General features: G+C 47.9%; 1 protein-coding gene across 1 annotated transcript; it reads left to right on the top strand.

Annotated features, from left to right (window-relative positions):
* The first annotated feature begins 38457 nt into the window (after window positions 1-38457).
* LOC146839201 (uncharacterized) lies at window positions 38458-103642 on the top strand. Its single transcript, XM_085603210.1, has 2 exons — window positions 38458-38822; window positions 97301-103642. Exon 2 carries the CDS (start codon window positions 97985-97987, stop codon window positions 99839-99841), a length of 1857 nt encoding a protein of 618 aa, XP_085459336.1. The 5' UTR covers window positions 38458-38822; window positions 97301-97984; the 3' UTR covers window positions 99842-103642.
* The last annotated feature ends 40537 nt before the right edge of the window (window positions 103643-144179 follow it).

Below are 144179 nucleotides of genomic sequence, written 5' to 3' on the forward strand. Positions count from 1 at the left end.
TTATCACCAAAGGACACACCATCACAATGAATTCCATCATCCCCTGCGATTGGTCTGACCATCACATAATTTTCTTCCATATCAACATTGAGGTGTCTCTGAGGAAGGCTCAACCAACGAAACCGAAGATTTGGAAAAAGGACCTCAGAGATATCAACACAGCCGATCTAGCAACCCGCTGTAAATTTGCCCTCTCTTGCCAAGTGGACATATACGAGGTCCAGGCACTCACAGACTTCTACAACTCCTCTATCTCTAGCATCATGGATTCCATGGCTCCACTCCAACTAAAAAATGCACCTACAAAAATATCCAAACCTTGGTTCAAGGTCAACCTAAACTCGGAACGCCGCAACCTAAGGGCTATCGAACGTTCCTGGAGATCCACTCCATCCGCAGACCAGCTAAAAATCCTTAGATCAGCAAGAAGCTCTTATAACAAACAAATCAAGACAGCTAAAGCAGACTATTTCAGATCCCAACTTAACCAAGCTGCAAATCGCCCCAAAAAACTTTTTGAACTGGTTAAACAACAATCCGTGGAAGCCCCTAACAGATCTGACTCTGAAGTCTGCCCTCCCTCATGTGATGATCTGGCTGCTTTCTTTACAGAGAAATCTAGACTCATTAACATGGATATGGAAACCAGGCGGGCTCTATTGCTACCAAATGGCTCTGCGCTCCCCCGGCCTTACGAGACAAGTTCGAACCGAGTAGCTGGGGTATCAAGAACAATGCATCCTGGGACACCTTTACCCCCCTCAATGATAGTGACATCAAAAAGGTTCTTCGGACTATCAACCCATCTAATCACTTCAGCGACCCGTTACCTCCCTCCATCTTCAAAGAAATTAAGGATGCCGTCTCTCCCATCTGGACAAAGATGGTCAATGCATTGTCACAAGGCACGATCCGAAAATGCCTAAAATCTGCATAGGAAACACCCATATTAAAAAAAAAACTACCCCAGACAGCGCAGATCTTAACAACTTCCGCCCTATCTCCAGCATTCCCACACTGGCCAAACTCTTAGAAAAATGCGTCCAGTCGCAACTCTGTGCGTACATTGAAAATTTCCATCTCCTGGACCAACATCAATCTGGCTTTTGTAGTGGGCACAGCACTGAATCGTCTCTCACTCAAGTGATGGATGACATTTAAATAATGCTTGACCGAAATGAATCTTGCCTCCTTATCCTCCTTGACCTTTCCTCTGCGTTTGACACTGTTGATCACAACAAACTCCTAGTCATTCTGGCGCACAGGACGGGCCTCTCTGGTCAGGTGCTGCAATGGTTCTCGTCCTTCCTCCAGCACAGGTCCCAAAGAGATAAGGCGAACCACTCTCTCTCCCAGCCATCACCAGTTTCCATGGGGGTTCCCCACACTATCTCCCATACTCTTCAACCTGTTCCTGGAACCATTAGCTAATGAACTAAATTCCATGGACATTCTCTTCCATATGTATGCAGATGACACCCAACTTTATCTGAAAATCTCCTCCCCGGATAACATCACTTCACTCAACTCCACCCTAATGACTACTCAAAACTGGTTAACTAAGAACCACCTCCTACTAAACACCTCCAAAACAGAATTCCTTCTCATTTCTCCCCCGAAACATACTCCTGAAATCGACCTCTGGATGAACCAACTCACAGCCTTCAACTGCTCCCCCCGCACTATCGACTCAGCGAAATCTCTAGGAGTCACCACGGACAAGCGCTTGAACATGAAGACTCATATCAGCAATGTTTGCCAGGGAGCGAACCTCCTTCTGAGGATACTCAGGAATCTGGAACCTTACGTACCTCAAGCGGATTTCAAGCAAGTGGTCCAAGCGCTGGTCTTGCCGAGGCTTGATTATGGCAGTGCTACGCTCTGTGGCCTCCCCAAATATACCTTGGCCCCACTAAGGGCATCATTGATCGCAGCGGCCAGATTGGTTACGGGCACCGAGCGAAATGCACACATCTCCCCAGTCTTAAAATCTCTAAACTACCTGCCCTATGAAGCTAGAATTCAGCTAAAGATTGCCTGCCTATCCCACAAAGCCCTCCACTTCAAAACCCCAACTATCTGGCGTAAAAGCTGGAACTATCTGGAGGGGGTAGACCGTCTAGGAGTGCTAACACTCTACTCTTGAAACCTCAGATCTTTCGTAAAAAGAGAACATGCCAACGAGCCTTCTCCGGCTCTGCACCAAAAATCTGGAACTCTCTTCCACCGGAAAATCGTAGAATCTCCTCAAAGGTTGCTTACCAATTGGAAGTAAAAAGATTCCTCAATAAGATGTGCGACTGTCTGCTCTAATTGCATTGGACATACTCCAGAATTGGATGTTAATCTTGTTTTCTTCTTGCTCTCTTGTTGTCTCATTTGATTCCCTCCTATGTTCCTATGTATCAGCCACTAGCCCATTCTTTGCTGACTCCAGGATTTGTAACCGGCCTTGTTTATGTTCCCATTTGACTCATGGAGTGAACTGTTACCTTCCTTTCATTCAAATTGTAAAGCGCTCTGATAGCCCTCGGGATCAAGTTTGCGCTATATAAAACTTTATAAATAAATAAATAAATAATGTTCCTTTCATTGTTTGGGGGCAACAGACACATGTGCCACATATACCTTGTTTTAAGTAACGTTTGCTGCATCTTGTACACACTGTTATCGGTTGATGGATCAGCTTGTGCCTCGGGCCTTATAACTAAGCGTGATCCGTGGCTCCTCTCCAACTTGGCTCTCCCTATTCATTTTGTGCCTTGCCAAACTCTACTTTACCAGAATTGAGCCACTGTAAGCAGCAGACTCTGTTTGAAGAATGTGGTGAAATAGTGAAATCCCACATCAAAAGCATATATGTGCCAGGACAATCCGTTGCACTCCCAGCAACTCGTCTTCCACACTGATTGTCCCTTGGTCTCAAATGTTCTGAAGGATTTGTCGTATGAATGCCAGAAGTGGCAGTGAGATTCATGAAGCTAAAGCTAACAGGAGTGTGTGGGAGATAGAGAGGGGGAGAGATAAAGAGAGCGAGAGAGACAAAGAAAGTTGGAGAAAAGAGAGAAATGGAAGGAGGGGGAACGGCAGGTGATTTGTATTCACTTAAGAATTGAAGATGCAGCCGAATACATATCAATGTGTGACATCACCAGAGGAACGGGCTGAATACCTGTGAATTTATATATTTATTTTTAATACCTTTAGACCCATGTCATGCCAATAAACAGGGCTCAAGTAAGGAAAATAGTGAAGGAACCCATTATCATATGCAAATCACAATGACGTCACATGTAGTGACGTCACAAGAAGTGATGTCAGGCCCTTATAATAATTTTCACATAAAAGGTCGACAGCCTGTTTTAAAGACAAAAAACAAGAAACATAAAATAATGTAAAAAGAAGTTTTTGGTTTCAGTTTTTATACATCATGTGTTTTTCCCACTATCAGTTTGTAACTAAACTCGGAAATGACTGAAAGTGTAAATATTTTTAAACAGATATGTGGAACTTGGAAATTACATTTTTAAGGGCGAACTAGGGCAGCCCTGTCTTGTCCCCCTTGTGATCATTATATTGCCTGAAAGTCTGCCCGAAATGCGGATTGCTGCCTTCGGTTGGATATATAAAGCTTGTATAGCTTTAATAAATTCTACAGGAAGCCCCTTCCAAGCTAAAATTGACCACAAAAATTTCCAAGAAACACGGTCAAAGGCTTTTTCCGCATCCAATAAAGCTACTGCAAGTGGGGAATTAGAAGCCTGTGCCCAATCTAATAATGCTATAATTCCTTTAATGTGGTCTGTTGTATCCCGTTGCATAAAAAAACCATGTTCTTTCTTGGACACCAGTAGAGGCATAAGATTATTTAACCTATTTGCTATGATCTTTGAGTAGATCTTACTGTCCGCATTAAGAAGAGAAATTGGTCTATAAGAACCGAGGTCCGTATCTATCCTTCCCTTTTTAAAGATTACAATAGTTGCTTCGGACCATGATTCCAGGGGACTACCCAAAAAAGATTGTTGGCAAATTTCTAATAGCTCTTTTTTAAGTATATTTCTAAACGTACGATAAAATTCCAAGGGAATATTTACTTAGAGCTAAATCTAATATAGCTTTCTCTAGTTCTTCCCATATTATAGGAGCAGATAGCGCTGTTTTTTGTACCTCTGAAAGTCCCGAAAGTCCCAAGGGCTCTAAATCTATCAGATAATCATTTTCAGCACAATCTGCTGTCTCATCTAGTGGTGCACTATACAAAGATTGATAAAATATCTGTACTGCTTCTAATATACCTTCTTTAGTTTCCTGAAGGACTCCATTTCCATCAATAATCTTAACTATATCATTGTATACGGCTTTCTGCCTTAGCCTTTTGGCCAACAGTCTACCGGTTTTTTCCCCGAGTTCTTATATCTTTTCTTTATGTTGTTTATATTTTAAGGCGATTTGATCAGCCATATGAGAGTACGCTATAGCCCTTTTAATAGTTAGATCTTTTTGAGCTAGGATTACACCCTTACCCAAACTAATTGCCTCAGCTAATTTGTGCTCCGCTAATATAACCATCGTAAAATCATTTCTATATTTATTGAACATTTTTTTACGTCGTGATTTCGAAAAGCTTAGAGTTTCACCTCTTACTATGGCCTTAAAAGTATCCCAAACAATCTTATTAGATGTAGTTCCTTTATTAAATTAAAAAAACTCCTGTATTACCTTACTCATAAATTCACAATACTCTTCATCCAGTAATAAATTCCTTTCAAAAGACCATGGGTAAACTTCTTGTCTCTTCTTGAGGGATTGTAAGGTTGAGTATTAAAGGATTATGATCAGAAATAAGTTTAGGTAGGATCTCCATATTAATTTTCCCAATATATTGATATGAAACATAAAAATAATCTAACCGAACAAATTTGTTATGTGGGGCTAAAAAAAGGTATAGCCAAAATCATCCGGATATATTTTGTCCCAAGCATCGTACAATCCATGATCTAGAATTAGGTCCCGTAAAGCAGTAAATGTTTGTGGCTTTCTACCAGCATATATTGAGGTCAACCTTATATCAAAGTTAGCTTCTAAATGGATATTCATATCTCCACACATGATTATCGGTTGTGGCCATTGGGCTAATTCTGTATCTCAAAAATTCATAAGTTCCACATCATCCAAATTCGGACCGTATACAGTACAAAGCGTGAATCTGTGCTGCCCAATCTCTAGTACACAGATAACCCAGCGGCCCCATTTGTCTTCCAAAGATTTACTACATATTCCCAAACCACGTTTTGTCAAAATAGCTACCCCTCTCTTCACCCCTGTTTGTTTAGAACAAACGACTAAATCCAGTCCCAGTTTTTTTAAACACCCCTTTTTCGCCCAGTCAATATGAGTTTCTTGTAGACATAATATATCTATATGCGTGATCTGTATAAGTTTCGCTAATACCTCTCCTTTTTTAGCATCATTCAACCCGCAGATATTAAGGGTACAGATCTTTAAATTCCTATCCATATTTCGTAAAGAAAGAAAAAAAAAACTTCAGAAATGTCTCAAAACTTGAAATAATTTGGCTAATGTAATATTTAACTTTTACATCTACACAATTCTTATACAATGCTTCATACAAAAAAGAACCGGTCAATATATATACCAAGGCTGCTGCTGACCTTTCACCCTCCCAACACCTTTTTCCCTCCACCTTCCCCACCTTCCCCTCACCCCACTTCCAGTATCCCACCCTTTCCTCCCACCCCTTCCAACCCACTTTATGAGGCATAAGGACTAACAGTCCCTAGAAGTATGGAAGACCGTCCCCTCCCCATCATCCGGGTAGGAGAGAGATTACCTTTAAGGTCTACTCATTTGAATTATACTCCCCACAACTGTAGCTCTGCCAAAAGTACATTCATTATTAAACATAGATTGTAATGACTGTAAAAACTCTTTGGCTTCAATCTCTGAAGAAAAAAATCTGGTCTGGCCCTTAATTATGATCTTTAGCTTAGCTGGATTTTGTAAAAAAACTGTTGCACCTTTTGCTTGAAAACCGGATATGAGCTGCCGTAAATGCCAGCGCTTTGAGACCGTTTCCTTACAAAAGTCAGGTCTTACAAAAAAATCACTCCCTTTCGCCGTTCTCTTTTTATCCGGTCTAGTTAACCCAAAGACAGCCTCTCTCACTAAGAAGTTATTAAATCGAACAAGAATAGCTCTAGGTCTATCTTCTTCACCCTGCCTTGGTTTTCTCAAATTAAAGGGGATCCTATGTGCTCTCTGTACCTCTGTTGACCAGTCCCAAAGAGTCAGCTCCGGAAATGCCTCTGAGAACAGTTCACACACAAACTTCCGAACATTCAAATCTACTTATTTTCCTGGGATCCCTAAGATGCGTAAGTTCTTTCTACGAGCCTGATTCTCCATCTCTGATAGTTTAAATTTAATGTCATCTCGATGCGCTTTTATAGAATTTAGCTCGAGTCTCTGTGCTGCTAGTTCATCTTCTAGTGTAGAAATCCTAGACTCTGCTTCTGTCACTCTAAGAGCCATATCAGCACATATTTTAATTACCCGTCTAACAGAGTTCTGTACTTTACGACAAGTTGCTTGTGTACGGGTATTATCTAACTTAGTCTCAGCTCTATGTTCCATCGTGGTGTTATAAATCATAGATAAAGTTATCTCTTGATCTGGTATTTCTACACCGGCCTCCATTTCTGAGTTTAGTCTAGAAGCATCCTCTGAGTCTTCTCCTGCCGTTATACCCTCTGCAGGTGTGGGGTCAAATAGTGCATTTGCACTTAATTGATTATCGCAATTTGTGAGTCGACTTTTCTTTGGTTTTACTTTTTTAACAGTAGTTGCCACCATGTTAGGGAAATCCTTATTCGACCCTACTCCATCATCTGTACTACCATCTTCATTTTCTGTCCAATCTTTACTTAAATTAGTACTCTCGTCTGACGAAAGATCAGACAGGGAGTAAAAATTGTCAGCAAGTTCTTGAGATCCTGACAGATCCTGTAGCAAAGTCCCTTGATTGGGCCTCAGCAGATCCATCTCTAATGTCGGGGTTTCCAGATTACAAGTTAAGCCTTTCAATGCGGAATGTTCAAAAACTTCAACTCCCACAATGCACTTTTCCGAAGTAGCGTTATGCTGGGTTTCTTTACTTGTCTCTTTCGCTTGTTCTAGGCCCATTGATAGAGACTTTGTTGTATTTAAAGGATTTAAAGGATTCAAAGCATCGTCGTCTCGAGATAGAGGGAGAGAGCTACCAGAATTATTAGTATTAGTGTCAGCAAAATCAGACCTTGTATCTTCTCTTTGTGTCTGCTGCAACAATGTTTTCTTTAGTGCCTGCTTCCCGAACATATCTGGGAGAGTTTGTACGCCCTGTTTAATCAAGCGAGCTGCTGTAATTACATTTTTCTCTTTTGTAATTTGTTCCCCTCCCTTCTTCGGGGCCGCCTTGGAGAGACTCCGGGGGAGCTCATCTTTTCCAACACCCCTTCTCTCACCTGTCGGAACTGTCTCACCAGCTTCTCCATTTTGTAAGTCCTCGGTTGCAGCCATCTGTCCTTTAGCGTTTCGAGTTGCTTTCATTCCTGCCTTCAGCGCTTTCGGTGGCATTTTCTGAAAAGCTTCCTGTTCCCCAGACTTTAGCTGTGTTTATGTGCTTTGGACGAACTTCGTTACCTTTGAAACTCCCGGTTGGAGTGTATTTTCATAGAAGTCTCTGCCGCGTCCTGTCCTTTGTTCGAGAAAGCGGTGGTGGTGGAGCAAGGCGTTCAAGATTGGAAGAATGGAGGATATGCGTTCAGGAAGAGCTACGGAATGAAGGTATAACACAGTTGTTCTGTAGTCCCGCACTTCGCCTTCTTGCCCAAGGAGCAGGTTTTTATCTACATATACATATACGAGGTCTCTTTCGGAACAGTGGAAGACCTCTACTGTAACCGTGACTAACACCTGCTCTCAAAGCGTGGAAACTCTCCTTTGGTTCTTCCCTGTTGCTACTCCTCGCCGGACCCGCTTCGCGGGTCCCGCTTCGTCGCCTTGGACCCCCGGACTTTTGCTGGACCCTTGAAGCTGCTGTTGGGCTGTCCACTGTGCCTCCCTTAGACTGTGCTGGGCTGCTGGCGTGGTTGCGCGCGCTTGTACAGGACCGCGGGGCTGCGAGCAGACCCGCAGGGACTCAGTGTTCCAGGAGTCCCTGCGTGAGGTTCTGACCCGTAACACCTGGGTCGCTCTCCCTGCCTGTCCCGCCCACGTACTAGCTCATAGCCAGTCACTGTCCCCGCTGCGCGGGAGCGCGCGGGAGCGCCCGGGGCTAAGCCCGGGCAAAGGGCGGGCCGTCTGTGGCCGTCAGGGGCTGGCAGCGGCTGGGCTGGGCCACCTCCCTAACATTTTAAAACATGTCGCCCAAACTACACATGGTCCTTTTTCATTGTTGACGTAAATGTTCATATTTTTATCTTTGCATTTAACCATCGTTAGGCGTGTGTTTCCATTGTTAGCATAATAGCTTAGATCTATTACTGATTACCATATACACGTTTTATTGAGTTATTGACTTGGTTATTTGTTGATTTAAAGATGACCCTAAGATCTGGAAAAAAGAGGCAGATCCAGGTCTCTACTTCTAATGGCATTTATACGGGTACAATTGACCAATTTTTTAAACGCTCTACAGCTATACTGGAGAAAGAAATTGCTATAGTTGAAAAACGCCTTTCATTAGATATAATTACAGGCAAGCGATCTTCTCTTGGGAAAATTAGTGAGGTAGCTTCCCCAATTTCGCTCTCCCTTATAGATTCTGATAGCAATGCTGCTAATTCTGATCCTGTGCCTATAACTGTTCCTGAGACCCAAATAGGGGAAATGGCGGAGGTGGGTCAAGATAGTTTACTTATCACTGTCCACGATAACATGCTTAACGGTGGAACTACCATTTTGCTAGATCAGTCTAGAGGGAATTCAGGTCTCTCGGACTCACCTAATTTAAATCTTAGTAAGGAGCATGTGATCTCCCCCCCCATTTTACAGCTTTCTCCCCTACAGAATCGTGGGAAACGCAAAAGGCTAGACTTTCCCTTCATAGTTCAACATAATGAGAGAGTGGGAAGCACTATTGATTCTTCTACGCGGCTGCGTAACACTAACGTGGTGGGTCAACCCGAAGATCATAATACCACTGTTAGTATTGTAGAAGGTATACTCCTGGCAAAGATAGAGTTATTAATGAAGTCCTTGCTTATACCGCTATTAGAAAGGACAAGATTACTGAATGAAAAAATGGACTCTTTGGATAGGCTGTTTAAAGAGAATATAGCACCATTAAACAAAAAGTTAGACAGTCCTATCCCTAAAGGTGTGACTACCATCGTTCCGCCACCACCGAAATCTCCACCGAAATCCAAACCGATAAATAGAAAAAAAGCAGGGACGTCAAGTATAAAGGCGGGATCTCGTATGTTAAAATCCCCGAAACCAACCTCAGTATCGGCCGTTAAGACGACAGTTAGCTCTGGCGTTACACCTAGACAGAAGGCCACAAAGCTACCCCAGCCTAAGAAAACACCTAGCAGTCATGGAGATAATCCTCGGCCATTTTTTAAACCTATCCCGAGGAAACATTGTGTTAATCTCCCCCCGGAGTCACAGCCCTATACCATCATTTTAACCGGGGTGGCTCCATTAGTTGAAGGCAAAAGAGAAACACACATGGACCTCCACAATAAGGTAACATTTTGGCTTAACAAAAATCGCCCGCTCCCACCCAATACGTATTCTGAAATTCTTAATGTTAGAAGGGTGGATTGGATAGGTTATGGTAAGAAAGATCTTGAAGGGGACTGTGTGGTGATTAATTTTAGAGAATCATGGGTGGCTAATTTTATTGGCAGAGAACCTAGATTTGGTAGAGTTGGGGATGTGCAAACTTTATTGCTGAATTATTTTTATCCCGCTTTTTGCACAAGTGATCCCCACACCCCACCCCAATATTCTAGAAGAGACAGGTCAAGAGGGAGATTTCACTTAGACACTCCAGTTTATCCTTTGTTTTATCCACAACTCACAAACCGGTTTGCTCCGCTGACCGGCTTGGAAGATGTGGATTGACTTGATAATCCAATGCTGAATCCAGTGCGGAGTGAAGTTGTACCGAGTTCCCCTAACCCTGTTCCATCTCTTAGGGCTGAGATGGCAACAGGGTTGAGTGGTAATTCCAAAGGGGAGGAAGATGGGGTAAAACCATTGAATCCCATATATAGTCCTCTAGCACTGGAGGAGACTATTAACCTACCCAACAACCTGCTGAAAGACACAAATAATATTCTTACAGTCCTGTCATGGAACATAGCGGGATTGTCGGGGAAAATGTCCGAACCTGACTGGGGCTCTTTTGTGGATTCTTTTGATGTTATTATGTTTCAGGAAAGTTGGTCAACTGTTGCCATTTTTCGGGTTGGTTATCTCAATTATTATAAACCAGCCTGTAAAGGACCAAAAGGCCGTCCCTCAGGTGGTTTGGTTATTTGGATCAGGCAATCTCTAGCCCTTATAATTGAAGAAATTCCTACTTTAAGTAGTGATATTCTCGCCCTGAAACTGTCGGGTAAAAATAAAGAGGTTTTTTCTCTGATTAATATATATGCAAGAGGGCTACCTGGTGGGAAGCCTGCGAGAGCAGTCAGTGATCTAGACTGCTTATTAAACACAATTTCTTGCGATAATTGTATAATGGTGGCTGGTGATTTTAATTGTTCTTTTGAACCCTTTCCTAATCTTGATAATGAAGGATATGGGGAATCTGATCAAATCTGGAATATCCCACCATTATCTATCCCCCCCATCAAAAAGGTTACCGAGGCAGCAATGCAGTGGCTAGGCCTTTGTCTTGAATGGGATTTGCGTGCAGCTAACGGTAGAACTAAATCAGATCCAATGGGAAAGGTCACTTTTGACAATTCCAAGTATTCGAGTCGTATTGACTACTTCTTAATAAAGATAAAATTCTGGAAAATCCTAGAGGATATGGAAGTAGTCCAAAGACCTGAAAGCGACCATAACCCTCTGGTAATTAAACTAATACTGAATGAGGGTTTCAGATTGGATTCTGTGTCTACTACTGTTACAGCTGAGGCTGTTCTCACGAATGACTGTAGAAGAGTATGTTGGACTAGGCTTATAGACAACCCTAGCGTGTTAGAAAGGATTGCGGTGGAGGTCTCAGTAGCCACTAATCTGATGGTACCGATACTTAATGAAGGTACCTCCCCGGAAGAAATAGGGATGATCCATGAGACATTGTTTAATAAGATAAAAACTTTTTTTAACGAACCCACAAAAGGAAGGAAAAATAGTCTAGTACCAGTTAGGACCAAATGGTACGATAAATCTTGTCGGTTAGCACATAGCACCTTAATAGATGCTATTAAATTGAAGTCAGCCATAGATATTAGGCTAGCTAGGGTTAACTATAAAAAAACACTTAAAGTGGCAAAAACCAACTGGGATGAACAGCGTTGGTTAGATTTATATCAAGCATGCACCTCATCTAACCAACAAAAATTCTGGGAGGTTGTGAAGTGGGGTGGGACTGGGGACTCGAAAACACCTGTTAACCACGTGTCTGCAGAACAATGGGTCAAACATTATGCGACGCAGTTTAGTGACACGGTACGGATCTCCCAACATTGGGAAGATGCCAGTGTTCAGACTGCGGCGCCTTTACTTGACCACGTTGTTTTTACAGATTTGGATACTGTAGCCGCACTTAAACAGGTTAAGAACGGTAAGGCTCCTGGTATGGACTGTGTCCCCGCGGACCTTTTTAAGTATGATCAGGTGCACTGGGTTCCGTATATAACCACCCTAGCAAATGCGATAGCCAGAGGGTTGGAGATTCCAAATTCATGGAAAGGGGCAGAGATCCTTCCCGTGTATAAAAAAGGAGACAAAACTAATGCAGGTAATTACCGTCCAATTAGTCTTATCGATGCCCTTCAAAAAATTGTGGCTAGAATGCTTTTAGGAAAAATTGACACTTGGATGGTCGAAGTTGACATTCTTTCCCCACTACAAGCTGGTTTTAGGGCTTATATTAGCACAGTTGACCAGATCTTAAGATTCGTTATGATCTATTGGAAAACTGTGTTTCTGCAAGGCGGCAGGATTTACGCTGCATTTGTGGACCTCAAATCAGCGTTTGATTTGGTCCCTAGAGGAAAGATGTGGGCTGCACTGAGAAAGATGGGTGTTCCTCCTGCGCTCTTAGAACTTACCATCAGGATGCATGAGGGAAACTTTGCTAGAGTAAGGTGGGGTCGTCAGGGCCAGGTTACTGAAACCTTCCCGGTGACTCGTGGAGTGAGACAGGGCTGCGTCCTGGCCCCTACCCTTTTTATACTCTTTATTAATCAAGTGGTTAAATTTCTCTCAGATATTCCTACAGACGCCCCATCGTTGGGGGGGAGTAAATTCCCCCTTTTAATATTTGCGGATGATACACTCATACTGGCCAAAACTCAGAAGGGTTTGCAGGTTGCTATAGATAAATTTGTGGATTTCTGCAAAGAGAACGATTTAGAAATTAACATTAATAAAACCAAATTTATGGTCTTTACAAAGAAAAAAGCACAGAGGGGCAATGTCATTATGAACGGGTCAACCTTGGAACAGGTTGAAGTTATGACCTATCTCGGTGTCACAATGGATTATAGATTACGCTGGAAAGAGCAAATAACAGCGCTTAGCTTGAAACTAATGCGCTTATCCGGTTGTTTGGTGAAGGAGCAGCGGAGCTCTATGACCAAAAGGGTGCTGCCCGCCCTCAAAATATATAGTGCAAAAATTAGTTCTGCCATATTATATGGGGCGGATATATGGGGCTGTGTAGACCTGGATGTCCTTGATAGGATACAAAACAAATTTCTCCGAAATTTAGTTAGTCTCCCGCCATCAACACCAACTCTGCCATTATTGATGGACATGGGGCTTTATTCATTCAAACATCAAGCCCAGTATAGGTTGGTGGCGCTATGGAGACGAATATGGTCCACACCGGAACTTGCCATGTTCGCCCAAGAACTTCAGGATGTTAGATCACAGCAGGGGGCTGGTGATATCCCCTGGTTCAAGTCTATTAGAAACACTCTTTTTGGAATGGGCCTCCCACTGTTGTGGTCTGAACCGGGCTCCCATTTCTTTCCTTCTAAGAAAGATTTTAAATCCCTCTTTTGGTCTATGGTCAAGGATGAATATGTTGCTCTTTCGGAGAAACCGAACTTGACTGGTTTGTTTCTGCTATATAAAATAGTCCCCCATACAGAGTGTTTCTGGGATATAATAGTTAAAACCACTGATAGGAAACTTTACTTCCAGTTCCGTCTTGGTACATTGCCTTTACGGTCCTTTACCAGTGGTTGGCAGAAGCCGGTGACTCCATTTTGTCCATGTTGTATAATCCATAAAGAAACAATAGGTCACTTTTTGTTCGTTTGTAATGCTTATCGTGAACCACGACATAAGTGGCTAAAACCTATTTGCCATAGACTAAAGACCAGGTCGAGCAGAGAAGCCCTATTCATCTTAAGAACTAATACTTCTGAATGTTTCTCAATCGGAATGGCTAAATTCCTTGGATGGGCTTGGTTATTAAGATCAAAGATAGTTTGTAACATTTTGTTATGAACATCTTATATATTTTGTTACTTTGCTAGATTCTGTCTCTGACCAGTATTGATGTTGTATCTTTTAATTGTATTTCTATAATAATAATTTTCCTTCTCCGTCTTTATGTACACATCTAATTTAATTGAGGTCTTAAGTGTTTTTATATTGTATATAATGTTATTGATCATGTAATATTGTTATTAATTGTATGTTTGTAAATATTTTGTCTTTTATGAAGAATATTCGAAATAAAGACGTTAAAAACTGAACTGAAAAGCACCGCGACAACCAAATCTTTCGCCTCCACTGAAACCCCTTCGGAAAATGCCAAGATAGATTGCAGGAAGCCGCCAACTTGGCACTTTAATTCCTCGTAGCAATCCGAACACCATCCGTCCATAAAGCAGTTAAGGCAGCAGCGTTCTGAGCAGAAGTAAAACACTCCTCCCCGCTTAGCGAGCTTCAACGGGCCAGCAAATCTCGTCTACAACAGAGCCCAGTAAGTTAAACGGTTTTAAGAAATTGCATCCACATCGCAACACCAATCCAATATAGAGGTTTATTTACGGAAGTTTCACCAATAACATGTAAAGAGCATGTAAAGGCAGCACTGCAGCACAAGCGCGCATGAGTGGGCATGGAGAGTAATTTTTAGCCCGTGCCCAGTCATGCGTACTTGTGTTTTTACTGCCTTGCCCATGCCCATTAGGAGCCCCTCGGTCTCCTAATGGGCAGGCGTAGCGTAAGCTGTGCCCTCAGCCAATCCTGGTGCTGCAGCAGCGCCAGGATTGGCTGAGGGGTTGCCACTCCAGTGCTGACGTGGTGTTCCGGTTTGAAGGGGGCAGAGGCGCCAACGCGGACCAGGAGCAGAGGCGGTCAGGTAATTTTTTGTTTTAATTTTATTCAGTTCTCCCGCTGCTGGTGGTAGGGTTGGGGTGGTGTTTAGGGTTAGGTGGTAGGATTGGGGTGGTGTTTAGGGTTTAGGGTTGAAATTTGCTAGGGTTCCCGGTGTCTAGGGCTCAGGGCCCGATTCAGGTTCGTGCATAATGGTGTTGGGAAGGTTTTAGGGTGGTTTTGCAAAATTCCATCCAGATTTGGCTGAGTTGGGGGTGTTTTTGTGGGTTTGCGGGGGGCTTGTGTTTGGGTGAAAAGTCGTACCCCTTCCAGTGGATGGATTTGTGTAATTCTTGCTGAGATTCTTGGGAATGGCTGGAACTAGTGTCCCACTGAGTTTGAAGATGATCGAAGTAGTGGAAGTGTGAAAAAGAGCATTTTTTGTGAAGGCCCGAATTGCAATGTTATCCAATGGGCGGTGTTGGGGTGCGTGGAGAAGTGTTTTTTAGGGGGTTCCAGTGGATCGACAGGAACGGGGCTGCTGTGAGTGGCAGGGAGGTGGAATTGATGGGTGTGCAGGAAGTTTGGGAGGAATCGATCGATGGGAAGGGTGTTTTTTGGCAAAGTCGAGGAAGGGAAAGAGCTGCCATAGGAGCCCATGTTAAACGTGAGTTTTGCATGTTTTGGCGGTTCGATTGTAGGGTGTTGCAGGTAGTTTCGAGTGGATTTGCTTAGCTGGGATCAGAATTGGGAAGGTCTAATTTTGATTGCAAGTGTTTTGAAGAAAATCCATGGAGGGGAAGGTGTGTTTTGGGCCTAGTTTCAGAGTGCATTTTGACGCGACTTTAGGCCTTTGGGAGCTGGCGGTAATGCACATGTTTGGGATGTTAATTTAGGGTGTTCTAGGTTTTTGGGAATGGGTTTAGCGGTGTGGGACCAATGGTGGGAAAGTCTAGTTTGTGTGAAAAAGAGAAGTTTGGTTGTAGTTGAAGGGGAAAGGGTAATTTGGCCCTGTTTTCTAGGTGTATTTTGTGCCATTGGCGAAGATTGCCTGTACTGGGTAATTGCAGGTGTGCGGGATACGAGTAAGCTAGAGCGATAGAAATAAACAGATAGTGGTTGGAGAGAGAGAGGTGAGGACAGGTAGAGGCGAGGATAAACTGAAGCGTGTGCACCACACCAGGCTTGGCAGCTTTATCTCCCACCTTTGCGCCGAAGTGGTAAGCTAGCGTCCAGGTTATGTTACGGGGTACTCCTCCAGCACTTTTACGCCTTGCCATTTTCAAATGTCACCAGCCGCCCCTGCTAGGTGGGACTAAGTCCCTTTTCTAGGTAATAGTGGGGGGACCCCATGAAACTGTGGCTACCCCCGACTTGTGCCGTGCTGATAAAGCAATAGTGAATTTGAGTAATTTACGATGAATTGAAATGAGAGAAAGAGAAGAAGAGAGCGAGGTGCAGGATATATTAAAGAAAATGAAAAAAAAGACACAAGACATTACCCTGTTTTGTGTACAAGCATTTTACATAAAGAAGTTGTGCTGTGCGTTGTGAACAGGCTGTCACCCCTCCTTGTATGTAAATGAGCTTCTGTGACCAGACACCCCAGGCTCCCATCTATTCTAGCACGGATGATAATGTGAGCACTGTAAGATAATCACAAACAAGGGCTATATTGAGAAATAATCGGCTCCCAGGTCTCACAGCTGTGGATATGTAGTTCTTTATTAGTTTTTTTAATTTACTTTAATTTGCAGCAATTCTCCAGGTTACTTTTTCTCAGTATATCGCTTTATTTCGCTCTTTGCGCTCCATCAGTTAAACGTGAGGTTTGATGTAGGATTTGTTGTCAGTGTCCCTAGACCATATCCCAATTCCTTTGTCCTCGATTTGTCGGCATGTGTTTTGTCCACACACTGGTCTCGGATGGGCCTTCTCAAGGTAGAAGGCGCTGTAATAGGAATAATAAATCAGACATATATGAAATTGTATGTAAACAAATGTGTGCCTTTCAGTTATCAGGCACCACCAGACTCGCATCAACACATGTAATTGAGCACCAGACTAAAGTGACTCCTCCCTATATAAATATGCGCCATCAGTAATCGGGCTGATGGTTCCGCTGATGCGCACGGCAAATAAAGTTTCTGGGATTGCGCACATTGGCCTAAATTTTAGTTGCTGAAGCTTCACGCAGTTTCGCTGATGCGCACAGTTTATAAGACTTGTGGATATTGCGCACTGTAAGCAGATCACTGAAGTTCACCCTTAAGTAGTAACTAGGTCAAAACATACATAGTACGTATATCATGCAAAACGTCACTGCCCCTCCCTTCTTTTTGACATCTCCAGGAGTTCCTCCTCTCTCGTTCCGCTGAAGTGGAAGAAGGTTTTCACACATTATGCTCATGTCTGTGGCACTTCCTTAAGCGCAGAGAGGAAAGCCTCATGGTTAATGCATTGTTTGGGCTCTGAGGGACAAGAATTCTTTGAACACCTTCCAGAGCTCTCTGATAGTGACCCCCGACTCTTAATGAATACGAGATCTGCATCAAAAAGTTGGACTTGCACTACCTCCCCAAAGTGAGTACTGTCCTTGAACGATATCACTTCGGGAGAAGGATGCAAAGGCAGGATGAGTCGCTCGAACAGTACATAACTACCTTGCGCAAATTGGCTTCCACGTGCAATTTTGGTGCAGCTTTAGAGGAGCGCTTAAGAGATCAGTTCATGTTGGGATGCCCCCTCGACAAAATGAGACGCGCCCTGTGGCAAAAAGACACGCCATCGCTTCAAGAAGTGCTGACCATGGCCAAAAGTCACGAGCATTCAAAAGCGTGTGTTGATATTATGCACAAAGACAGTTCAGGTGATAAAAAGGAGCACATTAATGTCAAGGTGCTGGTGGATAGATTAGTTGAACCCAAATCGAGCACCACTTCAAAGCCCTTTAACACAAAGAATTTTCAGGGGCAGTGCATCAGGTATGGCAACCCTGGCCTTATGGCCAACTTTAACCTGTTGCGTGCGTCAGACGGCCCCCGGCCGTCCGACTTCACAGTGGGCATGTGCTGAGGATGGCCGCCGGCCATCCGAACCGCGCCCACTCATTAACATGTCCGCACCGCGGCGAAATTCGCACCGCGTTCAGCAGGTTAAAGACTTCCCAGGCTGGAAGGCCATGTGCAAAACTTGTGAGAAAAGTTCACATCTCAAAGAGCTGCAGAACGGGCAACGAGCATAAAAAAATCAGGAAAGTTGATCTTAATGAAGAAGATTTGGAAGGAATCAATATTCTCCCAGTCACAGGGAATGCTAGTGATGGCCCTCAAGAGCTAGTTTTGATCAATGATGCTCCAGTGAGCATGCTCTTCGACTCTGGGGCCAAGATAACTCTCTTCCCAAAAACATTTTATGAGCGTAATCTGCTGGGCAAAGTCACCCTGTTGAAGCCAGACATTAGACTAATAGGTTATGGTGGGGTGACTATTGAGTTGCTGGGTTATTTCTGGGGCACGATTGACTTCAAAGGGAGAGTCATGCCTGGTAAAATCTATGTCTCGATGAAGCGGGACTCGCTCAGAAGTTGGTTCCATCAACGTGATCTTGATATCTGCCTTGATCCCAATGAGATCTGTCTGCCTAAAAGAATTACCACCAGTTATGGTTGTTAGTAATGCTAATCGAGACTGTATCAAGGAATTCCCTGAGGTCTTTGCTGGTGAACTGGTTTGTCTCAAAAACTATGTACATTGGATAAAGGTCAAATCTAACACTGTTCCAAAAACAGCTAAGGTCAGGAATTGTCAGGGTTAACAGACTGTCAGTCGCACACACTTTAAGGCGCACCACTAACCTGTTGTCTTGATCTCAGCGAGGACGATGATTCGTGGAAAATATCCCCTATTCCCCAGAGTACAACCCAGGCAGGGGAATGGAAACTCAACTGCCGGAGACTGGACCCCGGGGAAAGGAAGAACAAAATTAAAAGGACGGGGTTCAGGAGAATCCCTTCGGATCAAGGGCTGGGAGGAATGGAGGTCTTGGGAGGCTTACAACCTGCAGGGACGAGAAAGCGAGAGACAAAGATGTAGAGACAATCTCGACATACAATTACTGAAGCTCCACGCTCACTAACTGATAACCACCTGTTACTTCACAGTAGTTGCGGGCATCACTAAGATAAAGGAGTCCCGTCGTGCTACTCTTTCGGAATTGTCTCGTAGTAGCCCTAGAACATGCCCTCCGGCAGGGTGCAGGAGATGGCGTACTACTTCTCAATACAGCGACTTCCTCCAATGCTCTCCCTAGTCCTGGGTATCGCCTCGAAATGAAATAACGGAATGCCGACCCCCCCTCAGTAGCTAATGACACAGTATAGTCTTGCACTCATTACAGGGGAACGATAATCACTGTCAGATGGAGTGTTACGTCACACTCGAATGTGGGAATACTTCACGAAGGGGATGTATGTATAACCCCGGTCCCTCTCTGTTCCAAGGTAGATTTAGAAAAAGATTAGGGCTAAAAACGGGGCGTCTCTAAGGACCCTGAAACGATACAATCCTCCTGCACAGATCAGCACGTCAGTGCCCGTCTCTGTGCTACAGGAAAACAAAATCAGGAAACGGAAACGGACACGAAGCGAAACTCCCGGGCGTCTCTCCCGGGTTACCTGGACTGTTCCGAGGTTTTCTTCGTGTTGTCTTTTCTCGTCTCTCTTTGCGGCCTTCCGGGATACGGGTCTTGAATCAGGATGGCTTGCGGAAATTCTTCATGCTGAAATCCGGCAGGGAACACCTTCCGCCATTCCTCGTCAGCGACTATGATTGACAAGCACCTTCCGCTTCCAGCGGAAGTGCTTATGTAGCGTCTTCCGGGGATTGCGCCCCAGTGCATGTAGGGAGGTGTAGTTTCTTCTTTGTTGGTGCTGTGGGATCCGGGAACGGGACTCTTGCGCTCCACGCCATTGGGCCGAGGTTTGCAAGAAAGCGTGTGTGATCGCTACAGGAATGCACCTCTGTTGGTAAGGGAGAGCATGAAAGTTGAATTAGACAATCTTTTAGCCAAGTGCATCATTCAAGAAGTTGAGGCAACGGAGTGGGTCTCTCCTGTTGTTATGGCCCGCAAGCCAATGGGGAGGCCAGGCTCTGTGTCGTCTCGAGGGAGCTCAGCAAAGCAGTTATTGTTGATCATTGCCCTTTACCCAACATAACTAAAATGCTGTGTTCTCTTGAGGGGGCAAGGCATTTTTCTTCCTTGGGCTTGACCTCTGCCTATCACAAGGCCAGGCTTCACTCCTTCAGAACATTCAGAACATTCACTCCTCTTCCCAGGACCTTACCTCCTGTGTAACACCCTTTGGTACCTTTAGATTTCTAAGAATGCCTTTCGGACTGATTTCTGCAGCTTCAGTTTTTCAGTGAGGGATGGAGGGCATTCTTGGGGGCCTGCAGGGTGTCAAGGTGTACCCAGATGATGGGCTCATCTTTGATGTGGATCTTGAGGAGCATGATGGGAGGCTGAGGTCAGTATTGAAGAAGTTACGAGATGCTGACCTCACCCTTAGGGCTGATACGTGCAAATTTGATGTCAAAGAAATAGAGTACCTAGGGCATTTTGCGTCTGCTGCAGGCATCAAGTCCAAAGCATCATTGGTAAACACCCTTTGTAATTTGCGCACCCCTTTGAACAAAGAAGAGTTTGTAAAGTTTCTGGCCATGGCTGAATTTTATCACAAGCTCGTTCTGAACTTTGCAGGGAAAACCTCTTGTTTGAGGTCTCTCCTCCAGAAGGGAAGCACATTTGTTTGGTCCAAGGGCTGTGAGGAAGAGTTTGAGTGCATTAAGAAACATCTGAATGAAACACCTGGTCTAGGAAGTTTTGACCCCACAAAGGTATCTTATCTCATGACTGATGCCAGCTCGAAGAGGTTAGGAGCAGTTCTTTTGCAGAAGGTTGATGTGGAGGTTATAACGTTTCTTTTCTTCTCTAGGCCCTTGAGGGGTGCTGAATGCAACTGTTCTGTTGTGGAGAGAGAAGCTCTGGGTGTTTTCTGGGCGGTGCGCAAGTGGAGAAAGGTTTTGTGGGGGAAAAGGTTCAGAATTCTTACTGACCACAAACCTCTTAGGGAAGTCTTCTCCAAGAAAGGCATTGACTCTGTCTCCCATGGGATACAGAAGTGGGTTGTGGCTCTACAGTTCTGGCAGACTGTCTCTCAAGACTTTGGGTGTGGAGTTTTAAACAACAGATGATGTTCAGTGGTTTGGAGGTGAAGAACTGGAGAAAGAAATTAATGTGTGTGATTAGTGAAGGGTTGATTTCCGAGAGAGAGTGGAGGGAACATCATATGATCGATTTAGACTTGCGGAAAGTCCTAACCATGGTCACAGGTGGCTGGTGTGAGAAGAAGGACTGTTAAGAGGTCCTCGAAGGCTTTTGGTGAGTGAGGGAAGATCTGGCGGTGGAGGATGGTCTCCTCATGCGTGGTATTAAGTTGGTTGCACCCCTTGAAGTAAGGGATAAGCTAGTAAAGAGTGCTCACGCCTCGCACATGGGCATTGCCATGACAAAGGAAAGGATCAGGGAAGCATATTGGTGGCCTGCCATGGATGTACATGTAGAGAGGTTGGTGCATGAATGCGCTGGATGTGCGTGTTGTGTCAGGATATTGAAGTGCAGGACGCAACCCATGGTTATTAGGGAACAGGCTACTGGTCCGTGGATGGACATTTTTATAGATATTTTGGGACCTGTGAAGTTGAAGACTCGGGATCACTATTTGATCGTGTGTATTGATATGTTTTTCTGATGGCCTGATATGAAGGTGGTTGATTCCGTTGAGTCTGGTGAGTCTGGTGTAGAGTTATTTGAATGTGAGGGTTTCCAGTTAACACTCTTGTCAGATAATTGTGTTCAATTCACGTCCTCTGACATGGAAGAGTTTCTGAGTTCCAGGGGGATCAAGCATAAGAACGCGGCCCTGTACCATCCACAAAACAATGGTGTGGTTGAAAGGTTTGTCAATGTTCTTAAAGAGACTCTGCAACAAGCTGTTGCCTGTGGTGAAAGTTGGGAGTTGGCCATGAGGAGGAAGATTTATGAGTTTAGGTTCACTTCTCATTCATCCACTGGTGAAACTTCCTTTCGTTTATTTAAAGGAAGAGTCCCCAACATGGAGGTCACTCCGTTGTGGGTAACGACCTAAAGAACCTTAGTGGATGAAAAGGTGGGTTTTAGAACTGGGGGTCTCTAGTTGGCAATGGCTTGCACCTCTGTCCAAATAGTGACCCTTGCTTCTAGTCAGAGTAAGGGGGCTATGCTCCTAAAATAACCCCTGCTCAACCCTGTGGTAGCTTGTCATGAAATGAAATACCACTATTTGTAAAGCGCACAGCTACCTTCGAAGTGGTGTCCCGGCGCTGGGGGCTCTCGGGAAGATTAAGCGAGCTATTGCCCAGAGTCACATGGTGCTGGGCTAACCGGGGATCGAACCGTGAACCCCGTAGTCCGGAGTTAGGCACCCTGGCTTCTGCGCCACACCTCTTCCACAGCAGGAAGGTTCATCTCAGAGGCAGTGTGTAAAGCATTTGCGAACACATACAGTAATACAGTGAAAACACTACAGATGGACACCACACAGGTTTTATAAATATAAGTATTCTTTATATAGACTTAACACAAGACTCAAACAACAAAAATCCACAATACTGTAATCAGAAATAAGATGGTAGAAGTAGCTCAAAAATAGGTTATTCACTAAAACGCAGTTCTTAGCAACAGATAACCCCAACTGGAGTTATCACGACGTCGAGGTCAAAGAAATCCCACAGTACGGCGTCGACCGCGAGGTGCGCGGCTTCTGGCGCGGAGTCAAAACAGACACACAAAGAACAGTACCTTGGAAAAGCAAAAACAAAGACAGCTCACAGCATTGAGGAGATGCGGCATTGTTGGCACTGTGCAGCGTCGGTTCCTTGCTTCGGGGGAGGCGACGCGTCGGGTCCTTGATGCTTGCGCAAAGCAGGGGAGTCGTTGGTGCCTTACCGGAGAGGAGGTGACGTCACAATGGTGCCGAAACCACGGTTGTCACGATGTCGATGGATTCTTGACCACCCATGTCGAGGATCGGCTCCACGATGATGTCAGCTTTGGAGTCGATGCAGCACAGCAGCTGGCGTGGGCCTACGTCACAAAGTCGGAGCAGCGCTCATGGCTTGTGGCAGGATACGATGTCGCTCGCTGGCATTGATGTGGCACAGCGGCCGGCGTCGGGTCTATGTTGTAAGTCGGAGCAGCGCTTACGGCTTCGATGCAGATTACGGCGTCGCTCGCTGGGGTCGGTGTTGCAATTTCATTCTGTAGCAGCCAGAAAAGCAAGTTCCAGATGCAGGCAAGCAGAAGGGGTGAAGTCTCTGAATCCCTGAGACTTCAGACAGGAGGCAAACTCAAATTCAAGCCCTTCGAGATATTCTGCAAGATGATGAAAGTTTCAATAAAAGTCTTTTCTCTTTTCCTTGGCAATAAAGAAACCACTTCAGGCCATCCCCAGCAAACAACACACTGGCATAGGGGTAGTCAAAAACTCCTGCTGATTCTCTCGTTCTTCTCCTGGGCAAAAGGTCCATCTTGATTCCCAGAAGTGATCTAAAGTTCTGGGGTCGGGGTTCCCCTTTTTATACACACAAATGCCTTGTCTCTGAAGGCAGAGAGTGTCTGTACCTAGTCCAAACCAGTTCTGGGTGCATTCGCCAGTGCATAACTTCTTCCTTTGTCAGTGTGGGCCAGGGTCTTCAGACACACCACAGGAAGAGGAGCCAGCATTGTGGAAGGCAGGCACAGCCCTATTCAGGCCCAGGTGCAACTCCTCCCACCACTCCCAATGCAGATAGGTCTATTCAGTCTTGTGCTGACCGACCCTGTCTCCTGGAGCCCCCTCAGCCCCTGTCACTCACAAACCGGACCTGAAATACACAACCTAGCAGAGGCAGGCTTGGATGGCTAGGCAAGAAAATACCTATTTTCTAAAAGTGGTAGTTCCAAACACAATGTTAAAACCAATGTCACTAAAAGATGTATTTTATCATTCTGAGTTAAATCATATTAAATTTGTTTTTCAAACATGTTCCCTAGGATCGTTAGGATTATAAGGTGTTATAACCAAACTGCCCATTCTGGCCTATGGGGACAGGTAGCATTGCAATAGTGAAAAATGAAATTGGGTGTAATTCACTACCAGGACATGCTACACACATCAGGGCATGTCCTACCTTTCACATACAATGCACCCTGCCCTAGGGCCTACCTTAGGGATGGCTAACATGTAGAAAAGGGCAGGTTTAGGGACTGGTCAGTGGGTGCACTTCCCAAGTCGACATAGCAGTACTAGACTGCACACAGGCTGTTCAATGGCAGGCCTGAGACACACTTTACAAGCTGCTTCTGCGGGTGGCACAATCAGTGATGCAAGCCCACCTGCAGCATTTGATCTACAGGCCCTGGGCACACATGGTGCACTGAACTAGGGTCTGATAAGTGAATCAAATAAGCCAATCATGGAGTCGCGAATCCATGGCACCAATTTAACATAGGGAGCACTTGCACTGTGGCACCGAATAGCAGTGGCACAGTGCCCAAAGCATCTAACCAGAAAAACATATCAAAAACAGAAGAGACAACAGCGAAAAATGGAAGGGAAACTCACGCCAATGAGACCAGGTGTAACAGTGGGCAGTATGGAGGACTGGAAAGAGAGAAAGAGGTGACGAAAAAAATAAAGATCTTGTATGATAAAAGGAGGGCTGTGAAGAGAACGGTGGTCGACGTGGGAGACTGGGTTAAGATTAAGTCTCTCAGGAAAGGCGGAGGCAGATCCAAATTCAGTCTTCCGTTTAAGGTTATCAAGGTTTTCAAAAATGCAATAAAGACCAGTGATCATAGAATTTGGAATCTAAGTCGAGTGGCGAAGTGCCAGGCTAGTGCTAGTTTTTATACTAGCACCGCAACTGGTGGGCCGGATTCGGGCTCTGAGGTGGAAGAGCCTGTTGCACTAGAAAGGGGCTCTGGGCCACTTCGCTTGAAATCTATTTCCCAACATTTGCACGATTGTGTTTCTTAAAGCGAGCGCTTTCCCATTTGCCATGCACCCCAGTTTTCTCCTCGCCTATAAAATCGCTTTGTTGAGTTCTTCAAAGATCGGAACTGCATTCTCTATTATGTTCTTTGTATCCTTTGCATTCATAGTTAAGTTTCCTTTTATTTTCTTCAAGTTTAGAATGTGTAAGGGGGGAGAAGGTGTGACGTCCTGTGTCATGATACTCAATGTGGGGGTGCTTGCTAGGCGGTGGGCTGGAATACAGACATTTGTCAGTCGATCTTAGCTTGATGATGGATGGGGTCTCTGTAGCTGTGATACTTAAATAAACCTTTCTTGACCCCACTGTGTGATCTACTCTGCTTTCTGGAGGAAACACTTCCACAGACGTCCATGTTAAATCTAGCAGCGCACAACCCACTGAGCATTCCTGCAGGTGTGGTACTTGATGGCAAAGGGTTATTGTCAGCGGTTTATGCCATGACGCCTAAAACATTGACATTTACAGCACATTATAAAACAATCACAATTATTGTTCATTTAAAACAACTTAAGTACAGTTCATATAAATACTGCACTTTGCGCTTAATCCATGATCTGACGTAAAATGCAAGTGCAAACGGATGACGTACATCACTGTTTAAACCAATCAATTAGATAGAGCGGTCATTAGATCTTACAAAGCGTACCAGCTAACAAGCGCGTACCTAGGTGCAGATACCGGTGTCTCCGTCTGCTTGTTGCCTGCTCAGAGCAAGTAAACCTGCTAGGAAGCCTGAAGCTGTCTTATACACAAGAGGAATAAAAGAAGGCACAAGCCTGCAGCGCAGACGTTACCTAGTGTGCTAAAAAAACGAGGATTGACCGAATAATTACAGTTCACCTCAGCTCAGCGAGCATTTTATAAAGTGCAGGTGCAAGCAGGGGCGGCTGGTGTTCAAGGGCAAAAGGGGCGTTGCCCTGCCATCATGGGGGGGGGGGGGTGGTGAGTAGGGAGAAAAACCTACGAGCAGCTTTAGTCAAAAAGCTAATAGTTGCTTTTCACTAGAGCTGCTCGTAGGTTTTTCTCCCTCCGTGCTCTTTTATGAAGGATTGAGAGGTTTTTTTTGGCAGGAGTACCTGCCTGCGCATGTGTGACCAGCGAGCGTGATGATTCTCGCCCTTAAGGCACAAACCAGGCCAGTGACATCACGGTGCAGGCGTGCTCAGTTTTAGCGGTGATGCTTTGGGGCGTATACTGCCCTGGCCCAGGGCGGGATCTTAAGAGTTCCATTCATTGAATGGAAAAGGGCGGGGAAGACTCAGGGGGACGCAGCAGGAGTGGGCGGCTACCATGGAAAGCCAGCCCCGCCTCCCCCATTGCTCGGGCAGCTTGTATTGGTTGATACTGCCAGAGGGGTGGAGCCCAGCAGCTTTCGATCCCGAATGCTGCAGTGCGCGTGACACCTCGTGGTCAGTTAGATGAACTACCTCCCAAGTAAGTGCTTTTGTTTTGTGACTATAGTACATGGTATATTATGTTAGCTTAACATGGAGCATGGCGGAGTCTCTGCAGTGTGCACACACCAAACATTTAACTGCGGAGACTCCTCCATGCTCCTGCATTGATGCTATTTTCGCCCGTCTAGTGCATGTAGCGCCATTAGGGCCCGGGAGCAGCGCTCACTAGGCCTTGCCTGGTATCGATTTGTAGAAAGTCGGGTGCTCAGCTGCCCTCTCCCACTTCAGCAAGTTCACTCTCCCCCAAATCCCTCTGTTCTCTCCAAGTTACTCTACTGGTGTCGCTGGACTCACTAGTCCACATTTATCTGCTCTACCCCAGGATGCCCCCTCTCTCTGCCAGGATGCCCCCTCTCCCTGCCAGGATGCCCCCTCCCTCTGCCAGGATGCCCCCTCTCTCTGCCAGGATACCCCCTCTCTCTGCCAGGATGCCCCCTCTCTCTGCCAGGATACCCCCTCTCTCTGCCAGGATACCCCCTCTCTCTGCCAGGATACCCCCTCTCTCTGCCAGGATGCCCCCTCTCTCTGCCAGGATGCCCCCTCTCTCTGCCAGGATACCCCCTCTCTCTGCCAGCATGCCCCCTCTCTCTGCCAGGATACCCCCTCTCTCTGCCAGCATGCCCCCTCCCTCTGCCAGGATGCCCCCTCTCCCTGCCAGGATACCCCCTCTCTCTGCCAGGATGCCCCCTCTCTCTGCCAGGATGCCCCCTCTCTCTGCCAGCATGCCCCCTCTCTCTGCCAGGATGCCCCCTCTCTCTGCCAGGATGCCCCCTCTCTCTGCCAGGATGCCCCCTCTCTCTGCCAGCATGCCCCCTCTCTCTGCCAGGATGCCCCCTCTCTCTGATTTTCTCCCCTCGCCCTGCCTTGTTGCTCTCCCCTCCCCAGTATGTCTCTTTTCGCCCAGTCTGTCTGCTCCTCTACTGTCCGTGTCGGCTCTCACCCAGGGGGCCTCCTCTCCCTTCCAGTCTCTGCTCTCCCCAGTCTATCCATTCTTAATACCCACCCCTGCCTTTTCCCTCCTGAATTCCTCTCTCTGACTGTCCAAACGACCTCTCCCACTCTCTCATGCCTCTGCTCCCTGAAGTAGCCTGTCCACTCGCACCCCTGCCAACTCGCACCCCTGCCATGCCAGCTTGGCGCTCTGAAGCCCTCACTTTCGGAAAATATCTTTGCTTTTTTTCCCTTCGAGTTGGAAGTGAAGCAATTTATTAACCGCCCTGATGCGGAGAGCGTCATTTCAGTGTTAGGAACAGCAACGGTGACGTCATTTTCTTTGAGTTGGCAATGCAGTCAGAAGGTAGGGCAGAGTTTCAAATACGTAGAGGAACAATGTGCCTAATTCCTTGCAAGATTAGACCATCATTGAGCTGGGTAACCATTTATTGCAGCGTTTGATTGAGTGTTACACGTTTAAAGCGCTATATGAAAAAAAACTATTCTTATTATCAGTAAGTACTCTCAAGCCATCCGTGCTTGCAATGGGAAACATTAAGAGAACTGGCAAATGGATGGAGGTTGGGCGGCCAGAGTCATGAATAGTGCAGCCACGGGAACAATCCGCCCGTAGACTTCAATGTCTATTTAATATATTTGCTAACTCTGCAAAGTTGACAAGGAAAAAAACGATAGTAACGCTGTTTCGACTTACTTAATTGGTCACATTGCTCCTGTGACTCAGCTGAGTGCGTAGTGTCTGCTTTCATGCCTGTGACTTTCGGCCGCTTTTCGCAGGGTTTCCTGCTCAAGTTGGGATATTATCATTGAGTTTTGTAGTAAATGCTGGTCCTTCTGACCTGAATATATTCATTAGAGGGGGGAACGGCCAGTACATAAAGCACTAAAATCTGCACATTTTTTCTAAAAAACAAAACGTGGGAGGCAATAAAAATTGTTTTGTGGTAAATACCTAACACCTCTGTGTCCGTTTTAATTGTGTGTGACAATTATTGTACCCCACAGCCTTCAGCTCACAGTGAAGAGCGCAGCTTTGAATCTGTACCTGCCAATAGGGTTCATTCAGTATTAGTTCTGCAGGATTTCACATTTTATGTCAGAAATATATTTTGCGTCCCATTCCCAGGACTGTCTGCTGATATTAAAGCTTGTATTACATAGTGACGGGCCTGATTCTCCAAGGTGTCTGAGCTCGTAAACCAACCTCTTTCTACGCCCCACTACCCCTGGCTCTCCGCTCTCTCTACCTATCCTTACTTCACCTCACCGCCCTCTTTCCTTTGCCTGCGTCTCTATCCTTTTCCCCGAAACTCTCTACATGTGTATCTCCCCCTTCCCTCACCTTTTTCCCAGCCATCTTTCTGTACCTACCCTCACCAATTTTTACCTCTGTCTACCGCCAATAACTTACTCTTGACATCTTCACATCACCTCCCTTTACCTTGGCTCTCTCTCATCTTTCTACCTAACAATATTGTAGTATTCTATCTCTCTATCTCACAATGAATACATTGCAGCTCTTATCTATCTACCCCTGACTCTGTCACCTCTTTGTACCACCCTTTGGTCCACCTTCTCTGCCTTACCAATCTCTGTATCACGCCTCTGCCCTCTACATCTTGATGTTCTTACTCCCATCGGTCTGTCTCACATCTCTACAGCAAGCCTCACCTCTCGCAGGTACACTTCTATGTACCTGTCCTCTCTGTCACTCACTATCATGACCTCGCTGTGTCACTATTCTCTTTCCACCTCACCACACTGTTCCCATCTCACTGCCTCACCTCTCTCTCTACCTCATCTTTTCCTTTAACTCTCCTATTTTCATCTCACTTTACCTCACCTCTCTCCGCCCTTCTTTCCCCACACTTTCACTCACCACCTCCATCTCATTTCTCTCTCTTCCTCACCTCACTCACTCTCATCTAGTTTGTACCCCACCTCACTCACAAGCTAACCTCTCAATTTGCCTAACAGTTATTTACGGCCTCACCTCTCCACCTCCCTTCTTTCTCCTTGTTGGTTCCCTCTAACTCGCCTCTCACTTCCTTCCTCCTCTGTTGCTACCTCTTTCTCTACAGCAACCCTTTATGCAGTCTGTCATTCTCTTTTCACTCCACTTTCTCTGTACCAACCTTTGTTTCAGTCCATCCTCTCTACCTCGCTCTCTACCCATTCATCCATTGTTGTACCACACTCTGTCTACTTTCCTCTCATACTCTACTTCATCCTTCCCCTCTACAAATCATCTTTCAGTTCTTCATCCCTCTTGCTCTGTGCTTTACCTAACCTGTCTTTCTACACCTCACTTCTCATGTTGTCCCTCTCTGTCACCACTCCACCTCTGCTTTTCATCTCCTTATTCTTTTGGAAAACGATAACATGGGAAGCCTTTGCTGTTACATGCAGGCATTTTTTACACAGAGTACTACTTGAAATGCATTAATATTTTCAGCACTTTTTTTAAAATGGTGTTTCTTGTATGAAAACAGAAAATTAATCTAAGGAAATAGTATCATTATATTGATGTACAGCACTATACAGTCAAAGAATGTATTAATTGTATAGTTAAAACCATTACAAGTGTATCAGTGTGTTCAAAAGTTAATATGGGCATATGCAAAGATTGTCTTCTATAGCTCATAAAAATTACCAATTTCTTAAATGATAAATAATTCAATCTTATTGCTTTATTAACCTTGCTGCTTCCTCCAATTTGCTTGAAAATGCACCATTTGTCCGCTCCTTTTTCAAACATTTCTGTAGATTGTTTGGGCTCGCTGGCTACGCTCTCTCGCCACAGTGCAATATGACCATCATTTTACGCCCACCACTTTCAAATGTCACCAGCCGCCCCTGGGTGCAAGTAGAAATGTGCGACCATACCTCTCGATGCGTGTCCAGTCCGTAAGGGGCTGCAGGTCGTCCATTGTGCCCTAGTGCCTTTAATGCCGGAGTCGAGCCGCGCCCCGTTTCATGAGGGCAGATATATCAAAGGCCGAGCACAGCCCCAGAGACAAACAGAACATGGCAAACCCATCACTGCAGCCGGTTTATGGTTTGAGCCCACTCCCTTCGCTGCTGCCTGTAGCGGGTCTGCATATAGGAAGCAAGTGCCTGGCAAATCTCCACACGATCAGATCTATAACATAAGAAAAGTGCTGCACAGCAGCATCTCAGATTACGTGTTAGAAAAAGAGGGTGTAGGTAGTACCTTGGGATTGTAAGCGGCATATCACACAGCAGCATACAATGCATACATAACTCAGGGCCCCCTTATGTACGGGGACGCGTGTCAGATCCGCCTCCAGGAGCTTTACCCATGGTTTAGTAAAGGCCCCCACCTGAAGAGTTCCTAGTCTGAACATGAGACATAAAGCCCTTTCCTCAGGAGTGAACAGCAGGTCCAAGAACGGCCCCAGCGCGGCTCACATGTTTCTTTCTGGTAGTTAGTCGGAGGGACGCCTTTCCTGGCTTCTCGCTGGCTCCACATGAATGCCCAATATTTCTTTGTAACCAGTTCTAGGGTTGCCTTATTCATCAGTTCCGGGTTATTCTATTGCTCTCCCCTACAAGTGGATGTTTGAATGTTCTTAACGTGCTTGAACCAGGGTGAACTATTGTATTCCTGCATCATCGCAGTTCCTGCGGGACCATTCTATATGATGCAAAGGATAGATTCGACCACACTTGCACCCGGTGTCTTACGGGGTAAGATCCTCCGGTGAACCTCAGCTCAGCTGTTAATACTGCCATTGGGGTGCCAGGACCCAGGTTCAGCACACGTCACAGGAAGATGTTTCCCAGTTTATGGAGAGCCTGAACTTTGGTAAAATCCCACTGTCAGCACCATAAGAGTAGGGCACCCGTGCATTTGTCTTGAATCTGTCAGTGCTTGTTTTATTGGACTCTTGCTGCTTGAGTTGGCAAAATGTAGAATTGTGGCGTCAAGTTCATTTCCGACTTCACCAGATGAGCTTTCCAACATAAATGGTCATCCATTCGTATGCCCAGAAAGCCATGTTTTAACTCGCTTAGTTGGTTTACCATAATTCCTGAATGTCAACAATAACTTTGATTTAGGATTAATTATAATATTTTCTCCTCTGTATTGATTATTAGCTTCTGTTCCTTCCAGAATAGCTTGAAGCCTTCCAAAAGTCGATGCATTGATTTTTCAGTACGCACTAATATCACTGCATCATCTGCAGCCAGCGGCATCGGAATATTCTCCTCCTCCAATATCGGAACACGGAGACCAAGATCCCCGAGAGAATCAGTTCCATTGATGTGAATGTAAATCAAGCCGGGGCAAGTCCGCAACCCTGCCCAACGCCAATGTTTATTTCAAACTTCTCACTCTGGAATGATCGTAAACTGGAGGGCCCAGAAATGTGTGCAGGACCAGCGACAGAGCACAATGGAAACCTTCTGAAAGGAGCGCCTTTGAAGGGTCCACGGTATGATCAACACGCCAGACCATGTATGTTTTTTATTAGCTGTGAGCAATGAACTCCGCTCCGCTAGCGGAGATTGCGGAGAATTGCTATCTCCGCATTACAATGAGAACATGGAATTCATGCAAACACGCCACTCCGCCACGTAGCAGAGTTACTGCAACCACGACCCTTTGATAAAACAACTTTACCATTACATACTAAAAAGCATATAACCAATTCACAAAAGTGAGCTTCGAAATATACCAGGCAATGAGAGAGGTGATGATTTTGGGGTCCCCCTAACCTAGGGGAAGGACCAAGCAGATGCCTTGAACACAAAGAGCACATCATGCTGAACGATTCGGTGGTGGCGCCATCCTCCTAGGACCACCCCAAGCACAGTTATGGGCAAAAATACATCCCAGCCAAAGGCCCTGCAAAGCATTATGGGGCGAGATTCTAGAGTGCAATGAATATTATAGTATTAGCTCTCAGCTGAGCCAGGAGAGGCCCTGCCGCTGCCGCTTGAGGAATGTTTTGATATTGGATACTATAATATTCTGAATCACAAGCCAGTGTTTAACATAAACGATGATGCCAGCGAATCAGAATGATGGGCGGGGCTTCAAGCCCCCTACGAAAATATCCTCTACCACAATATGTCTCGCAGAGCGAGGAGCGCATGCGCGCTCCAGTGCTAGGTCTGCAAGACCTAAAAAAGAAATCGCCTCTTGTGATTGACTTTGTCTCCCTTCCTGCACAAAATAAATCAACCCGCAACGCAGGCCCCCTTGCATTGCACCACGGCGAAAGGCTGCCTGTATTGGTGCACGGCAGCCCATTGTGCACCTGCGCTTGGGAAAAGGACTGGCATGCGCTGTATCACATAGATACAGCGCATTCCTGCCCTTTTGTTCTGACGTAGAGCAGTGCAGCAAGATTCCTTGTGGTGCTGCCCTACCCAAAACCCCATAAATGAGGCCCAGAGTCTGGGGTTCCCGACTGAGGAGGAGAGACCGCCAGCAGGAAGGCGTTGGATTGACTGAATCCAGTCAAGCATGAACTAGAAAAAAAAGAGATCACATTCTTTGGCTACATCTACACCGACACAAGATGCTTGGAAGAAAGAGCCAGACCACCTGTAGAATCATGAGACCACCATGTGCCAGACCACCCGTGGATCATGAGGCCACCATGAGCCAGATCACCCGTAGGATCATGAGACCACCGTGAGCCAGACCACCTGCAGGATCATGAGACCACCATGAGCCAGACTGGATTACCTCTCTCATAGGATCATGAGACCACCATGAGCCAGACCAGATTACCACCCCACCCGTAGGATCATGAGACCACCATAGCGTTTGTGCAAGAAGCAAAAGCTAAGGCGCAGACATTCGCTGTATCAGAAGTCCACAGTGACAGGTCGAGGAGATGTGGTCATGGAGTGACTCGTGCGTATTCTCTTCCTCTAGCATCTCTTGTTTTCTTTCCTTTCAGTTCCCCCCCCCCCCCCCCCCTCCCCCCGGTGCGGCAGACTATCATCCAGGCGTCTGTTCTCTCTAGATTAGATTATGGCAATTGCCTATATTTGGGAGCAACTAGGGTTAGCGTAAACCGCCTCCAGAGGGTCCAGAACGCAGCAGCACGGATCCTGGTCTCACTACCCAAGCATTGTTCAGTCGCTCAGGTGCTTCCCAAACTTCAAGATTCTAGAAAAACAGGCTCCGCCGGGCATTCTACATTTGTACCTGAGCGCTCACTGCGATCTGCTGAACAAACTTTGGTCTGCGCTCCTCGAGTGTGGAGGGCCAGGCAGGGGGCCGTTTGTTTCGATACTTGGCAGCCAAACTGTGGAACTCACTTCCGACATCTACTAGAACTATTTCTAACCACCTGGTTTTCCGTAATGCTTTGAAGATTTGGCTTTTCCCCTCTCTACCATTTAACTGCTGTGACCTGCTCCGGCTCTCGTTTCTGGTTCTTGTGCTGCGCTGGGACGCCTCGTTGCGCTTTATAAATTTATATAATAATAATAATAATTGTCTGTTTTTCTTCTTCCCCCCACCCCGCCCGATGGCCCTAAATTCTTTAATATGTCAACCAAGGGGTAAGATGTTGATTAGAGCTTAATTTCAGCCAGTGGTCGCAGGTGGGACCCATCAGCACTCTCTTTTTGGGGGGAAACTTATTTTTCCTCATCAGACTTTGACCCATAACGAGGGAGTGAAAAACACACAAGGGGGGAGAAAGATGAAAAAAGTGATAAAGGGAGAAAACAGGAGGCTACAAGAGTGAGACAAAGTAGACAAAGGAGCCATGAGATCCACAACTGGATCACACAGGAAATGACTTCCAGAATCCCCCCCTCACGCTCCCGCACCTCCCGGTGTAAAACCAAAACCAATGCCCCTTGGTTCACACCTGAACTAGCCAATGCTCATTTGTTATGCAAAAAGGCAGAACGTAAATGGCGAAAGACATACGAGGTGGTAAATCGTCTTTCCTACATCGCTACAAGGAAAAACTATCTCTCTGAAATCAAAACGGCCAAAAAAAACTACTACGTAAACGCCATCAAAAACTCCTGCCAAAAACAAAAGGCGCTGTTCGTGATAGTAAAATCATTTACGCAGCCCAAGGCACTTCTGCCTGAAATTCCCCCTTCTCAGAAGTTCTGCGACCAAATCTCTGACTACTTTGAGGACAGAATTGCCTCTATTCAAATCAACTTCCCCCCCCCCAGCTACTCCGCTTGTGCCCCTTCCACCGGACCCTCAAGGCAGCCCTTTCAGTAGCTTCTCCCCGGTCACATTAGAGCAAACTAGAGAAGCCATTCTGGCTTGCAAATCGGGCTCCCCGTCTGATCCGTGTCCCCCCAAAATACTTCACCAACTAATCGACGTGGTTAACCCGACCATTAACAATCTAATTAACTCATCGCTCAGCACAGGCTTAGTACCCAGCCGTTGGAAAAAGGGAATAGTCAAACCCCTTATGAAAAAGGCAAACAAACCCCCGACAGACCTTACCAACCTTCGCCCGATATCGCTGCTCCCGGCCTTGGGAAAAATAACGGAACAACTAGTTCATAGTGAGCTAAAACGCTACCTGGATGACAACAACATTCTTCACCCCCAACAATCGGGTTTTCGGCCTAAACATTCGACCGAAACCGCACTAATTGAACTGTCTGACACCATAAAAACCTTACAAGATCAGAGGAAAAACTCCATTCTCATTCTTCTCGACCTAACGGCGGCGTTTGACACCATCTCCCACTCCATCCTCATCAGTAGACTCATGGACATTGGCATCTCCGATTCCGCCCTATCCTGGATAAAATCCTTCCTCTCTGACCGATCTCAAACTGTCGCTCTGGGCCCCTTCCACTCCAAAGAAAAGCTAGTCCTCTCTGGTGTCCCGCAGGGGTCCATCCTGAGCCCCCTCCTTTTTAACATTTACCTTATCCCCCTTCTGACCCTGATTGAATCATTCGGCATACCTGTCACCTCGTATGCCGATGATACACAACTCATTGTGCCACTAGAGGATAACTCTACTGAAGCAGAACTCAATCTTAAACACTGCTTGACCGAAGTCTTCCGATGGATGGACAACAATCACTTAAAATGCAACTCGAGTAAAACGGAGATCCTCCCGATCGGAAAAAACACCTCCTTCTGCCCAGCACTCTGGTGGCCAGACAATTCAGTTGCTCCCCCTCAGACAGTGTCATCGGCCAGGAATCTTGGCGTAATCTTTGACTCCGATCTCTCTTTTGATCAGCATGCCAGAACCGTCGCAGGCAAATGCATCGGAATGATCAAATCCCTCAGAAAGTTCTTTGACTTTCTCCCTCTCGACGCCAGAAAAACGGTGACAGTGGCACTCATAATCTCACGCCTGGATTATTGTAATGGCCTGCTCGCAGGGGCTAAAAAGAGCACGATTCTGAAACTACAGAGCGTATTACATACAGCCGCGCGTTTAGTCCTTGGACTACCCCGCAGATCTTCCATCACCGCAGCGCTTCGATCCCTCCACTGGCTACCCCTTCACAAAAGAATTCTCTTTAAAATTTTGATCATAGCCTTCCGGGCCTACAACATAACAGGCCCTAAATACCTTACCAGGCGTTTTCCCCACTACACCCCTAGTCGCCACCTTCGCTCGACCCATGACAATCTCATCCTTCCCTCTAAATACAATTTGAAAACTAAAGGTGGGAAAACCCTTAGTTTCCTTGCCACCAAAGCCTGGAATAAACTGCCTAAAACCCTCAGACAACTAACCCAGGAAAAACCTTTTAGAAAGCTTCTTAAAACCTGGATTTTCACTCTCCCTGACGATTATTCCAAAGCAGCTATCTAATCCTCTTGGACTGGTTCTCACAGGATCTTCAGCGCCAAGATGCTCCCTTCGGAGCGAACGCTGCGCTCTAGAAATACCCCACAAATATCAAAATATCAAATGAGTGTCTGGGGGTGGATTAAAGACTCATGAGGTGGAATCAAGAGTGAGATAAAGGAGCCGAGAGTGTCTGGGGGTGGATTAAAGAGCCGTGAGGTGGAATCAAGAGTGAGATAAAGGAGCCGAGAGTGTCTTGGGGGTGGATTAAAGAGCCAGGAAGTGGGATCAAGACTACGTAGCCTTGGCATTCAGCACCCGACATTTAATAGCGCCGGCTCTGGGCTTCTGAGCACAACTTTGGGCCCGTCTCTCATTCTTTTACAAATTAAGCACTGGATGTGGTGTACAGAGCAGTGCAGCTAGACCCTGCAGCAACAGAGAGTTGCCCCTCCCCAGACTCCTGGACATTTCTTCTGCTGAGGGGGGTACAGAAAGGAGGGGGATTTTTAAGACAAGAAGAAGTGACACCCCTGCTCCAGTGGAAGGGATATAGGACTCTGTGGTACCAGCGGCTCCTGCCTCCGCGTTGTCCTTGGTACCCAGGCGGGACTGGGAACCAGCAGCGACTTTGGCAAAAATGTTCAAACCAACTTTGCTCGCTTCACCTTCTTGTGCAATCTCTCTCTCTCTTTACACCCACCCACCCACCCATCCATCTATTCATCTATCCATCCACCCATCCATCCATCTTCCCATTACACCCACCCACCCATCCATCCACCCATCTACCCTTCAATCCACCCACACATCCACCCACCCATCCATCCAACCATCAATCCACCCACACATCCACCCACCCACCGATCCATCCACCCACACATCCATCCACCCATCCATCCATCCAAACATCTCCACTTCTTTCCTCTTCCTCTGATCGCTTTCTCTCTACCTCTCCTGCCTCTGTTTCTCCCTCCTCCTAGAGTCGTTTTAAGGCCTTGGCAAAGTGGGCTCTGGCCTCGGGCCCCAGCCTTTCAGGGGCCCCTGATAGACCTGGCTCTGTTCTCCACACGGCCCTGAAGACCTTGAATGGTTTTTAAACACAGTTTGTTTTCATATATTTGTATTACAGGTGGGTGGCAAGGATTGTGCGCAGTGACGTCAGTGAGCTGCTGCTGAGTCATTGGACACACTTTAGAGTCTGGAGCAGTCTGATTGGATCATGAATTAAGTACAGGTCTGAGCAGGGGCCCCAAAATGTTTGGTCCAGGGCCCCCAAAATCCTTAAGATGTCCCAGCCTCCCCCTTCCTCTCTTTCCATCCATCTAACTTCTCCCTCCAACCCCCACAAGGTGAAGCAGGGGGCCCCTCCCACATGGAGAAAGACAGGGGCCCCTACCACATGGAGAAGCAGAGGGGCCCCTTCCACACATGGAGAAGCAGAGGGGCCCGTCCCATAAGGAGCAGCAGAGGGGCCCCTACCACAAGAAGCAGCAGGGGGGCCCTCCAACAAGGAGAAGCAGGGGGCCCCTCCCACATGGAGAAGCAGCCCCCCCCCCCCACAAGCAGGAGCAGGGAGTCCCTCCTGTAAGGAGAAGCAGAGGGGCCCCTCCCAGAAGGAGAAGCAGGGGGCCCCTCCCACAAGGAGAAGCAGGATGCCCCTCACAGAAGTAGGGGGGCCCTCCTGTAAGGAGAAGCAGGGTGCCCCTCCCAAAAGGAGAAGCAGGGGGCCCAACCCACAAGGAGAAACAGAGGGGCCCCTCCCACAAGGAGCAGCAGAGAGGCCCCTCCCACAAGGAGAAGCAGGGTGCCCCTCCCAAAAGGAGAAGCAGGGGGCCCACCCACAGGAGAAGCAGGGGGGCCCTCCCATAAGGAGAAGCAGAGGGGCCCTCCACCACCCCCACAAGGAGAAGCAGAGGGGCCCCTCCCAGAAGCAGAGGGCCCCTCCCACAAGCAGAAGCAGAGGGCCCCCTCCTAACCTACTACAGGGGTCCCCAGGGACAGGCAACAGCAGTCTCCCAGGGAGGGGTTTATTCTGTATTTATTTCAGGATGTTTATAAAGCGTGAACGAGGCCGGGGGGAGTCGAGGCGCCTCGTATTAAACATTTATTATCTCAAGTTGTGCACAAGAAGAGATACACACAGTATAACACCCCTAGAGGGACAGACATCAGTAGTGGGGTACAGTGGGGTGCAGTGTCAGCTGCACAAGACACGATCATCACCACAAGTTAAATACCCCATGAGATCTGCCCCCTCCAGGAGAGGACACTTCCGGGTTAAAGGTCACTTTTTAGAGACGGATAATTGATGGGGGGGGGGGGGAGCAGCATCACCGGAACCAGGTACCGGGGCTGAAAGATGCGAAATGGATCAGGACATTTCCCTCTTTTCCATTATTCTGAGGGATGAACACGTGCCTCGTGAGTAGCGCCTAGTGTCTGGCGTGTGGTATTAAAGCGCCTCGGTCCGAGCCACAGTCCTGCCCCCGGCGCCACTGGGCAGGTCCAGTGGAGCAGTGTCTCTCTTCAGGGCCTGTGCATAGCGCCGCGAGGCACGAGGCGGAGTCAGAGGCGCTGTATGGGGTGGAATGAACTCTGGGCTCCTCTGTCCTTAATTAGAATCCTTCACCGAGAGCTCCTGAGAGAAGCACCGAGAGGCCTGTCCAGGGGTGCTGAGGAGGAGAGGCCTGTCCAGGGGTGCAGAGGAGGAGAGGCCTGTCCAGGGCTGCAGAGGAGGAGGGGCCTGTCCAGGGGTGCAGAGGAGGAGAGGCCTGTCCAGGGGTGCAGAGGAGGCGAGGCCTGTCCAGGGGTGCATAGGAGGAGAGGCCTGTCCGGAGGAGCAGAGGAGGTGAGGCCTGTCCAGGGGTGCAGAGAAGGAGAGGCCTGTCCAGGGGTGCAGAGGAGGCGAAGCCTGTCCAGAGGTGCAGAGGAAGAGAGGCCTGTTCAGCTGTGCAAAGGAGGTGAGGTTTGTCCAGGGGTGCAGAGGAGGTGAGGCCTGTCCAGGAGTGCAGAGGAGGAGAGGCCTGTCCAGAGGTGCAGAGGAGGTGAGGCCTGTCCAGAGGTGCAGAGGAAGAGAGGCCTGTCCAGGGATGCAGAGTAGGTGAGGCCTGTCCAGAGGTGTGGATCAGAGGCCTGTCCAGGGGCAGAGGAGATGTGGCCTGCCCAGGGGTGCAGAGGAGGTGAAGCGTGTCCAGGGGGGGCAGAGGAGGAGAGGCCTGTCCAGAGGAGGAGAGGCCTATCCAGGGGTGCAGAGGAGGAGAGGCCTGTCCAGAGTGCAGAGGAGGAGAGGCCTGTCCAAGGGTGCAAAGGAGGAGAGGCCTGTCCAGAGGGGTGCAGAGGAGGTGAGACCTTTCCAGCGGTGCAGAGGAGGAGAGGCCTGTCCAAGGGTGCAGAGGAGGTGAGGCCTGTCCAGGGGTGCAGAGGAGGTGAGGCCTGTCCAGATGGGTGCAGAGTAGGAGTGGCCTGTCCAGGGGAGCAGAGGAGGTGAGGCCTATCCAGGGGGGTGCAGAGGAGGAGATGCCTGTCCAGGGGTGGAGTGGAGGAGAGGCCTGTTCAGGGGGGCATAGGAGGTGAGGCCTGTCCAGGGGTGGAGGAGAGGGCTGGCCAGGGGTGCAGAGGAGGAGAGGCGTGTCCAGGGGTGCAGAGAAGGCGAGGCCTGTCCAGGGGTCAGAGGAGGTGAGGCCTGTCCAAGGGTCAGTGGAGGTGAGGCCTGTCCAGGGGTGCATAGGAGGAGAGGCCTGTCCCGAGGAGCAGAGGAGGTGAGGCCTGTCCAGGGGTGCAGAGAAGGAGAGGCCTGTCCAGGGGTGCAGAGGAGGCGAAGCCTCTCCAGGGGTGCATAGGAGCTGAGGCATGTCCAGGGGTGGAGAGGAGGTGAGGCATGTCCAGGGGTGCAGAGGAGGAGAGGCCTGTTCAGGGGTGCAGAGGAGGTGAGGCCTGCCCAGCGGTGCAAAGGAGGTGAGGTCTGTCCAGGGGTGCAGAGGAGGTGAGGCCTGTCCAGGGGAACAGAGGAGGTGAGGCCTGTCCAGGAGCGCAGTGGAGGAGAGGCCTGTCCGGGGGTGCAGAGCAGGTGAGGCCTGTCCAGAGGTGCAGAGGAGGAGAGGCCTGTCCAGGGGTGCAGAGTAGGTGAGGCCTGTCCAGAGGTGTGGATCAGAGGCCTGTCCAGGGGCAGAGGAGGTGACACCTGCCCAGGGGTGCAGAGGAGGTGAAGCGTGTCCCGGGGGGCAGAGGAGGAGAGGCCTGTCCAGAGGAGGAGAGGCCTGTCCAGGGGTGCAGAGGAGGAGAGGCCTGTCCAGGAGTGCAGAGGAGGAGAGGCCTGTCCAAGGGTGCAGAGGAGGAGAGGCCTGTCCAGAGGGGTGCAGAGGAGGTGAGGCCTGTCCAGGAGTGTAGAGGAGGCGAGGCCTGTCCAGGTGTGCAGAGGAGAAGAGGCCTGTCCAGGGGTGCAGTGGAGGTGAATCCTGTCCAGTGGTGCTGAGGAGGATCGGCCTGCCCAGGGATGCAGAGGAGGAGAGGCCTGTCCACAGGGGTGCAGAGGAGATGCCTGTCCAGGGGTGCAGAGGAGGAGTGGCCTATCCAGGGGAGCAGAGGAGTTGAGTCCTGTCCAAGGGTGCAGAGGAGGTGAGGCCTGTCCAGGCGTGCAGAGGAGGAGAGTCCTCTCCAGGGGTGCAGAGGAGGAGAGGCCTGTCCAGGGGTGCAGAGGAGGAGAGACCTGTCCAGGGGTGCAGAGGAGGTGAGGCCTGTCCAGATGGGTGCAGAGTAGGAGTGCCCTGTCCAGGGGAGCAGAGGAGGTGAGGCCTGTCGAGGCGTGCAGAGCAGGAGAGGCCTGTCCAGGGGAAACAGAGATGGTGAGTCCTGTCCAGGGGGGAGCAGAGGAGGTGAGGCCTGTCCAGGGCTGCAGAGGTGATGAGTCCTGTGAAGCAGGTGTAGAGGAGATTAGGCCTGTCCCGGGGGTGCAGAGGAGGTGAGGCCTGTCCAGGGGTGCAGAGGAGGAGTGGCCTATCCAGGGGAGCAGAGGAGTTGAGTCCTGTCCAGGGGTGCAGAGGAGGAGGGGAGTCCTGTCCAGGTGTGCAGAGGAGGAGAGGCCTGTCCAGGGGTGCAGAGGAGGAGAGGCCTGTCCAGGGGTGCAGAGGAGGTGAGGCCTGTCCAGGGGTGCAGCGGAGGTGAGGCCTTTCCGGAGGGGGGGCAGAGGAGGAGATGCCTGTCCAGGGGGTGATGAGGAGGTGAGGCATGTCCAGGGGATGAAGGGGAGGTGAGGCAAGTTCAGGGGTGAAGAGGAGGTGAGGCCTGTCCAGGGGGAGGAGAAGAGGTGAGGCCTGTCCATGGGAAACAGAGATGGTGAGTCCTGTCCAGGGGGGAGCAGAGGAGGTGAAGCCTGTCCTGGGGGTCAGAGGAGGTGAGGCCTGTCCAGGGCTGCAGAGGTGATGAGTCCTGTGAAGAAGGTGTAGAGGAGATGAGGCCTGTCCCGGGGGCGCAGAGGAGATGAGGCCTGTCCAGGGGTGCAGAGGAGGAGAGGCCTGTCCAGGGTTACAGAGGAGGAGAGGCCTGTCCTCAGAGGTGCAGATGAGATTCCTATCCAGGGTGAGAAGAGGAGGTGAGGCCTGTGTAGGCCTGCAAAGGAGGTGAGGCATGTCCTTTTCAGGGGAGGGAGGTTGCAAAGGAGATGAGGCCAGCCAGGGGGTGCAGAGGAGGTGAAGCCTCTCCAGGGGTTGCAGAGGAGTTAAGGCCTGTCCAGAAGGTGCAGAGGAGGTGAGGCCTGTCCAGGTGGGTGCAGAGGAGGGGATGCCTGTCCAGGGGTGGAGTGGAGGAGAGGCCTGTTCAGGGGGGCATAGGAGGTGAGGCCTGTCCAGGGGTGGAGGAGAGGGCTGGCCGGGGCCCAGAGGAGGAGAGGCGTGTCCAGGGGTGCAAAAGAGGTGAGGCCTGTCCAGGGGTCAGAGGAGGTGAGGCCTGTCCAGGGGTCAGAGGAGGTGAGGCCTTTCCAGGGGTGCATAGGAGGAGAGGCCTGTCCGGAGGAGCAGAGGAGGTGAGGCCTGTCCAGGGGTGCAGAGAAGGAGAGGCCTGTCCAGGGGTGCAGAGGAGGCGAAGCCTCTCCAGGGGTGCATAGGAGCTGAGACATGTCCAGGGGTGGAGAGGAGGTGAGGCATGTCCAAGGGTGCAGAGGAGGAGAGGCCTGTCCAGGGGTGCAGAGGAGGTGAGGCCTGCCCAGCGGTGCAAAGGAGGTGAGGTCTGTCCAGGGGTGCAGAGGAGGTGAGGCCTGTCCAGGGGAACTGAGAAGGTGAGGCCTGTCCAGGAGTGCAGAGGAGGAGAGGCCTGACCGGGGGTGCAGAGGAGGTGAGGCCTGTCCAGAGGTGCAGAGGAGGAGAGGCCTGTCCAGGGGTGCAGAGTAGGTGAGGCCTGTCCAGAGGTGTGGATCAGAGGCCTGTCCAGGGGCAGAGGAGGTGACGCCTGCCCAGGGGTGCAGAGGAGGTGAAGCGTGTCCAGGGGGGCAGAGGAGGAGAGGCCTGTCCAGAGGAGGAGAGGCCTGTCCAAGGGTGCAGAGGAGGAGCGGCCTGTCCAGAGGGGTGCAGAGGAGGTGAGGCCTGTCCAGGAGTGCAGAGGAGGCGAGGCCTGTCCAGGTGTGCAGAGGAGAAGAGGCCTGTCCAGGGGTGCAGTGGAGGTGAATCCTGTCCAGTGGTGCTGAGGAGGATCGGCCTGCCCAGGGATGCAGAGGAGGAGAGGCCTGTCCACAGGGGTGCAGAGGAGATGCCTGTCCAGGGGTGCAGAGGAGGAGTGGCCTGTCCAGGGGAGCAGAGGAGTTGAGTCCTGTCCAAGGGTGCAGAGGAGGTGAGGCCTGTCCAGGCGTGCAGAGGAGGAGAGTCCTCTCCAGGGGTGCAGAGGAGGAGAGGCCTGTCCAGGGGTGCAGAGGAGGAGAGACCTGTCCAGGGGTGCAGAGGAGGTGAGGCCTGTCCAGATGGGTGCAGAGTAGGAGTGGCCTGTCCAGGGGAGCAGAGGAGGTTAGGCCTGTCCAGGGGTCAGAGGAGGTGAGGCCTGTCCAGGGGTGCAGAGGAGGGAGGCCTATCCAGAGGGGTGCAGAGGAGGAGAGGCCTATCGAGAGGGGTGCAGAGGAGGAGAGGTCTATCCAGGGGAGCAGAGGAGGTGAGGCCTATCCAGAGGGGTGCAAAGGTGGTGAGGCATGTCCTTTTCGGGGGAGGGAGGTTGCAAAGGAGGTGAGACCTGTCCAGGGTGTGCAGAGGAGGTGAGGCCTTTCCAGGGGAAACAGAGATGGTGAGTCCTGTCCAGGGGGAGCAGAGGAGGTGAAGCCTGTCCTGGGGGGCAGAGGAGGTGAGGCCTGTCCAGGGCTGCAGAGTTGATGAGTCCTGTGAAGCAGGTGTAGAGGAGATGAGGCCTGTCCCGGGGGTGCAGAGGAGGTGAGGCCTGTCCAGGGGAGTAGAGGAGTTGAGTCCTGTCGAGGCGTGCAGAGGAGGAGAGGCCTGTCCAGGGGAAACAGAGATGGTGAGTCCTGTCCAGGGGGGAGCAGAGGAGGTGAGGCCTGTCCAGGGCTGCAGAGGTGATGAGTCCTGTGAAGCAGGTGTAGAGGAGATTAGGCCTGTCCCGGGGGTGCAGAGGAGGTGAGGCCTGTCCAGGGGTGCAGAGGAGGAGTGGCCTATCCAGGGGAGCAGAGGAGTTGAGTCCTGTCCAGGGGTGCAGAGGAGGAGGGGAGTCCTGTCCAGGTGTGCAGAGGAGGAGAGGCCTGTCCAGGGGTGCAGAGGAGGAGAGGCCTGTCCAGGGGTGCAGAGGAGGCGAGGCCTGTCCAGATGGGTGCAGTGGAGGAGTGGCCTGTCCAGGGGTGCAGAGGAGGTGAGGCCTTTCCGGAGGGGGGGCAGAGGAGGAGATGCCTGTCCAGGGGGTGATGAGGAGGTGAGGCATGTCCAGGGGATGAAGGGGAGGTGAGGCAAGTTCAGGGGTGAAGAGGAGGTGAAGCCTGTCCAGGGGGAGGAGAAGAGGTGAGGCCTGTCCAGGGGAAACAGAGATGGTGAGTCCTGTCCAGGGGGGAGCAGAGGAGGTGAAGCCTGTCCTGGGGGTCAGAGGAGGTGAGGCCTGTCCAGGGCTGCAGAGGTGATGAGTCCTGTGAAGAAGGTGTAGAGGAGATGAGGCCTGTCCCGGGGGCGCAGAGGAGATGAGGCCTGTCCAGGGGTGCAGAGGAGGAGAGGCCTGTCCAGGGTTACAGAGGAGGAGAGGCCTGTCCTCAGAGGTGCAGAGGAGATTCCTATCCAGGGTGAGAAGAGGAGGTGAGGCCTGTGTAGGCCTGCAAAGGAGGTGGGGCATGTCCTTTTCAGGGGAGGGAGGTTGCAAAGGAGATGAGGCCAGCCAGGGGGTGTAGAGGAGGTGAAGCCTCTCCAGGGGTTGCAGAGGAGTTAAGGCCTGTCCAGAAGGTGCAGAGGAGGTGAGGCCTGTCCAGGTGGGTGCAGAGGAGGAGATGCCTGTCCAGGGGTGGAGTGGAGGAGAGGCCTGTTCAGGGGGACATAGGAGGTGAGGCCTGTCCAGGGGTGGAGGAGAGGGCTGGCCAGGGGTGCAGAGGAGGAGAGGCGTGTCCAGGGGTGCAAAAGAGGTGAGGCCTGTCCAGGGGTCAGAGGAGGTGAGGCCTGTCCAGGGGTCAGAGGAGGTGAGGCCTGTCCAGGGGTGCATAGGAGGAGAGGCCTGTCCGGAGGAGCAGAGGAGGTGAGGCCTGTCCAGGGGTGCAGAGAAGGAGAGGCCTGTCCAGGGGTGCAGAGGAGGCGAAGCCTCTCCAGGGGTGCATAGGAGCTGAGGCATGTCCAGGGGTGGAGAGGAGGTGAGGCATGTCCAAGGGTGCAGAGGAGGAGAGGCTTGTCCAGGGGTGCAGAGGAGGTGAGGCCTGCCCAGCGGTGCAAAGGAGGTGAGGTCTGTCCAGGGGTGCAGAGGAGGTGAGGCCTGTCCAGGGGAACTGAGGAGGTGAGGCCTGTCCAGGAGTGCAGAGGAGGAGAGGCCTGTCCGGGGGTGCAGAGGAGGTGAGGCCTGTCCAGAGGTGCAGAGGAGGAGAGGCCTGTCCAGGGGTGCAGAGTAGGTGAGGCCTGTCCAGAGGTGTGGATCAGAGGCCTGTCCAGGGGCAGAGGAGGTGACGCCTGCCCAGGGGTGCAGAGGAGGTGAAGCGTGTCCAGGGGGGCAGAGGAGGAGAGGTCTGTCCAGAGGAGGAGAGGCCTGTCCAGGGGTGCAGAGGAGGAGAGGCCTGTCCAGGCGTGCAGAGGAGGAGAGGCCTGTCCAAGGGTGCAGAGGAGGAGAGGCCTGTCCAGAGGGGTGCAGAGGAGGTGAGGCCTGTCCAGGAGTGCATAGGAGGCGAGGCCTGTCCAGGTGTGCAGAGGAGAAGAGGCCTGTCCAGGGGTGCAGTGGAGGTGAATCCTGTCCAGTGGTGCTGAGGAGGATCGGCCTGCCCAGGGATGCAGAGGAGGAGAGGCCTGTCCACAGGGGTGCAGAGGAGATGCCTGTCCAGGGGTGCAGAGGAGGAGTGGCCTGTCCAGGGGAGCAGAGGGGTTGAGTCCAGAAGGTGCAGAGGAGGTGAGGCCTGTCCAGGTGGGTGCAGAGGAGGAGATGCCTGTCCAGGGGTGGAGTGGAGGAAAGGCCTGATCAGGGGGGCATAGGAGGTGAGGCATGTCCAGGGGTGGAGGAGAGGGCTGGCCGGGGCCCAGAGGAGGAGAGGCGTGTCCAGGGGTGCAAAAGAGGTGAGGCCTGTCCAGGGGTCAGAGGAGGTGAGGCCTGTCCAGGGGTCAGAGGAGGAGAGGCCTGTCCGGAGGAGCAGAGGAGGTGAGGCCTGTCCAGGGGTGCAGAGAAGGAGAGGCCTGTCCAAGGGTGCAGAGGAGGCGAAGCCTCTCCAGGGCTGCATAGGAGCTGAGACATGTCCAGGGGTGGAGAGGAGGTGAGGCATGTCCAAGGGTGCAGAGGAGGAGAGGCCTGTCCAGGGGTGCAGAGGAGGTGAGGCCTGCCCAGCGGTGCAAAGGAGGTGAGGTCTGTCCAGGGGTGCAGAGGAGGTGAGGCCTGTCCAGGGGAACTGAGGAGGTGAGGCCTGTCCAGGAGTGCAGAGGAGGAGAGGCCTGTCCGGGGGTGCAGAGGAGGTGAGGCCTGTCCAGAGGTGCAGAGGAGGAGAGGCCTGTCCAGGGGTGCAGAGTAGGTGAGGCCTGTCCAGAGGTGTGGATCAGAGGCCTGTCCAGGGGCAGAGGAGGTGACGCCTGCCCAGGGGTGCAGAGGAGGTGAAGCGTGTCCAGGGGGGCAGAGGAGGAGAGGCCTGTCCAGAGGAGGAGAGGCCTGTCCAAGGGTGCAGAGGAGGAGAGGCCTGTCCAGAGGGGTGCAGAGGAGGTGAGGCCTGTCCAGGAGTGCAGAGGAGGCGAGGCCTGTCCAGGTGTGCAGAGGAGAAGAGGCCTGTCCAGGGGTGCAGTGGAGGTGAATCCTGTCCAGTGGTGCTGAGGAGGATCGGCCTGCCCAGGGATGCAGAGGAGGAGAGGCCTGTCCACAGGGGTGCAGAGGAGATGCCTGTCCAGGGGTGCAGAGGAGGAGTGGCCTGTCCAGGGGAGCAGAGGAGTTGAGTCCTGTCCAAGGGTGCAGAGGAGGTGAGGCCTGTCCAGGCGTGCAGAGGAGGAGAGTCCTCTCCAGGGGTGCAGAGGAGGAGAGGCCTGTCCAGGGGTGCAGAGGAGGAGAGACCTGTCCAGGGGTGCAGAGGAGGTGAGGCTTGTCCAGATGGGTGCAGAGTAGGAGTGGCCTGTCCAGGGGAGCAGAGGAGGTGAGGCCTGTCCAGGGGTCAGAGGAGGTGAGGCCTGTCCAGGGGTGCAGAGGAGGGAGGCCTATCCAGAGGGGTGCAGAGGAGGAAAGGCCTATCGAGAGGGGTGCAGAGGAGGAGAGGTCTGTCCAGGGGTGCAGAGGAGGTGAGGCCTATCCAGAGGGGTGCAAAGGTGGTGAGGCATGTCCTTTTCGGGGGAGGGAGGTTGCAAAGGAGGTGAGACCTGTCCAGGGTGTGCAGAGGAGGTGAGGCCTTTCCAGGGGAAACAGAGATGGTGAGTCCTGTCCAGGGGGAGCAGAGGAGGTGAAGCCTGTCCTGGGGGGCAGAGGAGGTGAGGCCTGTCCAGGGCTGCAGAGTTGATGAGTCCTGTGAAGCAGGTGTAGAGGAGATGAGGCCTGTCCCGGGGGTGCAGAGGAGGTGAGGCCTGTCCAGGGGAGTAGAGGAGTTGAGTCCTGTCGAGGCGTGCAGAGGAGGAGAGGCCTGTCCAGGGGAAACAGAGATGGTGAGTCCTGTCCAGGGGGGAGCAGAGGAGGTGAGGCCTGTCCAGGGCTGCAGAGGTGATGAGTCCTGTGAAGCAGGTGTAGTGGAGATTAGGCCTGTCCCGGGGGTGCAGAGGAGGTGAGGCCTGTCCAGGGGTGCAGAGGAGGAGTGGCCTATCCAGGGGAGCAGAGGAGTTGAGTCCTGTCCAGGGGTGCAGAGGAGGAGGGGAGTCCTGTCCAGGTGTGCAGAGGAGGAGAGGCCTGTCCAGGGGTGCAGAGGAGGAGAGGCCTGTCCAGGGGTGCAGAGGAGGCGAGGCCTGTCCAGATGGGTGCAGAGGAGGAGTGGCCTGTCCAGGGGTGCAGAGGAGGTGAGGCCTTTCTGGAGGGGGGGCAGAGGAGGAGATGCCTGTCCAGGGGGTGATGAGGAGGTGAGGCATGTCCAGGGGATGAAGGGGAGGTGAGGCAAGTTCAGGGGTGAAGAGGAGGTGAGGCCTGTCCAGGGGGAGGAGAAGAGGTGAGGCCTGTCCAGGGGAAACAGAGATGGTGAGTCCTGTCCAGGGGGGAGCAGAGGAGGTGAAGCCTGTCCTGGGGGTCAGAGGAGGTGAGGCCTGTCCAGGGCTGCAGAGGTGATGAGTCCTGTGAAGAAGGTGTAGAGGAGATGAGGCCTGTCCCGGGGGCGCAGAGGAGATGAGGCCTGTCCAGGGGTGCAGAGGAGGAGAGGCCTGTCCAGGGTTACAGAGGAGGAGAGGCCTGTCCTCAGAGGTGCAGAGGAGATTCCTATCCAGGGTGAGAAGAGGAGGTGAGGCCTGTGTAGGCCTGCAAAGGAGGTGGGGCATGTCCTTTTCAGGGGAGGGAGGTTGCAAAGGAGATGAGGCCAGCCAGGGGGTGTAGAGGAGGTGAAGCCTCTCCAGGGGTTGCAGAGGAGTTAAGGCCTGTCCAGAAGGTGCAGAGGAGGTGAGGCCTGTCCAGGTGGGTGCAGAGGAGGAGATGCCTGTCCAGGGGTGGAGTGGAGGAGAGGCCTGTTCAGGGGGACATAGGAGGTGAGGCCTGTCCAGGGGTGGAGGAGAGGGCTGGCCAGGGGTGCAGAGGAGGAGAGGCGTGTCCAGGGGTGCAAAAGAGGTGAGGCCTGTCCAGGGGTCAGAGGAGGTGAGGCCTGTCCAGGGGTCAGAGGAGGTGAGGCCTGTCCAGGGGTGCATAGGAGGAGAGGCCTGTCCGGAGGAGCAGAGGAGGTGAGGCCTGTCCAGGGGTGCAGAGAAGGAGAGGCCTGTCCAGGGGTGCAGAGGAGGCGAAGCCTCTCCAGGGGTGCATAGGAGCTGAGGCATGTCCAGGGGTGGAGAGGAGGTGAGGCATGTCCAAGGGTGCAGAGGAGGAGAGGCTTGTCCAGGGGTGCAGAGGAGGTGAGGCCTGCCCAGCGGTGCAAAGGAGGTGAGGTCTGTCCAGGGGTGCAGAGGAGGTGAGGCCTGTCCAGGGGAACTGAGGAGGTGAGGCCTGTCCAGGAGTGCAGAGGAGGAGAGGCCTGTCCGGGGGTGCAGAGGAGGTGAGGCCTGTCCAGAGGTGCAGAGGAGGAGAGGCCTGTCCAGGGGTGCAGAGTAGGTGAGGCCTGTCCAGAGGTGTGGATCAGAGGCCTGTCCAGGGGCAGAGGAGGTGACGCCTGCCCAGGGGTGCAGAGGAGGTGAAGCGTGTCCAGGGGGGCAGAGGAGGAGAGGCCTGTCCAGAGGAGGAGAGGCCTGTCCAGGGGTGCAGAGGAGGAGAGGCCTGTCCAGGCGTGCAGAGGAGGAGAGGCCTGTCCAAGGGTGCAGAGGAGGAGAGGCCTGTCCAGAGGGGTGCAGAGGAGGTGAGGCCTGTCCAGGAGTGCAGAGGAGGCGAGGCCTGTCCAGGTGTGCAGAGGAGAAGAGGCCTGTCCAGGGGTGCAGTGGAGGTGAATCCTGTCCAGTGGTGCTGAGGAGGATCGGCCTGCCCAGGGATGCAGAGGAGGAGAGGCCTGTCCACAGGGGTGCAGAGGAGATGCCTGTCCAGGGGTGCAGAGGAGGAGTGGCCTGTCCAGGGGAGCAGAGGGGTTGAGTCCTGTCCAAGGGTGCAGAGGAGGTGAGGCCTGTCCAGGCGTGCAGAGGAGGAGAGTCCTCTCTAGGGGTGCAGAGGAGGAGAGGCCTGTCCAGGGGTGCAGAGGAGGAGAGGCCTGTCCAGGGGTGCAGAGGAGGTGAGGCCTGTCCAGATGGGTGCAGAGTAGGAGTGGCCTGTCCAGGGGAGCAGAGGAGGTGAGGCCTGTCCAGGGGTCAGAGGAGGTGAGGCCTGTCCAGGGGTGCAGAGGAGGGAGGCCTATCCAGAGGGGTGGAGAGGAGGAGAGGCCTATCTAGAGGGGTGCAGAGGAGGAGAGGTCTGTCCAGGGGTGCAGAGGAGGTGAGGCTTATCCAGAGGGGTGCAAAGGTGGTGAGGCATGTTCTTTTCGGGGGAGGGAGGTTGCAAAGGAGTTGAGACCTGTCCAGGGTGTGCAGAGGAGGTGAGGCCTTTCCAGGGGAAACAGAGATGGTGAGTCCTGTCCAGGGGGGAGCAGAGGAGGTGAAGCCTGTCCTGGGGGGCAGAGGAGGTGAGGCCTGTCCAGGGCTGCAGAGTTGATGAGTCCTGTGAAGCAGGTGTAGAGGAGATGAGGCCTGTCCCGGGGGTGCAGAGGAGGTGAGGCCTGTCCAAGGGAGTAGAGGAGTTGAGTCCTGTCCAGGCGTGCAGAGGAGGAGAGGCCTGTCCAGGGGAAACAGAGATGGTGAGTCCTGTCCAGGGGGGAGCAGAGGAGGTGAGGCCTGTCCAGGGCTGCAGAGGTGATGAGTCCTGTGAAGCAGGTGTAGAGGAGATGAGGTCTGTCCCGGCGGTGCAGAGGAGGTGAGGCCTGTCCAGGGGTGCAGAGGAGGAGTGGCCTGTCCAGGGGAGAAGAGGAGTTGAGTCCTGTCCAGGCGTGCAGAGGAGGACAGGCCTGTCCAGGCGTGCAGAGGAGGTGAGGCCTGTCCAGATGGGTGCAGAGGAGGAGTGGCCTGTCCAGGGGTGCAGAGGAGGTGAGGCCTACCCGGGGGGGGGGGGCAGTGGAGGAGATGCCTGTCCAGGGATGCAGTGGAGGAGAGGCCTGTTCAGGGAGGCAGAGGAGGTGAGGCCTCCCAGGGATAGAGGAGAGGGCTGGCCAGAGGTGCAGAGGAGGAGAGGCCTGTCCAGTGGTGCAGAGAAGGCGAGGCCTGTACTGGGGTGCAAAAGAGGTGAGGCCTGTCCTGGGGTCAGAGGAGGTGAGCCCTGTCCAGGGGTGCAGAGGAGGGAGGTCTATCCAGAGGGGTGCAGAGGAGTTGAGTCCTATCCAGAGGGGTGCAGAGGAGAAGAGGCCTGTCCAGGGGTGCGGAGGAGGTGAGGCCTGTCCAGGGGTGCGGAGGAGGGAGGCCTATCCAGAGGGGTGCAGAGGAGGAGAGGCCTATCCAGAGGGGTGCAGAGGAGGAGAGACCTGTCCAGGGGTACAGAGGAGGAGAGGCCTGTCCAGGGGTGCAGAGGAGAAGAGGTCTGTCCAGGGGTGCAGAGGAGGTGAGGCCTGTCCAGGGGTTCAGAGGAGGTGAGGCCTATCCATAGGGGTGCAGATGAGGAGAGGCCTCTCCAGGGGTGAAGAGGAGGCGAGGCCGGGCCAAGGGTGCAGCGGAGGTGAGGCCTGTCCAGGGGGATAGAGGAGGATTGGACACTTCTTTTTCCAGACCATCCAGTCTACAATTCAGAACCTTTTGCTAAGGTTTTGAAATTGATAATAACCCCATGGTCCTCATCTTGTAATCAATGTTATCAAAAGCAAGCACCACACCCCCGTTATCGGCTGGTTTTATTGTGATACTCTGGTCTATAGCTAGGGATTCCATCGCCTCTTTCTGATTTTTAGGCAGATTATTAGCCTGAAAACATCTCTCATCTAAGATCCTGTTCACCTCTATGCTTACCACAGTTTTGAAAACTCCCAAATTCTTTCCTAATTGAGCAATATCGAGAGTGAATGTAGATTTGGGTCTCACCCCTGAATCAGTTCTGAGGTCCTGTTTAGGCCGCCCTTCAAAAGACCGACTAAGTCTAATTTTTCTAAAAAGTGCCTTAAGATATTTCTCCGCTTGAAATCTCTTGATTCCTGTGGTGGGCACAAAACTGAAACCTCTGCCTAAAACCTCTTCCTCTGTTCTTTAAGGACCCTACTGGGCAGATTCGCTATCGATGCCTGTTCTATTTCCAATATTGTTGTCTTCTTGTTCGTATGTATTCCAAATCTGGAGGCATCTTGTTAATATCTAAGAGTGCTCTTGGGCATGTGCTGAATGCAGCTTGAGAAGGACGTGAAGAATGCCACCAAGTAGAGAGTAGACATAAAGGCTCGTCTGATGTTAATATTTTCAAGAAAGTTTATTATAATTTAATGTGCAGCCCAATGTGCATCTTTTTAGAAAATTATACTTTTTTCCTCACAATAGAAATAAATATTGCTCACTCAGAGTAAGCATCTCTACAGGGATACACTACAGGCACTACAGGGTTCTTCAACGTATGAAAACATTGAAGTAACCATGGTTAAAGCTCGGGTGCAAGCTCGCTTCCGAGGATTCTGTGATCCAGATAGCAGTACGGATCATAGGACTATTAGTTTGCTATGTGAGGATAGCAATGTTCGATAAATTGTCCCACTCTGTTAACCAAAGGTTCACAGTCAGATTCCCTCAGGCATATGGAATTACCAGATGTGGTGTGCACCCGACATTACCAAGCACTGATTTGTCAGTGTATAGGGCACACGGCGAGCACGTGAATGGAACTTTACTAATGCCCTGTAGGCATCGCGGCCACCCTCTGACAGGTAAAATGGGCAATGCTGCCTTTTCCCTTCTGTTTAACCAACAACAACTATGCCAAAACTGACGACTCCTTTATAATTAAATTAGTTTGTGGCCTTTTTAACCAATAAAGATGGTCACCATTTAATTTAAATTTGTTTGATATAAAAAAGTCTTCCTCTTATATGTTGTACACAAAGAAACACATACAACAATTGGATCAAACACAGTAATATTACTTTACGCACCCACCAACAAAAAATCTAATCACTACAGTGGATACAAAAATGAAACCACAAACACAATTGGCAAATCATGTAAAACAAGAATAACATTACCAAAAATACAATGAACAATGCCAGGTCTTATTTTTCAAAAGTCCAGAACCGGAGCAAACAGCGATTAACAAAGATGATCAAAAACACGATAGTTTAACTTGCATACTTATTGCTTCGTATGTAAATGGCCAATGCACCGCTAGAAAAACATAACTTCTGAAGCCAGGTTACTAGTTTAAGTAGAAGTAAATGACTCTTAATACGTCCCTGGTACACAGTATTACTCCCTCAGATGAAAAACATTATTTTGAAAACAAAGTAGGTGCACAAATGATGGTCAACGCGTTTCGAACCAACTGCATCATCTTTTCAGGGGTTCTCCTCAGGACAAAGAACTGATATCCACTCTATAACAAAACACAAAACATTACACAAAATTCATACATCAATATCAAACAGCTTAAATAGAATGGGGGTTTTCTTAGTGTCACGACTTGCTCCATGCGTTCTCGTATCCACCACCAGGGGGCTGAACTGTGGGACTCTCCAGTGTTCTAATAAGCTTACAGACCATAGGTATCAGCTCCACAGACCCTTCCTTTGCATCCATATCCTACATGTGGGTATTTGCAGTCAGTATCTGTAATAGAAATTGTGGGTGAGGAACTTACTGAGCTTCAGTCTTACCGTGTGGAGCTCCTGAGGGCTTTACCCCACACTCCCCTTTATTGTTAATGTTGTTTCATATATATGTCTTGCACATTCCTCCTGGGTGTAGTTATTCTGAATGCTAAATTGCCTCGTGAGTGCCCTTCCTTTCTGAGTCTTTTTTTTTTTTTTTTTTAAATCCTCATTTTGCGATTGTATAGATAAGGAGGTTTCTGGAGTCTGATGATCTTTTTTGTTAATCTTTGCCTTCACAGCCCCATCACTTTCCGAGATTGCATTTTTGGGGAGTATCCCTTTCATTGTTTTGATCCATCAGTTTTTCTCCACTTACCCTTTATCGTTTCCAATATTACCATTGGTTGGTGGGGGGGGAGCTAGCCAGTTTGACTACTCGGCAGAAATCATTTCTGCCTGGTATTATGGTTTGTCGCTTTAATCATTGGATTTGTTGTTCATGACCCAGTAAAAGATTTTAGTCACTTTGAAAATGTTGTTCCCAAATTTCCCAAAAATGTGTTCTCTTCGTATAGCCCCCGTTTCTATCGAGGTTGTTGATTTTAATGGTGTAATTTAACCAGTTTGTGTAACTTGGAGTGACCGGTTTAACCCAATTAATGCATATTTCTCTCCGGGCTAATAGCATTAATACAAAGAGTAAATTTTCCTGTTTTTTATTTAACTTATTTCTATCAGCACCTGTGTTACTGTGTATCCCCCAAAAAAATAAGAGAGGTACTTACAGTTATGTTGGTTCTTAGTATCGTATTCACTGTCTTACCAATCTCCTCTCAATAGTTGGTTATTGCGGGGCATTTTTGAAACATATGGATGTCATCCGCTCTTGCTTCTCCGCACTTGGGACAGAGCTTAATATTGGATCCTTTGAATTTAGACAGTTTCTTTGGGGTCCAGTAAACCCGGTGAACTGTAAACAAGTGATTCCTTCTTAATGGTGCTGATTTTATACAGGACCAGCATTTCCCCATAGATTCTTGCCATATCAGTTGTAGATCTATCTCTTGATCTGGTGTGTCTTTCCTCCAAAATGTTTCCGGGATTGAGAAGTCTTCCTCTCCTGATTCAATAAGTGTCCAATACCACTTTGATATTTCTTTTCTTATTAGTGTGGTTCTTATCATTTCGCTTTCAAGTGTCTCGTTTCCGGTATTTTTCTCTTGTAGCGACTTGGCCCAATTTGATAGCTGGTAATATTTAAATTTCGATATCTTACCGTCTGTTAGTTCATATAGCAAGGTCCATGGGATTATCTCATTTCCTTTTAATATTTGTCCCCATAGTACTATTCCTGCTGCTTTAAGTGGCACTGCTAAAGAGTCTTTTAAGCATTCCGGTGACCCTGGAGAATCCCATATTGGTGCTTTTGTACTGTAATACGGTATATTTACTGAGCTTCTTATTTGCAACCAAAGTCTAGCAGCGTTATATAAAATCTTCAGTTTTATTTTTTTGAAAAATGTTGGATGTCCGAATTTAAACAGGAAGTGGTCTGTTTTCTCGGTCATGTTTTGCAGGAAACTTGGGTAGTCTTGGTACTTTCTCAATAATGATCTAAAATTCTTAAATTGGAAGGACCTATAATATTCAAATAAATCAGGACTAGCTATCCCTCCTTGATCTTTCTTCCTCCTGAGTTTACTCCAGGCTATTCTCGTTCCTTTTGAGGCCCAGATAAAACTTGCAATTTCGCCTTGAATCTTCTTCATGAGTTCTTTTTTAAAATCCAATGGTACGGTATTGAAAAGGTATGTGAATTTTGGGATAATAGACATTTTTATTACATTGGATCTTCCCAGGAAAGTTAATGGTAGGCTTGACCATGTTTTAAGTAGTCTTCTCATTTCTTTAGCAATTATCGTTAAATTTAGTTGCAGGACTTTGTCCATTTCTTTTACCAGGGTGATTCCTAGATATTTTAGTTTGTCCCTACTATACGGTGAAAGTGGATTACAGTTCCAGCTCATTGCTTCAGTTTTTTCTTTGTTTGTTAGATAGCCTGAGACTTTACCAAAGTCACTCATCATCTTATCCAATGCTTGGTAGGCACTTTCGTAGCTTGTTGTAAATACCATTAAGTCAACAGCATATAATGCTATTTTCTTTGACCAGTTTTGATATTTAAAAGCAGCGATCTGTGGGTGGTCCCTAATCAGAGTGGCCAGTGGTTCGATATAAAGATTAAAAAGTAACGGCGACAACGGGCAACCTTGCCTTGTACCACGTTGTATTTTAATGTTATTAGTCAGGTTGCCGTTGACTATTATTTTAGCCCTTGGATTCTTGTATATTTCTTTTATCGCATGAGCGACACTTTCCCCCAGATCATATTTTCCTATTGCTTCGTTTAGGAAAGCCCAATTTACCCTATCGAACGCTTTAGTGGCGTCGTAGGTGATTATAGTGAGGGAGAGTTTTTTGGAGGTGGCGATATCAATTGCTGCAAACAACTCATGAGTAATTTCATGAATTTGCCGCCCTTTTATAAATTCTTTCTGATCTAAATTAATCAATTCAGGCATGACCTTAGCGAGTCGTTTTGCTATGACTTGTGTGAAAATTTTATAGTCGCAGTTAAGTAGCGATATTGGTCCATATGACTCGCATGTTTTTGGGTTTTTCCCGGGCTTTAAAATTATACTGATTATCGCGTCGTTCCAGGAATCTGGGATCTTTTCATGATCTATATATATGCTATTCATTAGGTCTGTTAGTTTATTAACTAGGTGCTCTTTTAGTGTTATATAGAATTCATTTGGAAGGGTATCTGGCCCAGCGGCTTTTCCTCTTTTCAGATTGCTTATCGCTTCTCTGACTTCCTCAGGTTTAATCCTTTGATTTAACTCTGTCTTTTCTTCATTTGTTAATTTTGGAAGGGGAATAGCTTCTAAATAATTACCGATTTGTTCTTTGGTTGGATTTATATCTACTTTATATATGCCAGAGTAAAATTTTGAGAACTCCTGTCTTATTATATTATCTTCGAATGTTTCTAGTGATTGTTCTGATATCTGGATGCATGGTATATTATTCCTAGATTGTTCACATTTTGTTTTCCATGCCAATAGTTTTCCGCACCCTTCCCCATATTCATAATTTGCTAGTTTACTGTTTTCCCGTTTTTCTCTCACAATGGTTTCTAAATAATTTGCTAGCTTTTCTTTTAATCTTCGATGTTTTATCTCTAAATCTTCCTTTTTTTCTGGGGAGGTTTCGTTCTCTAGTTGTAACTCCGCATTTTTAATGTCTAATTCCATTTTGTTGATTTCCAGTTTCTTAGCTTTTACTTTATGTGCTCCTAAGCTGAGTAATTTTCCCCTTATCACGGCTTTGTAAGCGTCCCAGGTTGTTTGTTTTGAGGTGCCTGTTGCATTGTCTTCGAAATAGTGTAGTGAAACCGTTTCTAGCTGGCTGATGTATTGTTGGTTGTGTAGTAAAGATCGATCTACTGTCCATCTAGAAGGAGTTATATCTTTGGGTAGAAGCAAAGTTAATTTTACCGCTGAGTGGTCAGATAAGTGTGCAGTTATGTGTTCAATACAATTAACTTTATTCTGTAAGGATCTATTTAAGAGGAAAAAGTCTATCCTTGATTTGTGTCCTAATTTCTTATTGTGGAAGGTGAAGGGATATACTTTATCTCCTTTTTGTGGCCACATATCTTCCAAATCTAAATCTTTTTTGTATATGCTTAGCCATTCCCTCATCTTGGGTAGGTTGAGGTGTTTGTTTGGAGGTGATCTATCTTTTTTCGGATCCAGTATTATATTTTAGTCTCCTCCTATTATTATGGGATCAGATGTTGATAGAAGTTCCGAGTATAGATTTTGGAGAGGTGTGGGGTCATCTATGTTTGGGCCATAGTATCCTACTATGTTAAGTATGTTTCCTTCTATTCTTATTTTCGCTATGGCCCATCTTCCTTTATTGTCTACTTTCTTACTTATCACTTTTGCCTTTAAGGATTTTTTTAAGATAATTGCTACCCCCCTCACATTACAGTCTTGGGTAGTATATATACATGTTTCTACCCAATTTAATCTTTTTATTATCTGTTCTCACTCAGTACAAACAAGGTGAGTTTCTTGAAGTATAATAATCTCACTCTCCGTCTCTTTTATATATTCCATAATTTTTCTCCTTCTGTTGGGAGTTCTTAGTCCATTAACGTTCCATGAGAGAACTTTTACTGTTTTTTCTCTCGTCATTTCTTCTTAGAGGGTTTTACAGAGAGGGCTGTGTTAAGGCATTTCTTGTATGTATTTTGTTTGACACCCTTTTGACTCCATTTTTGGTTTATGAGGATATTTTTTCTAATTTTTTTCCCTAATTTGCTCCCCACCCGTGTATTTCTTTTTACATTATAGTGTTTCTGCGAGGTTCGTTTTTCCCCCCCTGAGGAAGCCTCCCTTCTTCTTTTGGATGGAATTTTCCACCCGATTCGAGCTCCGGTTCACCAGTTTTCTTACTTAAAAATGTTTTAAGATTTTCTTTCCTTCTTCGATTAGATTATTCTGGAGGGATATCTCTCGTGTTTAAATTAATTTGATTTCTCCCTTTGGATCTGATCTTTTATCTGATTTATAAGGTTTTCTACTTCTTGAGGTTCTCTAATATTGTGCATTTTGTTTCGCCACATAATTCTTAATGCTGCTGGGAATTTCATCTGGACAGTTGCCCCCAATGTTTTCAACTCCTGCATATATTGTCCCAATTCCCACTGTCTATCTTGTGTGGCTTTACATATATCTGAGCGGATTTTGAATGACCAGTTGTCTTTGTTTAGTGTTCCATTTTTTAAACCCTCACTCAGTATTTTTTCTTTAAGGGTGTAGGTCATAAAATTGACCAAAATTTTTCTTGGATTTTTCTTTTCTTTACTTTTTCTGAAAGGATCCCTGTGGACCCTCTGAATGTCCACCATCAAGTTGCCGCTTTTGGCCCACGGGAAAAATTCTTCAAGAAGAGAGACAATAAACGATTTTATATCCGATCCTTCCATATTTTCCGGTACATTTGAAATCCTAAGGTTATTTTTTCTCCCTTGGTTTTCCAGTGATTCCAACTTTTCTTTGATTGTTTTCTCGTTGTCTTTTAGTTTTCGAATTTATTTTTGATTCGTGCTAACCTTTTTGCTAAGGGATTCCACTGCTGCTTCTACTGCGGTAACTCTCTCTCCCAAGACATTTAATTTTTGGTCTAAACCTTCACATACTTCGCGTATCTTGTTTTGATTCTCCTCAGAGACTGAGAATTTTTCTGTCATTGCTGCCATTATTTTTTCAGCAAATACCTCCATGACTTTTTCGTTTGTGATTAATTCTTGCTCTGTTACTGTTGCTAATGCTTCTTGTTCTATAGGTCTCTCTGTGGGTTTAGTTTGTGGTAATGTTACCTCCATTAAATGTGTAGTTATCGAGGTTGCGTTAACCAGGATAGTTGACCTTTCTCTTCCGGTAATCTTCGAAGTCTCCTCACCACTCACATTGCCTAGGTCCTTCTTATATGTAGGTGATCTGTCTAAGTGAGCTCCAGTGCTTATTGATGGTTCAGTGGGCTCGCTCTGTATAGAGAAATGGCCACCTCTTACTTGCACTGATTGTTGAATCTTAAAGTAAGACCGCAGGGAAGGAGTAACTCTAATTTTTTGATTCGTGGAGAGCTTTGATCTCGTAGATCTTAATTTAACATTTTCAGCCAGTTCTTCTAGTTTAGGTAACACTCTCTGTTTTCATTTAGTTGTTCCTGGAGACACACCCTTTTTTATCGGTTCAAACTGTGGTACTAATTTGCGATTCCTTAAGCAATAAGAGGATTTTCCACCTCCTTCCAGATCTTTGTCTTTCTCTGCCTCTGTTATTGCACTTGAATCAGGGTTTCTTTCTATTTTCCTGGATCTTGTATTATACACCCTCGTTTTAGGTTGTGCTTGGGTGTGTCTCTCCTCTTTGCTCTTTCCGATGTCCTCTTGATTAAAACAGCTTGCAATTAAGTCTGGCGCTGTTCTCTCCAATCTGCCCGCCCCACCACTGGGTATGCTTTTTGTGTTGGTAATGTTCTCTGATTTTTTCAGATTTTCTGAAACTCCCTGGTCTCTGTTAATCTGTGAAACAGAGGAAAACGCTTTTCCCTCAGTTATCAGTAGCGAAATGTCCTTCTTAGAGTTCATTAGCCGAGGGTGTTCTAAGTTTACAGCTTGCAAATTGATGTTGATAATATGCTCTTTATTTTCTCCTTTCAGTTCCCCTGCTGTTTGATTTCGGTTCAGAGTCTTATTCTGCCCGCTCGGCTCGCTGCTTTGTGTGGCCCTCTGTCTATCGGTTTCTCCCCTGCTGACCCTGCCGCTCGTCCCCCGGAACTGGAAAGTGACTCTCTGGAACGCCCTCCGGCAGCTCCACGTCGCTCTTCGTGCACTCACCCAGGCTCCGGTGTTCGGGAAAGACTGTTGCGGGAGTCCCAGCTTCAACGGTATGCTCAGGTTCAGCCGGTTTCTATTTACCATATCTCTCTGTGTATTGCTGTGTGCCGTTCGAACGTTCTTTTTTTCGTTTCAACTCCTTTCGTCGAGAGTTTCCAGTTGCTTTAATCCCTCTTTTCAAGAGTCCGTAAAAACGTTACGGAAAGGTTAATCTTTGATTTTCATTTGGCTGGTGAGTCGGAGCTCCCGACCGAGCGTGTTAGCCGGCCGCCATCTTCCTCCCACTTTCCGATGTAACGGTATATTGCATCCCGCTTCTGGAAGGGTCCTTTCTGAGTCTTACCCATCTTGTTCACTTCTACAGGCTTCCCCTTTGGATCCCTTTTTCTCCTCTGACTCCCTGTATGATCTCGGCACTCTGCCACATTCCTCTGTTCCTTCTGGGCCGTTCCTCACAACGGGCTCTGCTGCCGGACCTCCTCAAAAGGCAGGCAGACTTCTTCCGGACAAGGCTCTCTCCTCTTCCCTCTCATCAGTTATTCAGCTCACAGGGCCACTGCCCAGGGCAATAGTTTCATCCCGGAAGACTTGCAGAAACCAGGCAATGTGCCCTCGCCTACGGGGGAGTCACTATCAGAGATACCTATCTTGAAACAGCGGCTCTTTGTGTCGGGCAGTAAAGCAACTTGAGTTACAACAGAGCCAACATGTTTGCGACCCACTTTTCTGTGGTATTTTCAGACCCTGAACGCTTATTCCCTGTCTGGGTTTACTGGTTTCCCTGGTTGCATTTCATCGTCCCTTTTCTTCTGCAGCACAAACAAGGAATTTGTGCAGGGTGATTGCGCTCACGGCAGGTAGTGATGCCTCCATGCGGGAATACGTACAACATGAGCACAGTGATTGTGAACCTTCTAAAAGGCGGTCCTGACTCCATCCCTCCACCCTTGTGTCCAAAGTTACACCCTTCTCGTCTGGATTGCTGATAATGTTGCCCATCTTGTGCCATGTCAGATGATAGGCAATCGAACATGGATGCGACTGGTAACAACATACATACACATGTGTAAACAATATAGAGCCCTGCTACCTTATATTATAAATACAGGTCTCGAAATTCAAACGGGGATGCCAATGCAGGGTCTGGTCATGACACGTGAATGGAACTTTACTAATGCCCTGTAGGCATCGCGGCCACCCTCTGACAGGTAAAATGGGCTGTTCAGCTGGTGACCTCTAAGAACATGGTACGCTGCCACCACTACTCACTGTACGTAGCCAGGGACACAGACCGTAGTCTTTGCCCCACCAACAGTGTGCTTTTAGTGTCCATCTACATCCCCAGAGCCAGGCTCTGGGTCTTAGGGTCAATTTTGGGCCTAGTCATGCAGTGTGCACGCAGTATCTTCTGCCTGCTGAGGCCAAAATAACATCAGGAGACCAGAGTCACTTGCAGTTCCGCCTCTCAAGGCAAGGGTGCACGAGCTTTGGCCAAGGTGGGGGATAGGGTGACCAAGCAGGGCTCAGACAGTCTATATTGTTGTCTTCCCCTAAAACAATTGGCCTCTGATATTTACATTTATTTATTTTAGCCTTCATTTGTAAAATCACAATATACGGCAGCAGAACTTTCAGCTGGACGAGGGTCGTGTAAATGAGGTCCTAGCGGGAGGAATTGGAATATACACATCTAAAATGAAGAGTAAATGCAAGTTAAACTATTCTGTGTGAAGTGGTCAATTGCTTAGTGTTATAATATCTGATGTCTTCGTCTCAAACTGGAGAGTCGCTAATTTGAATCCTGGTTGGTGCACTAGGGAATAGTGACTTGTATATTTACAGTGCTATGACGTCCCTGCCTGTGAGAGACAGCACGTTGAATATGAAAGCCAATAGTTTAAAGAAACCTTTTCTTTTGGTTTCCAGGAAAATACTGCATTCCAGAAGTACTGGTAACAACCTTACAGTAATCCTAAAAAGAATTACTCTTTGTCACCGGGATTCTTCAGGTTTGTCGAGCCCTCGGGTGGTCTGCTCCATTGCCCGCACTCATCTAGTGCAGCCCGGTGATGGCAGCACAACTGGATCAGCCTGGCAGGGCACACAAATCTCAGCTATAAAAGTCCTGTTTGTTTGGTGCTGGGTGGCAGGAGCTGCCGGGCAGCAAGGATCCCGTAGTGAGTGTCCACATGCCAGTTTGTGGATTGTGTTCGCAACCCAACCATATCAGCATGCTATGAATCTTTGCCGCCACCACACAATCAAACTGACCCAGGAGTTACACATTAGCCATGGCGGCTCCAGGCCGTTGCTTACATTGATGGCCCCACCCAGGTCTCTGGCCCTCTGGACAGCTATCTAAACAGAGGACATGCCCTTTTGTGAAGCTGTTAACCCCAGTGCTTCTTCGAACAGTTCTTTTATCGTGGCGCTCCATTTTACGTGACCAACTCTCACCCCAATGGCCTCCTCAACATGATGCGATGTTTGGGTAACATTCGTTCCGCGAAGTCCTGAAGTGTGCATAAAGCACAAGCCCAAATCCTATCGACCTATATCTTCCAGGATGAAGCGTGTGTGGTAACTGAAATAAAGAATGAGAAATAATACCACAGATACAGTCCTCTGTCAGCACAGAAGACAGCAGAATTTATTGGAACCAACAAACAATACAAAGATACATGCATTCACGGAGACAGACAGCATAGATGCTGAGGTGTCCAAAGATGTGACGTTTCTGACATCTTTTATAGGCCCAAACCACAAGAGGATGCAGCATCATAACATAGATAGCACAAATTAAGCATGGGCTATTTGACCAATTAGCAAAGGCCTAGGCTGCGCTATACCATTTATGGTTCGATATATACTGTTACTGACCACGTGTCTGAAGTGGGCAGCTTCTGGGACTTTCTACTGTAGTGTAAGATATCAGACTGTCATGGAGCAATTTGCTAATCATTAGCACGTACCAGAAATGTTTCTAATCATGATATGCTGAAATACTTCTGCAGAAGCTTGCATGTTCCTCTGTTCCGGTAGCTTTCCTGAGCAAGCCTTGTGTTACAGAAGCAGTGCTACTGAAGCTTAATGGAGAAGTACCAAACATCTTATGCGGCGATGCTTAAGTCAACTCAGCAGGGCCTGAAGCTTCAAGCAATGCATCAACAACACTCCTGGCGTCGCGGCAACAACACTCCTGGCGACGCGGCAACATCACTCCAAGAGCCGCAGGAACGAATCTTTAGTTAAAGACGCATCACCACAGTCTGGGCCTATTTTTAAAAGCACAGTTTTACTTACAACTTTAGGATGGTTGTAAATACCCCTGATCTTGGAAATAAATGGGGGAGAGGCATAAATGTACTTAGTGATTGCCGAAGCGCACTATTTCACAAATTGGTAGGTCAGGGTTAAACACGGAGTCTCCTGGTTGCACAGTTTCCTAGTGCAGTAAACCACACGAGATTGTGAGGGAGCAGCCAAGGGACTACAATCCCAGGATAAGGACTTGTATAGTGGCCCTGTCGAGAAGTAACAGTTGGTGTTTATTTCCAGCATCTTTAGGTAAAGTGGTAAAGCCGGGATTAGATGTTATGTGTCCCCTCAGCCCCTCCTTGGATGTTTGGTCTGTGTGTAAAGGCGCTTTCGTGTACTGGATTCATGTGTGGTACAGAGCCCATTGCAGGTGTCTCCCTTGTATCTACGTAGCCTCTAAGGTTGTGTGCTGTTCCATTCCGTTAGTGACAATCTGCAACCTCTCCTCTCACTGCATGCCCCGCCGCTGCTTTTTAGAGTCACTCCTCGTACTGAAATTCTTTGTAAAGCAGATGACCCTTGTAGGGAAGATTATAATCTCTCTGACACCCCTTGGTACGTAATGTCCCATACCTGGCCCAAAAAACAAAAAAAACGTACTCTGCATGATTCACTATATGGTAATACTTCCTTGAAATATTCCTCATTTTGCCCATGCTTCAGTCCATATGAAACTAGTCTTTGCCCTCCCACCCTCTTGTCCACACAGTACCCTGGATCCCGCCAGCTATTATCTGCTCACCTGTCAAGAGAACGTACAGACAGAATAGAACTTTTCCTACTGGTGGACACTGAACACTTTCTGATAGAAACTCCACTGCGTGCAATCCCATTGGTGCCCGGGCTGTGTTATTGCAGTGTTTCGTCAGACTCTCCTAGTGCCTGGCCTGTGTTGTTGCCATGTTTGCGTCAGATTCTCCTAGTGCCTGGCCTGTGTTATTGCATTGTTTGCGTCAGATTCTCCTAGCGCCTGGGCCATGTTATTGCATTGTTTGCATTAGATCCTTCTAGTACCTGGCCTGTGTTATTACATTGTTTGCATCACATTCTCCTAATGCCTCGCCTGTGTTATTGCATTGTTTGTGTCAGAATCTCCTAGTGCCTGGCCTGTGTTATTGTATTGTTTGCATCAGATTCTCCTAGTGCCTGACCCGTGTTATTGCATTGCTTGCATAAGATTCTCCTAGTGCCCGGGCTGGAGTTATTGCATTGTTTGCATCAGATTTTCCTAGTACCTTGCCTGTGTTATTGCATCGTTTGCATCAGACTCTCCTAGTGCCTGGCCTGTTTTATTGCCATGTTTGCGTCAGATTCTCTAAGCGCCTGGCCCGTGTTGTTGCATTGTTTACATTAGATCCTTTTAGTGCCTGGCCTGTGTTACTACATTATTTGCATTAGATCCTTCTAGTGCCTGGCATCTGTTATTGCATTGTTTGCTTCATATTCTCCTAGTGCCTGGCCCGTGTTATTGCATTGTTTGCTTCAGAATCTCCTAGTGCCTGGCTCGAATTATTGCATTGTGAGCGTCAGATTCTCCCAGTGCTTGGCCCTTGTTATTGCATTGTTTGCAACAGATTCTTCTAGTGCCTGACCCATGTTATTGCATTACATTGTTTGCATCAGATTCTCGTACGGCCTGGCCCGTGTTATTGCATTGTTTGCATCAGACTCTCCTAGTGCCTGGACTATGTTATTGCATTGTTTGCATCAGATTCTCCTAGTGTCCGGCTTGTGTCGTTGCATTGTTTGCGTCAGATCCTTCTAGTGCCTGGCCTGTGTTTTTACATTGTTTGCATCAGATTCTCCTAATGCCTCACCTGTGTTATTGCAGTGTTTGCATCAGATTCTCCTAGTGCCTGGCCCGTGTTATTGCATTGTTTGCATAAGATTCTCCTAGTGCCTGGCCTTTGTTCTTGCATTGTTTGCATAAGATTCTCGTAGTGCCTGGCCTTTGTTATTGCATTGTTTGCATAAGATTCTCCTAGTGCCTGGCCTTTGTTATTGCATTGTTTGCATAAGATTCTCCTAGTGCCTGGCCTTTGTAATTGCATTGTTTGCATAAGATTCTCCTAGTGCCTGGCCCGTGTAATTGCATTGTTTGCATCAGATTCTTCTAGTGTCCAGCTTGTGTTATTGCATTGTTTGCATCAGATTCACCTTGTGCTTGGCCTGTGTTATTGCATTGTTTGGATCAACCCCAGTGCCTGACCTGTGTTATTGCATTGTGTCCGTCAGATTCTCCTAATGCCCGGCCTGTGTTATTGCATTGTTTGCATCAGATTCTCCTAGTGCCCGGCTGATGTTATTGCATTGTTTGCATCAGCTTCACCTCGTGCCTGGCCTGTGTTGTTGCCTTGTTTGCGTCACATTTTCCTAGCGCCTGGCCCGTGTTATTGGATTGTTTGTGTGAGATTCTCCTAGTGCCTGGCCTGTGTTAATACATTATTTGCATTAGATCCTTCTAGGGCCTGGCCTGTGTCATTGCCTTGTTTGCGTCACATTTTCCTAGCGCCTGGCCCGTGTTATTGCATTGTTTGCATTAGATCCTTCTAGTGTCTGGCCTGTGTTATTGCATTGTTTGCATCAGATTCTCCTAGTACTTAGCATATGTTATTTCACTGTTTGCGTCAGATTCTCCTAGTGCCTGGCCTGTGTTGTTACCTTGTTTGCGTTAGATTCTCCTAGTGCCTGGCCTGTGTTGTTGCCTTGTTTGCGTCAGATTCTCGTAGTGCCCGGCCTCAGTTATTGCATTGTTGCATCAGATTCTCCTAGTGCCTGGCCTGTGTCATTGCCTTGTTTGCGTCAGATTTTCCTAGCACCTGGCCCGTGTTATTGCATTGTTTGCGTCAGATTCTCTGAGTCCCTGGCCTGTGTTATTGTATAGTATGCATCAGATTCACCTAGTGCTTGGCCTGTGGTATTGCATTGTGTCCATCAGATTGTCCTAATGCCTGGCCTGTGTTATTGCATTCTTTGCTTCATATTCTCCTAGTGCCTGGCGCGTTTTATTGCATTGTTTTCATCAGATTCTCCTACTGCCTGGCCCGTGTTATTGCATTGTTTGCATCAGATTCTCCTAGTGTCTGCCCCGTGTTATTGCATTCTTTGCTTCATATTCTCCTAGTGCCTTGTCTGTGTTGTTGCCTTGTTTGCATCAGATTCTCCTAGAGCCTTGCCTGTGTCATTGCTTTGTTTGCGTCACATTTTCCTAGCGCCTGGCCCGTGTTATTGCATTGTTTGCATTAGATCCTTCTAGTGTGTGGTCTGTGTTATTGCATAGTATGCATCAGATTCACCTAGTGCCTCACCTCTGTTATTACATTGTTTGCTTCAATCCTAGTGCTTGGCCTGTGTTATTGCATTGTTTGCTTCAAATTCTCCTGGTGCCTGGTCCATGTTACTGCATTGTTTGCGTCAGATTCTCCGAGTACCAGGCCTGTGTTATTGCATTGTTTGCATAAGATTCTTCTACTGCCTGTCCTGTGTTATTGCATTGTTTGCTTCGGATTCTCCTAGTGCCTAGCCCGTGTTATTGCATTCTTCTAGTGCCTAGGCCAGGCACTAGAAGAATCTGATTCAAACAATGTAATAACACGGGCCAGGTAGTAGGAAAATCTGATGCAAACAATGCAATAACACGGGCCAGAAACTAGAAGAATCTGATGCAAACAATGTAATAACACGGGCCAGGCACTAGAAGAATCTGATTCAAACAATGCAATAACACGGGCCAGGTAGTAGGAGAATCTGATGCAAACAATGCAATAACACGGGCCAGAAACTAGAAGAATCTGATGCAAACAATGTAATAACACGGGCCAGGCATTAGAAGAATCTGATGCAAACAATGCAATAACACGGGCCAGGCACTAGGAGAATCCGAAGCAAACAATGCAATAACACAGGCCAGACACTAGAAGGATCTAATGCAAACAATGCAATAACACCGGCCGGGCACTAGGAGAATCTGATGCAAACAATGCAATAACACAGGCCGTGTTATTGCATTGTTTTCATCAGATTCTCCTACTGCCTGGCCCGTGTTATTGCATTGTTTGCATCAGATTCTCCTAGTGTCTGCCCTGTGTTATTGCATTCTTTGCTTCATATTCTCCTAGTGCCTTGTCTGTGTTGTTGCCTTGTTTGCGTCAGATTCTCCTAGTGCCTGGCCTTTGTAATTGCATTGTTTGCATAAGATTCTCCTAGTGCCTGGCCCGTGTAATTGCATTGTTTGCATCAGATTCTTCTAGTGTCCAGCTTGTGTTATTGCATTGTTTGCATCAGATTCACCTTGTGCTTGGCCTGTGACGTTGCCTTGTTTGCGTCAGATTCTCCTAGTGCCCGGCCTGTGTTATTGCATTGTTTGGATCAACCCCAGTGCCTGACCTGTGTTATTGCATTGTGTCCATCAGATTCTCCTAATGCCTGGCCTGTGTTATTGCATTCTTTGCTTCATATTCTCCTAGTGCCTGGCGCGTTTTATTGCATTGTTTTCATCAGATTCTCCTACTGCCTGGCCCGTGTAATTGCATTGTTTGCATCAGATTCTTCTAGTGTCCAGCTTGTGTTATTGCATTGTTTGCATCAGATTCACCTTGTGCTTGGCCTGTGACGTTGCCTTGTGTCCGTCAGATTCTCCTAATGCTTGGCCTGTGTTACTGCATTGTTTGCATCCTCCCTGGTGCCTGAACTGTGTTATTGCAATCTTTGCATCGGATTCTCCTAGAGCCTGGCCTGTGTCATTGCCTTGTTTGCGTCACATTTTCCTAGCGCCTGGCCCTTGTTATTGGATTGTTTGTGTCAGATTCTCCTAGTGCCTGGCCTGTGTTAATACATTATTTGCATTAGATCCTTCTAGTGCCTGGCCTGTGTCATTGCCTTGTTTGCGTCACATTTTCCTAGCGCCTGGCCCTTGTTATTGCATTGTTTGCATTAGATCCTTCTAGTGTCTGGCCTGTGTTATTGCATTGTTTGCTTCAAATTCTCCTGGTGCCTGGCACGTGTTATTACATTGTTTGCATCAGATTCTCCTAATGACTCGCCTGTGTTATTGCATTGTTTGTGTCAGATTCTCCTAGTGCCTGGCCTGTGTTACTGCATTGTTTGCATCCACCCTGGTGCCTGAACTGTGTTATTGCAATGTTTGCATCGGATTCTCCTAGTGCCTGGCCTGTGTCATTGCCTTGTTTGCGTCACATTTTCCTAGCGCCTGGCCTGTGTTATTGCATTGTTTGCATCAGATTCTCCTAGTACTTAGCATATGTTATTTCACTGTTTGCGTCAGATTCTCCTAGTGCCTGGCCTGTGTTGTTACCTTGTTTGCGTCAGATTCTCCTAGTGCCTGGCCTGTGTTATTGCAATGTTTGCATCAGATTCTCCTAGAGCCTTGCCTGTGTCATTGCCTTGTTTGCGTCACATTTTCCTAGCGCCTGGCCCGTGTTATTGCATTGTTTGCATTAGATCCTTCTAGTGTCTGGTCTGTGTTATTGCATAGTATGCATCAGATTCACCTAGTGCCTCGCCTGTGTAATTACATTGTGTCCATCAGATTCTCCTAATGCCTCACCTCTGTTATTACATTGTTTGCTTCAATCCTTGTGCTTGGCCTGTGTTATTTCATTGTTTGCTTCAAATTCTCCTGGTGCCTGGTCCATGTTATTGCATTGTTTGCGTCAGATTCTCCGAGTACCAGGCCTGTGTTATTGCATTGTTTGCATAAGATTCTTCTACTGCCTGTCCTGTGTTATTGCATTGTTTGCTTCGGATTCTCCTAGTGCCTGGCCCGTGTTATTGCATTGTTTGCATCAGATTCTTCTAATGCCTGGCCCGTGTTATTACATTGTTTGCATCAGATTCTTCTAGTTTCTGGCCCGTGTTATTGCATTGTTTGCATCAGATTCTCCTACTACCTGGCCCGTGTTATTGCATTGTTTGAATCAGATTCTTCTAGTGCCTGGCCCGTGTTATTGCATTGTTTGCATCAGATTCTCCTAGTGCCCGGCCGGTGTTATTGCATTGTTTGCATCAGATTCACCTAGTACCTAGCATATGTTATTGCACTGTTTGCGTCAGGTTCTCCTGGTGCCCGGCCGGTGTTGTTGCCTTGTTTGCATCACATTCTCCTAGTGCATCAGATTCTTCTAGTGTCTGGCCCGTGTTATTGCATTGTTTGCATCAGATTCTTCTAATGCCTGGCCCGTGTAATTACATTGTTTGCATCAGATTCTTCTAGTGCCAGGCCTGTGTTATTGTATTGTTTGCATCAGATTCTCCTAGTGCCCGGCCGGTGTTATTGCATTGTTTGCATCAGATTCACCTAGTACCTAGCAAATGTTATTGCACTGTTTGAGTCAGGTTCTCCTAGTACCTGGCCTGTGTTGTTGCCTTGTTTGCATCACATTCTCCTAGTGCCCGGCCTCTGTTATTGCATTGTTTGCGTCAGATTCTCCTAGTGCCTGGCCTGTTTTGTTGCCTTGTTTGCGTTAGATTCTCCTAGTGCCTGGCCTGTGTTGTTGCCTTGTTTGCGTCAGATTCTCCTAGTGCCTGGCCTCAGTTATTGCATTGTTGCGTCGCATTCTCCTAGTGTCTGGCCTGTGTTATTGCAATGTTTGCATCAGATTCTCCTAGTGCCTGGCCTGTGTCATTGCCTTGTTTGCGTCAGATTTTCCTAGCTCCTGGCCCGTGTTATTGCATTGTTTGCGTCAGATTCTCTGAGTCCCTGACCTGTGTTATTGTATAGTATGCATCAGATTCACCTAGTGCTTGGCCTGTGTTATTGCATTGTGTCTATCAGATTCTCCTAATGCCTGGCCTGTGTTATTGCATTCTTTGCTTCATATTCTCCTAGTGCCTGGCGCGTTTTATTGCATTGTTTTCATCAGATTCTCCTACTGCCTGGCCCGTGTTATTGCATTGTTTGCATCAGATTCTCCTAGTGTCTGCCCTGTGTTATTGCATTCTTTGCTTCATATTCTCCTAGTGCCTTGTCTGTGTTGTTGCCTTGTTTGCGTCAGATTCTCCTAGTGCCTGGCCTGTGTTGTTGCCTTGTTTGCATCAGATTCTCCTAGAGCCTGGCCTGTGTCATTGCTTTGTTTGCGTCACATTTTCCTAGCGCCTGGCCCATGTTATTGTATTGTTTGCATTAGATCCTTCTAGTGTCTGGCCGGTGTTATTGCATTGTTTGCATCAGACTCTCCTAGTGCCTGGCCTGTGTTATTGCATTGTTTGCATCAGACTCTCCTAGTGCCTGGCCTGTGTTATTGCCTTGTTGGCGTTAGATCCTTCTAGAACCTGGCCTGTGTTATTACATTGTTTGCATCAGATTCTCCTAATGACTCGCCTGTGTTATTGCATTGTTCGCGTCAGATTCTCCTAGTGCCTGGCCTGTGTTACTGCATTGTTTGCATCCACCCTGGTGCCTGGCCTGTGTCATTGCCTTGTTTGCGTCACATTTTCCTAGCGCCTGGCCCGTGTTATTGGATTGTTTGTGTCAGATTCTCCTAGTGCCTGGCCTGTGTTAATACATTATTTGCATTAGATCCTTCTTGTGCCTGGCCTGTGTCATTGCCTTGTTTGCGTCACATTTTCCTAGCGCCTGGCCCGTGTTATTGCATTGTTTGCATTAGATCCTTCTAGTGTCTGGCCTGTGTTATTGCATTGTTTGCTTCAAATTCTCCTGGTGCCTGGCACGTGTTATTACATTGTTTGCATCAGATTCTCCTAATGACTCGCCTGTGTTATTGCATTGTTTGCGTCAGATTCTCCTAGTGCCTGGCCTGTGTTACTGCATTGTTTGCATCCACCCTGGTGCCTGAACTGTGTTATTGCAATGTTTGCATCGGATTCTCCTAGAGCCTGGCCTGTGTCGATGCCTTGGTTGCGTCACATTTTCCTAGCGCCTGGCCTGTGTTATTGGATTGTTTGTGTCAGATTCTCCTAGTGCCTGGCCTGTGTTAATACATTATTTGCATTAGATCCTTCTAGTGCCTGGCCTGTGTCATTGCCTTGTTTGCGTCACATTTTCCTAGCGCCTGACCCGTGTTATTGCACTGTTTGCCTCAGATTCTCCTAGTGCCTTGCCTGTGTTGTTGCCTTGTTTGCGTCCGATTCTCCTAATGCCTGGCCTTTGTTATTGCATTGTTTGCATAAGATTCTCCTAGTGCCTGGCCTTTGTTATTGCATTGTTTGCATAAGATTCTCCTAGTGCCTGGCCTTTGTTATTGCATTGTTTGCATAAGATTCTCCTTTTGCCTCGCCCGTGTAATTGCATTGTTTGCATCAGATTCTTCTAGTGTCCAGCTTGTGTTATTGCATTGTTTGCGTCAGATTCTCCTAGTGCCTGGCCTGTGTTGTTGCCTTGTTTGCATCAGATTCTCCTAGTGCCTGGCCTGTGTTAATACATTATTTGCATTAGATCCTTCTAGTGCCTGGCCTGTGTCATTGCCTTGTTTGCGTCACATTTTCCTAGCGCCTGGCCCTTGTTATTGCATTGTTTGCATTAGATCCTTATAGTGTCTGGCCTGTGTTGTTGCCTTGTTTGCGTCAGATTCTCCTAGTGCCTGGCCTGTGTTGTTGCCTTGTTTGTATCATATTCTCCTAGTGCCTGACATGTGTTGTTGCCTTGTTTGCATCAGATTCTCCTATTGCCTGACCTGTGTTATTGCATTGTTTGCCTCAGATTCTCCTAGTGCCTTGCCTGTGTTGTTGCCTTGTTTGCGTCAGATTCTCCTAATGCCTGGCCTTTGTTATTGCATTGTTTGCATAAGATTCTCCTAGTGCCTGGCCTTTGTTATTGCATTGTTTGCATAAGATTCTCCTAGTGCCTGGCCTTTGTTATTGCATTGTTTGCATAAGATTCTCCTTTTGCCTCGCCCGTGTAATTGCATTGTTTGCATCAGATTCTTCTAGTGTCCAGCTTGTGTTATTGCATTGTTTGCGTCAGATTCTTCTAGTGCCCTGCCTGTGTTGTTGCCTTGTTTGCATCAGATTCTCCTAGTGCCCGGCCTGTGTTATTGCATTGTTTGCTTCGGATTCTCCTAGTGCCTGGCCCGTGGTATTCCATTGTTTGCATCAGATTCTTCTAATGCCTGGCCGGTGTTATTACATTGTTTGCATCAGATTCTTCTAGTGTCTGGCCCGTGTTATTGCATTGTTTGCATCAGATTCTCCTACTACCAAGCCCGTGTTGTTGCATTGTTTGCATCAGATTCACCTAGTACCTAGCATATGTTATTCCACTGTTTGCGTCAGGTTCTCCTGGTGCCTGGCCTGTGTTGTTGCCTTGTTTGCATCACATTCTCCTAGTGCCCTGCCTCTGTTATTGCATTGTTTGCGTCAGATTCTCCTAGTGCCTGGCCTGTTTTGTTGCCTTGTTTGCGTTAGATTCTCCTAGTGCCTGGCCTGTGTTGTTGCCTTGTTTGCGTCAGATTCTCCTAGTGCCCGGCCTCTGTTATTGCATTGTTGCATCAGATTCTCCTAGTGCCTGGCCTGTGTTGTTGCCTTGTTTATGTCAGATTCTCCTAGTGCCTGGCCTGTGTTGTTGGCTTGTTTGCATCAGATTCTCCTAGTGCCTGACCTGTGTTATTCCATTGTTTGCATCAGATTCTCCTAGTGCCTTGCCTGTGATATTGCATTGTTTGCATAAGATTCTCCTAGTGCCTGGCCTGTGTTATTCCATTGTTTGCATCAGATTCTTCTAGTACCTGGCCTGTATCATTGCATTGTTTGCGTCAGATTCTCCTAGCACCTGGCCTGTGTTATTGCATTGTTTACATTATATCCTTTTAGTGCCTGACCTGTGTTAATACATTATTTGCTTTAGATCCTTCTAGTGCCTGGTCTATGTTTTTGCATTGCTTGCATCAGATTCTCCTAATGACACGCCTGTGTTATTATATTGTTTGCTTCAAAGCTAGTGCCTGGCCTGTGTTATTGCATTGTTTGCTTCATATTCTCCTGGTGCCTGGCCCGTGTTATTTCATTGTTTGCATCAGATTCTCTTAGTGCCTGGCCCGTGTTATTGCATTGTTTGCGTCAGATTCTCCTAACGCCTGGCCCGAGTTATTGCATTGTTTGCATCAGATTCTCCTACTGCCTGGCCCGTGTTATTGCATTGTTTGCATCAGATTCTCCTACTGCCTGGCCCGTGTTATTGCATTATTTGCGTCAGATTCACTTAGTGCCTGGCCCATGTTGTTGCCTTGTTTGCATCAGATTCTCCTAGTGCCTGGCCTGTGTTATTGCAATGTTTGCATCAGATTCTCCTAGAGCCTGACCTGTGTCATTGCCTTGTTTGCGTCACATTTTCCTAGCGCCTGACCCGTGTTATTGCACTGTTTGCCTCAGATTCTCCTAGTGCCTCGCCTGTGTTATTACATTGTTTGCTTCAATCCTAGTGCTTTGCCTGTGTTATTGCATTGTTTGCTTCAAATTCTCCTGGTGCCTGGTCCATGTTATTGCATTGTTTGCGTCAGATTCTCCGAGTACCAGGCCTGTGTTATTGCATTGTTTGCTTCGGATTCTCCTAGTGCCTGGTCCGTGTTATTGCATTGTTTGCATCAGATTCTTCTAATGCCTGACCCGTGTTATTACATTGTTTGCGTCAAATTCTTCTAGTGTCTGGCCCGTGTTATTGCATTGTTTGCATCAGATTCTCCTACTACCTGGCCCGTGTTGTTGCATTGTTTGCATCAGATTCTTCTAGTGCCTGGCCTGTGTTATTGCATTGTTTGCATCAGATTCTCCTAGTGCCCGGCCGGTGTTATTGTATAGTATGCATCAGATTCACCTAGTGCTTGGCCTGTGTTATTGCATTGTGTCCATCAGATTCTCCTAATGCCTGGCCTGTGTTATTGCATTCTTTGCTTCATATTCTCCTAGTGCCTGGCGCGTTTTATTGCATTGTTTTCATCAGATTCTCCTACTGCCTGGCCCGTGTTATTGCATTGTTTGCATCAGATTCTCCTAGTGTCTGCCCTGTGTTATTGCATTGTTTACATCAGACTCTCCTAGTGCCTGGCCTGTGTTATTGCATTGTTTGCATCAGATTCTCCTAGTGCCTGGTCTGTGTTGTTGCCTTGTTTGCGTCAGATTCTCCTAGTGCCTGGCCTGTGTTATTGCATTGTTGGCATCAGATTCTCCTAGTGCCCGGCCGGTGTTATTGCATTGTTTGCATCAGATTCACCTAGTACCTAGCATATGTTATTGCACTGTTTGCGTCAGGTTCTCCTAGTGTCTGGCCTGTGTTGTTGCCTTGTATGCATCACATTCTCCTAGTGCCCGGCCTCTGTTATTGCATTGTTTGCGTCAGATTCTCCTAGTGCCTGGCCCGTTTTGTTGCCTTGTTTGCGTTAGATTCTCCTAGTGCCTGGCCTGTGTTGTTGCCTTGTTTGCGTCAGATTCTCCTAGTGCCCGGCCTCTGTTATTGCATTGTTGCATCAGATTCTCCTAGTGCCTGGCCTGTGATGTTGCCTTGTTTGCTTCAGATTCTCCCAGTGACTGGCCTGTGTTATTGTATAGTATGCATCAGATTCACCTAGTTCTTGGCCTGTGTTATTGCATTCTTTGCTTCATATTCTCCAAGTGCCTGGCGCTTGTTATTGCATTGTTTTCATCAGATTCTCCTACTGCCTGTCCCGTGTTATTGCATTGTTTGCATCAGATTCTCCTAGTGTCTGCCCTGTGTTATTGCAATGTTTGCATCAGATTCTCCTAGAGCCTAGCCTGTGTCATTGCCTTGTTTGCGTCACATTTTCCTAGCGCCTGGCCCATGTTATTGCATTGTTTGCTTCAGATTCTCCGAGTGCCTTGTCTGTGTTGTTGCCTTGTTTGCGTCAGATTCTCCTAGTGCCTGGCCTGTGTTGTTGCCGTGTTTACATCAGATTCTCCTAGTGCCTGGCCTGTGTCATTGCCTTGTTTGCGTCACATTTTCCTAGTGCCTGGCCTGTGTTATTGCATTGTTTGCATTAGATCCTTCTAGTGTCTGGCCTGTGTTATTGCATTGTTTGCTTCAAATTCTCCTGGTGCCTGGCACGTGTTATTGCATTGTTTGCATCAGATTCTCTTAGTGCCTGGCCTGTGTTGTTGCCTTGTTTGTATCAGATTCTCCTAGTGCCTGACCTGAGTTGTTGCCTTGGTTGCATCAGATTCTCCTATTGCCTGACCTGTGTTATTGCATTGTTTGCCTCAGATTCTCCTAGTGCCTTGCCTGTGTTGTTGCCTTGTTTGCGTCGGATTCTCCTAGTGCCTGGCCTGTGTTGTTGCCTTGTTTGCGTCAGATTCTCCTAGTGCCTGGCCTGTGTTGTTGGCTTGTTTGCATCAGATTCTCCTAGTGCCTGACCTGTGTTATTGCATTGTTTGCATCAGATTCTCCTAGTGCCTTGCCTGTGATATTGCATTGTTTGCATCAGATTCTCCTAGTGCCTGGCCCGTGTTATTGCATTGTTTGCATAAGATTCACCTAGTACCTAGCATATGTTATTGCACTGTTTGCGTCAGGTTCTCCTAGTGCCTGGCCTGTGTTGTTGCCTTGTTTGCATCACATTCTCCTAGTGCCCGGCCTCTGTTATTGCATTGTTTGCGTCAGATTCTCCTAGTGCCTGGCCTGTTTTGTTGCCTTGTTTGCGTTAGATTCTCCTAGTGCCTGGCCTGTGTTGTTGCCTTGTTTGCGTCAGATTCTCCTAGTGCCCGGCCTCTGTTGTTGCATTGTTGCATCAGATTCTCCTAGTGCCCGGCCTCTGTTATTGCATTGTTTGCGTCAGATTCTCCTAGTGCCTGGCCTGTTTTGTTGCCTTGTTTGCGTTAGATTCTCCTAGTGCCTGGCCTGTGTTGTTGCCTTGTTTGCGTCAGATTCTCCTAGTGCCCGGCCTCTGTTGTTGCATTGTTGCATCAGATTCTCCTAGTGACTGGCCTGTGTTATTGCAATGTTTGCATCAGATTCTCCTAGTGCCTGGCCTGTGTCATTGCCTTGTTTGCGTCAGATTTTCCTAGCACCTGGCCCGTGTTATTGCATTGTTTGCGTCAGATTCTCGGAGTCCCTGACCTGTGTTATTGTATAGTATGCATCAGATTCACCTAGTGCTTGGCCTGTGTTATTGCATTGTGTCCATCAGATTGTCCTAATGCCTGGCCTGTGTTATTGCATTCTTTGCTTCATATTCTCCTAGTGCCTGGCGCGTTTTATTGCATTGTTTTCATCAGATTCTCCTACTGCCTGGCCCGTGTTATTGCATTCTTTGCTTCATATTCTCCTAGTGCCTGGCCTGTGTTGTTGCCTTGTTTGCATCAGATTCTCCTAGAGCCTTGCCTGTGTCATTGCTTTGTTTGCGTCACATTTTCCTAGCGCCTGGCCCGTGTTATTGCATTGTTTGCATTACATCCTTCTAGTGTCTGGTCTGTGTTATTGCATTGTATGCATCAGATTCACCTAGTGCCTCACCTCTGTTATTACATTGTTTGCTTCAATCCTAGTGCTTGGCCTGTGTTATTGCATTGTTTGCTTCAAATTCTCCTGGTGCCTGGTCCATGTTACTGCATTGTTTGCGTCAGATTCTCCGAGTACCAGGCCTGTGTTATTGCATTGTTTGCATAAGATTCTTCTACTGCCTGTCCTGTGTTATTGCATTGTTTGCTTCGGATTCTCCTAGTGCCTAGCCCGTGTTATTGCATTCTTCTAGTGCCTAGGCCAGGCACTAGAAGAATCTGATTCAAACAATGCAATAACACGGGCCAGGTAGTAGGAGAATCTGATGCAAACAATGCAATAACACGGGCCAGAAACTAGAAGAATCTGATGCAAACAATGTAATCTGATGCAAACAATGCAATAACACGGGCCAGGCACTAGGAGAATCCGAAGCAAACAATGCAATAACACAGGCCAGACACTAGAAGGATCTAATGCAAACAATGCAATAACACCGGCCGGGCACTAGGAGAATCTGATGCAAACAATGCAATAACACAGGCCGTGTTATTGCATTGTTTGCATCAGATGCTCCTAGTGCCCGGCCGGTGTTATTGCATTGTTTGCATCAGATTCACCTAGTACCTAGCATATGTTATTGCACTGTTTGTGTCAGGTTCTCCTAGTGCCTGGCCTGTGTTGTTGCCTTGTTTGCATCACATTCTCCTAGTGCCCGGCCTCTGTTATTGCATTGTTTGCGTCAGATTCTCCTAGTGCCTGGCCTGTTTTGTTGCCTTGTTTGCGTTAGGCTCTCCTAGTGCCTGGCCTGTGTTGTTGCCTTGTTTGCGTCAGATTCTCCTAGTGCCTGGCCTGTGTTGTTGCCTTGTTTGCTTCAGATTCTCCCAGTGACTGGCCTGTGTTATTGCAATGTTTGCATCAGATTCTCCTAGTGCCTGGCCTGTGTCATTGCCTTGTTTGCGTCAGATTTTCCTAGCGCCTGGCCCGTGTTATTGCATTGTTTGCATCAGATTCTTCTAGTGTCCAGCTTGTGTTATTGCATTGTTTGCGTCAGATTCTCCTAGTGCCCGGCCTGTGTTATTGCATTGTTTGGATCAACCCCAGTGCCTGACCTGTGTTATTGCATTGTGTCCGTCAGATTCTCCTAATGCTTGGCCTGTGTTATTGCATTGTTTGCTTCAAATTCTCCTGGTGCCTGGACCGTGTTATTGCAATGTTTGCATCAGATTCTCCTAATGCCCGGCCTGTGTTATTGCATTGTTTGCATCAGATTCTCCTAGTGCCCGGCCTGTGTTATTGCATTGTTTGCATCAGCTTCACCTCGTGCCTGGCCTGTGTTGTTGCCTTGTTTGCATCAGATTCTCCTAGTGCCCGGCCGATGTTATTTCACTGTTTGCGTCAGATTCTCCTAGCGCCTGGCCCATGTTATTGTATTGTTTGCATTAGATCCTTCTAGTGTCTGGCCGGTGTTATTGCATTGTTTGCATCAGACTCTCCTAGTGCCTGGCCTGTGTTATTGCATTGTTTGCGTTAGATCCTTCTAGAACCTGGCCTGTGTTATTACATTGTTTGCATCAGATTCTCCTAATGACTCGCCTGTGTTATTGCATTGTTCGCGTCAGATTCTCCTAGTGCCTGGCCTGTGTTACTGCATTGTTTGCATCCACCCTGGTGCCTGGCCTGTGTCATTGCCTTGTTTGCGTCACATTTTCCTAGCGCCTGGCCCGTGTTATTGGATTGTTTGTGTCAGATTCTCCTAGTGCCTGGCCTGTGTTAATACATTATTTGCATTAGATCCTTCTAGTGCCTGGCCTGTGTCATTGCCTTGTTTGCGTCACATTTTCCTAGCGCCTGGCCCGTGTTATTGCATTGTTTGCATTAGATCCTTCTAGTGTCTGGCCTGTGTTATTGCATTGTTTGCTTCAAATTCTCCTGGTGCCTGGCACGTGTTATTACATTGTTTGCATCAGATTCTCCTAATGACTCGCCTGTGTTATTGCATTGTTTGCGTCAGATTCTCCTAGTGCCTGGCCTGTGTTACTGCATTGTTTGCATCCACCCTGGTGCCTGAACTGTGTTATTGCAATCTTTGCATCGGATTCTCCTAGAGCCTGGCCTGTGTCATTGCCTTGTTTGCGTCACATTTTCCTAGCGCCTGGCCCGTGTTATTGGATTGTTTGTGTCAGATTCTCCTAGTGCCTGGCCTGTGTTAATACATTATTTGCATTAGATCCTTCTAGTGCCTGGCCTGTGTCATTGCCTTGTTTGCGTCACATTTTCCTAGCGCCTGGCCCTTGTTATTGCATTGTTTGCATTAGATCCTTCTAGTGTCTGGCCTGTGTTGTTGCCTTGTTTGCGTCAGATTCTCCTAGTGCCTGGCCTGTGTTGTTGCCTTGTTTGTATCATATTCTCCTAGTGCCTGACATGTGTTATTGCATTGTTTGCCTCAGATTTTCCTAGTGCCTTGCCTGTGTTGTTGCCTTGTTTGCGTCAGATTCTCCTAATGCCTGGCCTTTGTTATTGCATTGTTTGCATAAGATTCTCCTAGTGCCTGGCCTTTGTTATTGCATTGTTTGCATAAGATTCTCCTAGTGCCTGGCCTTTGTTATTGCATTGTTTGCATAAGATTCTCCTTTTGCCTCGCCCGTGTAATTGCATTGTTTGCATCAGATTCTCCTAGTGCCCAGCCTCTGTTATTGCAATGTTGCGTCAGATTCTCCTAGTGCCTGGCCTGTGTTGTTGCCTTGTTTGCGTCAGATTCTCCTAGTGCCTGGCCTGTGTTGTTGCCTTGTTTGCATCAGATTCTCCTAGTGCCCGGCCTGTGTTATTGCATTGTTTGGATCAACCCCAGTGCCTGACCTGTGTTATTGCATTGTGTCCGTCAGATGCTCCTAATGCTTGGCCTGTGTTATTGCATTGTTTGCTTCAAATTCTCCTGGTGCCTGGACCGTGTTATTGCAATGTTTGCATCAGATTCTCCTAACGCCCGGCCCGTGTTATTGCAATGTTTGCAGCAGATTCTCTTAGAGCCTGGCCTGTGTCATTGCCTTGTTTGCGTCACATTTTCCTAGCGCCTGGCCCGTGTTATTGCATTTTTTGCATTAGATCCTTCTAGTGTCTGGTCTGTGTTATTGCATAGTATGCATCAGATTCACCTAGTGCCTCGCCTGTGTAATTACATTGTGTCCATCAGATTCTCCTAATGCCTCACCTCTGTTATTACATTGTTTGCTTCAATCCTAGTGCTTGGCCTGTGTTATTGCATTGTTTGCTTCAAATTCTCCTGGTGCCTGGTCCATGTTATTGCATTGTTTGCGTCAGATTCTCCGAGTACCAGGCCTGTGTTATTGCATTGTTTGCATAAGATTCTTCTACTGCCTGTCCTGTGTTATTGCATTGTTTGCTTCGGATTCTCCTAGTGCCTGGTCCGTGTTATTGCATTGTTTGCATCAGATTCTTCTAATGCCTGGCCGGTGTTATTACATTGTTTGCATCAGATTCTTCTAGTGTCTGGCCCGTGTTATTGCATTGTTTGCATCAGATTCTCCTACTACCAGGCCCGTGTTGTTGCATTGTTTGCATCAGATTCACCTAGTACCTAGCATATGTTATTCCACTGTTTGCGTCAGGTTCTCCTGCTGCCTGGCCTGTGTTGTTGCCTTGTTTGCATCACATTCTCCTAGTCCCTGCCTCTGTTATTGCATTGTTTGCGTTAGATTCTCCTAGTGCCTGGCCTGTGTTGTTGCCTTGTTTGCGTCAGATTCTCCTAGTGCCCGGCCTCTGTTATTGATTTGTTTGCGTCAGATTCTCCGAGTACCAGGCCTGTGTTATTGCATTGTTTGCATAAGATTCTTCTACTGCCTGTCCTGTGTTATTGCATTGTTTGCTTCGGATTCTCCTAGTGCCTGGCCCGTGTTATTGCATTGTTTGCATCAGATTCTTCTAATGCCTGGCCGGTGTTATTACATTGTTTGCATCAGATTCTTCTAGTGTCTGGCCCGTGTTATTGCATTGTTTGCATCAGATTCTCCTACTACCAGGCCCGTGTTGTTGCATTGTTTGCATCAGATTCACCTAGTACCTAGCATATGTTATTCCACTGTTTGCGTCAGGTTCTCCTGGTGCCTGGCCTGTGTTGTTGCCTTGTTTGCATCACATTCTCCTAGTCCCTGCCTCTGTTATTGCATTGTTTGCGTTAGATTCTCCTAGTGCCTGGCCTGTGTTGTTGCCTTGTTTGCATCAGATTCTCCTAGTGCCTGGCCTGTGTTGTTGCCTTGTTTGCTTCAGATTCTCCCAGTGACTGGCCTGTGTTATTGTATACTATGCATCAGATTCTCCTAGTGCCTGGCCTGTGTTATTGCATTGTTTGCATCAGATTCTCCTAGAGCCTGACCTGTGTCATTGCCTTGTTCGCGTCACATTTTCCTAGCGCCTGACCCGTGTTATTGCACTGTTTGCCTCAGATTCTCCTAGTGCCTCGCCTGTGTTATTACATTGTGTCCATCAGATTCTCCTAATGCCTCACCTCTGTTATTACATTGTTTGCTTCAATCCTAGTGCTTTGCCTGTGTTATTGCATTGTTTGCTTCAAATTCTCCTGGTGCCTGGTCCATGTTATTGCATTGTTTGCGTCAGATTCTCCGAGTACCAGGCCTGTGTTATTGCATTGTTTGCATAAGATTCTTCTACTGCCTGTCCTGTGTTATTGCATTGTTTGCTTCGGATTCTCCTAGTGCCTGGTCCGTGTTATTGCATTGTTTGCATCAGATTCTTCTAATGCCTGACCCGTGTTATTACATTGTTTGCATCAAATTCTTCTAGTGTCTGGCCCGTGTTATTGCATTGTTTGCATCAGATTCTCCTACTATCTGGCCCGTGTTGTTGCATTGTTTGCATCAGATTCTTCTAGTGCCTGGCCGGTGTTATTGTATAGTATGCATCAGATTCACCTAGTGCTTGGCCTGTGTTATTGCATTGTGTCCATCAGATTCTCCTAATGCCTGGCCTGTGTTATTGCATTCTTTGCTTCATATTTTCCTAGTGCCTGGCGCGTTGTATTGCATTGTTTTCATCAGATTCTCCTACTGCCTGGCCCGTATTATTGCATTGTTTGCATCAGATTCTCCTAGTGTCTGCCCTGTGTTATTGCATTGTTTACATCAGACTCTCCTAGTGCCTGGCCTGTGTTATTGCATTGTTTGCGTCAGATTCTCCTAGTGCCTGGCCTGTGTTGTTGCCTTGTTTGCCTCAGATTCTCCTAGTGCCTTGCCTGTGTTGTTGCCTTGTTTGCATCAGATTCTCCTAGTGCCTGGCCTGTGTTGTTGGCTTGTTTGCATCAGATTCTCCTAGTGCCTGGCCTGTGTTGTTGGCTTGTTTGCATCAGATTCTCCTAGTGCCTGGCCCGTGTTATTCCATTGTTTGCATCAGATTCTCCTAGTGCCTTGCCTGTGATATTGCATTGTTTGCATAAGATTCTCCTAGTGCCTGGCCTGTGTTATTCCATTGTTTGCATCAGATTCTTCTAGTGCCTGGCCTGTATCATTGCATTGTTTGCGTCAGATTCTCCTAGCACCTGGCCTGTGTTATTGCATTGTTTACACTATATCCTTTTAGTGCCTGACCTGTGTTAATACATTATTTGCTTTAGATCCTTCTAGTGCCTGGTCTATGTTTTTGCATTGCTTGCATCAGATTCTCCTAATGCCACGCCTGTGTTATTATATTGTTTGCTTCAAAGCTAGTGCCTGGCCTGTGTTATTGCATTGTTTGCTTCATATTCTCCTGGTGCCTGGCCCGTGTTATTTCATTGTTTGCATCAGATTCTCTTAGTGCCTGGCCCGTGTTATTGCATTGTTTGCGTCAGATTCTCCTAACGCCTGGCCCGAGTTATTGCATTGTTTGCATCAGATTCTCCTACTGCCTGGCCCGTGTTATTGCATTGTTTGCATCAGATTCTCCTAGTGCCTGGCCTGTGTTATTGCATTATTTGCATCAGATTCTCCTAGTGCCTGGCCTGTGTTATTGCATTGTTTGCGTCAGATTCTCTTAGCGCCTGGCCTGTGTTATTGCAGTGCTTTGTCAGACTCTCCTAGTGTCTGGCTTGTGTTGTTGCATTGTTTGCATCAGATTCACCTAGTACCTAGCATATGTTATTGCACTGTTTGCGTCAGATTTTCCTAGTGCCTGGCCTGTGTTGTTGCCTTGTTTGCGTCAGATTCTCCTAGTGCCTGGCCCATGTTGTTGCCTTGTTTGCATCAGATTCTCCTAGTGCCTGGCCTGTGTTATTGCAATGTTTGCATCAGATTCTCCTAGAGCCTGACCTGTGTCATTGCCTTGTTTGCGTCACATTTTCCTAGCGCCTGACCCGTGTTATTGCACTGTTTGCCTCAGATTCTCCTAGTGCCTGACCTGTGTTGTTGCCTTGTTTGCATCAGATTCTCCTATTGCCTGACCTGTGTTATTGCATTGTTTGCCTCAGATTCTCCTAGTGCCTTGCCTGTGTTGTTGCCTTGTTTGCGTCAGATTCTCCTAGTGCCTGGCCTGTGTTGTTGCCTTGTTTGTGTCAGATTCTCCTAGTTCCTGGCCTGTGTTGTTGGCTTGTTTGCATCAGATTCTCCTAGTGCCTTGCCTGTGATATTCCATTGTTTGCATCAGATTCTCCTAGTGCCTGGCCTGTATCATTGCATTGTTTGCGTCAGATTTCCTAGCACCTGGCCTGTGTTATTGCATTGTTTACATTATATCCTTTTAGTGCCTGACCTGTGTTAATACATTATTTGCTTTAGATCCTTCTAGTGCCTGGTCTATGTTTTTGCATTGCTTGCATCAGATTCTCCTAATGCCACGCCTGTGTTATTATATTGTTTGCTTCAAAGCTAGTGCCTGGCCTGTGTTATTGCATTGTTTGCTTCATATTCTCCTGGTGCCTGGCCCGTGTTATTTCATTGTTTGCATCAGATTCTCCTAGTGCCTGGCCTGTGTTATTGCAATGTTTGCATCAGATTCTCCTAGAGCCTGACCTGTGTCATTGCCATGTTTGCGTCACATTTTCCTAGTGCCTGAACTGTGTTATTGCAATGTTTGCATCAGATTCTCCTAGAGCCTAGCCTGTGTCATTGCCTTGTTTGCGTCACATTTTCCTAGCGCCTGGCCCGTGTTATTGCATTGTTTGCATTAGATCCTTCTAGTGTCTGGCCTGTGTTATTGCATTGTTTGCTTCAAATTCTCCTGGTGCCTCGCACGTGTTATTGCATTGTTTGCATCAGATTCTCTTAGTGCCTGGCCTGTGTTGTTGCCTTGTTTGTATCAGATTCTCCTAGTGCCTGACCTGTGTTGTTGCCTTGTTTGCATCAGATTCTCCTATTGCCTGACCTGTGTTATTGCATTGTTTGCCTCAGATTCTCCTAGTGCCTTGCCTGTGTTGTTGCCTTGTTTGCGTCAGATTCTCCTAGTGCCTGGCCTGTGTTGTTGCCTTGTTTGCGTCAGATTCTCCTAGTGCCTGGCCTGTGTTGTTGGCTTGTTTGCATCAGATTCTCCTAGTGCCTGACCTGTGTTATTTCATTGTTTGCATCAGATTCTCCTAGTGCCTTGCCTGTGACATTGCATTGTTTGCATCAGATTCTCCTAGCACCTGGCCCGTGTTATTGCATTGTTTGCGTCAGATTCTCGGAGTCCCTGACCTGTGTTATTGTATAGTATGCATCAGATTCACCTAGTGCTTGGCCTGTGTTATTGCATTGTGTCCATCAGATTGTCCTAATGCCTGGCTTGTGTTATTGCATTCTTTGCTTCATATTCTCCTAGTGCCTGGCGCGTTTTATTGCATTGTTTTCATCAGATTCTCCTACTGCCTGGCCCGTGTTATTGCATTCTTTGCTTCATATTCTCCTAGTGCCTGGCCTGTGTTGTTGCCTTGTTTGCATCAGATTCTCCTAGAGCCTTGCCTGTGTCATTGCTTTGTTTGCGTCACATTTTCCTAGCGCCTGGCCCGTGTTATTGCATTGTTTGCATTACATCCTTCTAGTGTCTGGTCTGTGTTATTGCATTGTATGCATCAGATTCACCTAGTGCCTCACCTCTGTTATTACATTGTTTGCTTCAATCCTAGTGCTTGGCCTGTGTTATTGCATTGTTTGCTTCAAATTCTCCTGGTGCCTGGTCCATGTTACTGCATTGTTTGCGTCAGATTCTCCGAGTACCAGGCCTGTGTTATTGCATTGTTTGCATAAGATTCTTCTACTGCCTGTCCTGTGTTATTGCATTGTTTGCTTCGGATTCTCCTAGTTCCTAGCCCGTGTTATTGCATTCTTCTAGTGCCTAGGCCAGGCACTAGAAGAATCTGATTCAAACAATGCAATAACACGGGCCAGGTAGTAGGAGAATCTGATGCAAACAATGCAATAACACAGGCCAGAAACTAGAAGAATCTGATGCAAACAATGTAATCTGATGCAAACAATGCAATAACACGGGCCAGGCACTAGGAGAATCCGAAGCAAACAATGCAATAACACAGGCCAGACACTAGAAGGATCTAATGCAAACAATGCAATAACACCGGCCGGGCACTAGGAGAATCTGATGCAAACAATGCAATAACACAGGCCGTGTTATTGCATTATTTGCATCAGATGCTCCTAGTGCCCGGCCGGTGTTATTGCATTGTTTGCATCAGATTCACCTAGTACCTAGCATATGTTATTGCACTGTTTGTGTCAGGTTCTCCTAGTGCCTGGCCTGTGTTGTTGCCTTGTTTGCATCACATTCTCCTAGTGCCCGGCCTCTGTTATTGCATTGTTTGCGTCAGATTCTCCTAGTGCCTGGCCTGTTTTGTTGCCTTGTTTGCGTTAGGCTCTCCTAGTGCCTGGCCTGTTTTGTTGCCTTGTTTGCGTTAGGCTCTCCTAGTGCCTGGCCTGTGTTGTTGCCTTGTTTGCGTCAGATTCTCCTAGTGCCTGGCCTGTGTTGTTGCCTTGTTTGCTTCAGATTCTCCCAGTGACTGGCCTGTGTTATTGCAATGTTTGCATCAGATTCTCCTAGTGCCTGGCCTGTGTCATTGCCTTGTTTGCGTCAGATTTTCCTAGCGCCTGGCCCGTGTTATTGCATTGTTTGCATCAGATTCTTCTAGTGTCCAGCTTGTGTTATTGCATTGTTTGCGTCAGATTCTCCTAGTGCCCGGCCTGTGTTATTGCATTGTTTGGATCAACCCCAGTGCCTGACCTGTGTTATTGCATTGTGTCCGTCAGATTCTCCTAATGCTTGGCCTGTGTTATTGCATTGTTTGCTTCAAATTCTCCTGGTGCCTGGACCGTGTTATTGCAATGTTTGCATCAGATTCTCCTAATGCCCGGCCTGTGTTATTGCATTGTTTGCATCAGATTCTCCTAGTGCCCGGCCTGTGTTATTGCATTGTTTGCATCAGCTTCACCTCGTGCCTGGCCTGTGTTGTTGCCTTGTTTGCATCAGATTCTCCTAGTGCCCGGCCGATGTTATTTCACTGTTTGCGTCAGATTCTCCTAGCGCCTGGCCCATGTTATTGTATTGTTTGCATTAGATCCTTCTAGTGTCTGGCCGGTGTTATTGCATTGTTTGCATCAGACTCTCCTAGTGCCTGGCCTGTGTTATTGCATTGTTTGCGTTAGATCCTTCTAGAACCTGGCCTGTGTTATTACATTGTTTGCATCAGATTCTCCTAATGACTCGCCTGTGTTATTGCATTGTTCGCGTCAGATTCTCCTAGTGCCTGGCCTGTGTTACTGCATTGTTTGCATCCACCCTGGTGCCTGGCCTGTGTCATTGCCTTGTTTGCGTCACATTTTCCTAGCGCCTGGCCCGTGTTATTGGACTGTTTGTGTCAGATTCTCCTAGTGCCTGGCCTGTGTTAATACATTATTTGCATTAGATCCTTCTAGTGCCTGGCCTGTGTCATTGCCTTGTTTGCGTCACATTTTCCTAGCGCCTGGCCCGTGTTATTGCATTGTTTGCATTAGATCCTTCTAGTGTCTGGCCTGTGTTATTGCATTGTTTGCTTCAAATTCTCCTGGTGCCTGGCACGTGTTATTACATTGTTTGCATCAGATTCTCCTAATGACTCGCCTGTGTTATTGCATTGTTTGCGTCAGATTCTCCTAGTGCCTGGCCTGTGTTACTGCATTGTTTGCATCCACCCTGGTGCCTGAACTGTGTTATTGCAATCTTTGCATCGGATTCTCCTAGAGCCTGGCCTGTGTCATTGCCTTGTTTGCGTCACATTTTCCTAGCGCCTGGCCCGTGTTATTGGATTGTTTGTGTCAGATTCTCCTAGTGCCTGGCCTGTGTTAATACATTATTTGCATTAGATCCTTCTAGTGCCTGGCCTGTGTCATTGCCTTGTTTGCGTCACATTTTCCTAGCGCCTGGCCCTTGTTATTGCATTGTTTGCATTAGATCCTTCTAGTGTCTGGCCTGTGTTGTTGCCTTGTTTGCGTCAGATTCTCCTAGTGCCTGGCCTGTGTTGTTGCCTTGTTTGTATCATATTCTCCTAGTGCCTGACATGTGTTGTTGCCTTGTTTGCATCAGATTCTCCTATTGCCTGACCTGTGTTATTGCATTGTTTGCCTCAGATTTTCCTAGTGCCTTGCCTGTGTTGTTGCCTTGTTTGCGTCAGATTCTCCTAATGCCTGGCCTTTGTTATTGCATTGTTTGCATAAGATTCTCCTAGTGCCTGGCCTTTGTTATTGCATTGTTTGCATAAGATTCTCCTAGTGCCTGGCCTTTGTTATTGCATTGTTTGCATAAGATTCTCCTTTTGCCTCGCCCGTGTAATTGCATTGTTTGCATCAGATTCTCCTAGTGCCCGGCATCTGTTATTGCAATGTTGCGTCAGATTCTCCTAGTGCCTGGCCTGTGTTGTTGCCTTGTTTGCATCAGATTCTCCTAGTGCCCGGCCTGTGTTATTGCATTGTTTGGATCAACCCCAGTGCCTGACCTGTGTTATTGCATTGTGTCCGTCAGATGCTCCTAATGCTTGGCCTGTGTTATTGCATTGTTTGCTTCAAATTCTCCTGGTGCCTGGACCGTGTTATTGCAATGTTTGCATCAGATTCTCCTAACGCCCGGCCCGTGTTATTGCAATGTTTGCAGCAGATTCTCTTAGAGCCTGGCCTGTGTCATTGCCTTGTTTGCGTCACATTTTCCTAGCGCCTGGCCCGTGTTATTGCATTTTTTGCATTAGATCCTTCTAGTGTCTGGTCTGTGTTATTGCATAGTATGCATCAGATTCACCTAGTGCCTCGCCTGTGTAATTACATTGTGTCCATCAGATTCTCCTAATGCCTCACCTCTGTTATTACATTGTTTGCTTCAATCCTAGTGCTTGGCCTGTGTTATTGCATTGTTTGCTTCAAATTCTCCTGGTGCCTGGTCCATGTTATTGCATTGTTTGCGTCAGATTCTCCGAGTACCAGGCCTGTGTTATTGCATTGTTTGCATAAGATTCTTCTACTGCCTGTCCTGTGTTATTGCATTGTTTGCTTCGGATTCTCCTAGTGCCTGGCCCGTGTTATTGCATTGTTTGCATCAGATTCTTCTAATGCCTGGCCGGTGTTATTACATTGTTTGCATCAGATTCTTCTAGTGTCTGGCCCGTGTTATTGCATTGTTTGCATCAGATTCTCCTACTACCAGGCCCGTGTTGTTGCATTGTTTGCATCAGATTCACCTAGTACCTAGCATATGTTATTCCACTGTTTGCGTCAGGTTCTCCTGCTGCCTGGCCTGTGTTGTTGCCTTGTTTGCATCACATTCTCCTAGTCCCTGCCTCTGTTATTGCATTGTTTGCGTTAGATTCTCCTAGTGCCTGGCCTGTGTTGTTGCCTTGTTTGCGTCAGATTCTCCTAGTGCCCGGCCTCTGTTATTGCATTGTTTGCGTCAGATTCTCCGAGTACCAGGCCTGTGTTATTGCATTGTTTGCATAAGATTCTTCTACTGCCTGTCCTGTGTTATTGCATTGTTTGCTTCGGATTCTCCTAGTGCCTGGCCCGTGTTATTGCATTGTTTGCATCAGATTCTTCTAATGCCTGGCCGGTGTTATTACATTGTTTGCATCAGATTCTTCTAGTGTCTGGCCCGTGTTATTGCATTGTTTGCATCAGATTCTCCTACTACCAGGCCCGTGTTGTTGCATTGTTTGCATCAGATTCACCTAGTACCTAGCATATGTTATTCCACTGTTTGCGTCAGGTTCTCCTGGTGCCTGGCCTGTGTTGTTGCCTTGTTTGCATCACATTCTCCTAGTCCCTGCCTCTGTTATTGCATTGTTTGCGTTAGATTCTCCTAGTGCCTGGCCTGTGTTGTTGCCTTGTTTGCATCAGATTCTCCTAGTGCCTGGCCTGTGTTGTTGCCTTGTTTGCTTCAGATTCTCCCAGTGACTGGCCTGTGTTATTGTATACTATGCATCAGATTCTCCTAGTGCCTGGCCTGTGTTATTGCATTGTTTGCATCAGATTCTCCTAGAGCCTGACCTGTGTCATTGCCTTGTTCGCGTCACATTTTCCTAGCGCCTGACCCGTGTTATTGCACTGTTTGCCTCAGATTCTCCTAGTGCCTCGCCTGTGTTATTACATTGTGTCCATCAGATTCTCCTAATGCCTCACCTCTGTTATTACATTGTTTGCTTCAATCCTAGTGCTTTGCCTGTGTTATTGCATTGTTTGCTTCAAATTCTCCTGGTGCCTGGTCCATGTTATTGCATTGTTTGCGTCAGATTCTCCGAGTACCAGGCCTGTGTTATTGCATTGTTTGCATAAGATTCTTCTACTGCCTGTCCTGTGTTATTGCATTGTTTGCTTCGGATTCTCCTAGTGCCTGGTCCGTGTTATTGCATTGTTTGCATCAGATTCTTCTAATGCCTGACCCGTGTTATTACATTGTTTGCATCAAATTCTTCTAGTGTCTGGCCCGTGTTATTGCATTGTTTGCATCAGATTCTCCTACTATCTGGCCCGTGTTGTTGCATTGTTTGCATCAGATTCTTCTAGTGCCTGGCCGGTGTTATTGTATAGTATGCATCAGATTCACCTAGTGCTTGGCCTGTGTTATTGCATTGTGTCCATCAGATTCTCCTAATGCCTGGCCTGTGTTATTGCATTCTTTGCTTCATATTTTCCTAGTGCCTGGCGCGTTGTATTGCATTGTTTTCATCAGATTCTCCTACTGCCTGGCCCGTGTTATTGCATTGTTTGCATCAGATTCTCCTAGTGTCTGCCCTGTGTTATTGCATTGTTTACATCAGACTCTCCTAGTGCCTGGCCTGTGTTGTTGCCTTGTTTGCCTCAGATTCTCCTAGTGCCTGGCCTGTGTTGTTGCCTTGTTTGCATCAGATTCTCCTAGTGCCTGGCCTGTGTTGTTGGCTTGTTTGCATCAGATTCTCCTAGTGCCTGACCTGTGTTATTCCATTGTTTGCATCAGATTCTCCTAGTGCCTTGCCTGTGATATTGCATTGTTTGCATAAGATTCTCCTAGTGCCTGGCCTGTGTTATTCCATTGTTTGCATCAGATTCTTCTAGTGCCTGGCCTGTATCATTGCATTGTTTGCGTCAGATTCTCCTAGCACCTGGCCTGTGTTATTGCATTGTTTACACTATATCCTTTTAGTGCCTGACCTGTGTTAATACATTATTTGCTTTAGATCCTTCTAGTGCCTGGTCTATGTTTTTGCATTGCTTGCATCAGATTCTCCTAATGCCACGCCTGTGTTATTATATTGTTTGCTTCAAAGCTAGTGCCTGGCCTGTGTTATTGCATTGTTTGCTTCATATTCTCCTGGTGCCTGGCCCGTGTTATTTCATTGTTTGCATCAGATTCTCTTAGTGCCTGGCCCGTGTTATTGCATTGTTTGCGTCAGATTCTCCTAACGCCTGGCCCGAGTTATTGCATTGTTTGCATCAGATTCTCCTACTGCCTGGCCCGTGTTATTGCATTGTTTGCATCAGATTCTCCTAGTGCCTGGCCTGTGTTATTGCATTATTTGCATCAGATTCTCCTAGTGCCCGGCCGGTATTATTGCATTGTTTGCGTCAGATTCTCTTAGCGCCTGGCCTGTGTTATTGCAGTGCTTTGTCAGACTCTCCTAGTGTCTGGCTTGTGTTGTTGCATTGTTTGCATCAGATTCACCTAGTACCTAGCATATGTTATTGCACTGTTTGCGTCAGATTTTCCTAGTGCCTGGCCTGTGTTGTTGCCTTGTTTGCGTCAGATTCTCCTAGTGCCTGGCCCATGTTGTTGCCTTGTTTGCATCAGATTCTCCTAGTGCCTGGCCTGTGTTATTGCAATGTTTGCATCAGATTCTCCTAGAGCCTGACCTGTGTCATTGCCTTGTTTGCGTCACATTTTCCTAGCGCCTGACCCGTGTTATTGCACTGTTTGCCTCAGATTCTCCTAGTGCCTGACCTGTGTTGTTGCCTTGTTTGCATCAGATTCTCCTATTGCCTGACCTGTGTTATTGCATTGTTTGCCTCAGATTCTCCTAGTGCCTTGCCTGTGTTGTTGCCTTGTTTGCGTCAGATTCTCCTAGTGCCTGGCCTGTGTTGTTGCCTTGTTTGTGTCAGATTCTCCTAGTTCCTGGCCTGTGTTGTTGGCTTGTTTGCATCAGATTCTCCTAGTGCCTTGCCTGTGAAATTGCATTGTTTGCATAAGATTCTCCTAGTGCCTGGCCTGTATCATTGCATTGTTTGCGTCAGATTTCCTAGCACCTGGCCTGTGTTATTGCATTGTTTACATTATATCCTTTTAGTGCCTGACCTGTGTTAATACATTATTTGCTTTAGATCCTTCTAGTGCCTGGTCTATGTTTTTGCATTGCTTGCATCAGATTCTCCTAATGCCACGCCTGTGTTATTATATTGTTTGCTTCAAAGCTAGTGCCTGGCCTGTGTTATTGCATTGTTTGCTTCATATTCTCCTGGTGCCTGGCCCGTGTTATTTCATTGTTTGCATCAGATTCTCTTAGTGCCTGGCCAGTGTTATTGCATTGTTTGCGTCAGATTCTCCTATCGCCTGGCCCGAGTTATTGCATTGTTTGCATCAGATTCTCCTACTGCCTGGCCTGTGTTATTGCATTATTTGCATCAGATTCTCCTAGTGCCCGGCCGGTGTTATTGCATTGTTTGCATCAGATTCTCCTCCTGCCCGGCCTGTGTTATTGCAGTGCTTTGTCAGACTCTCCTAGTGTCTGGCTTGTGTTGTTGCATTGTTTGCATCAGATTCACCTAGTACCTAGCATATGTTATTGCACTGTTTGCGTCAGATTCTCCTAGTGCCTGGCCCATGTTGTTGCCTTGTTTGCGTCACATTTTCCTAGTGCCTGAACTGTGTTATTGCAATGTTTGCATCAGATTCTCCTAGAGCCTAGCCTGTGTCATTGCCTTGTTTGCGTCACATTTTCCTAGCGCCTGGCCCGTGTTATTGCATTGTTTGCATTAGATCCTTCTAGTGTCTGGCCTGTGTTATTGCATTGTTTGCTTCAAATTCTCCTGGTGCCTGGCACGTGTTATTGCATTGTTTGCATCAGATTCTCTTAGTGCCTGACCTGTGTTGTTGCCTTGTTTGCATCAGATTCTCCTATTGCCTTGCCTGTGTTGTTGCCTTGTTTGCGTCAGATTCTCCTAGTGCCTGGCCTGTGTTGTTGGCTTGTTTGCATCAGATTCTCCTAGTGCCTGGCCTGTGTTATTTCATTGTTTGCATCAGATTCTCCTAGTGCCTTGCCTGTGACATTGCATTGTTTGCATCAGATTCTCATAGTGCCTGGCCTGTGTTGTTGGCTTGTTTGCATCAGATTCTCCTAGTGCCTGGCCTGTGTTGTTGGCTTGTTTGCATCAGATTCTCCTAGTGCCTGGCCTGTATCATTGCATTGTTTGCGTCAGATTCACCTAGTGCCTAGCCTCTGTTCTTGCCTTGTTTGCGTCAGATTCTCCTAGCACCTGGCCTGTGTTATTGCATTGTTTACATTATATCCTTTTAGTGCCTGACCTGTGTTAATACATTATTTGCTTTAGATCCTTCTAGTGCCTGGTCTATGTTTTTGCATTGCTTGCATCAGATTCTCCTAACACCACGCCTGTGTTATTACATTGTTTGCTTCAAAGCTAGTGCCTGGCCTGTGTTATTGCATTGTTTGCTTCATATTCTCCTGGTGCCTGGCCCGTGTTATTGCATTGTTTGCGTCAGATTCTCTTAGTGCCTGGCCCGTGTTATTGCATTATTTGCGTCAGATTCTCCTAGTGCCTGGCCTGTGTTGTTGCCTTGTTTGCGTCAGATTCTCCTAGTGCCTGGCCCATGTTGTTGCCTTGTTTGCATTAGATTCTTCTAGTGCCTGGCCTGTGTTATTGCAATGTTTGCATCAGATTCTCCTAGAGCCTCGCCTGTGTTATTACATTGTGTCCATCAGATTCTCCTAATGCCTCACCTCTGTTATTACATTGTTTGCTTCAATCCTAGTGCTTGGCCTGTGTTATTGCATTGTTTGCTTCAAATTCTCCTGGTGCCTGGTCCATGTTATTGCATTGTTTTCATCAGATTCTCCTACTGCCTGTCCTGTGTTATTGCATTGTTTGCATCAGATTCTTCTAGTGTCTGCCCTGTGTTATTGCATTGTTTGCATAAGATTCTTCTACTGCCTGTCCTGTGTTATTGCATTGTGTGCGTCAGATTCTCCTAGTGCCTGGCCTGTGTTATTGCATTGTTTGCTAGCGCGAGCACAATTTCTAAGGGCTGGTCTAGCCTCTAATGGTTTCATCGACTAAGGAAAATATAAATCAGTAGTCATGATTTTTCTCCAAGTGATTGATTTATTCTCAATTTGGATTATTTACGATATGCTTAATGGTTGTTGGTGAACTTCTTTACGGCGTTAAGAAACATTATCCGTCTTGCGAAGGTAACAACCATAAACCCAATGCATTTCGGGTTCAAACCGAACCCTTCTTCAGGGGTAGCTCTTGAGACTGTAAATGACAAAAGGCAAATCAAAACTGTTGCCTTGTGTGCATCAGATTCTCCTAGTGACTGGCCTGTGTTATTCCATTGTTTGCATCAGATTCTTCTAGGTCCTGGCCTGTGTCATTGCATGGTTTGCGTCAGATTCTCCTAGCGCCTGGCCTGTGTTATTACATTGTTTGCATCAGATTCTACTAATGCCTCGCCTGTGTTATTACATTGTTTGTGTCAGATTCTCCTAGTGCTCGGCCCGTGTGATTGTATTGTGTGCATCAGATTCTCCTCGTGCCTGGCCTGTTTAATACATTATTTGCAATAGATCCTTCTAGTGCCTGGCCTACATACATCCCATTTTGCGATTCTCAAATAGCGATTCTCAAAAAATCGCTATTTGAGATTCGCAAATTCGGGTTTTGATACATATGCCCCCTAGTGCCTGGCCTGTGTCACTGCTTTGTTTGTGTCAAGATCTGCTAGCATCTGGCCCGTGTTATCGCATTTTTTGCATTAGATTCTCCTAGTACCCGGTCTGTGTTATTGCATTGTATGCGCTGCTTTTGGTATGTTATTATTCCAATAGTTGCAGCTTTTCTAACAAACATGGTACCTTTTATTCCAATCAAGTGCATCTGACTGCAAGGACACTGCACTCTCCCTGCAGTAGCAATCTACCTCCTATTTATGTAGCAACAGACAGCACAGCATGTCTGCCAGAGATGTCGTAGGGTCAGAAACAGTACATAGGTAAGTAGGTATGATGGAAAACAAACTGTTGAGTAAGATTTTAAACGAAGAAACTGCTGTGATAGACGGCAAAACATCCATGTCGAAACATCAGCAGTAGGACAATGGTACATTGAATGATATTGGTTGATTAGTTTACACGTCTGTGCAGTGCGTGTCACTTATTGTTCTTTTCTTCCACTCTCATGAGATGGTTTTACACGGCAACTCTCAGCTCACTGAGTGTGGAGCTTCCTCGAATCTCAGAGACGCGCCGTTCCAAAGACGGTAACAGAGAAGGTTGACGGATCTGAGTCTTGATGCTGGCAGGTGGACGGGTGATCCCTGAGGGGGTGTAGTTGGTCTGTGTGTTGCCACGGCTGTCCAGGGGGTGTAAGAAAATGTCAGCAATTTGTGGAGGGCCCTCTTTTGGGTGAGAACCACCCACCTTCATGCAATACGGACTTGAGGGTTTGTGTCTGCGCAGGATGAGTTACATTCTGATAGAAAATGGAGGACCTTGTCCAAAGGGGATGGATGTTACCAAGGATTAACATCTTCAGTTACGACAGATAGAGAAAGTCCATGTACCTCGAGGTTCTTGAAAAGCTTCCTGCGCTCTGCTGGTGCAGGCCGGATGTTTATTCTCCAGTTGGCATTTGTCAGGGGATGTTCAGATACAGTTGTTGAATTAAACCTTGGAGCAGCACTTGTAGCGTTGACTTTTGGAGTCTCGTAGTATGTGCTGGATGCGGTAGAACCGTCTTAATGTTCTACGGAGCTCAGAATATCCAGACTCTCCTTCATCTCAGAGCTTGAGCTCTATGGCTTGACCAGTTGAACTCCAATAAAGAAGATGACCTAGACCAGTTCTACCTCTCCCGGTCTTTGAACTGATCATTGAGGAAAGAAGCCCCTGTCTGGAAGGAAGATCTGCACAAGGCACCGCTGACAGAAGTCCTGCCTGGAAGGAAGATCTGCACAAGGCACCGCTGACAGAAGTCCTGCCTGGTGGTGGCCTCAAAGCAGCGAGAGACCCACAAACCACAAGATCCTTCAAGCCCAGCTAGCCACACTGGACACAATGTACACCAAAGGCCTGATTTGGATTTCTGCGGATGGTTTATTCTATCACAGATGTGACAGGTATCCTGCCCGCCCCATTAAAATGCATTACATCCTGTGGCAATTATAATAAGGCAGACATCACATAAGCCTTGGTGTAATTTGCAGAGTGCCAGAAAAACTCTGCCGTACTCCGTGGACTTCCGCAAGTGGCAAAGTTTGTTAAGTTTTTTAAGTTGCGCTGCTCGCACTGATTTTTAGTGCCAGGATTTTGTCGCGCACTGTAAAATCAGCACGAACGGCACTACGCGTCGCGCCAGAGGGCGCTGCTGCTTTCTGCCGCTCAAATTGACATTCTAATCGAGTTGCAGTTTCATCAACGAGAATGGCAGATTTCTACACTCGAGAGGTCGCGACCTCCCGCAATAAGAAATCTCGCCAGGATAAGGTCTAGCGTGTTATTTTTTCTCACAAGCGCTCTCCACCTTACCGTTGGCGATCCGCTTGAGATAAAAAAAATCAGTTGTACATCACTTCGTGGAGTTTATTGGAACGAGCTCCGCCGGCAGAGCGGAATTCCTCACCCACCCCTAGTTTTGATGCAATAATCTGTTGGACAAACTCTAAACTAGACCCTATGTCTGCAATAAGTGTTGTAGAAGAAGTGAGATCCATGGCCTTGTGACTATCAGGCCGTTATTTGACTTCTGATGAACCTCACAGAGTGAGTGCGCAGCCAGAGGGCAGTAGGGGGGGCCGAAGGACAGGAAATTAGGGAAACTTGAATATGAGAAATATGGAAAGGCAGAAATGCCGCATCACCTGTGGATAACTGACACCTCCTCCCGCTCTGGCAAAAGCCCATCCAGTCACAGAGTGGCATCCTGGGCCCCAAACAGACAACATCATGCCAAATGCCGTGTAATGGTGGAAAAGGGGGAAAAATAGTAATATGCACACATCTGCTGCAGGGATATGTCCGGTAAATTATTGGTTGTGATGGATTCGCTATAAGTACTAAATGACAGATATTGTTGAATATTAAATTATATGAATCAACGTATGTTTGCCTTATCTGCGCTTATAATGTAAAGGACGGGCCTTACAGTGAACCCCTTGTTCTGTTTTACACAAAAGCCCCGGAAGGAGCTGCATCTTACAGAACTTTATCTACTTTAGGAAGAACTAAAGACTTGATTTTTAAAGTTGTCTTTCAGGGTCAGAACCGGGGGTGCTGTAAGCTTCACCAGTTTCAGGGAGATGGACAGATGTTACGGCGCTAGTAAACTCCCCTCAGCTCACAATAATGTTCCAATCTTCCAGGTTCGAAGAAACCAGAAATGCTTGAACCAAGGGAGCTGTTGAAAGTGTCAAAGGTGACTTATGAACAGCAAAGTAAAGACAGGAGTTGGCATTTGAGATGATCTTAAGTGAATAGGAAAGGAACGAGAAGAAGTGTGTGAATGGCGTTTCTTTTGTTGTATACTTCGTAAAAAAGTTAATGGAAATTTTGCAGCCCAGCCTGATCCATCTCTTTTTCTAAACTCTATTGTTGTTTAAATGAAATCTTGACCATATGCGTCTATCTTAAGCTATACCTCTAGCACTTGGGTGCTCCGTGAGCGCCCTTACTTTGCTAAGTTACTCTGTGAACATTGGTAAATCACCGCCTTTTCAGACATTAATAAGATATCACGTGATCAACAGAACTTTTAGTAAAATTTCTGTGTATGATGAAATATTCCTTGCTAAGTTTCAAAGGCGGTAAAGAAGAAGGGGAGATTTACGAAGATTTTGCGCCATGTTTGCATCACAAAAGTGGCACAAAACAGTGCAAAATCTTTTTTTCCTAATTTACTTTCCAGCGCATAACTTAATGTGAAGCAGCGCATAGCACTGCGTCGCATTGCTTCACACCATGGGGGCCGGCGAAGGGGGGTGCATGGGCGTTCCCGTGCAAACACCCAAGGTTTCTCACGCTAAACCCAATTTACCAAACACAGTAGATTGGGTTTAGCGTAAGAAAAACGCGCCCTTTTAAACTAGGCGCAAGGAAGGAGAAATGCTTTAATTTCTCCTTCCTTTTCTGGCTTTGCATGCGTGCTGCACTGTGCAACACGCATACAAAGTGGGAAAAGCTTTCCTTCGTGTCTGGCATAGTATTTTGTATGGGAAGGGAGTCCTTCCTGTACAAAACCAATCCTGGACTCACACACACACACGCCCTAGCGCTCTGGTGCTAAGGTGTGTGCATGGCGCAGGGCCGCTGTAATCAGTGCTGGTGCAATGGAAAGGGAAGGAGAGAGCCATATCTGTGAAAATATGGTGCTCTCCTGTTCCCTCCCTGTCGCGCAGCGCAGCCTCGAGGGGGGAGGGCTGTGCTGCATTGCATGGAGATTTGGTAAATCTCCCCCGAAATGTCTTTTACAACCAGTTAAACATTGTGAATTCTCATTCCATTATGCTTCAATTTAGTAATTTTAAATATCTTTACATCCAACAGAAAACAAGCCTTGAATGTATGAAATGACCATCAATAATGAAGCGAATGCTGTAAATCTTCGAAAACATCAGCGCAGTCGGCGACAGAGGAACCTGCACACAAACTGACAGATCCCGGAGGAAGCATCAAGGGCAGTTCAGTGATTGTGAGAGGCTGAGCTGTGCACCTCCACGCCACAAGACGAAGAAATGACCTTAGGAAAATTAAGGCATCAACAATAACAAAACGCCTCCTGTATAAACAAGTGTCCAACACCAGCTTTGATCATGGAATCGGTATGATGTGATTACCGCAGTGCTCTGTTTTCTAATATGATGACAAGCCATCATTCCGTGCTCTGGGTGTATTGTAAACTCTTTCTGGCCAAACCACAGTAACCAGAGAAGAGCACAACAGAGCAGAGCCAGACAACTGACGGGTAAAGGAAAGAGGAGTTCTTCTATCTACAATACAACAGACTTTCCCAATTTGCACCGGCCAAAAGGAAGATACATCTTTACCCGCAAGCGTGCATAGCCATAATCCAATCTAAAGGCTCAATCGCCTACCAAGACACCTTCTACGTATTAGGAGCGTGGCAAATATTTGGTGGTTATTGCATTTTATTGTTAAAACAGAAATCAAACGTGCAAAATACTGCACACATATGAAGTGTGTGAGAAAAACACGAGTGCTTTATCCGCCATGTTGGCCCATCAGGAAATACAGTCATGGGATGTAGACAAATATATACCCGACCCACAGGCACTAAACAAGAAAGAAGAATCATACACATGCAGAAAGAGCTTTAGTTTGTCATCACTACGCAAGCTTCATCAGCACACGTACACAGGACAAAAACCATTCAAGTGCAATGAATGTGTCAAGAGCTTTATTAGGTTATCAGAACTACAAAGACACGAGCGAACACACACAGGGGAAAAGCCATACCATTGCAGTGAATGTGGGAAGAGCTTTAGTCAGTTATCAAACCTCCAAACACATCAGCGAATACACACAGGAGAAAAACCCTTCAAGTGCAGTGAATGTGTGAAGAGCTTTAGTCGATTAAGAGAGCTACAAAGTCATCAGCGAACACACACGGGGGAAAAACCATTCAAGTGCTCTGAATGTGCAAAGTGCTTTAGTGAGTTATCAAGCCTTCAAAAACATCAGCAAACACACACAGGAGAAAAACCATTCAAGTGCAATGAATGTGTAAAGAGCTTTAGTCGATTAAGAGAGCTACAAAGTCATCAGCGAACACACACGGGGGAAAAACCATTCAAGTGCTCTGAATGTGCAAAGTGCTTTAGTGAGTTATCAAGCCTTCAAAAACATCAGCGAACACACATAGGAGAAAAACCATTCAAGTGCAGTGAATGTGTGAAGAGCTTTAGTCGATTAAGAGAGCTACAAAGTCATCAGCGAACACACACGGGGGAAAAACCATTCAAGTGCTCTGAATGTGCAAAGTGCTTTAGTGAGTTATCAAGCCTTCAAAAACATCAGCGAACACACATAGGAGAAAAACCATTCAAGTGCAATGAATGTGTAAAGAGCTTTATTAGGTTATCAGAACTGCAAAGACACCAGCGAACACACACAGGGGAAAAGCCATTCAAGTGCAGTGAATGTGTAAAGAGCTTTAGTCGATTAAGAGAGCTACAAAGTCATCAGCGAACACACACAGGGGAAAAACCCTATCATTGTAGTGAATGTGCAAAGTGCTTTAGTCAGTTATCAAACCTCCAAAGTCATCACCGAACACACACAGGAGAAAAACCATTCAAGTGCAATGAATGTGTAAAGAGCTTTATTAGGTTATCAGAACTGCAAAGACACCAGCGAACACACACAGGGGAAAAGCCATTCAAGTGCAGTGAATGTGTAAAGAGCTTTAGTCGGTTATCAAACCTCCGAAGTCATCAGCGAACACACACAGGAGAAAAACCATTCAAGTGCAATGAATGTGCAAAGTGCTTTACTCAGTTATCAAGCCTTCAAACACATCAGCGAATACACACAGGGGAAAAACCATTCAAGTGCAGTGAATGTGCAAAGTGCTTTAGTCAGTTATCAGACCTTCAAAAACATAATAAAACACACACAGGGGAAAAACCATTCAAGTGCAGTGAATGTGTGAAGAGCTTTAGTCAGTTATCAGACCTAAAAATTCATCAGCGAACACACACAGGGGAAAAACCCTATCATTGTAGTGAATGTGACAGTAGTTTTCGCTTCTCTTCAGTATTAAGGAATCATCAGCGAACACACACAGGGGAAAAGCCATTCACATGCAATGAATGTCGAAAGAGCTTTGGTCGATTATCACAGCTACAAAGTCATCAACGAACACACACGGGGGAAAGACCCTATCATTGTAGTGAATGTGACAGTAGGTTTGGCGGCTATTCAGCATTAAGGTATCATCAGCGAACTCACACAGAACAGCCATTAAAATGCAGTGAATGTGTGAAGAGCTTTAGTCGATTAGAAAACCTACAAAGACATCAGCGAACACACAGTTATTGTGAGAGGAATGAATTAGGGAAAAAATAAATTTCAAATTATGTCGGACATTGAAATACCAGATGATAGAAGACCCGACTAGCAGTAAAGAAGAAAAACAGATAACAGTATTTTCAGAATTATAAAAGTTTTTTTTCCCAGTGATTGTTCACTTCCGTACACATAGCAAAGCGGCATGACGCACCAGGATACACTGTGGGAGGCGAGCACAATGAAAAGAAACATTCTTGATTTTTAGTTGGTGAAGAAGAGACACAAAGAAAAACATTCAATCGCACCTGATCACACTACCTGTAAAAGCAACACTGAAAAATACTGGAACTAACAACGATATTTTCAACTATCTTGTCGGATTTGTGATAAAACCTATCGACCAAACACACCCAAAGTGGACATGTTGTCAGGGCTCTGTAGATGGGAAACTTCATTATTAAAATGTATGTATTAGTATTGTCAAATGCCACTGCAGTATATGTAATGAACTAAAGCGAAGCACAGGTGTTCAAGAAATAACCTATTTTTAGATATAAAAGAGCATATACCTGGTTTTAAGTAACGTTTGCTGCATCTTTTACACACTGTTATCGGTTGATGGATCAGCTCGGGCCTTATAACTAAGTGTGACCCGTGGCTCCTCTCCGACTTGTCTCTCCCTATTCATTTTGGGACTTGCCAAACTCTACTTTTTAGCAGAATTGAGCCACTGTAAGCAGCAGACTCTGTTTGAAGAATGTGGTGAAATAATCAATCAATCAATCACAGCATTTGTAGAGCGCACTACATACCCGTGAGGGTCTCAAGGCGCTAGGGGGGGAGAAGGCTGCTACAGTTCGAAGAACCAGGTCTTAAGAAGTCTCCTGAAGGTCAAAAGGTCTTCAGTCTGCCGTAGGCGGATGGGGAGGGTGTTCCATGTCTTGGCGGCGAGAATGATCTTCCACCGGCGATCACTCTTCGGATGCGGGGGACGGTGGCGAGGGCACGGTCTGCGGAGCGGAGCTGGCGGGTGGGGGTGTAGAGGCTGAGTCGGCTGTTGAGGTACTCTGGTCCGGTGTTGTGGAGTGCCTTGTGTGCGTGGGTGAGGAGTTTGAAGGTTATCCTCTTGTTCACAGAGAGCCAGTGCAGGTCTCTCAGGTGTGGTGTGATGTGGCTGCGGCGAGGGATCTCGAGGATCAGGCGTGCGGAGGCGTTCTGTATGTGTTGGAGCCGTTTCAGGAGTTTGTCCGGAGCTCCTGCGTAGAGTGCGTTCCCGTAGTCCAGTCTACTGCTGACGAAGGCCTGGGTGACCGTCCTTCGCATTTCGGTGGGGATTCACTTGAAATCCTGCCAAGCATGCGCAGGGTGTTGAAGCAGGAGGAGAAGACGGTGTTGACTTCCTTCGTCATGGAGAGGGTAGAGTCGAGGATGACCCCTAGGTTGCGTGCGTGGTCGGTGGGTATTGGGGGTGTTCCCAGTGCAGTCGGCAACCAGGAGTCGTCCCAGGCCGAGGGGGTGGAACCGAGGATGAGGACCTCCGTCTTGTCCGAGTTCAGCTTTAATCGGCTGTTCCTCATCCAGTCGGCGACGGCCTTCATTCCTTTGTGGAGGTTGGTTTTGGCGGTGTGGGGGTCCTTGGTGAGGAAGAGGATCAGCTGGGTGTCGTCGGCTTAGGAGATGATGTTGAGGTCGTGCTGTAATGCGACATAGGCGAGTGGTGCCATGTAGACGTTGAACAACGTTGGGCTGAGGGATGAGCCTTGAGGTACGCCACAGATGATCCCAGTGGCTTCGGAGCGGAAGGGGGGGAGGCGGACGCTCTGTGTTCTGCTGGAGAGGAAGGAGGAGGTCCAGTCCAGGGCCTTCTCCTAGATCCCGGCGTTGTAGAGGCGTGTTTGCAGTGTGCGGTGGCAGACTGTGTCGAAGGCGGCTGACAGGTCAAGGAGGATGAGGGCCGCGGTTTCTCCATTGTCTAGTAGGGTCCTGATGTCATCTGTGGCGGCGATGAGGGCAGTTTCGGTGCTGTGGTTTCTGCGGAACCCGGACTGTGACGGGTCCAGGATGCTATTCTCCTCAAGGAAGCTGGTCAGTTGTTTGTTGACGGCCTTTTCGATGACCTTCGCCGGGTACGGGAGCAGGGAGATAGGTGGGAAGTTCTTGAGGTCCTTGGGGTCCGCCTTGGGTTTCTTGAGTAAGGCGTTGATCTCTGCGTGCTTCCAGCTCTTTGGGAAGGTCGCTGTCTCGAAGGAGATGTTGATGGTTTTTCGGAGATGGGGTGCGATGGTGCTGCTGGCCTTGGTGAAGATGTGGTGTGGGCAGGGTTCTTCCGGGGATCCGGAGTGGACGGTGTTCATGAGCTTGATGGTGTCGTCATCGTTGATGTTGGTCCAGGCTAGCAGGCAGTTGCTGCAGGTGGTGGTCATGGGAGCGGGAGTCTCAGTGGTTGCCGGAGTGGTGATGGCGTCAAAGCTGTCGTGGATGTCTGCGATCTTGCGATGGAAGAAGGTGGCCAGTGAGTCGCACAGGTCTTGTGAAGGTGGGATGTCATTGGTGTTGGAGCTGGGGTTGGCGAGTTCCTTCACGACGTTGAAGAGATCTTTGCTGTTATGTGCGTTGTTATCTATGCGGTCTTTGAAGGAGGTCCTTTTGGTGGATCTGATGTGGTGGTGGTGTCTGCGGGTGGCGTTCTTGTGGGCTGTGTAGCTTTCCGGAGTTTGTTCACGGATCCAGTTTTTTTTTTTCCATTTTCGGCAGGTACGCTTGGAGGCCTGGAGATCTTCGGTGAACCAGTTGGCTTTCTTGCTGGTGTGGGTGTTGGAGGGCTTCTTGAGCGGGGCGAGGGTGTTGGTACAGTTGTTGATCCACTGCCTGATGTTGTGAGCAGTGGTGTCGGGATCGGGCGGGTCTGCGGGTGGGTTCCCGGTGAAGGTGGTGGAAAGCTGGTCTTCGGTGACTTTGCTCCAGCAGCGGTGCCGCGTCTGTAGGGTGCGGTGGGTTTCTGGAAGGTGAAGTGGATGCAGTGGTGATCGGTCCAGTGGAGCTCGGTGGTGTGGTTGAAGGAGACGTGGGAGCTTGCGGAGAAGATGGGGTCAAGTGTGTGGCCAGCAGAGTGGGTGGGTGTAGTGATGAGTTGTCCGAGGTTGGCGATCAGGGTGATGGAGTTGTTGTCGTTCTCGAGGTAGAAGTTCAGGTCCCCGAGGAGGATGTAGTCCGTGGAAGCGAGGGCATGTGAGCTGATGAGGTCAGAGATGGAGTCGCTGAACTGTGCTCAGGGTTCCTCTGAGGGAGGTGTTGGGATCGGTGTGAATCTGGAAGTGCAGGTGTTCGGCAGTGCTGAGGGTGTCGTCGGTGTTGGTTGCCACTTTGAGAGTGTTCCTGTGGATGATGGCGATTTCTCCTCCTACTCTATTGGTGCGGTTCCTGCGGATAATCTTATAGCCTTCCGGGATGGCTATGACGATGTCGGGTGCCGAGGAGGGGTTCAGCCAGGTCTCCATCAGGAAGGCGATGTCTGGGGTGTTGGAGCCCAGAAGGTCCCAGAGTTCCACGGCGTGCTTGCGTGCGGAGCGGGTGTTGAGAAGTATGCATCTGAGGTAGTTGGGATCTTTGGTAGGTGGGCTGGCGGACCGGATGCTGGTGAAGCTGCAGCTCCGGCAGGAGAAGGGTCCTTGGGTGCGCTTCGGGGCTGCAAGGCAGCAGGTGCATGATCGTCCGGTGTTGAGTGTGTGGAGAGTGCTGGAGTCGTAGCAGAGGCGGGCGTCGTGGTGTTCGCGGGGGCCAGGGGTCCTGGTGCTAGGCACGGTCCAGGCGCGGACGGGCGCAGACGGGCTTGCCTTAGGCGCGCCTTCAGCACGCCAGCAGCGCGACCGCGGTGCGCGGCCGCTATGCGGCCGTGCAGCGGCCGCCATATAAGGGGAGGTGGGAGGGAGGAGCAGCTGGGAGGCGGTAGGCGAATGGCCGGCGAGGAGGGCGGGGCCGCAGGGGACGCAGCGGCGGGAATCGGGTCTGGGGAGACAGCGAGGGAACAGAAGGCAAAAAACGGGAGGGGGGCACAACAGATACAGGGGCAAGAAAAACGGAGAGGATAGATACCAACAGCAGCAATCACAGTTTACACAGTATAAGAGCCAGTCACAGATACCAACAGCAGCACAGTACAGTTTACAATATAAGAGACAATCACAGTGCAAGGTAAGAGAATGGGGAAATGAGCGGGACCTACGGCGGGCTTACGTACCCGGCAGCAGCAGGGCTGGGGACACGGGCGCGGTCAGGTGGAGCTGCGCAGCGTGGGGGAGCAACCTGCCTGGAACCAGGGTCAAAGGTCGCTCTCACTGCCGTGCAGCTGCTGCCATATAAGGGGAGGTGGGAGGAAGGAGCAGCTGGGAGGCGGGAGGCGATTGGACGGCGAGGGGGGTGGGGCCGCAGGGCATAATGAAATCCCACATCAAAATCATATATGTGCCAGGACAATAAGTTGCACTCCCAGCAACTCGTCTTCCACACTGATTGTCCCTTGGTCTCAAATGTTCTGAAGGATTTGTCGTATTAATGCCAGAAGTGGCAGTGACATTCATGAAGCTAAAGCTAACAGGAGTGTGTGGGAGATAGAGAGGGGGAGAGATAAAGAGAGCGAGAGAGACAAAGAAAGGGGAAGAAAAAGAGAAATGTAAGGCGGGGGAACGGCAGGTGATTTGTATTCACTTAAAAATAGAAGAAGCAGCCGAATACATGTCAGTGTGTGACATCACCAGAGAAACGGGCTGAATACCTGTGAATTTATATATTTATTTTTAATACCTATAGACCCATGTCATGCCAATAAACAGAGCACAAGTAAGGAAAATAGTGAAGGAGCCCATTATCATATGCGAATCACAATGACGTCACATGTATTGAGATCACAAATGTGATGTCAGGCCCTTATAATAATTTTCACATGAAAGGTCGACGGCCTGTTTTAAAAACAAAAAACAAGAAACATAAAATAATGTAAAAATAAGTTTTTGGTTTCAGTTTTTATAAATCATGTGTTTGTCCCACTATCAGTTTTTAACTAAACTCGGAAATGACTGAAAGTGTAAATATTTTTAAACAGATATGTGGAACTTGGAAATTACATTTTTAAACAGTTTTCAGAGAATAAATAAAAAGTGCTTTTAATTTGCATTTGTTTTCTGACGTTGTTCTTTATCCAGCCCCTAAGCCCCAAAGTGTTTCACATTTACAGTGTATTAAGCAATAGAAGGGCTGATTTTGTCAAGTTGTCTGTTCCTCTCTTGCGCCGCTCACACAAATAAATAAAGGGGACGCTGCTGGTGGGACGGATAGTTACAAACACTCTGAGGCCTGTGTCTGCAGATGCAAGAAACCAAGCAACAATTCCCAGTCGCAGGCTAAGGAGCGAGGTGGAACTGAGTCCCTTTTCTAGGTAATAGTGGGGGGACCCCATCAAACTGTGTCGACCCCCGACTTGTGCCGTGCTGATAAAGCAATCGTGAATTTGAGTAATTTACGATGAATTGAAATGAGAGAAAGAGAAGAAGAGAGCGAGGTGCAGGATATATTAAAGAAAATGAAGAAGAGACACAAGACTTTACCCTGTTCTGTGTACAAGCACTTTACGTAAACAAGTTGTGTTGGGCCTTGTGAAAAGGCTGTCACCCCCCTTTGTATGTAAATGAGCTTCTGTGAGCTCCCATCTCTTGTAGCGTGGATGATAATGTGAGCACTGTAAGGTAATCACAAACAAATGCTATATTGAAAAATAATCCGCTTCCAGGTCTCACAGCTGTGGATATGTAGTACTTTATTAGTTTTTTTAAATTTACTTTAATTTGCAATAATTCTCCAGGTTACTTTTTCTCAGTATGTCGCTTTATATCGCTCTTTACTCTCCATCAGCTAAACGTGAGGTTTGATGTAGGATTTGTTGTTAGTGTCCCTTGACCATGTCTCAATCCCTTTGTCCTCGATTTGTCGGCATCTGTTTTGTCCACACACTGGTCTAGGATGGGCCTTCTCAAGGTAGCAGGCGCTGTAATAGGAATAAGAAATCAGACATATTTGAAATTGTATCTAAACAAATGTGTGCCTTTCAGTTATCAGGCACCACCAGACTCGCATCTACACATGTAATTGAGCACCAGACTAAAGTGACTCCTCTCTATATAAATATGTGGCATCAGATATCGGGCTGATGGTTCCGCTGATGCGCACAGCAAATAAAGTTTCTGAGTGTTGGTAGCCGGCGTTCCTGCGCACACCATTGTTGTCAAGTGCGCGACCCGGACCCCCCTGCTCCCACGTTAGGCCAAGAAAGGACACCGTCCGAGATAGCCCTGCTCACCCCATTAGTAGCTTGACACGAGCAGCCAGGCTTATCTCCAAGGCACGAGTGTTCTGTATGTGGAACCACGCCCTCAGCAATCCCAATGATGTCACCACAAATGGACTCCACACTAGTTTGTATAAAACGAGTATAATTTATATAGAGAGATATACGAAAGATATACGAAATGACCACACATATACAATGGGTAATATTGTTTCCGGTGGGTTGGGCGGTTCTAATCCTCAACCACCGTTTCTAACCAACACTTACGCTGACTTTTATCCGTTCTCAACAGGCTAGGTACGTCGTACCACTAGAATCACACACGTTGCAAAATACAAGAAATACTGCTCTACTTAACGATGGGTTCCTGTACAGTGCCACAGTGAAACAATCAATGCATAGTGTCACAATCATGTACTGAGTCAACACAAGATAATGCAACTCGGTTCGCTACCAGCATGCCCTGTTCAAGGAAGAAATACAGCAATGCATCACAGTGCAATTCAGTACAGTGCAATAAATAACCAATGCAGTGCGCCACACTATGATCCTGTATCCTGCAAGAGAAACATAACTTAGTGCGTAGCGCACTAACCCCTGAGTTCGTTAAGCACCACTAGTGTCAGACATTGGCCAATAGCTCGATAGTTCGTTAGCAGCAAATATGCAAAGTGTTATATGACTGTTTTTAGAAGGTATTTAGAAGGTATGCGACCAGTTGCCCCCAAAACAGATCAACGATGACACCCAAGTTCTACTCCGGGCCCTGGCCCCTGTACTGCCCCGTCCGGGACCAGCACTGGCCGAGATCTGGGCCAAAGGAACAGGTGCACACAGCTGTCAGCAGCGAGAGGCCGAGAGAGTGTCCCTCTGAGCCCGCACCCCACCCCAGGCGATGACCCACTTTACCTGGGAGGGGCGCAACCCCACTATCCTCTCCTGCAGCAGCGGATTGGCCTCACTCCAGAACCTTGTCACTATGGGCAAGGCACGCTCGGGCCGGTAGTTCAGCTCCTGCGGGGCTGCCGGTCCGGGCCAACAACGTTCAGCACAAACTCCTTCCACGAAGCCTTCCACACAACGCTGGTGCCACCCCACGTTGCCTTTGAGGGCCCGATCACATGGCCCTCCTCTAAAGAGCTGTTAGGACTTCTTCGCTCCCCGGTACTCCTCACCAGCACCTCCGGTGGCACCTTCGACACGCACCACCGGCGCGTCCGAGACTCACTCCTCCAGCCTCCGATGACCAGGCGCACCTCACGACGCCTCGGCTGGCACCTTGACACGCACCCTGCGCATCCGAGTCTCGCTCCGTCTCTGGGTGCACACGATCTTCAGGCACTCTCCTCTAGTGCCGCAACTGCACTCCACACACATGCTGGAGACCCATCTCGTTTCTTGGTGCACACGATGACCCAGGCGCTCCCCACTAATGCCCTGGTCATCCTACGACACGTACACTGCGCGTCTGAGTCTCACCTCCCTTCCTGGTGCACACGAGTTACCAGGTGCTCTCCACTAATGCCCTGGCTGCATCACCACACACCAACCCGCATGTAGGAGACTCACTCCTTAGTGCTCACGATGTCCCGGCACTCTTCACTAGTGCCTGGACTGCACTGTGATACGCACACCCTGCGCGTCCCGAATCTCTGCTCTCTTCCATGATTCCCACAATCCACAGGCGCTCCAACACCTGTAGCCGCAGCAAGACACACACCCTGCACGTCAGAGTCTTGATTTGCTCCGGGGGCCCACAATCACCTTAGGCACCCCTTCGGAGGTCTGAGGGTGCCACGACACGGTCCCACCACCGCGTCACTTGAGACTTCCTGGAAACGTTTATGTTCCTGTGTTTCCGAACAGGGAGCCAGCTCACCTCGGGCCCTTGGTGTACAGGACGCAGCACACAGCAAAGGCCTGCTCAGGAAGAAGGGGGGACGCGACCCACTGCAGCGCCCTTTCAGTCTCTCCTCAGTCAAGAGCTGCAAACTGCCCACAAACCCCAGATCACGAAGCAAGGGTCAAGTATCTCCCGCAGCCTATTCAGCAACTCTTCCTGAGGCAGAGGTTTTCTTCCCGATTGCGGACAGGTCAAAGCCGCCAGAGACTCGACCAGTCCACGGCGTCTTCAAAGCGCTCCCAGCACTTCTCCGAACGATACTGAGACCGTTCTCGACGACATCATCAACATAACCAAAGTCTTAGGGTTACAGTTCTTTCAGTTATACCCCTCATTGTCTTTGAAGTTTCCTTGTGCTCAGGGGTCCCTGACCCCTCCCTAAATCAGTCTTGCGTATCTCCCCCCCCAGTGTCACCGTCCTTTCTTTGATACTGGGGCCTGGATCTTTAATTACTCAGAGGGAGATGGGTCAGGCAATTCACATTCTGCTGAGACACACAAAAGGTCTAAAGGACAAACTCGGCGGTTTCTGGACACACAGCGACAAAACCATCTACCCAAAAAGATGCATTATGACGCTGTGAGTTCAGACATACCAAACTTCACTGTTTCATTTCCAATGCTTGGGAAGCTAGGCTAACAATACTACACCCAGCCTTCCCTATTCTGTCATATGGGCAGGATGGCCTTTCACCAGGGAAAATGAAATGGGATATTTTCCACTGTCGAGGCCTCGCACCCACACTGGCACCGGTCTTGCCTTTTACCTACACTGCACCCTGCCTAGGGGTTACCCAGGACGTCCTACAGGGGTGCCCCATGTGTATGCAAAATGGAAAGTCAGGCCTCACAAGTGGTAGCACTTGTCAGGACAACATGCTAATTTAGCATAATGCGCGCAGGCCCTACACTGAAGACCTATGTTCCCTCTCTGAGCATTTCTTTAGTACTAGCCCTGGCACACACAGTGCACATCACTTAGGGATCTTGCAAGTAAGACAAACATACCAATCAGAGACAACCAATCACCACTACAATTTATACAGGGAACATCTGTACTTGCACACTAATTAGCAGTGGCAAGTACCTACAGCATCTAACTTCACAACTCTCTGTCAGGAAAATGGTCTAGGGGAAAAGCAAAAAGTTTAAGTGATCTTTAGCCAACAAGGCCAAGTCCAACACTGAGATTGCGCTCATTGGCCTAAATTTTTATTGCTGAAGTTTCACGCAGTTTCGCTGATACGCACAGCTTATAAGGTTTGTGGATATTGCGTACTGTAAGCAGATCACTGAAGTTCACTCTTAAGTAGTAACTAGGTCAAAACATAGTACGTAGGGGGCGTGGTTTGAGCCGCCGACAAGATGGCCGCTCCTAGCTGAGGCTCCGGTTCGCGAGCGGAACAATCCCGCTATTTGGAGCCGTTCTCGGATCTTTCCTTGAATATGGATTGGCTGATGTAGGGGAGCGGGTAGCTGCTTTTCTATTTTTCCCTGTTCCTGCCGCGTCCCGCTCCCTCATAGTTGACGGCAGCACCGGCCATTTTGTTCACGGCAGCTCGCTGCTTCTGTTTATCCTCGCAATTCGAATTCCCCGCGTTGCTGGCGTTGCTGGCGTTGCTGGCAATGCTGCGCGGGTCCCATTAAGCTTCTTCTCTACATTCTTCTGGCAGCCCTCCTGTTGTGCCTGTGACGACTCTTTAAGCTTGTTTGACTGTTTTTGCCACATCTGTGCTGTCTATGGGAACTCTGAGGAGACGCTTCTGAGGAGATTTTGAAGACTTTCAGGAACTTTACCCTTCTACTTTGTATTGGAGGCACTTCAACTTCCTCTGTGGAACCTCACATTTATAATTTTTCTCTGCAATTACTCTGGTTAAGGGACTCCCAGACTGCCTTGTTACTGGAGTTGCTTCCTGCTACTACCATGTTTTTTCTCCTTTTTTTTTTATTTCTGAGACCTGCTTTATATTATTTGCCTGTAGGTGGTCCTCCTGCTATTTCCACATATTGATGATTGGCACTATTATTACCAAGCTTTTCCTTATGGCCAATTGACCAAGTGTGCAGTCAATACTAACTGGTGCAGATCATTGAAAGAGGTATTTGGTCTCGCTTTATTTTTTCAACTGCTGTGAAATACCAGAGGTGCCTTGCCATAGCCTCCCTGTTACTGGGTATTTCTCTTTTTTCTTTTTTTTTTTTTTGGGCTATATTTATTCTTTATTTATATGGAGTTACCCTCCTCCCTTGGTCAAAGACTTACTACGGCAACTAAGTCTAATATTCGCAAAGACTCAAACGCTGCTGCTGCATATAAGCGCCAGAAAAAAGAACCCAACTCTCCCACTAAATCTCCTCTACCTATCACCATGGAAGACCTTATGGAAGAACTTAAACTTATCAAGCCTTTCGTGATTGATACTAATGCTACTATTCAAAGGCTAGAGGAGAAGTGGCCTAATCTAGAAGCTAGGGTGTAGGAAGGTGGAATCTGACTATATGGTTGCCCCCACTTTTTTCCTGGTGTTTGAATGGTTTTTGACTAGTCTGGCTGGGATCCTGCTATCCAGGACCCCAGCCTATCTGCTTACTCCCTTAAACAACGTGGTGTGCATATTAGATGCACTAGTGATTGGATACTGTGGTACCTTATGAGCCCCTAGTATATGGTACCTTAGGTGCCTAGGGCATTGGTACTTCACAGGCCTACCAGGGGCTGCAGCAAGTATTATGCCACCCCTGGGAAGCATTCACAATCTGACACCCCAGGCCTGCTACTGCAGCCTGTGTGAGGTAGTGTTAGCACTCCTCACTGAGGTATAGGTTCCTATATCTCACCATACACACACATATAAACCTATCAGTCACCCCTATGGTAGGCCCTATCAATCCCAAGGGCAGGGTGCTTGGTTTACTATGTGAGGGGGTGCTTCTGCCTGAGCAGGACCCCTCTGCAGCTGGAAGAGTCCATTCTCTGCTGCTGTTTGTGGATGCGGTTAAACCATATACTCTTAAGTGCATTATAACCTCCCGGTAAATGCTAACTTTGGAATGACTGCATCAAAACATGTCGTGTTTGGTGTCAAACAACTTGGAATCATACCCCCACACCAGTAACTGGCGTGGGAGTATGATCCCACCCTTCTAGAGGTGATGACATGTACCCACTGTACTAAACGGTAGAAATCTTCTAAAGCCCTGGCATCACAAAATGGATGCCACCAGCACAGACATCGGGCTGCCCTCCTGCTGCTGACCGAAACTCGCAGTGGAGGAAGCTCAACAAAGGGTTTCCTGTCACAGGGAGGTGTCACAACCTCCCAGACAGGATTTAGTGTATTGGAGCTGGGTGGGTGCACTCTTAGAGTGCCTTTGAAGTCCTGCACTGGGGGAGCAGTAGGCTCCTCTGTGCATATGCCAGCTCAAACCGGTTCAGGGGCTACCTGCCCCTGTCCTGGCGTGAAACTGGACAAAGGGAAGTGGGTGTAACCACCCACTACCCTGGCCCTCCTAGAGGAGTGGCCATAGAGCTAGTCCCGCCCATCTTTTCACTATAAGATACCAAACATTGCCAATGCAATTCAGATTACACCTGGACGACGCTCTACGAAGAAGAATCCTGGCCCTTCAACATTCTACTATCTCTAGAAGACCGAAGGATCTCCCTTGGAGTCAAGGAGTGACTCCCCTGCTTGGCAGGCACCAAAACTACTGAACTACGGTTGCAAACTTTACCGCTCCCGCCGGAGCCCGAAGTCCCTGCGTCCCCTGAAGCAGATTTCCTGACCTCTCGATGGCCATTTTGAGTCCCCAGCGAAGCTGTGGCGTTTGGACCCCACGAGTGACGAGGAACAGCAATACCAGGGAACAGTGCACTGATTTCGAGTGCAAGCCCTAATCTATGTGCTACAAACTTGTGCTTTGGACCACTTGTTGTCCAAGTCCCTAGCAGGTCTAGTACAAGAAATCAGTGGCCTACCTCGTCCCGAGTGACCGTGGGCTGTTGGTAAACTTTTCCTGCAAAGGCGTCTTCGCGGTTGCTTGCCCGTTGGCTAGTAACTTCCCAGAAGACTTCCACATCAACTTCAAGGGCTCGCCTGGTTGCTCTGGGCCTGCCCTCACTTACCCTCACTGGGTAAGTCCATCAGACCTTGCTGGTCTGCTCCATCGACAATCTTCCATCCACATAAGACTTGCAGTTGCCAAGGCTTGTTGGCTCCAATCCGAGTGCCGATACCGTCAACAGCTGCAGACGTCGTGGGACCCTCCGAATCCAGCTGCTGGTCTTCCTCGATCTCTCCTGGACCTCGTGAGCAAAGAGACAAAACGACACCAGCGACCTGAAACGACTCGACAACTGTGGTCATCTATCCTGCTGGGCACCGGTCACTGGCAAGTGACTTTGAACTCTTCCCCCTCAATTTCTAGGTCTTCTGCAACTCCAATCCATCTTCGGATTCCAGCGGACACTTCTCTCGACGACACAAGCAGCAAGTCTTCAGTGATCTCCATTGAAAACAGCATCGCGACCCGACACCAAAGGACACCTATGCACCCGGCTTCCCTGGGTGAGGTAACTCTTGCATTACGGTGCCCAAGTGTGTATTGGCTCTCAAAATACTTACCCTGTAAGTTGTTTGCTTGTTGTCCACTCCGAAGTGCCCTAGAACTGTAAAATACAAACCGCGACATTTGCCATTGAAACCTATGAGAAACCCGCGTGTGTGTTTAGACACTGCACGCGCCTCCTGTGGGCTGATTACTTACCTGCTAACACTGCAGAAGTGAAGCCCCAGCGATTCCCAAGGCCCTAGGCCTCTTCATATTGCAAGTCGAGTTTGTTATACCATTTTTTTAGTATATGGTCTGGTACGTCCCTAGGGCTCCAGCCATAAATGTGCTTAATGTATTGAGAACTGTTGATCTTTTGAATGTTTACCTGGCTCTAATCTCATAAAGAGATTAGTAGAGTATATTTAGTAATAAATACATATATATTTGATATATATACCTGTGTGGTGTCTTTTCATTTGGTAATTCAAGAGATTATAAGGTAAAACAAGCTGCTTTACATTCCTCAGAGACTTAGCCTGAAGGCTGCTCTCCACAGCTACCACTAGGATAGCTTTCTTTAAAAGGTTGTCTTAAACCTATCTACCATAAGAGTCGAATTGGACTGGTGCAAGGTGACCACTATAACTAGTGACCAGCATATGCCAGGCCAACTTCTCACATAGGGTGTCTGAGGTAGATCAGAAAATCAGCGACACTCAGGACGTAATCCCTCAAGTTGCAGCCATGTCCAAGGAAATCGCTTTCCTTAAAGCTCAAACTGAGGATTTGGAAAATCGCAACTGGCGAAACAACCTTAGAATTTATGGCATTCCAGAAGGAGAGGAGGGTACAGATATGATTGCTTTTTGAAAATACACATTCCCAAACTTGTCGGTCTCAAGGATGGTACTCCTCTCAATTTACAGCGTGCACACCGCATTGGCTCCAATCTCCGAGGTCAATCTTCCTTTTCAGCGGTTGCTCGCCCCCGTGGAATAATTGTTCTATTCTTGGAGTACACTGTACTCTTAATGGTCCTTTCAGTGGCGAAACTTAGAAAGCAGATGCTGTGGTCCGGCCAAAAAGTTTTTTTCTCTCAGGACGTGGCACGGGCATCCGCTGCTCGTCATAAAGAGTTTTTGTCTCTCCGCAATCAATCAATCAAGAAATTTGAATAGCGCGCTACTCACCTGGAGGGTCTCAAGGCGCTTGGGGTGGGGGGGTCCTCTACTACTCGAACAGCCAGGTCTTGAGTTGCTTCCTGAAGGAGAGGTGGTCTTGGGTAAGACGGAGGTGGATGGGGAGGGAATTCCAGGTCTTGGCTGCCAGGTAGGAGAAGGATCTTCCTCCCATGGTGGCTCTTCGAATGCACGGAACGGCGGCGAGGGCGTGGCTGGTCGATCGTAGTTGGCGGGTGGGTGTGTAGAAGGTCAGGCGGTTGTTGAGGTATCTGGGGCCTAGGTCGTGGAGGGCTTTGTGTGCGTGGGTGAGGAGGCGGAACGTGATTCTTTTGCTGACGGGGAGCCAGTGCAGGTCTTTCAGGTGTCCGGAGATGTGGCTGTGACGGGGGAGGTCCAGAATGAGTCGTGCGGAGGCGTTCTGGATGCGTTGGAGTCTTTTCTGTAGTTTGGCTGTGATTCCGGTGTAGAGGGTGTTTCCGTAATCCAGTCGGCTGGTGACGAGTGCCTGGGTGACCGTCTTCAGAGCATGCGTAGGATGTTGAAGCACGATGACGAGACGGCGTTGACTTGTCTGGTCATTGAAAGGGAGGAGTCCAGGACGAAACCCAGGTTGCGTGCGTGGTCCGTTGGTTTGGGTGCACTGCCTAGGGCCGGGGGCCACCAGGAGTCGTCCCAGGCAGATGGTGATGATCCGAGGATGAGGACTTCCGTCTTGTCTGAGTTCAGTTTCAAGCAGCTGTTCTTCATCCACTCGGCTACTTCTTTCATCCCTTCGTGTAGGTTGGTTCTGGCGGTGGCGGGGTCATTGGTGAGGGAGAGGATCAGCTGGGTGTCGTCGGCGTAGGAGATGATGTTGAGGCTGTGTTGGCATGCGATGGCTGCGAGGGGGCTCATGTATACGTTGAAGAGGGTGGGGCTGAATGATGATCCTTGTGGTACGCCGCAGATGACTTTGGTGGCCTCGGATCTGAACAGGGGGGAGGCAGACTCTCTGGGTTCTTCCGGCGAGGAACGAGATGATCCACTCCAGTGCCTTCTCTTGGATTCCGACGTTGCTGAGGCGTTGTACTAGGGTGCGGTGGCAGACATTGTCGAACACTGCGGAGAGGTCCAGGAGGATGAGGGCCGCTGTTTCCCCGTTGTCGAGCAGGGTTCAGATGTCGTCAGTGGCTGCGATGAGGGCGGTCTCGGTGCTGTGGTTGGCTCGGAAGCCGGACTGTGAGTGGTCGAGGGATCCGTTCGTCTCGAGGAAGGCGGTAAGCTGTCTGTTGACGGTCTTCTCGATGACTTTGGCAGGAAACGGGAGGAGCGAGATGGGGCGGTAGTTCTTGAGGTCGGTGAGGTCTGCTGATGGTTTCTTCAGGAGAGCGCTGAGTTCGGCATGCTTCCAGCTCCCCGGGAAGGTGGCTGTGTTGAAGGAGCAGTTGATGATGTCCCGGAGTTGGGGTGCGATGACGTAGTCGGCTTTGTTGAAGACGTGGTGGGGGCATGGGTCGGTTGGCGATCCGGAGTGGATGGTGTTCATCGCGTGGGTGGTGTCTTCGGTGTTGACTGGGGTCCAAGCGCGGAGGGTGGTGGTGGTGGGCGTTGGTTCTGTGGTTGGGTGCGTGGACTGTTCGCCGAAGCTGTTGTGTATGTCTGCGATCTTGTTGTGGAAGAACGCGGCGAGTGAGTCGCAGAGGTCTTGTGAGGGAGTGATGTCGTTGTTTCCGGCGCTGGGGTTGGAGAGTTCTTTGACGATGCTGAAGAGCTCCTTGCTGTTGTGTGCGTTGTTGTCTAGTCGCTCCTTGAATGCTGACTTCTTGGTGGTGTGGATCAGCTGGTGGTGTTTGCATGTGGCGTGCAGGAGGGCGGTCAAGTTGTCTGTGGTCGGGTTCTTTCGCCAGGCTTTCTCGAGAGTGCGGCAGTACTTCTTGGAGTTCTTGAGGTCGTCGTTGAACCATGGGGCTTTCTTGCTTCCGGGCCTGCTGGGCTGGGTTTTCAGGGGTTCGAGGTCATCGGCGCAGTTGGTGATCCACTGTGCGAAGTTGTGGGCTGCTTGGTTGGGGTCCGTTGATCTGGCGGGAGGGTTCTGGTTCAGTGATGTGGTGAGTTGGTCGGTGGTGATCTTGTTCCAGTTCCTGCGGAGAACCTGTTGTGGGAGGTAGCGAGTCGTGGTCTTTCTGAAGCTGAAGTGGACGCAGCTGTGGTCTGTCCAGTGGAGTCCGGTGGAGTGGCTGAAGGAGATGTGCTTTCTGGAGGAGAAGATAGGGTCAAGCGTGTGTCCGGCGTAGTGGGTGGGGGTGTTCACCAGTTGCTTGAGTCCGAGGTTGGCGAAGTTGTCCAGCAGGGTGTTGTTGTCGTTGTTGTTTTCCAGGTGGAAGTTGAGGTCCCCTAGGAGGATGTAGTTAGCGGAGGGCATGTGGGCTGATGAAGTCTGCGATGTCTTCGCTGAATTGTGTGCGGGGTCCTGGGGGTCTGTAGATGAGGGTGCCTCTGAGTGTGGTCTTGGGGTCGGTGTGTATCTGGAAGTGAAGATGTTCGGCGGCTGTGAGGGTGTCGTCGGAGTTGGTCGTGATGCGGATGGTGTTCTTGTGGACGATGGCGATGCCTCCTCCAGTCTGGTTGACGCGGTCCCTCCGGGTGATCTTGCATCCGTCCGGGATGGCTATGGCGACGTCGGGTGCTGAGTGGTGATACTGTTCCATAAATCCTTATCCCTTACAATAGAAAAAGAGGAGAAGGATGAAAATGGACGCTGGCTTCTCCTCCATACTATTATTAACGGATTCCATATTTCTTTCCCCAACATTTACGGCCCGACTGGTATTGATCCACACTTTTGGCAATCCATGTCACACACCCTTCATGCATGTTCTGATTCCAGTCTCATACTGGTGACTGTAATCGAGTCATGGACCCTTTTACGAATAGGAAATCCTCTTCTAGGTATATCCCTAACAAAATGCAAAAGACGTTTGTTGAGACCATTTGTAAGAGAGGTTTGGTCGATGCATGGAGGATATATAATCCTGACAGTTTAGAATATACATTTTACTCCCCTACTCACAACTCTACCTCTAGAATTAACAATATACTTTTAAGCCCACACCTCCTTTCTAACCTCCTGCATGCAGAGATCGGCTCTATTCTTATTTCTGATCATGCCTCGGTTTTAATTAGTTTAGACCTTCCTTCCCTGCCCTCTAAGTCTCGTCATTGGTGTTTTAACAACTATCTTCTTAAAGATTCTTCCTTTATTGATCTTTTTAAAGACTTTATTTCCGAATTCTTCCTTCTTAACTCTAGTCCAGAAATGCCCTTTCATATTCTCTGGGATGCGTTTAATGCAACTGCCAGAGGTTTCATTATGGATTATGTAGCTGGTAAAAAGAAACAACATCGCAGAGAATCTGCTGCTATGCTATCCTCTATTAAGGAGTTGGAACATGCCTATTTCTCCTCCAAAAATACTGATGCTCTCAAGACTTTGATTCAAGCGAAACTCAACTTTAATAGGAAGTCAACGGAAGAAGCCTCAGGGACCTTATTAAAAATGAATTCTAAATTCTATGGTGGTCGTAATGAACCATGTAAACTTTTGGCAAATTATTTAAAGATTAAATCTCAAAGATTGAGAATAGTTAAAATTATTGATGACCACGATACTCCCCACTTTAAAGACGAAGAAGTATTTAATTGTTTTACTGATTTCTATAAACGCCTTTACACCCCAGAATCCTCCCCTTCCCTTCAGATGCTGATCTGGATTCCTTTTTTAACTCATTACCCCCTTGGTCCTCCTCTCTTCCTGATTGTTCTGTTTTGGAAAAGGATATATCTCTTTCTGAGATTAAATTGGCTTTGTCAGGGGCGTGGACGAGCCGCGGACCAAGATGGCCGCGCAGCTCTGAAGCTCTGTCGGCCGGTACGGCAACCGTCAAAATTCCCACGTTCCAGCGAGGCCAATGACCGGCATTACAGCAGCGATGGTCCGGTGAACTGATCCGGACCCCTTCCAATCCAGAATCGGAGCGCTGGGAGCAGAGATATGCTGGCGTTAGGAGCGGACCCCTGAAAACAACATGGCGGCGGAGCAGCGTCAACAAGCTGAGGGGCGGCGAATCACAACTGGGGGAACATCGAGTGGAGCGGAGACTGGCCTGATCAGGGTGCGGTGAGTTGCAGGGCACGGGCCGCGGCAGCGGGTGGCAAAACTCCATCAACCCTCATTGTGCTGCTGGGAGACGGCTCAATTAACTTCCGGGGTGACCCATTCCGCAAATCTGTCTGCACTCATAGGAGCAGGGCCTGCGGGTGCCCGGTGCTCGAGGCAGTTAATCCTCGTAATCACCGCAAGCTAGGGAGAACCTAGATGGCCACGTTCCCATAGCAGCCTGAGCCTGCCCCTGCCCACTGCCATATGGCCCCGCCCCCCGTAACTACAGGCTGATCCTGCCGCCCCTCCGCCGTGATCTTTAGCGCACTCCTCGCTGCATTAATACATCAACTGTGCCCCGAATTATCGCAGCTGGCCACTACAGCGACATTCCTAGCCCGCGGCCAGGTGTAAGACCCCACCTGTAATAGTTATCTGACTCAAGCCCTCCTGCTCATCTCCAATTCAGCGCCACCAACCCGGAACAGCGGCATGGGTCGCAAAGACCCCAAGCAGCGGCTTCTCCCCTTTGAAAAGGTCACCGAGACAGCTTTAGAAGAAACCTCCACAATGGCAGAAGGTGGGCAACGCAGCCACATCAGAGGACACCTCTAATACCATTGGCGCACTCCTGCAAGAAATGAGAGCAGGATTTAAGGCCCTGGATGTGCACGTTGAATACACACATTGCGGATTTGGGCTCTAGAATACAAGTTCACAACAGGTGCCTCCGACCTCCGACCTGGAGGACGGGACTGTGCAAATGCTCAAACGACTCGAACGGGTGGAGCGAATTCTCAAAGATGTGGCTATAAAGAATGAGGATTTGGAGGCGCACAGTCCCCGGAACAACGTCCGCATTCTTGGGGTCCCCGAGTCCACTACCACCGGGCGCATGGACACTTTTGTAGAATCACTATTGATCGATCTATTTTGAAGAGAATCCTTCACACCAAGCTTTGTGGTGGAGCGTGCACATCGATCGCTAGGTCCTAGGCCCAATCCAGGTCTCCCACCCAGACCCATTATCGCTCGACTCCTGAACTTCAGAGACCGGGACACAGCACTTCGTATGGCCCGTGAGCGTGGCGAGACTATCTGGCAAGGCTCCAAGCTGTCCCTGTTCCCACACTTCACCATTATGGTACAGGAGGCCCGGCGTAAATATAATGGTGTTAAGGCCACGCTCAGAAATCTTGGTCTGAAGTATGGCATGTTGTACCCGGCTAAGTTGTGAGTGGAGGTCAATGGGCGTGCCCGTGTCTTTGATAACCCCACAGAGGTGCAGGAGTTCTGCCATTCATACAAGCTCACTACCAAAAGACCTACGCAAAGAAAATAGACTGTCCCCACCTCGCAGCGGATGCGAGGCAAGCAGGGAACTTTTCTCCGGATCAGGACCCAGCAGAACTCCTGTCTAGGCCTCATCGCATGCAAATGACCATGGACATTGGGATAAAATGTATACGTAATGTTTTTTTTGGTTGCCTGAAGGCGGTAGGGGCGACGTCACCCCCTCATTGGTGTACACCTTAGGTTTGTTTGTTGAAATAAGAATGTACCTGAAATGGGACTCCTTTCACAGCTTTGCGTTACAATTGGTACTTTGTATATCTTGGTTAAAGTTGGCATGGCCTCTCCGGATGGGTGGGGAGGCTGGGAGGGGGGTGGAGGGGTGGGTTTTGTTACTATTTCGATAGACTTTGTTAATTGCATGGTACAATGCAGTCCAGCATAGCAGGAATATATGTATATCGCACACCCAGATTAGCCTTACACTGACAATATGGCCCAGTTAGAACATAACCCTGGCCCCACTGATCTAACGCTGATGACGTGGAACATACGCGACCTAAATGACACGCGCAAGAGGAAGCAGGTATTGCATTACCTACTCGGACATAGAGTAGACGTTGCCTTTTGACAGGAGACCCACCTGCCCGCATCAGACCAGGCCACCTTTGCCACCTCCTGGGGACCCCATAGATATTTTGCAGACTTCAGCAATTCAGCCAGAGGCGTGGCCATTCTTGTTCACAAGAGTCCCTTTTTGCCCACACTCGATTATCCAGGACAGTGATGGAAGGTACCTAATCGTAACGGGCACGTTACATGGGCACACAGTAGCATTAGTAAACATATATGGCCCGAATAGTGATTCCCCAGATTTTTATTATTCCATCCTTGCCCAACTGATGCAACTAGGCCAGATGCCCTGCTTGATGGGTGATTTCAACGTCACGCCGCATCATTTACTGGATAGCACGTTGAGAGCACCCGATCCCAAACCCCATGCACGTAAGGCCCTGCATTCCTTATGTGACCAGCTCTCTTGAACAGACATGAGTAGAACACTCACCGCACAGCACACAGATTACACACACTACACTAGCTGCCACAACACCCGGACAAGGATTGATTATTGGCTGGCCTCCCCAGCAATATTTCAGTGGTGCTATTCTATTCAGACATTCCCCCGCACGTACTCCGATCATTCACCTGTATCATTGGTATTATAAATCCCCCGTCCTGAGGGCTTTGAAAGGCAGTGGAGGTTCCCCAGTCGTGCTCTAGATGATGAGTTATTCCAACACGAAATTCGGGAAGCCATAGAGGACTACTTCACCATCAACACAGGCTCGGTTGACTCTGCAGCAATGTTATGGGAGGGATTCAAAGCATATATAAAGGGAGTCTGCATTTCAAAACACGCCGGAGTCCTGTGCGACTTACGTGGCACACTAGCCCGTCTGGAGCAAGATCTTAAAGAATTAGACTCTAGGCAGGGGTTCACACATAACTCTAAGACAGAAACGCGGAGGTTGGCCTTGCTCGCAGATTAAAGAGATACTGCTGAGCGTGAGACCCTCTACATGGGGAAGTACCATAACGCAAAAAGATATGGCGAGGGCGAACGGCCAGGACGCGTCCTTGCACAAATGATCAGACCCCCATATAACAAGGTGTAAGACCTGGGGTCTCCAGGCCCTAAGGGGGTAACGTGACACGAGCGGCTGGGCACCCAAAGGCTTGTGTGTAAAGCGACCATACAACACACGCATCCTCTGAAGCAAGGGACGCACACAATAAGGGACGCCACATTGTAAAAATTTATGCAAATAACTCAAGTTTATCCCAGCAAATCGAGATGGATGCAGTTCATGAGCTATAAATACAATTCATGAGATATAAATGCACTTCCTGAGATATGAATGCAATTCAATGAGATGTACATGCAATCTTCACTTATAGTAGCATTGGATTCGCCAGCACCATATTCACCAGCACGTTATTCACCAGTATGACATTCACCAGTAGGGTTCCTGAAGGCTCTAGGCCACCCTCGTGTATCTTACTCCCCGTGGTAGGGTTCGGGGAACGTAGCGCCACTCCTGGGGGCGTGCAGGGACCCAGGGCAGACCTCGCGGGCCGGCCGTTACTTTGGTTACCTGTAGCGCCTCAGTGGCGATTACCGCGCTATACGCGCTAAGCGGGGAATACCTCAGAACGGAACATTTAGAACAGGGCGCTACTCGTAATCAGTAGCAATGAATACTTCAGAACGGAGCATTTAGAACAGAGCGCTACTCGTAATCACTAGCAATGAATACTTCAGAACGGAGCATTTAGAACAGAGCGCTACTCGTAACCAATAGCAATGAATACTTCAGAACGGAGCAGTTCACGGAGCACAACGAGTCTTATGGAGCGAGCCTCTCGTACTCCGGTGCAGTTCGTAGGGCACCACGCTCCTTGACAGTCAACGGGGAACAAGGGGCGGATCCCTCGGTGGGGTCTCTCAGTCGTGGTGACCAGGGGACTCCCACGGAGAGGGAACCCGGGCTCAGGGTGCGGTGTGGCTCCCAGCCTGTAGGGGGCGCACCGGGGTCAGTCCCAAGCCTCCGGGCTTACCTTGCTCGACGTCGGGAGGCGTCCACACCGGCTCCGAAGTCCGCAGGCGATCCTGTTGCGACGGGGGCTGGCCACAGCCTCACGCACCTTCACCACAGCTGCGACGGCAGTGACGGGGCCCCGGGCCTCTCCTCAGACCTTGCGACGATGAGGGGCACTCTTCCGGCCTCGGGCCGCAGCGGTGAGCGTGCTTCAGCCTCCACACCACAGGGGGGGGCTCAAATTAAGCAGGGGAGCTCCACGCTCAACGGAGCACGCTGCCGGGGATCCCAGGCCAGGTCGGGGAGCGCAGGGGTCACAGCGCTAAGACCTGGTTGATCCTCAGCGATTCCATAATCAGCTTGGCATGTAGTTTCAAAGTTCAGTCTGGACACGCAGTCTCAGCATTCAATTCCTGCAATCAGTTGCTCTAGGAAGTCTTGATGGCGCAGATGTATCTGGCGCCCTTAAGGGGTTCTGTTACAGGGGGGTAGGGAGTGAGTTGACGACTAGGTCCTTCCTAGTCAGGCTGGGCAGAGGTTCCCTGGGTCCTCCTACTGCTGGGCAAGATCAGTGGGCTTTACAGGATCCCTCACTCACTTAAGAGGCAGCACCTAAATCCTGTCACTCTCAGAGGCATAAGTCCCTGGCTAGGCCCTACCGCCTACACTCCTGCGTGGATTCTCCAGCTCTGCTTTACCCCACTGGCCAACTAACTAGAAAAAGTTCCCTCCCTCACTTAAGTAGCCCTAGGTCAGGTGACCTCTAGCCATGGCGGCAAAAGTAAAAACCACACCTCCCTTCTAGAAGGTTCCAGCACATTCCAGGAGCTTCCCCATTCTACCTATGGGACAAAAAAGGCGGGCTGGTGTCGCAACATTGTTGTGGGGTTCCAGCCAGCTCCTGGCAGCTAGGGTGCTACTATGAAAGACCACTATGCAGTAGCAGGGGTCTGCGGCAGCCATCTTGGGAGAAATAAAAAACGAAAAAACTCAGGGAAAAAGGGCCAAGTCCAACATAACCCCCTTCCAGCCAAAAGCCAGGGTAGACCGATCAATGCCTTGATGGGCTTCCCTGCTTGGGGCGAGAAAAGGTGGACGCAGGCCCGCAACGGTAGGAGCACCCGCAGGTTCTCCTCCGCTCTGGAACCCGATGGTTCCCTTTCAAACCTCCCTGGACCAACGAAACCACCCCACTGGGGCTCCCTAGCTTGTTGTGGCCAGGATTGGCCCCTGGGCCATCCAGATGTCTCTGGCCCTCGTGGTCTCGCAGAGTGGGGGGCAGTAGCCCCAGGCCTGTAGTGCCCGTTGACCAATCCTGTCCTCCTTCTTGCAGTTCCAAACTGCCACTGGCCCTTCCACCTGGGGTCCGCACCCTCAGGCTGACCAGCCTTCAGGGGCGAGGCTCTCCTCCCCCTACCTCTCCTTCTGGGGTTCCTCACCCTCCTCCCCAGTCCAGGGCCTTGACCCTTCAACTGGCTCCCCAACCTAGGGTCTAAACCCTTAGGCTGAGCCGGTGCCCGAGGCGAGACCTTCCTCCCTCTGCACCCCCTTCCAGAGTTCCGCACCCTCCCACCTGGAAAAGTACCCCTGGAAGTCAATTCCGGAGGGGACACTGTTGACAGATGTCCCACCCGCCATGTCAGGCAACCCCTGACCCTGGCACCCCAGCCCAGGATTTAAACCCTGCGACTGGGCCAACCCCAGAACCTCAGGAGCTCTGATGACAGATGCCCCGGGTCCTCCTGACACTAGGGGCTCCCCTTCACTGGACGGCACATCCGGACAGCCTAGGCTCCCAACCTGGGGCTCCCTTGCGAAACTCTCCAGGCCCTGAGACTGCGGTTGGGGCACCTCGAGACACCTCCCCGTCTCACTCCTTCCTATGGATAGGTCGTGAGGCCCTACAACCCTCTCTCCCTGGGACCTAGCTGGGCTATCTGCCACCTCTCCCACCTCGCTGGGTTGGAAGAGCCCTGCACCACCCCCTTCAGGGTCACCCACAAATGCCTCCTCAGACACCCTGGCGATCTCATCCTTGGGTACATAGAATTTTAGCTCCTGGGGGTCTTTTGGTATGCTGCCACCATTGTCCTCACTGGACACATTCATCTGGAGGGCACGCAGCTCCAACTCCTTCAGCCGAAGCTCGTGCTCCATCCTCTTTTCCTCCATTGCCCATCACTTGTTCTCTCTTTCATGCTCCAATTTCGCTAGCTCCCATTTTAATTACCTCTCTTCCCTTCTGTCCTCGTACTCTTCTGGAGACGCACTCCTCCTAGACCCTGTCCTACTACTTGCCCCAGAACGTCTCCCTGGGGGCACATTTTCAGACACATCTACATTTAGTATGTCTAGAACTTCCTGGGCGCTATCCTCCTGAGGTGCATCTGGCGCTTCCTGTCCCTCATCCTCTCTCCCTTCTGGGTGGGCCTCTACCCATGCCCTAATGGCGGTGCGGAGTTCCGGTCCTTTGGCCCTCCGTACCCCAGGCACCCCCATCCCCTGCCCGAACTCTCTCAGTTGCTTCACCGAGTACCCCTCGAGGTCAGCTAACCGGAATTCCATCTTGACAGGTGGTGACCTAGCTACTAAGGAAGAAATTCCTAGGATATGGGTGACAGTTACCAGCTAACCAGGATTCTCTTACACTCTCAGCCTGGACAGTGGAATCAATAAATACCGCAATCAATGGTTGCAGAGCTTTAGCACAAAACAATAGGCGTTTAATTGTGGCGCCCTCCGCTTCACGGAAGGGTGCTGTATGGTCACAGGCCCTAATATTCCACCGCTGCCACCAATGTAAGACCTGGGGTCTCCAGGCCCTAAGGGGGTAACGTTCCACGAGCGGCTGGGCACCCAAAGGCTTGTGTGTAAAGCGACCATACAACACACGTATCCTCTGAAGCAAGGGACGCACACAATAAGGGACGCCACACTGTAAAAGTTTATGCAAATAACTCAAGTTTATCCCAGCAAATCGAGATGGATGTAGTTCATGAGCTATAAATACAATTCATGAGATATAAATGCACTTCCTGAGATATGAATGCAATTCAATGAGATGTACATGCAAGTCATGAGATATAAATGCACTTCAATGAGATATAAATGCAATTCAATGAGATATACATGCAATCTTCACTTATAGTAGCATTGGATTCGCAAGCACCATATTCACCAGCACGTTATTCACCAGTATGACATTCACCAGTAGGGTTCCTGAAGGCTCTAGGCCACCCTCGTGTATCTTACTCCCTGTGGTAGGGTTCGGGAACGTAGCGCTACTCCTGGGGGCGTGCAGGGACCCAGGGCAGACCTCGCGGGCCGGCCGTTACTTTGGTTACCTGTAGCGCCTCAGTGGCGATTACCGCGCTATATGCGCTAAGCGGGGAATACCTCAGAACTGAGCATTTAGAACAGGGCGCTACTCGTAATCAGTAGCAATGAATACTTCAGAACGGAGCATTTAGAACAGAGCGCTACTCGTAATCACTAGCAATGAATACTTCAGAACGGAGCATTTAGAACAGAGCGCTACTCGTAACCAATAGCAATGAATACTTCAGAACGGAGCAGTTCACGGAGCACAACGAGTCTTATGGAGCGAGCCTCTCGTACTCCGGTGCAGTTCGTAGGGCACCACGCTCCTTGACAGTCAATGGGGAACAAGGGGCGGATCCCTCGGTGGGGTCTCTCAGTCGTGGTGACCAGGGGACTCCCACGGAGAGGGAACCCGGGCTCAGGGTGCGGTGTGGCTCCCAGCCTGTAGGGGGTGCACCGGGGTCAGTCCCAAGCCTCCGGGCTTACCTTGCTCGACGTCGAGAGGCGTCCACACCGGCTCCGAAGTCCGCAGGCGATCCTGTTGCGACGGGGGCCGGCCACAGCCTCACGCACCTTCACCACAGCTGCGACGGCAGTGACGGGGCCCCGGGCCTCTCCTCAGACCATGCGACCATGAGGGGCACTCTTCCGGCCTCCGGGCCGCAGCGGTGAGCGCGCTTCAGCCTCCACACCACAGGGGGGGCTCAAATTAAGCAGGGGAGCTCCGCGCTCAACGGACCACGCTGCCGGGGATCCCAGGCCAGGTCGGGGAGCGCAGGGGTCACAGCGCTAAGACCTGGTTGATCCTCAGCGATTCCATAATCAGCTTCGCATATAGTTTCAAAGTTCAGTCTGGACACGCAGTCTCAGCATTCAGTTCCTGCAATCAGTTGCTCTAGGAAGTCTTGATGGCGCAGATGTATCTGGCGCCCTTAAGGGGTTCTGTTACAGGGGGGTAGGGAGTGAGTTGACGACTAGGTCCTTCCTAGTCAGGCTGGGCAGAGGTTCCCTGGGTCCTCCTACTGCTGGGCAAGATCAGTGGGCTTTACAGGATCCCTCACTCATTTCATTTCATTTCATAAGGCTTTATTCGAACATTAAGCAAGTTCATAAAAGCACACAATACAACTAAACTTGTTATAAATACAGAGGCAGAAAATTCATCAAGATAAAACAATTAAAAAAGCATACTTTTCCTAGCATTAATGGATTTAAGAAGAAAAGTAGCCGTATAAAAGCATACTACCGGATGATGTAAATTAAAAAGTAAACACATACAGTCACGTATTGTTCTGACTTCAAATTTTAAAAACAAGGGTTTCAGATAAGCTATCCGTAGATGTTTATACAATTGACAAAGCAGAAGAAAGTGCACAGTGCTTTGAGAAGTAGAGTTATCACATGGACATGGACCAACAGGATGTAAATTCAGAGAGGGGAAGGCAACAAGGTTGTGGACAACTCCCATTCTAAATCTGGTCAACACAAACCGATGTGCCTTCCAAGTTATTTGAGACAGATAAGATTGAAAGCCCACAACTTCATTTAAATCATGATAAAAGGTGTAAGATGAAAGGTTGGAGCTGTTCTGATGTCTCTCAATAGCAGCCTGTTGTAAAAAACACTTCTTGAGATCAGATTTAGACAACATATCTGCCCCGTGATGATCCGCTAGGATGTTGATGTTAAAGACCACCCAAAAGCTATCAATAACATACTTCAACCACGGGATCATTGTAAAGTGGTCCATAGTAAGACAGTCAGAAATGATAGCTCTACACAAAGAAGTCTCTTCTTTAATCCAAATGGAGTGCCATAGGAGCAAGGGTCTAAGGAGAATCAAATCGGAGAGATGGCAAATACCCAATTCATTATGCACTAAGGTATTGGAGACAGAGCTTGGCAGGCACAAAAGTTTTTTCAAAAATACGTTCTCCTCAACCTGAAGAGAACCAGCCGGGGCATAGCCCCATATACCTGCTCCGTACAGAGCAATTGAGACACACCGTGACTGATAAATTTTCAGCATGTCGCTTATCCGCCTGTCTCCCAATTTGGTAGCCATAGTAAAAATACCAAAGGCACTCCTGGCCATTTTAGACCGTACATTCTTAAATTCATTTGCCCAGGTGTTTTTATTTGAAAAAGTAACCCCCAAATATGAAAAGTTATCAACAACCTGAACCTTTTGACCCTCTATAAAAAAGGAGGGTTGTTTCTTTCCAATCCTATGGCCACATTCCATTACATAGGTTTTGGATTTGTTTAAAACTAACTTTCTGCTTTTAATGAATTGCATAAAACCATCCAACAGCTGTTGAAGACCGTATGGTGTACGTGAAATTAAAACCGCGTCATCCGCATAAAGTAACACGGGAACATATTCATTATTGATTTTGGGAGCCTCCACTGCCAGAGATTTAAGAAAGGTTTCAATCTCATTGATGAAAAGAATAAAAAGCAATGGGGCTAGCACACAACCCTGACGTATTCCACGCCCAATCTTAAACATGGGTGTACATTCGCCTTGTGACCCAAAACGGACACAGGCTCTTAATTTAGTATATAGGCGGGCTAAAAAGAAGACGATGCCCTCTGGGGCCCCCATTTCTAACAACTTATCCCAGAGAATGCCGTGGTCCACCAGATCGAAGGCACTACTTAGATCCGCAAAGCAGAGGTAAATAGTGCCAGTCTTTGCCAGAGTATATTTACCAACGAGCAATTCTAAATTTAAACATTGCTCTATCGTTCCGCGGCCCTTCCTAAAGCCAAACTGGCTCTTGGCTAAGATGCCGTTTTCTTCAGCCCATTCCTCCAATCTCACCATGAGCACTCGACTCATAACTTTAACAGAAGAGTCCAACAGGGAGATTGGTCGATAATTCTTGTCTTCCCCACGATTGCCTTTCTTGAATATTGGAATTAAAATGGATTCTTCCCATGTCGGGGGCATCTCATTTCTGACAGCTGCGTTAAAAATATTAGCAAGCAGAGGCCCCCAAATTTCTGGGACCAATTTGTACACATCAATTGGAACCCCATCTGGGCCTTGTGCTTTCCCCCCCTTACTGTCCCGTATACTGTCTAAAACCTCTTGAACCGTAAAGTTTAATGGAATGTGCGGCCATTGTTTCCCTGAAGTTTGAGGTCCACCATCTGACTGGAAAATTTTAGAAAAATGCGTGATCCATTCTGCCTGCATAACATAGGAAGTTAGTTCTGGAATTTTGTCATCTTTAAGAAATGGGGAGTTGACAGTTTTCCAGAACAGGGAACAATTATTCAATTCAGCTGCCTTGGTCAAATTGTCCCAGGCCTCTTGCCGAAGTTCCATTTTCCTATTTTTAAGGGTTTCGTTGTATCTGGCTCTTAGATCTATGACCAGTCCCTTATCTCTGGGTTTAACAGATAGAGCAGATTTCAGCTCCCTCAGGGCCGAGGTGCAGGCTTAGTTAAACCAGCCCCGCGGTTGGTCCTCTTTATCTTTACAGGTACCTGTGAGTTTTAGGTTAATGGCCGCATTAATACTAATAAAATGTTCAATAGAGCGAAAAGTACATAAATTATCTTCAAGAATCGCGGTAATATGTACCAGGGAACTGGTTATGATAGAATCAGACGTAATGTCTGACTTATCCCCCTTCCATCTGAGTCTAGTACCGTTGGGGCGCTCAGCCTCTATACTATTGATAGTACGGCCCGGGATACTAACATCGTCCTTTTTCCACAACTTAGCCTTTACTACCAGGCAGTTGTGGTCACTTAATTGAATATCTATTACTTTTGGGGCCGTAAGCAAAACCTCAAGGCCCAGGGAAATGCAAATAAAATCTATTACAGAATTCATTCCCCGGCCTATAAAGGTAGGACAAGTATCCCCCTTGGCGTTTTTCTCATTATCCATGATGTACATATTATATGAGGCGAGGAAATTATTTAGGGCATCTCCATAATAATTGTGTTTGAAATGGAGAATCCCGTCCTCGCGAGCGTCCACCAATCCGCAAACATTAGCCTCAGAGAAAGGGCAGGTGGTAATATTAAAATCCCCTGCCAAGATCAAATCAAAGACTTCATTAGAGTCCTTAAACAACTCTTCCAGTGCTTTAGAAAGATCTTTAACCGGCTGATCCCTGGAGTCGATAAAACGATTATTGTAAAAATTGATTAAAAGAATGTTCCTGCCTCCTCTTATATGCAGCCATAAAATCTGGGAGTAAGCCCCAACTTGTACATATTTAATAACTGATAAAGGGGCTTTAACTGAAATCAAAACAAGTAGACCTCCCTTGGCTCTACCTGAAACGGAGCCAATAGCAGGAAGCTGGTATGAGTTAAAACCACTGTAGACTTTAAAATCAGTACACCAAGTTTCCTGTAAACAAATAATGTCAAAAAGATCCAAGAATTCCAACCACCCCAGGCTATCTGTTTTTGATCGGATCCCAGCAATATTCCAACTTACAATGTATCAATCAAATGAGGCGTGGGTACCTGTCCCCAAATTTATACCCTTGCTACCCAACATTTAAAGTCTCGTCATCTAACACGGGGTTACCCGGTATATCTCCCACCTCAGCTGGGGGCAGACAGACTACAGGGATTTCCGCCTCCAACCCTGATACACAAATTTTAGGGCCACTTGACAACAAGTCTTGGTTCCCCTGTGGTAAATATTTCTCCTTTACCGGGACTGAATTTGATACAGGAACATAATAAAATAGCTCAATGAAATGAGAGGCAGAATCCGTGATATTAGAGTTTCAGAATGGGCTTTATTCCAATAAGCGATTATAATCGGATGCTTCAAGTTCCATCACCACGGGAGTTCAGGAAGTGAAGTACATACTTTATTGACAAGCAGTAACTTTTATAATACATACATCATAATGAAGTGAATACAGTAGGCGTAACAATTGATAAGGACATTGACGTTTTGGTGTGCGTAGCCGAAAATGGGTGTAATAATGAGTAAAAAGGAACATGATTGGCTATGATGTAATACATAGGTGGATCTATAAGATAATACTTGGCATTGATGCGCGCGCAGCAGTCTGACGTATAATTGACGTATAACTAGGGGGTGACGAGGACTTGACATTTAGCTCTACGTGTGGAGACAAGAAGTCTGGGGGGTCAAGTCAACCTAATCCCAAATCATATCTACATCCTATGTTTAAAGAACTATGTTATCCACAAAAGAAGGACTCTCGGACAGAATCTATTCTATACTGACTGTGCGTGCGTGTACAAGCGTCTAGGTGTCTACACTGAATGCGAGGGGGTAGGAATATTCCATGGTAACAGGGCTATGAATTACTTGCATGAGGACAGAGAAGATGGGCCTTTTTGCTTGGTAACTGGAAGAATGTTTACTTAAGCTACTAGGCAGGAATGCATCGGCTGAGGGGGAAGCAGATAATTCGAAGGTGAAATACAGTTCTTGGCAGAGAATAGGCTGATGTCAGGCTTCGTGAGCCGCGCAGAGAATGAGACAAAGTTCATGGTCACGGATGCAGGCTTGAACTGGAGCTTTCAGAGACAGAAGGGAAAAGGAGTTCGATGACAGAATCAGGGCCTACTTGCCTGAACTGTAAAATGGCATAAGTGAACCATATAAAGCCGGTAGCCTTTCATATTTAGGAATGGAATATCCAGCCCATTTATGGCGGATCTGACAGAGGACATGTTGACGATGGACGCACATGTGTTTGCGTCATTATTACTGGAACTGGAGGGAGCATACATGTACTTGCGACATGCACATAGAACCGTTGGGGTCCAAGATAGGGGACATAACTGACCAGAAAAATCCATATTTCCACATTCCCTCCTTGTCCCCTTCTTGCCCTTCACGAGATATCAATCTTCATCAATCCATTTATCTGTTCATATAGCATCATTTGTTCTTCTTTCTTCTTCCGGGATCTTGAATGAAAATCTTGATGTGGAATGCACGAAGTGGCACACAGACCACAAATTGCTGGTCCACATTGCAGACATAGACAGCAACTGAATAGTATGAGAAGGCTTATACCTAGGAAGGATAGAACTCTCCATCCCCAGGCTGATACCGTATTCCAAAACCAACTGGACCAAGTCCAAGTGCCTGGGTTCTGGTGTATCTGGCTTACTATCTTATGAAGGCGGGTGATGGCTTTATATACGGATGGCGAATTTTCTGGTATGAATACGCAGCAACTTGATCCGATGACCCTACAAGCTCCGCCCCTATCAGCCAGGATGACGTCAAGGACAAGACGATTTTGAAGCACAACAATCCGCATAGCAGACTGTTCTTCTGTTAAATTGCCTAAGGCGGAAATAGTTTCATTCACTATTGCTTCAAGGGTTCTAGTTAATCTACGTATTAGCTTACTATTAGTAACAGTACCTATATAGGGAAAGATGCCTTTATTGAAATCTACATACTTGTCCCATGCCGTCTCAGTGTAATCGACAATGGGGAGATCTCTCCGTTCTCTATTGTGTACTAAATGAATATTTCTGTAATAATCAGGAGGAGCTAGGAAAACAGGTGGCAAAAGGAATGCTATGTAGCAGGTACCATCCCAATCTAGAGGTAGACGCATATATGCAGTCTGACCACATATAAAGTAGGAGTGGCGAGAAGTTCTGAATGAAGATTTGCCTTGATCACTGAATTCTACTGTAGTAGTGCATTTACTATGGCCCATATGTATAGAACCAACCTTTCTTACACACAATTCACCCTTTTCTGGGAATACTGACATGGTGGGTAAGACTAGCTCAACTTCGGATACGACATTTAGAATCATGAGATTAGGTGTAAAATTACCTAATCCATATACTTCATTTTCTAGATCAGTTCCTGTTCTTTTGGGGCGACCCTCCTTGTCAGGGTAGCAGACTTTGAGTAAAACTAGGTTCAGGTTTCCCCATATCCAATGGTCTTGGTAAACTGCTGTGTCTGAGTCTATGGAATTAATTAAACTGAACCATGCTCCACAGGAGCCATTATGTGTAAATGGGTGCGGAAAGAATGGCAGGACTCCTTCATAATTCTGATAGGGAGGGAGTCGGCCACACACCCAACAATTGGTGGCGTTACTAGTCTGATGGGAATGGTGTAACATACTAATGAAAGTGTTATTGCGCAGCGCAAGTCTATAAGACAATTCATGCGGAGGTAAGTCACTAAAAGAATGTTCAGCAGCAACATTATAAACATGTCTAGAAATAGGGTAATATATGTGCAACAACATACTTGTAATAGTTATTAAAAGACTCAATAAAAACAAGATTAATAATGTCACTATGCAGTGGCTACGCAGTGATTTACAATACGCCTGTCGTTTCAACATTTTTCCGGTATTTCCTCTACTTAGGTCCAGGGGATACATGTCGGAGACAATTCAACCGCTTCACCTTGGAGAGGACTTAAACAATCAAATTGCTCGACTTGGTGGGCCTAAGCTTTAGTTTGTAAAGTTCGCTTTCCGTTTTTTTTCCACCAAAGGAAGTTTTGAATCAGTCTGTGAGGGAGTGCAGGGCACAGTGTCTATATCTGAAGGTAGTCCATGAAATTTTTTTATGTGACTTGAATGAATCCACCCCTTGCGGCCCTCGATCTTCACGGCTGTTCTTGTGGTCAACAGGACCAACTTGGGTGCTTTCCACCTGGGCTCCAGTTGATTTTTTCTGTCGAAATTTCTCACAAAGACAAGATTACCCGGAACAACGTCATGGGGTTTCGCCTCAGTGTTGTCGGGAAAGGCTGCAGCTACCTGTGAACGAGAAGATTGTAGTGCAGACATCAAGGAAGCCAAGTAATCTGTCAGCATATTACAGTCAATATCAGTTATTTTGCGTGGTACAGGCGTCCCCCACATATTCGGTGGTCTACCGAAGATCACCTCATACGGGGATAGCCCTGTTCTAGAGTGTGCTACCATTCTCATGTAAAAGAGTGCAACTGGTAATGCTACTATCCAGTCGACACCTTTCTCTCTGCATATTTTGGACAGTCTGATTTTCAGTGTCTGGTTATGTCTTTCTACGAGACCTGCTGCCTCGGGATGTCGGACACAGTGGAATTTCCACTGATAACCTAACAGAAGTGAAACGTGTTTCATTAATTCGGATGAGAACGGCTGGCCGTTATCTGAGTAGACAACACGTGGTAAACCGTATCGTGGGAAGAATTCTCGAACCAACTGTTTGGCAGTAGTCGGGGCAGTGTAATCTGAAACTGGGTACGCCTCTGTCCAACGGGACAGAGCGCAGACAACCACGAGAACATATTTGAATCCTCGACATCGTTCCATCTGGATATAATCCATCTGTAGGACTTCAAAAGGGTGATCAGGAGGCTGAAATCCACCCTGTTCTACGGGAACACTTTTTCCCGGGTTGAACTGGCAACAGATCATACAGGTACGGACCTTTTGTTTGGCTGCTGCTCGTAAATGCTTATTAAACCAAATGTGTTGAATGCTATCTAGCATAGCTTTTTCTCCTAGATGTGCTGGACTATGTATAGTGTTGATTACGACTTGGACCATTGAATCAGGGAGGAACCACACAGACCTTTCCTTCATCATCCATCCCTGGTCCGTTTGGATCCCCCCTAATTCAGTCCATTTCTTTATTTCGTCTGGTGTAGCATGTGTCTGTATGTCAATTACGTCAAGAGTAGGATCTTTAACTGTCATACAATGTGTCGGTGTCGGGACTATTGTCTTTGTCATATCGGGTGTTTGAATTTGAGCAGTCAGTTTAGCTGTTCTGTCGGCTAGATCATTGCCTTGAGAAATGGTATCAGTAACTTTTGTATGGGCTTTACATTTCATAATTGATATTGCAGTGGGTAGATGTATTGCATCTAATAATGCATGAATGAGGGGTCCGTGCTGAATGTGGGCACCGTGGGAAGTTAAATAACCTCTCTCTCGCCACAGCACGCCGAAGTCATGTACAACTCCGAATGCATAACGGGAATCAGTGTATATGTTGACTTTTTTATTCGTGGCTTGAATACAGGCTTGTGTCAGAGCGATGAGCTCTGCGGCTTGAGCTGACAAAATATTTATACGATTAGTTTCAATAACTTCAGTATCGGTTGTGACTGCATAAGCGGCTACTAACTCTCCTGTACTTGTTCTCATGCATGAACCATCGACATAAAATGTCAAGTCTGGTTCTGACAATGGAACATCGGTCAAGTCTTGTCTGGGTTTTGTCGTTACAGTAATGACTTCAATACAGTCATGGATTAGTGGGTCTGTTCCGATTACTGGCAAAAGTGTGGCAGGATTCAATGTGTTACAGCGTCTTATTTCTATATGCGGCTGAAACAGTGTCAGTTCATACCCTGTAAGTCGTGCTACGGTCAAGTGTTGTGTTTGTGTTCTATTTACAAGAACCTCTACTGCGTGTGGTACTTGAACTGTCAATGGATGTCCTAACACTATGGCATCGCTTTGTCTGATTGCTAAAGCTGTCGCTGCTACTGATTTCAGGCACGCAGGCAAAGCCTGAGCTACTGGATCTAATGTACTAGAAAAATAAGCACATGGTTTGTGTGCTCCTGCTTGTTCCTGTGTGAGTACTGACAAGGCAGTACCTTCGCGTTCTGTAACAAAGAGTGTAAACTGTTTTCTGTAACATGGTGTTGCTAAAACTGGTGCTTGACATAAAGCTTTCTTTAGGCTTTCAAAAGCTTGTGTATGTTCCTGAGTCCAAGGGAGAATAGTCGATGTGGCTGCCTCCTGGGTTGTCAACTGAATGAGTGGTTTTGCTAGGAATGCATATTGCGGGATCCACTGTCCACAATATGAAGTGAGGCCTATGAAAGCCCGCACCTCCTTTTGTGTCTTAGGTGTTGGCATGTTAACTATCAACTGAATGCGGTCGGGTGTAAGCTGCCTTCCCTCCTTGTCCAGCGAGTGTCCAAGATAAACAACTCGCTGGACACAGAATTGCAGCTTAGAAGGGGAAACCTTGTGTCCTTTTTCGGCTAGAAATTGTAAAACTGTCAGTGACGCTTTTTCACATTCAGCTTCGCTTCTTGCGGTGATCAGCAGATCATCGACGTATTGAAACAGAGCCGTGTTAACTGGCATGTGGATACTGTCAAGTTCTCGTTTCAATGCTTGGCTATAGATGCTGGGGCTTTCTGTAAATCCTTGAGGTGCGCGTGAGAATTTAAAGCTACGTCCATTTAAACTAAATCCGAACAAATATTGGCTTTCCGGATCTATTGGGACGCTGAAAAAGGCATTCTTGAGATCGATTACAGTGAAGAATGTCGCTTCGGAATCAATAGCTGTCAGTAATGACGAGATATCTGGGACCACAGGGAATTGTGGCACAATACATTTGTTTAACTCGCGCAGGTCAATAACCAATCGATATACTGGCGGGGCCTTCGGATCTGTTCGTTTAAGAATCGGTATTATCGGTGAATTACATATATTGGAGTCTGTTTCCACAACTACTCCTTGGGCAATGAGCTCGTCAATGATTTGTAGTAAAGCCACTACAGCATCTGGTGGTAACTTGTATTGTCGCATTCGTGGTAGCACCACTCCTGCCTTTAGTGTGACTCGATATGGTGTAATATTCATGCAACCAACATCAGTAGGGCTTTGTGCCCATAGACGTGTAGGTAAAGTCTGTAGTCGGGGATCCATGTCTCTAGATACATAGTGACCTTTAAAATCACGTAAAAACAATCTTACTCCTTCCGGAGAACAACATATTATAGCTCCTAGGGCTTTTAACGTTTTTATTCCTAATAGATTTTCTGGACATGATTTAGTAAGCAGTAAATCTGTAGTTCGGGTCAGAGGTCCTATCGTGAGTGGCAGAGGCTGTGACACTTCATTAACAATAGGTTTGCCTGAAAAACCAAGGGAAATATTTTGTGAGCCTGAGAGGGGTGCCCCTGGAACTTCACTACGTTTTATAGTTGTTCGACTTGCCCCTGTATCGAGTAAAAATTTTCTATCTTGACCTAATAATTTACTATGTACATAAGGTCCTTCTTGATCCACAGGAATCTCGATAAGGGGTAAGTCAACTTCCCTCTCTAGGCTAGTTCATGCGTAACGCTGATACTCGGGATATTCATACTGTGCGGTCTGATACATTTGTCGTGTTGTTGTTTGTGTGGCAGCAACAGGTAATGGGGGTGCAGCTGGTACAAACTGTATTGGCTGTTGTGCGGCTGGCATTGCCTGGACATGCTGTATAGCTCCTTGTTCATTCTGGTCTTGTCTTAGTGGCCGTGATCTTTCTTGTGTTTTACCTATGGCGATATTATGTTTTAGAACTGGACAATCGTGTACGTAATGGCCTGGCTTTTTACAATAATTGCATGTCCCTTTCACAGGTCCTGCTGAATCGGAATGTGTTATACCCTTTTTATGTCCTTCGGCTGGGACCGTCTGGGAAACTAGCATTTTCATTTTTGTGTCTTTCATGCGTCTGTGTTCATGTTCTTGTTCCTCTTTAATTCTATTGTGGTGGTACTGTAACATTTGTAACATTTGTGTTGGAGTGTTACCTTGCCAGGTACTCTCGAATTTTAATACTCTATTCTTTACTGGAGGCAGAGCATTTTCTACTAATTTTGTTACAAACAGATGTGGGTATGATTCGCTACTTGCTTTTATGCCACTATTTATACCAAAACATTTTTCGAAACGGGCATAGTAATCACTAGTGTCTTCATCTTGCTTCTGTTTACAGGCTGAAATTGTACCCCAATCTTCCTTTTTCGTAGTTAATAATCGTGGCAGTACCTGTACTAGTAGTCCTGGTAATGCCTTAGTTTTGTCCCCAAGCCCCGAACCTGGACCTCGGGCCCTTTCTTCTGCTTCTAATGCTGACCATTCTATCTTTTGATCACCTACCTCCCACTCTTTTTCTTTGAGTTTCTCATAAATGCCAGCAGGCATCAACACCTTTAATATTGTCATAATGTCGGGGTAGGTATACTCTCCCATGAGTAACATGTCTTTAATTTCTCGGTGAAACCCCGCTGGGTCCTTGTCATGACTGGGTACTACTTTCTTCATTTCTAATAATTCTATTTTCGATATAGGCGTATATACAAATACGCGTTTAAACTCATTGTCCTCACCCTTTATTGGGTGCACTTCTCGTAAGGGATTCTGTCTATCTATGTGGTACGTAGTTCTTTCCTTGGCGGACAATGGAACATGTTCTGAACACACGAAAAGAATATACTGCTTTCTTGATTCTAGAATTTCTTTAATTAATTCAGTACCTGGACCTCTCCATTTATTCATAAGTAATTCAGTCAGTGTGTCAGGCAAGGGACCAGGGTCCGAATGCTGACTCCGATATAGTATAATGAGTTGTTGGATCATATAAATCCCAGCTAACCTTTGTTCATCTGGGGTAAGATTCAAAAAGGCGCGTACTACTGTATCATCACTATATTTTCCGGGACTGTCCACCCAATGGACAGCTGCCCTGGCTAAATCTTGTTCATCCATAGAATCGAGGAAATGATAACCCCTTCGTTCTTGGAGTAGTTTGTCGGCGGTTTGGAACGAATGCTCGTTAGACCTTATATTAATCATAGGTATTTGAAAATTCCTGCTATTATCTGGACACGTCGGATGCATTGAGTCAGTATGATATCTGGTCTGATTCCTATTACAAGATCTTCCTCTACCTACATAGGCTATGGTGTCTGACTGTCCCGTGAGCAGTCCTGGCCCTTCTTCCTCGTTTTGTTCGAACTCGTCTGTCTCTAATCTCTCTTCGTGTAGGCGTTCTATTTCTTTACGGATCTTTCGGCACATGGCTATTATACAATTTTGTTTATCATGTCTCCCTTCTGATATATTCTGGCTCCATCTTGTAAGAATTCTCATGGCTTCCGGGTCTACCCCCGGTCGGTCTTGATTTCTGATCACACAGTTTATGAGGAAACGTAACAGTTCCCCCTGTATCTCTACTTTCTGGTATTCCATAGCTCTGTAAATACATTCTGGATCTCGCCCTGTTTGGACAAAATGATATAGATTATCTAGATGCGCAGTCATTCCTGGTAACTTTGCTAAATACACTGCGGCTCGTCTGATACGCAATGATGCTAGGGTCATTTCGTCCTCTTTTCCAGGCACCGGGTCATATCTACAATCTATAAGAAGTTCTTTAAGCGCACGGGCACTAAGGAGTTTGGGTGTACGTGAATGCGCTGACTCTTGAAAAGTAAGCTTATTTATTCTGGGTGGTGTAGAAAAGACATTGGCAGCTCCTCCCGCGGCTCCATCTGGGGCGTCGGGTGTAAAAGGATTCGTTGAACGTGACACAGCAACCACAGGTGTGGACACAGCCATAGAAGTAGCTGTAGGAACGGATACAGAAACAGATGTGCTTGCCGAAACTTGTGACTCGATTTGTTGCCGTAGGGATATGGGTACTGGATCTTGGCGTTGAACCTCCCTGGTAGGTGGTCTACGTGGGGCGGAATTGGCATACTCGGGAGCTGCGTCATCTAAATAAGAGGAAAGAAAAACATCTTCTGCGGTTCTAGGATGCCCCTTAGGATGTACCTTTATTGGGAACAATGGGGTTGGCAAGTCTTTTGGCGTTTCCGGAGTAGCCTTAGGTAATCCTTCGGCCAGAAGGGGATACATACCATTCATAAGGGTATTTCTTTGTCTGTCTACTTGTTCTGATTTTACTCGGATACCTTCCTCAATTAATAGATTTTCTCGAACTTTAGTGGAATTCTCTTTACTCTTTTCTTCCTGTCTACGTGCTTTTTCTGTTCGTCTATGTGATTCTTTACGCCATAATTCAACGGCGTCTTTCTGTGACTGTCTGACTTTCCTTTTCCATAACTCTTCCTCGACTTTCATGATGCACTCTGCATCCCAGGTCCCCGCTGTGGGCCACCTCTGACTTTCTGGTAATCCCTTGGTATAGTCTACCCATAGATCAAGAAATAATATGGCGTCTAATCCATGTTTATGATACATAAAATGCCCTGGGGTGTCCCTAGGAGGGATAGGGACGGCTTCTTCGAGAACCCCTTTTCTGGTAGTGATCTGTCTTAATTTCGAAAAGAGCGGCATATTGAGAACTGACCTTATACTTGATTTTGACCTGATACTTGAATTTGAACAGACTTAATACAATAAACACGATAATGAACAGTCATTCATACCACGATATACTTAAACACTTCAAACATTTAACATTAAACCTTTAACTGGAACAACAATGATGATCGTCTGCATGACTAATCACCAAGCTTAATTCTCGACAATAACTAGACAATAACTAGACACTTCGGAATACTTGATATACTGCTAAACAGTACAGATACACTGCTAAAACAGTGCAGACCGGATTTGTGTACCCAAACCCGTCTTGACCGGCAAAACCTATGTGCACGTCAGAAAATGCCTCCCCAGTAATGGTACTCACCGGGTAGCTTCGGAAACGGAAGGCCTCAGTAACTTGAACTTGACTCGGATTTGGACTGGACTCGACTCGACTCGTCGGACACTGGGCTTGACGTCGGACTGGTGGGTCTCTGTATACCTCGGATCTTGCTCTCTCAGCTAGGCTCTGGTCGGGATACTTCGCACTTCTCACCGCCTCGTCTGGGTGTTGATTGCAGTCTCAGTCGCCCCCGCTTGACCGGAGGGAGATACAGGAAATCCTGCTGGTACGCGTTATTGTCCGTCCAGCTGTGGCAGGAGACCGGGCCTGCAACGCACCGCCGGCGCGTGAGATGAGAAAGTGTCCCTGTTCGGGCGCCATCATGTGGTAAATATTTCTCCTTTACCGGGACTGAATTTGATACAGGAACATAATAAAATAGCTCAATGAAATGAGAGGCAGAATCCGTGATATTAGAGTTTCAGAATGGGCTTTATTCCAATAAGCGATTATAATCGGATGCTTCAAGTTCCATCACCACGGGAGTTCAGGAAGTGAAGTACATACTTTATTGACAAGCAGTAACTTTTATAATACATACATCATAATGAAGTGAATACAGTAGGCGTAACAATTGATAAGGACATTGACGTTTTGGTGTGCGTAGCCGAAAATGGGTGTAATAATGAGTAAAAAGGAACATGATTGGCTATGATGTAATACATAGGTGGATCTATAAGATAATACTTGGCATTGATGCGCGCGCAGCAGTCTGACGTATAATTGACGTATAACTAGGGGGTGACGAGGACTTGACATTTAGCTCTACGTGTGGAGACAAGAAGTCTGGGGGGTCAAGTCAACCTAATCCCAAATCATATCTACATCCTATGTTTAAAGAACTATGTTATCCACAAAAGAAGGACTCTCGGACAGAATCTATTCTATACTGACTGTGCGTGCGTGTACAAGCGTCTAGGTGTCTACACTGAATGCGAGGGGGTAGGAATATTCCATGGTAACAGGGCTATGAATTACTTGCATGAGGACAGAGAAGATGGGCCTTTTTGCTTGGTAACTGGAAGAATGTTTACTTAAGCTACTAGGCAGGAATGCATCGGCTGAGGGGGAAGCAGATAATTCGAAGGTGAAATACAGTTCTTGGCAGAGAATAGGCTGATGTCAGGCTTCGTGAGCCGCGCAGAGAATGAGACAAAGTTCATGGTCACGGATGCAGGCTTGAACTGGAGCTTTCAGAGACAGAAGGGAAAAGGAGTTCGATGACAGAATCAGGGCCTACTTGCCTGAACTGTAAAATGGCATAAGTGAACCCTATAAAGCCGGTAGCCTTTCATATTTAGGAATGGAATATCCAGCCCATTTATGGCGGATCTGACAGAGGACATGTTGACGATGGACGCACATGTGTTTGCGTCATTATTACTGGAACTGGAGGGAGCATACATGTACTTGCGACATGCACATAGAACCGTTGGGGTCCAAGATAGGGGACATAACTGACCAGAAAAATCCATATTTCCACACCCCGAGGGTTCCGTACTGACGACGGGAGGGCCCGTCCTAACCATTAATATGGGATCTTCTGTTGGACCTGAGACGGCACCCATCTCCTGTCAATCATTTTGGTCCAACCCACTCAGGCATTGATAGCGATTAACAGTAGCTACCTCGGTATTTATCAAACTAAGCCCCTCGTCTCCCCGCATTCTCCCTCCCCCCGATGCAATGGGAGGTGCTCAATATGTTGCCTATAGAAAAAGCCAAGGGGACGGAGTACGATACCCTGGTCAATGCTGGGACGGGACGTAGCACGAATCAGAGCTGTCGTTGCTAGGTGAGGGTTACTGAAATTTATAATTACACAATCACCGGGAATGTTTTTGGGGGACATTCCAATCCAATTGGTTCTGGTAGTTACCAGAATCTGGTCCGCCAAGGCCACAGGAAAGCCGCATTCGCGGTTGAGCCATGCCACGGTTTTATTTTTGAGGGAATCATGTGATTCCACAGAACGATTGGGCCCATCCTCTCTAATAGCTGGCACGTTGGTCAAAACTGCCACATAAGGTGCGCAATCAGGTGGCAGATTTGGTTGGGGGAGGCGACTATCATTAAACCTCCCTCTTCTTGAAGTCCTATTCGTGTTCCCCGTATCATGAGTAACTATATTAATAGGGGCACCATTAACTGGGGTAGCACTAGATAAATACCCAAGAGTGCGTTGTGTTAAGTTACCAGTGAACCCCCGCCGGTCATTACTAGGATTAGTCCCTCTAGTTGGCTGAGTGGGAGAAATAGAGCCCACGCATATTTGTCCGGTACTTGATAAGGCTTTGGATTGTAGCACATGTTGGCCCATTAAATCCCCAGTCTCCCCCACCACAGCAATCGGTGGGGAGCTATTATGGGATTTAAGTCCCAGTTGCACCAGTTCACCCAGTCTGTTCACTTCCCTGGATACAGCCTCAAGTTTATCTAAAAGCGGTATGATAATTTTATCTAACTTGCTATCAATCATACCGATTAACATGTCGAGCTGATCAGGTGCTAGGATCGTTTGGGTAAGGTTATCACCATTGTTTAGACAGGTATGCTCAGGGGAGCCAGCATTAGTGACCGTATTCTTTTTGCTTTTGCGGCCCCCCTTTTTGGGTGGAACATATCTGTTAAGGTGTAAACCTGATCTTAGCACTCTATGTGTTTTGGGAAGTACAGGGGTTGAAACTACAGTAACATTGGGAGACTTGTTAATATCAGAATCCATAGGTAAATCAGTATCGGGCAGGGGGACCGGAGTGGGCTCAATTACACAAACACCCACCCTCGCTGGGGAAACTGTAGAAGCAGATGCTTGGCTATCATCAGATGAATGGATCTCAACGGAAACTAATTGGCTTGTAATCTCAGGACCACAATTACTGGTCAGACCTAGGGATAGTCTGCGTTCCTTGTTGATTTTGTCTACAACTTTGACTAAATAATTATCAAGTGTAGACACAGTTGAACGAGGGGTCCCAGTCGTTTTAGACATGCTGCCCTAAGATAGAAATCAAAATAATGAAATAAACTTTATAAAACAATAACTACCGTTTAAAATAGCACTTACTATGAAATGATACCACCAATATAAACAGTGGATACAAATTAAAAATTGTTATATACCATGGTAAAAACGCCTTAGATTTAAATGCTTATTAGCTGATACTATATTCCTAAGACCTTTATGTACAGGGTAAGAAGGCCAAGTACACACCACAGGAACACGTATATAACATACGCGGACACAGACCTGATTGGCGTAACACAACACCTCAAAATCCACAGCATACAGCAAGGTGTCGTTTAGCCACAAAAATAAAAGTTACCCTGATTACTTCAATGTCTTTAGCGATGTCCAGATGTTGACAACTTAGGGGGGTGGCCCTGCCCGGCCTCCTCCGGCCCCGGACGGCCACAGACGGTCCCGCCCTTGTCCCGGGCTTCTCCCGGCGCCGACCCGCGCGCGATCCCGCGACGCGGAGGGAGCCTCGGAATATGTAACGCCTCCGGGCGCGTAGTCCGGTGGAAGTGGGCGGGGCAAATGAGAATGCTGGGGCTTGTGGTTCGACCCTACGGCAGCCTCAGGTGGCGCGAGGCGGCAGGGGAACCAGACGTCCACAAGGTGCAGGAGTTGATGGCAAGTGCCCCAAGTGCCAGGTAGGAGCTGCGCAGTGACCACGCTTGCTGGCTTCAGAGCGTTGACCCCCGCTCCACCGAGGGAGCCTCGGAATATGTAGCGCCTCCGGGCGCGTAGTCCGGCGGAAGTGGGCGGGGCAAATGAGAATGCTGGGGCTTGTGGTTCGACCCTGCGGCAGCCTCAGGTGGCGCGAGGCGGCAGGGGAACCAGACGTCCACAAGGTGCAGGAGTTGATGGCAAGTGCCCCAAGTGCCAGGTAGGAGCTGCGCAGTGACCACGCTTGCTGGCTTCAGAGCATTGACCCCCGCTCCACCGAGGGAGCCTCGGAATATGTAGCGCCTCCGGGCGCGTAGTCCGGCGTAAGTGGGCGGGGCAAATGAGAATGCTGGGGCTTGTGGTTCGACCCTGCGGCAGCCTCAGGTGGCGCGAGGCGGCAGGGGAACCAGACGTCCACAAGGTGCAGGAGTTGATGGCAAGTGCCCCAAGTGCCAGGTAGGAGCTGCGCAGTGACCACGCTTGCTGGCTTCAGAGCGTTGACCCCTCACTCACTTAAGAGGCAGCACCTAAATCCTGTCACTCTCAGAGGCATAAGTACCTGGCTAGGCCCTACCGCCTACACTCCTGCGTGGATTCTCCAGCTCTGCTTTACCCCACTGGCCAACTAACTAGAAAAAGTTCCCTCCCTCACTTAAGTAGCCCTAGGTCAGGTGACCTCTAGCCAAGGCGGCAAAAGTAAAACCACACCTCCCTTCTAGAAGGTTCCAGCACATTCCAGGAGCTTCCCCATTCTACCTATGGGACAAAAAGGCGGGCTGGTGTCGCAACATTGTTGTGGGGTTCCAGCCAGCTCCTGGCAGCTAGGGTGCTACTATGAAAGACCACTCTGCAGTAGCAGGGGTCGGCAGCAGCCATCTTGGGAGAAATAAAAAAAACAAAAAAACTCAGGGAAA

Source organism: Triturus cristatus, chromosome 4_2 (assembly GCF_964204655.1).
Source record: "Triturus cristatus chromosome 4_2, aTriCri1.1, whole genome shotgun sequence".
NCBI lineage: Eukaryota > Metazoa > Chordata > Amphibia > Caudata > Salamandridae > Triturus > Triturus cristatus.

Coding starts and splice junctions, on each gene's coding strand:
- LOC146839201 (XM_085603210.1), top strand. CDS start 97,985: ATGTTGGCCCATCAGGAAATACAGTCATGGGATGTAGACAAATATATA.